Source organism: Sarcophilus harrisii, chromosome 5, assembly GCF_902635505.1.
Source record: "Sarcophilus harrisii chromosome 5, mSarHar1.11, whole genome shotgun sequence".
Classification (NCBI taxonomy): Eukaryota; Metazoa; Chordata; class Mammalia; order Dasyuromorphia; family Dasyuridae; genus Sarcophilus; species Sarcophilus harrisii.
The window spans coordinates 84057537-84201715 of NC_045430.1; the positions used below are offsets into that span (position 1 = coordinate 84057537).

Sequence of the window (144179 nt, forward strand, 5' to 3'; positions counted from 1 at the left end):
ACCCTATCCTATCTTCTACCATACCATTCTAACAAACAGGAAGAAACCACATCATCAACAAAAGTTGTTCCCGTGTTCCTTTTGTGGTAAAAAAGGAGCTAACTTTTATATAACCAAATGTGGTGTTTTAGTGACTTTTTGATAATGTACAGTTTTTTTTTTTGTGAATTTAAATTTATTTCTTTCTATATTTTTAGGACCAATCTCATTTTTAATAAGGTTGAAAAGGAAAAAAAAAAAGTCTAGAAAACTCCTGTTGTTGCCATGTGATGTTCCACAAGTGCAGCTGTAGAAAAAGTGCTTGTCAGTTGAATAAAAACTACATTTGATAGAGACTCTGTGGTGGTGTCTGTTCTGGGGGAGGGGAGATTGATTAATGAACCTCAAGTCTCCTGGTGACTGGATAGAAATAACTCTTGCAAGATGCTTGGGAGTGATTTCTCACTTTCCCTTTGTGACTTCATACTAAGGAAAATGTAAGTGCTGCCTTCGAAACCCATCTATTTCCAAATATTGGCTTCCCCCGGCCATGCTTTTTGAAGATGTCCACCAACCTGCTTCCTCTGACCAAGACACTGAGGCTGGTTTTTATCATTTTATTTAAAAACAGAATTTGAAATGAGACAATTGGAGCTCCACAAGATTGCAGGGAGGGGGGGGGTACATTGGAAATTTGAGGAGATAACAGGGATAAGAAGCTGGAGTGCTTTCAGCATAGAAGCAGGCAGAATACAAAACTAGAAACTCTGAATAAACAAAATCAAAAGGAAAAAAAGACTTTAAAAAACCTGTACAAAATGTTTCTAAGTATAAATTAAACTTACTCCAGGTCTACGATGGGTAATGAGATGGGGATTGGTGTTGGGTGGATGAAATTAGAATAAAGGTGGTCCCCTGTTGGCGTCTCCATCAGAACCTCGGATTCAGCTCAACTCAGTTGGATACCAACTTCTCTTCCCCTCAGTTCAGCTCGAAGATAGGAGAGGTAAGTGCCCCAGGGTGAATAAGAGTTCTCTGGAATAAGGCTGTTGTTAAAGACCAACAGGGATAAGGAAAATGAGATGACGAAGCCCCTGTGCCTTGTTGGTTGTCAAACCGGGGGAGGGAATAGCTACTGCTGCGACCCTTCATCTTTCTCCCTTTGTGAAGCCACTGGCCAGAAGGAAGTTGTCTCCAGGTCTTTTAAGACCCATCAGCTCCGCTTGGATGTCCGTGTTAATTAATGGGTAGGTACCAACACTAGACTCGGCCCCATCAGTTTGCAGAAAGTAGCAGCTAAATTGTGGTTTTTCATTACGAACTCTTCCTATTCATATCACCTATTCCCCTTACTCCTGATAGGTGAAGAGGCCTAAGTAGGTGATTGGGCCCTCGTTCTGAACAATGAACTGAGATCTGTGAGGTAGATGTGTAACAAGGATAAAGAACATTGCTGGATGTGCAGTGGAAAGTGAGGAGCTGATTCAGAAGAGGCAGAGAGGTTGGGAGAGCAAGGGCCTGCCACGGAGGAGGCAGCTGCCCATCGACTACCGCCCAAGGAGGGCTCCCTTGGCGGGGAGGGGGAGAATGGTGCTAACATGGCCCTCCCAAGGGCTGGTGAGGAAAGCCCCCGCTAGGGCTTCAGCAAGAGATGGGAGTCGAGTGCAGTTCAGGGAAACGGATGAGGAGCTACAACTTGGAAAGGGAGCTGGAGGGGAAGAAGGGGGGGGGGGGAAGGGGAGAAGCTGGATAAGAGGGAAGAATGACTGGATCAAGGGATGTCAAGGCACAAAGAGAATCTAGGCCCTCCCCCTACTGCTTATTGGCTGCTTCCCCACCCCATTCCCAGTGATACCAAGGGGAAGAGGATGAGAGCCATTCCCCTGTTTTTATTGCTCAAAGCTGTGGGGGGTCGGGGAGAGGGTGCTTCTGCCCTCTGTAGGTGCAGCCCCAGGATCCAGGCGCAATGCCACGCCTCCCCCCAGCAGGTGGGGCCCATGGCAGATGGCAGGCAAGGTCCCCTTCCCAGAATAGCCGCAGCTGGCCCGATTCCTCCCAGGTGAGCAGGATAACGGCTGCCCTTCTCACATCCCTCTCGCTCAGTGCCCTTCCTTCTCTAGGCTGCAGAGAGGCAGGCAATCTAGGGGACGGGAAAGTGGAGACTGGAAGCACCAGCTTTTAGCACCAAAGGGAAGTAGCCTGTTTGTTAGCAATAGGGAGAAGGGAGGGGGTTGCCTGCATAGTTTCTGAGTCTCATCTCCTCAATTACCCTACGATCCATGTGCCTCCATCCCTATTATACAGGTTCTCCTCGAGAATCCGGGAACAGCAAGCTAGAGTAGGACCTGCTTCACTTTCTTTGGTTAAACAAAACAAAATCTTAAAAAAGAAATCTTTCGCTTCTCTTCCCCACTTCCCTCCCCAAGACACAGTATTTTTTAAACATGTCACCCCTTCCCTCAGACCATGTCTAAACAGCCATTTGGCCCGGGCACTGCCCCCAGGTTTGGGGCTGCTGTGATCCAAACCCTAAGGGAACCAATGATGTCAATGCTGAATCAAGTCTGGATCTCTAAGACCCAAGAGAGGATGTCCAGTTTGGTGATGTTCCTATTTGGCTTTCTTAAAAAAAAAATTTTTTTTTAAAGTATGCATATACACATATGCACAAAAAGACACATAGAAAAACATTTTAAATACTAAAGAGCATCTCTGTAATCATAGAAACTGAGCATACTCTTTGCAGGGAGAGGATGTAAGGTGATGCAGAGACCCTCTAAAATATATCCCATATCCCTCAGTCATGGCCCCTGACAAAAAGATAATAAGGACCTTAAGGAGCAAGGACCAGCCAGGCCCCTGAGTTCAGACCTACAGCATTCTTTAAATATGTCAGTTTGTGGCTTAGGGGTGAGGAGAAGGGTTTCCCTCCCCTTACCCTACTTCTCTGTTCCAGTTACATTTTGTCACAACTGATCACATGAAAAACAAAAAAACATAAAAAAAAATCTTGCCTCCCTCCACCCCACCCCAATATTTCAAGAGTTAACAACTCAAAAAGCACCAAATAAAATCACTGCCACTGCCACCGCTGCCGCTGCCACCATTACCAAAAAAAAAAATTAAAGTCAATGGGCAGTCTAAATCATCTAGATTCCCAAACCCTTCTTCCAGAAAACACCATTAAAAGGAACCAGTAAGAACAAGCAGATTTCACAAAGGGCGAGCTCAAAAGGAAACAATGATTTTTCAAAAGAATCTAAACACAACTATCTGGACATTAAAAAAAAAAAAAAAAAAAAAAAAAGCACAGGTGGTGAGTGTCAGATTAGGGAGATGACTTGAATCAGGAAGAGGAGCAGTGTCTTGTGCTACATATGGCACATGGGAGCCCCCCCCCCCCCCCACATCTCTTTCATAGACGGAGAAATGTCCCAGGCTGTCATTTAAGATGTGCTCCAAATCAAACTATTGGAGTTTTTCCCCTTAAGAGTTTGGAGTCAAGGTAGGAACTGTCATTCTTGGCCAACTTTTTAGAATAAAAGCTCCCCCGGGCCTTAGCCTCTGCCCTCTGGCACCCAGACTGTCCAGACAGGATAACTGAATGCATTCCTCACTGACAGTGACAAATGAAATGGGGTGATAAAGGACAAGAGGAAAGGCAAGGGGGCACCCTCTGAGCAAATACATCCTGGGATTGAGGGTGCCTCAAGTTTAAAAAGCACCCAAAAGAAACTGAAAATTGGCAAACCTCTCCCAAAGCTAAAAAAATTGGAATTTGGGGGATAAGGAAGCATGAAGGATAGATCGGAGGGTCCTGGGCTAGAGCCTATCAATCATCAAATCTCAGTCATTGGTGCTGCAGCATTTCCCCTCCCTCTCCCTCCAGCCTATTTAACACCTGATTTTCCATCATGCATCCATCTTTATCTTGTTTATCAGTCCTTGATTGTCTAGTGCAGAGGAGCCTGCCCCATAGGTGGAGGGACCCAGTCCTTAGGGCTGAAACCACCTCTCTTTCATAGTCTTACAATGTTATTATGAAACTGGATTCTGGGTGGGAAGGTGAAAAGGGAAGTCTGTTTCTTGAGGGGGCCAGGGGCATGATGCTCCCATTGCTTCTTTCTCTGGGTATAGAGATAAATCTTGCAGTGGGAGAACAGTGGGGGTAGGTAGAAAAGCAAATCATGGGCCTTTTCTCCTGGAGTCCTACACTCACAGGAAGCATGAAATGCGGGATGGGGGGGATGGTTATTGCACATTTCCAGCCCAGATACCTGCTGGACTTCCAGAAGAAGGAAGATGCCTGCAGATGCCCAGAACCTCAGGAGAAGGGCAAACTCACCAGGATAGTGCAGGCTGAACTATACAATCAGAGACTGGTGTTTCCTTTTTTACCCCTACCCAAATACAGACACATACACACCCACACACCCACACACCCACACACCCACACACACACACTCTAACATGCAAACCAAAGCTTGTTGGTAAGTCAGTACATGCAGAGAGGTTGGGTAATGATCTTCCCTGGCAGCATCCCCAAAGGTGGATGTCAGAAGGCACTGTGGATCCCAGGGTCAGGGCAAAGTATTACCAAGTCCTGTGGGGCAGTATCATCTACACCAAGATGAAGCAGCCGGTCAGGCGATCCATGCTTGGTAGAAAAGGTGGGGGAGGCAGGGACAAAGAGGAAGAGGAAGGCAGTACATGTTCTAGCTGTCGGGGCTCTGAGCACAGCCAAAAGGAGTGGGGAGAAAAAGAGAAAGGTGACAGGCCCACAGCTCCTTTCCTGTAGATGGCACAAAAAGCCAGCCAGAGCAGCAGAGTTAGGATTCCTGAAGAGGTGAAGCCAAAAATGATTTCCTGGGATGGGATGTCCCCATAGCAGCAAGAAGAAGAGCAGAAGTTGAATTTGTTGTCTTGTTCTGGAGGAAACCTTGTCTCCGTCCAAATGGGAGTGTATGAGGAGGTGGGGGGGAGGTTGTCTCTGGAGTGTCCAAGGACCTCTCTCTCTTCCCTGTAGCCAAAGTCTGCTGTTTTTTTTTTTCCAGGAAGGAAGCAGGTGAGTCAGGGAAGAGGAGCAGAAAGGAGGAAGGATGAAGAACCCCCTCCACTGCCCAAGTAGTGCTCTGCTTTCTTAATTCACAAAATAAAATTCCATTTCAAAAAATTAAAATCCCCAAGTTAAAAAGCCGAAGTAGGCAGGTTCTGCAGCATGGGGTGGGAAGAAAGCAGTGGTTGGGTTAGGATGGATCTTGGGAAAGAAGCAGAAAGAGAGGGGCAGGCACGGATTCTGGGAGCTTTACAAAACAAAATTCAAAAAACTGCATATTTTCTTTTAAAAAAACCCTACAAAATAATAAAAACAGAAAAGTCTGTAACCAAACCCATCAAGAAGAACCCATGGCCAATGCCCCAGTAACAAAGCTTTCCACTTTCTTTTAAAAGAAATTTTAAAAATAGCCCAAATGATAAATCCCAACACAACACAATTTTTCTCATACGGAGACATGAATGTCCAGTCACTGGTTGGTCTCCTTGGGGTGTGTAGAGTCTGTTTTAAAAAATGTTTTCTTTGCAAAAGAAAGAAAAAAAAAAAAAACTGATCTCCTTGAATGCAGCACAGAGGAAAGGTGGCTTTGTAACCCCAGGCTCCACCAGTGATGTGGGAGCAGCGGCAGGCGTGAGAGCAGTGGTCCTCTCAGGCCCAGGCCCATCTGTAAAAGATATCGGTCTTTCATCATTGGGATGAGCAGCCCTTCTTGGAGGTCCACACTTCGCTCCCTCATTCTCTGCCCCCGACCACTTCCAGCCCCTCAGTGTTAGAGACCCTGGGGACCCCCACAGCCAGCAGAGATGGGGAGGAGGCACACCCAACTAACTGCCTGGGTCTCGGTGTCTTCTCTCTGGCCTCTGGCCCTCCTGCCCTTACCCCGGGCTCTTACCCACTGTTACTTGCTGTACTGGAAAGAATAGGCCGTGTGATCGGAAGGAGGGTCCACTGCTACTTGACTCTGCTGGCCACTGCTTTCCTGTGCCACAGCCAAGGGAGAGAAAGTCATCCTCCTCTGCCCCTACTCTTCCACAGACTAACATGCCCACAAACCAGTGTTTTACCCCTCAAACATAGAGCAGCTTGCTCTCCCTATCCCCACCCCGACAACATCTAGGCCATAATTACTGGCAAAAAAAGAAGGGTCTAGCGGACCAGAGGACAGAGATTGAGTCTTCCATTTTTGCATGCTGTCCCCATACCCCCAGAGAAATCATAAAGTTCTCACCTCAACAGGAACACTGGAAGAAGGCACAGGTGTGTACTGGGGGATATAAGCTCCTTGCATAGCTGCAGCTGTGGGCATATACTAGGAGGAGGAACATGGACAGACTGGATGAGACTCCTTGGGGCCTCTTTCCCCATCCCTTACTCTGGCCATTCACTACCCAAGATGTCTTCCCCATCTATCAACCTTGCCTCATTCATCTTATTTTCTCATCCTAAGCTTTGTTGTGCAAACTGGCACCTTTCCAGAATGAGGTGGCACAAAAATGCAAGAATTTTTTTTTTTGGTGAGGATTTCTAGACAATTTGCAGAAACTTGGAAAGTATCATATTTCTGCCTGTCTGTACAATGTGATGAGGTAGGACTTAGTTGAAGGAAATAATGGGAAGAATAATGATATAGGAGACAGATGGATATTTTACATCTAATAGGCTGCCTCTGACCCAATCACATGATCATGGGTTCTTGAGCATGTTTATATATACATTTAATAAAATAATTATGTAGATTGTAAGGATCCTAAGACATCCCAGGAAATTTTCATTTGGAAGTGATTGTCCCTCCCCCCCTCCTTCCCCCATGGGCAACCATGGCTTTACCGTGCCCGTGCTGCTGAGGGAAAGGTGGCCCAGCTGCTGGGTGAGAGGTCCCATCATTGAAGCAGGCTGGATGGAAATGGTGTGGTCCATCCCTGGGGTCAGGACTGTGCCCTGGGGGAAGAAGCAGGAAGAGGGGAAAGAAAAGGGATAAGGATAGCTTCAAAGGCTTCAGGCTTAAGATTAATAAACAGCCTGAAATGAAGGCTAATAATAGCCCCTGGAGAATACAAAAAGATCCTGTCAGGTGGCAGGAAGTGAAAAAGGTGAGCATATTAATTCATGTGCTATAGGAAGAAGCTCCCTGATTCTGCTGCCTGGCGGAATGAAGGGAGGAAAAGTTACCTGGCTAGGAACATTTTAGCTTTTGCCCAACTTCCTCAGGGTAATGATCTCCCCTTTCCCCTGCCCTGCCCCACAGGACCCTTGCAGGAAAGACTAGAGACACTCACTGCAGGTGGCATGAGGTATGACTGGTGGTGCATCCAAGACGGGCTGTGAACCTACAGAGAATGGAGATGTCTGAGCCACCCCCTAGTGGGGGAAATGAAAATAGTAATTATAATATTAATCGCCTACAGAACCCTACCTACCCAGCCCCCCAAACTAAATGTTGGCAAAGTCAGGGTCAAAAGTCCAATATAAGCTGGACTTAGCTAACAATAGCCTTAAGAATAAGCACACTTTGCACCTAAACCACCATATCAACCCAAAGAGGATGCGTATTTCCATCCTTATGATGATGCTTTTACCTGATATGAAGATACAGGAGATGGGAGATAGGGAGAGAGTGTGGTCTGGGCAATCATCCTGTTGGGGGTGATGCTGTAGGGCGGTGCTGTATAAAACCTGTAGGAAAAAGTCACATTAAATAAAAAGGTTATAGAGAACCCTGGGATGAAGGGTACCATAGCTAAGTATGGTGAGTTCCTCTTATCTCAGTCTACTCAAGTGTGCCTGTTTCCTTATAGTCCTGCCATTTGGAGGGAAATGCCTTTTGTTTTTTACCTCATAATCATTCTGGACCCCCTACCCCACAAATCAAGCTTCATTATAACAAAAAGATTACTAAAGTAACAAAATACAGTGACTACATCTAACAATACAAACTTTCTGTTCTACGAGTCTTCCATCTCTCTGCTATGAAGGAAGGAGGTATGTTTCATCATCTGTCCTCAAGATTCAGAAACCTCTCATGTCCCCTTCCAGTTTGATATTTTTTCAGTTTTTCCACAATTTACAAGTACCCACTTTCTAAAAACAATTTAGGTATTTTTCTTGCATAATTCCAAACCGATAACCAGGGCTACTAATCTAATCCATAGCACCCACCTAAGAGCCATAGTCTTTCAGGGACCATTCCATGTTCTGTCAATTTGTAGGGAGGGGAATAATTGTTTTAATGTGAAATATTTTTATTATTAATGATCCAGGTCACATTTCCAAAGGATCATTTATAGTTTGCAAATTTTTGGGAAAACTACATGTTCACATTTGTTTTTAACATTTTTCTGCTGAGGAACACTACTACCAATTTTAGTTTTTTAACAATTTTTTTTGCCAACTTGCCATATATAAAACCTTAAAGTTGTTTTTAAAATGTATACCTGTGCATATTCAAATGTTTGAATAAATTTTCAAGTTATGAACAATTTGTGTTTCTTCTGAAAACTGTTCATTTAACCATTTCTCCTTTAGAGAATGTATACTGTTATCCTTCTAGCTTTGAATAAATTCTTTGTAGATATCGGCTATCTCTACCACAAATCAATTTTTTCTATTTATATAGAAAATCTCTCTACAATACAATAAAATATTTCTATCTGCCTCCTTGGAGAACATAATGACATCTAGAAACTCAACTAAATCACATCTTCCTTTAAAAAATCTCTAACTTCCCCCTTCCTATTTGAACAGCATCATTACTTTCCCAGTTGCTCTTACTCATCTTTGACTCTTCCTTCTTCCTCAATCCCAGATATCCCATCAGTTGCCAAGTTCTTTTGTTTCCAATTGCGGTCACATTCTCTTCTTCATATCCCTCTTAACAAATGCTTTTACCGATTATTAACTGCACTACTGGAATAACCCCCTAAAACAAGTCTTTCTCTATCTCAATTACCTCTCCCATCTACTTTCCAAACCTAAGGAAGCTTTACAATGGACTAGGCATGATCATGTCATTCATTCATCTACTCAAAAATCTTCAGCTTTCTACTACTAACACAAAAAAAGTTTAAACTTCTGGCTGGTACTCAAGGGTTTCCCTTGCCTACCTCAATATTTCTTACTGCACAACCAACACATATAACTTTTCCAAGTTCCAGCCAAGCAGAACTTTTCTCCATTTCTCTCTCTTTTTTTAATAGCCTTTTATTTATAGGTTATATGCATGGGTAACTTTACAGCATTAACAATTGCCAAACCTCTTGTTCCAATTTTTCACCTCTTATCCCTTCCCCCCTCCCCCAGATGGCAGGATGACCAGTAGATGTTGAATATATCAAAATATAAATTAGATACACAATAAGTATACATGACCAAACCGTTATTTTGCTGTACAAAAAGAGTCAGATTCTGAAATATTGTACAATTAGCTTGTGAAGGAAATAAAAAATGCTTTTCTCCATTTCTCATGCTTGTCCTAGTTTCTCCATGGCTTTTTTCTCCATCCACTTCTGGTCCTCAATACTTGGCATAGATTCTATCCTCTACACCATCTGTTCATGTGCTTCTCTTCCTTAATGACCCAGTTCAGATGCCACTTCTTTCACAGATACTTTTTTGAAACAGCTCCACCCTTTCCTTCAAAAAAAATTTTTTTCATTATCCAATTCTCCTTTGCCTCTACTATAGTCTTCCCTGTATTAAACTATATTTCTCTCAACTGTAGAAGATGTGTTATTTAAAAAATCACTTCATAGGATTGGCACATATTCCTTGACTTTGGTAAGCAAAACATTATAAAAAATAAACAAAAGATTTTTATATGATAAAATCCACCAACTTTGTCTCCAATAATTTCTTCCATTTGCTCAAGAGAAAATTTTCCTTCTTTACAACTGAGATAAACAGTTTCTTTCAGTATTATTTCAACTGAAGGATGAAAGGTCTAGAACAAAAGCCATGAGAACTAATTTTTCCATAACTGTTAACTAAATTTCCTAAAACTGAACAAATCTTTCTCAACTTATACAACTATGGACTCAAGAGCTTGTAAGGTCACCTCAGAGGCCACCTCATCCAACCCTTTCATTTTACAGATGAAGAAAATAAACCCAGAGAAGTTAAATAAGGGACTTGCCCAAGGTCATGCTTGTAAGGCTTTATCAAACATTAATGATAATTGATAGATTAGTTTCTTTTTCTAGATTTTCTTCTATTCCATTGATTTATTTTTCTATTTTATAATGACTATTTAACACTGTATCTTGAAAACTGGTAGGACAAATTCTATGTAAATATTTTTCTAGAGTACTTCTTAATATTTGTTTTTCTGTACTGTACTGGGTTTTTCTAATTTTATAAAATAGCTTTTTGGTATTTCAACTGATGTTGGAATAAAATTTATAAACTAATAAGGGAAGTACTTTTGGTTAGACCTAATTATATACATATACATATATATATATATATATATATATATATATATATATATATACACACACACACACACACACACACATATATAATTTTTGTTGAGGCATTTGGGGTTAAGTGACTTGCTCAGGGGCACACAACCAGGAAGCATTAAATGTCTGAGACCAGATTTGAACTCAGGTCCTCTTGATTTCAGGGCTGGTGCTCTATCCACCACACCACCTAGCTGCCCCAACTTAACTATATATAATAACCACATATATGGTGAAGATGATTATCCTTACGTTAACTTCCTTCTAATTTCTGCTCAACAAAAATCTTTTAAATTTGTCCCTGAATAGGTCTCTTACGTGTCTTAGTCAATTTGAAAAATATTTGACACAAGGATATGAACAATTTTCGGATGAAGAAACTGAAATTATTTCTAGCCATATGAAAAGGTGCTCCAAATCATTGTTGATCAGAGAAATGCAAATTAAGACAACTCTGAAATACCACTACATACCTGTCAGATTGGCTAAGATGACAGAAAAAGATAATGAGGAATGCTGGAGAAGATGTAGGAAAACTGGGATACTGATACATTGTTGGTGGAATTGTGAACAGATGCAACCATTCCGAAGAGCAGTTTGGAACTAGACTCAAAAAGTTATCAAACTGTGCATACCTTTGATCCAGCAGTGCTACTACTGGGCTTATATCCCAAAGAGATATTAAAGAGGGGGAAGGGACCTGCATGTGCAAAAATGTTTGTGACAGCCCTTTTCGTAGTGGCTAGAAACTGGAAATTGAAGGGATGCCCATTAACTGGAGAAGGCTGAATAAATTGTGGTATATGAATGTTATGGGATATTACTGTTCTTAAGAAATGACCAGCAGGATGAATATAGAGAGGCTTGAAGAGACCTACCTAAATGAACTGATGCTAAGTGAAATGAGCAGAACCAGAAGATTATATGCTTCAAAAACAATACTACATGATAATCAATTTTGATGGACATGGCTCTCTTCAACAATGAGAGGATCCAAATCAGTTCCAATTGATCTGTAATTTCCTAGAGAAAGAACACTGGGAAATGAGCATGGATCATAACATAACATTTCCACTCTTTCTGTTATTGTTTGTTTACATTTTTGTTTTTTTCTTCTCAGGCTATTTTTTTCTTCTTTCTAAATCTGATCTGTCTTGTGCAACAAGATAACTGTATAAATATGTATACATATATTGTGTTTAACATATATTTTAACATATTTAATATGTACGGGACAACCTGCCATCTAGGGGAGAGGGAAGGGAGGAGGGGAAAAGTTGGAACAGAAATTTTTGCAAGGGTCAATGTTGAAAAATTACCCATGCATATGTTTAGTATATAAAAAGCTATAATAAAAAATGTTATGTAAAAAATATTTGACACTTTGTCAACAACCGTAAATGGAATTTATTAGGTTTTTAAAAATTATATGATATATATCAATGCAAATGACTCTGGATTTACCTTGGTAGAAATAATAATCGCCTCATTCACCCCCCCCCCCTTTTTTTAGATCTTATATCCTTTAAATATCTCATTGAGTCATCTGCAAATAAGAGATATTTTAACCATTACACTGGCAATCCTTTTCCCTTAGTTTCTTCTTCAAGCCTTATTGGACTGCTAATGTTTCTCAGAGGCAGGCATGATATCCTAATGACAACTAGAAGAGACAGAAGTCAGCGACCCCACTCTATAGGGAGACTCTCTAGAGATGACTCTGAAAGTCATTTAAGCTTTCCAAGTTTCATTTGCTTCCTCTATAAAGTGAGATACTTACATCTTGCCACTACCTGACTATGCTGCTAGGCGTAAAATAGATTTTAAGTATTACATTAAATGTCAGTTACTATATTCATTAAGATTACATTAGATGAAAATTGATAGACCACAGCACTGGTTTACATCTCTTTTTAATGGAGAGTCCATTCTGTATATGAACACTTAGTTCCAAATACTGCCCTGAATATCACAGCCTATTGAGGAATCCTGAAGAGCACTTACCCATTCTGGAGAGCTGTGGCAGGGTCATAGGTCAGTGCCATGCCACCCTGTGAAAGAAAAACACACAGATCAGCGTGGGAGTGTTTGGGTTAAGGGCAAGAAAATCCTAGACTTTAGAGGCGCTAAAAACCTTTATTTTCTGGATGATTACTACAGTCAGAGTATGAGGGCTGGGCAAGCCCATGGCAGACATTCTGTTTTTCATTCTTTATATTTAAGAGAGGACTAAAATGACTTCACTACATGAGAGTCGAAGGACAGTATATCTGACTGTGACTGATCATCCAATGTGAGCTCAGAAGGTGTCTTCCACAGGTTAGGCCCACACAGTCTCCATGAACACTCCGAGTGAAGCTGTCTCTAGATCTGTGCATTTCTCATTTCTTTTGAGCTGCTACAATTCTACTTGGCCCAAAGAACACAGTGTCTTCCTTGAGATGGGCCTGCCATGCTGGATGGTCCTACATCAGTGTTTGCTGTATTCCAATAGATACTGAAGTTCTCCAGAGAGACCTTGAATGGGTCCTCTTACCTCTTCTGACCTCCAAGTGAGGGCCTGCTTTGTGTGAGTTCTACATAAAATAGTTTTGTTGGAAAGCGTATTCTTGACATTTGAGCAAAGTGGCCAACCCATTGGAGCTTCATATTGTACAGTAGATTTTGAATGCTTAGCAATTCAGCTTGAGAGAGAACCTCTACGTCTAGTACCTTTTCTTGCCAGGTGATTTTCAAGACTCTTCCTTGGACAATTCAAATGGAAGTGATCCAGTTTCCTGGCATGGCGCTGGTACACTGTCCAAATTTCCCAGGCACACAATAATGAGGTCAACCCAACAGCTCTCTAGCTCTTCAGTCTGGTAAGCAGCCTAATACCTCTTCTCTCTCATGCTTTCTTATGGAGGCTCCCCAACACCGTGCTAGCTCTGGCCCTGAGGGCATCAATTACATCTTCTATGGGGACATCCCTGGAAAGTATACTGCCAAGGTAAGCGAACTTCTTCACAGCACTCAAACTTTCTCCATTTGTCCTGGCTCCACAAATAGATGGTACGCTGTGATGCGGGCTGGTAGAGAACCTGTTTTCTTGGTGTGGATTGTCAGGCCAAAATTAACACAAGCAGCAAAGAAGTGATCCATGCTCTGCTGCATTTCAACCTCTGAGGCTGCATAGAACAGAGGCTTTGTTACTGCTCTAGTAGCAGAAGATCTTCTACAATGGCCCTGGAGTTAAGCAGCTACTCTCCCTCAAGGGGATGATTGTCACCTGTTAGGGCTTTGGGTTGATAGCAGGTTTCTCAGAAAGCAAGTTAACAGACCTTCCATCCCACTTTACTGTCTTCATGTTACTCCAAGATCCTTACAAGCCTCCTCTTCTTCACTTACCACATCACCATCTCGTGGCCAAGATCGACCATTCTGTACATATTTCCCCTGATTCTGGCGTTTCTTTTGCCCACCATCAGCAAATTTGCAGAGCAAAGGATCAGACGGGGCTGCCAAGAGAAAAGTAGACAGGAAGTTGAGTCTGGCCCATCTTGACTCAGGAACAACTTTGCTTCTGTCTCACTGTGTAAGTGAGAGCCCCATGGATCTCTCTTCCCTGATCCCTCCTCCTTACCTGGTACTCCAGGGGGTGTCTTAATGTATTTTCCATTAAAGTGGGTAATGATGGCTTCACACTTCTCTGTGGACTCCATCCTATAAGGGCAGGAAGGAGGAATCAGGCTTTTCTACCTTCAATATGTAGCCCAAGTTCTCTACGGGCATGAACTGCTAAGCTCCCAAAATTGTCTCAAATACATCCAGTCATAATTTCATGAGCTCAATATCCTTTTCTCTACATATTCTAGGAAGTGGATGAAACAAATGATATAAAAACAGAAATCCCCAGATCCTGGTCTTAAGTTCATCTCTTAGTAGTTATTGGGATTACTTAAATCTCTTGAGTCCCAGTCTCTTCATTTATAAAATATGGATAATGGACAAATATACAACCCCCTCTATCCTACAGGGTTTTGAGGATTAAAGTAATTAATGTGAACATGCTTTTAAAACTATAAAATCCTACATAAAATACAAGATTCTCTTACAAAGTTAAAGCAAAGCGAACACCTTTTCTACCTGAAGATGTAACTCAAAATCCAGGAACCCTCCTGGTAAGCTAAGAGAGAGAAGAACCCAGAATAGGACATTTTGGGGGAGCTGATAATTCAGGATAAGGGAGCTCAGTAACTGGACCCTGGTGCAATTTAATTAGGGGTTGAACATCATGTGATGTGAACAAGATTCAACAATACAGGGAAGCTTTTTATTCACCTTCAATATGGGGCGGAGGGATTTAGCCTGAACAACAGGTAGCTATACAGAAGTCACCAAAAGGGTTTCTAGGCCTAGGACAAAGGGGCACATGTCAAAGAAATAAGCAGTAGCTGGGGAAATATTAGAAGCCAAAGCATTTCTGTGATATATCTGACATGCCTATTTCATAAGACACTCATGAAGAAAATGATTTATAAACTTTAAGGAGCAGCAAGTGGCAACACAGCAGAGAAGGCAGAGAAAAGAGAGGTTGGCAGGCTCCTATCCTGCTTCTGACATAAACCAGAGGCATGATTCTGGCCAAGTCACTTCACCTCTACCCCAAGCAGCTATCTCCAAGTGAAAAAAAGGCTTTTTCAGAGCTGCCTCTCTACACTGGTAGAAGAAGTTCAATTATCAGGAGTTCTTTATGCCTATCAATTCACAGGTCTGGACCAAAAAGGGTGATGCAGAGCTGTTATAAAATAAATATGCATGAATTAAAAATTAAAATTGCTATCAAGTATTTCTGAATCAGGGCTTAGGTCCCAGTATGTTCCTGAATTTCCAGTGCCTTCAGGGAAAGTCAGATTGTAGTTGACTTTGAACACTATAGCTCTTAGGCCTCTTACCTTGCAAAACCAACCCCTCGACTGGTCCCACTTGTGTCTCGAAGAATTCGAGTAGAAATAACTTGCCCAAAAGGCTTCAACATCCCTTCCAACTCCTGCTCATCCATAGTCACTGGGAGGTTTGAGATGTATAAATTCGTAGGATCCTGCTCCTGTTGCTAAGAAAGCACAAAGGTGAGAAAGGGTAGGGAACCCCACTCCCCAACACAGACAGCAAATTTCTAAGAAAAAACATGATATAAAGAAAAGGAGATGTTTATAACTATCTTTCCTTCCACAGCCCCACAACTAAATAGCTGGGATCTGGAATAATGAAGAAAGTAGGAGACTACTCATTATTTCATCTTGGACAGCTCCCAGAGTTTTTTATATCTGCTATCCAGATAGCAGAAGTTGGAGAGCCTTTCTGAGGTCTTTTCTCCCAGGGGTAGGGTATGGGCATGGATCCCTCTACATAAAGGTCTAATCTCAAAAACCCTGGCAGTCAGCCAACCTGCCCAGGGCCCCAGGATACCCTCAGTTTCAGGCTTTTTCCTATCTTTGCCTTCAGAGCTTCCTTTTCCTTTAAGTCACAGAGCAGAAGTTAGGCTCCTACCTAACAATAAACATTAGAAAGAGAAAATTCTCTATCAATGGGGGGGGGGGGGAGAAGTCCCCAGTGCCCACAGCCTAGTAGAAAAGGGCAGATTCTGGTCAGGGTATGGAAGAAAACGGAGAAAAAAATTTCTTGCCTCCCTCTATCTCCTGTAATGGTTACCCCAAGCTCAGGAGCAACAATGTTGAGAGAGCAGAATGAGGGTAAAGAATATCAGTTCTGCATTGCACAGCTGGCTTCAAAAGAACTGCAAAAGCACCATAAAATACTGGAGGCAGGGAAGGGAAAGGGCCTCAAAGTCCTCAGTTCCCCGGCCTAATAGAAAGCGTGAGCAAGAGGGCTGTGGCTTCATGAATTGAGGATTTGGTCCCTCGGTGGAACAGAATTTATGTTCCTCAGCTTATTCTTGTCTAAATCATTCATATAGTCTGTCTCCTTCCTACCAGGCAAGCAGGTGAGGCCTCCTTCAGAAGGCTGAGGAAGGTGTGAGTAGTACTCAATCAGGGTTTCTTTAGTTAACAGAAAGCTTTGAGCTTGAAACCATCCCCCCAGGCTATCTACACCCCTAGCTAGGTTGGAAGCATTGATAAGAAGGATATTTCCTTACCTTTGCCATCTGTGCCTGCACCCCGCTGGCCTTAAGCGCAGTCACAGCTTTCTGTGCAGCTGAAGGACTGTCAAAATCTACAAAGCCATAGCCTAGAAAAAGGGGACCATGTTAAATGTAAAGGGGACATCAGACAGACAGGAGAGTTTTTTCAGGGGGCTGAAGAGGAGTGAGTCATGTAGTATAGGTAACAGAAGGGAAGAGAAACTGAAGAGTTCAAATGCCCCTTCATACATTTTATAAGCCTTTTGAGATTCCTAACAGTGTATGAGAAAAGATTAAGCTGCATGTATCCTTCTCCCCAACCCTTAATTCTTATCCTACTGGAACTAACAATTTCAGTTCTACCCAGTAATATCCTACAGCTGAAAGGATTGTTACATTACAGCATAAATTACATTAGAATTTGTTGGGAATATAGCTTCTCTATGGCAAGAGCAAGCAACAGACCTACGAGGGCAGCCCTTCCAATCAATATTTTCCTTTCACTTTCCCAAACCCAGCCCAATCTATCTAACACAAATAAGTTATTGCCATAGACAGTCTTTGCTTCCAGATACACACATTGACTTTACAGTCACAGAAGGAATTTAAGTTGCTAAGCTATGTCTTAATTCACATGCCCCTGCCCACTTCTACCACCAAATCCAGGAAAACGTGGGCAAGGAATAAACCCAAACAAAGAAGCTTCTGTATAGTGTATATTCAAAGTCTACTATGCCCGAGTATGATGGCATTCACAACTAAAATAATATGACCATCAGGAATTCTAGGGAATATCAATTAGTTCTAAAAGGTTGGCAGACTAAACTAATTCGCTGGCCCAGTACTTGCTAATCTAGGAACAAAGAAAGTGTACAAGGAGACAACCACTTTTAAAAAACTACCTACCCCCAAGGATGATCTGTCTTCTCACCTTTGCATTTGTTTGTTGTCTTGTCCAATATGGCCTTAGTAGAAACAATTTTGCCATATCTAGATGAGGAAAGAAAAGCAAAGTAATTATTTGGGGACAAGCATGGGAGTAAACTCTAACCACTGAGCTAGATTAATGTGTCTACCTCCAGCTCCTATTCCAAGCACAATAACTATGAGGACTACTTTTCTCCCTATAAGGTTCCAGGTTGTTATCTCCTGCACAGAGAATTCAACTACCAATACTGCCATGCATCTTCATACCCTTAAGAAAGATCTTGTAAATTGGGTTAGATACCATTTACAGTGGAGGATTGTGAAACAGAGGACGGGGAAGGAAAGCTACATCTTTTAGAAGACTTGATTCTAAAAAAGAATGATCAATAATTAAGCATCCACCATGTAGACACTCTGCCAGGTGCTTGATACAAAGATCTTGAAACTAGTCATCTCCTATGGGCCACATATTCACATTCCACACTCCTTGAACTGATATTTAAAGCTCTTCACAACCTGACTACAGCCTGCCTTTTGAGTCTTCCTATATATTTGGTTAAGCCAAATTGGCCTTCTGACAATTCTTCATGGATGACACCCTGTTTCATGTCTTCATACCTTTGAATTGGTTGTACTTAAAATGCAGTCCTTCCTTACATGGAAAGGGATCTTTAATTCTAGACTCAGCTCAAGTATCACCAGTTATATGAAGCTTTTCTTCATTTTCCAAGTTACTTGGTTGCCTCTCCCACCAAATTACCTAGTATTTATTTAGATTATACCCATATGTACCAGCTATTTTCCCTGCCCCACACACAACTCCCAAAGAAAATAAGTTCCCAGAGGACCCAGACTGCTTCCCCTTTGTCTTTGCATTTCCACTACAAGTCACAGCACCAGGCATTGGGTAGTTACTTAAATGTTTGTTGATTGGTTTTCCTAGCCTCAGAGCCTTCAGTCTTTTCACAAACTAAGAATTCCAAAGGGTTGGCTCTCAGCTGATCTTGCCTCCAGCCAGTCTGGCTTGTTACTCCATCTCTTTGCCAGGATCTCAACTTCCATCTTTTCCCTTGATTTTCCAGGAGCTTAGATTACTAATTACCACAGCCCAGAGAGGAAAGTGTAGGATTCAAGACCAAAGTGCATTAGTTGCTTTACAGAAGTTCCCCTACCTTAAAAAAATTCCAACATATTTCAGAAGATGGTGGAAGGAGTCTTAAAAAGGCAGAGCAAGGTTTACAAATCCAGAAGAGAAAGAGTTTAGGAAATGTGACTTGGATTAAGCACATTCCCACCCTTCCCCCAGACCCTGGAGAAAGGACAGAAGATTCAATTATTCTTTGGCTTCTCAGGCTTCAGTAGATTCCTTCAATAGGGCTTCTGTTGGGGGGCAGAGAGGAGAGGAAAGCAGGCAGGGGGAGGGAAGAGATGAAGAGGAGGGAGACAAGCAGAGCCTTGAAGGCTGAGGCTGGAAAGTAGATTGAGAATGCGAATGTTTGGGGTAATCCCAGCCCCACAACCACACATGAGTGCCCTCCTGAGTTCAAGCAGCTGGAAGGGACACAAGAAAAGTCAGGCTGCATCCAGAAGGCCAAAGATGCTGTAGCCCCACACACAACCTTGGGTGGGGCCTGAGCTTTTGAGCCAAGAATTTCCCAGGCAGTTGGTTAGATCTGGGCCAATGTTGCTTCCTCAAAGGATTCCTGCTATGTGAGCCAAGATCTATAATTCCAATCCCTATATTACTTCCTTCCCAACCTGAGGTTAAGTTCTAATTTATCTACAAGAGAAGGATATTGTTCTTGCAACAGCAAGGACAAGAACAGAAAATTTTTATAAGTCAACATTTACTAATAAAAATGTCAACTGGGTATAAGGCACTTGGGTTTGGGACTTGGGTTATAAAGGAGATGGATAAAATCCGGATCAAGCTGTAGTAAGAAATGACTTTCAGCAGAGGCAGCTAGGCTAGCTAGACTAGGGATGGCTACATGGAAGAGAAAGGCACCTAAACTTGTAGCTGTGAAAAGAAAATCATTTCAACCAAGATGCAGAGGGCTATGTTCCTGAGGACATGTAAAATGGCCTACATAAAAGTGGAATGGTGGGAAAAGAATTACAAGGTTGGAAATAAATTGATTAATTGGTTGGAATAAAAAGTATATTGAAAATGAGTAGATGAAATAAGGCTAGAAAGATAGGCTAGAGCCATTTTGTCAAGTGTCTTGAAAAAAAAGAGGTTAAGGATCGTGGGAGCCACTGAGAATTTTTAAGCAGTAGGGTGACATACATAGTAAAATCTATGTATTAGGAGTTTAATTTGACAACTGTTTGGAAGACGGACTGAGTGAAAGAGAAGAGGTGGGAAGACCAATTAGGAGGCTATTAAAACAGAACAGATGAAAGTATTAGGAGACAATGAGAAGAGTTAATCATGTGAATGAAGCTCTCATCTTCCTTAATCTCTTACTGAGATGCTAAGAAGATGGAATAGGAAAAGGAAAAAGTGGAGAATACTTCAAAGTCTCAAGCCTGGCTAACAGCAGAATGAACAAAATAGAGAATTTAGGAGAAGGAGCAATTTGGGTTAAGATAATAGGGAAAAGACATTATACATTGTTGGTGGAATTGTGAATACATCCAGCCATTCTGGAGAGCAATTTGGAACTATGTTCAAAAAGTTATCAAACTGTGCATACTATTTGATCCAGCGGTGTTTCTATTGGCCTTATATCCCAAAGAGATACTAAAGAAGGAAAAGGGACCTGTATGTGCCAAAATGTTTGTGGCAGCCCTGTTTGTTGTAGTGGCCAGAAACTGGAAATTGAGTAGATGCCCATCAATTGGAGAATGGCTGAATAAATTGTGGTATATGAATATTATGGAAATATTAAGAAATATTAAGAAATGACCAGCAGGATGATTTCAGAAAGGTCTGGAGAGTCTTACATGAACTGACGCTGAGTGAAATGAAGAGGGCCAGGAGATCATTATACACTTCAACAACGATATTGTATGACGATGTATTCTGATGGAAATGGATTTCTTCGACAAAGAGATCTAACTCAGTTTCAATTGATCAAGGATGGACAGAAGCAGCTACACCCAAAGAAAGAACACTGGGAAATGAATGTAAACTGTATGCATTTTTGTTTTTCTTCCCAGGTTATTTTTTACCTTCTGAATCCAATTCTTCCTGTGCAACAAGAGAACTGTTCGGTTCTGCACACATATTTTGTATCTAGGCTATACGGTGACATATTTAACATGTATAGGACTGCTTGCCACTTGGGGGAGGGGGTGAAGGGAGGGAGAGGAAAAGTTGGAACAGAAGTGAGTGCAAGGGATAATGTTGTAAAAAATTACCCAGGCATGGGTTCTGTCAATAAAAAGTTATAATAAATAATAAAAAAAAAAAAAGATAATAGGGAGAAGATGAACTGAATTTCAGACATGTAGAATTTGAGGTGAGGATGGAGATATACAGCCAAACAGTTGGAAATGTGAGATTGAATCTTAGAGGAATGATTGGAGCTATATATGGACTTAGAAATCAATCAGGTAAGAATTGAAGTCAAATTTGATAAGAGCTGAGCTTCAGGATTTATTCATACTGAAAGGGTGGCAAAAAGATGAACCAGTGAAGAAAGACAAAAAGGTAAAAAGAAAGGTCAGACAGAATTAAAAGATCAGTCATGAAAGCAGAGTGAAGAGAGGAAAAGAGAGAAGTGGTCAACAGTGTCAAATTTTAAAGAAAGATCAAGAAGGTGAATGGCTAAAATGTCTATTCGATTGAAAGATAAGGCTAGAGAAAGTCAATCCCTTCTTCATTTCCCCAGGTTCCAATCTACTTACTATTCTGTCTTTCCCTCCTTTCCTTATCATGTGTCAAGAGCCCAATTTCTTCAGATTAATAATGTCTTTAAAAGTCCACAGCTAATGTTATTATGTAGTAAGAAAAAATGAACAAGATGGTCAGAAAACAAAGGAAATTCAACTGAATTTCTGAAAAACCAAAAAAGGTCCCAGAAAACAGAATAAACATGTTTCTTTCCTCAAATCAAAGAGATAGGAACTAGGAGGACAGAATATTACATATGTTGTTAGATGTGGTCAGTATCAGATATTTTTACTTGGCTGTTTTGCTTCATTGTTAGGAAAGATTCAAAATGGGGTGGAAGGGGCACTGAAGTGACTATGATATAACAACAAATGGGATCAATAAAATATATTAAGAAACAAAAGAACCAAAACCTCTTTTCATTTCTTACTTCCATACCATATACAGCTTTTTTCCAAGAGAATACCATATATACAAAAGTATAGTGGCTCTTTTTGTAGTGACAAGTGGATGCCCTCAATTGGGAAATGGCTATATAAGTTATGGTACATGATTATAATGGAATATTATTGTTCTATAAGAAATGGTAAGCAGGCTGATTTCAGAAAAGCCTGGAAAAAACTACATGAACTGATGCTGAGGGAAGTGGACAAAATCAGGAAGACACTGTACACAGTAACAAGAAGATTATGTGATGATCAACGATGACAGATTTAGCTGTTCTCAGGAATGTAGTGATCCAAGGCAATTCCAATAGACTTGGGATGGAAAACATCATCAGCATCCAGAGAAATAATTGGAACAAAGTATCCTTTTCTTTCTTGCTTTTTCTTTCTAATGTTTTTTTTTCCCTTTTTGCTCTGATTTTTCTTGTATGGTGTGACAAATATAGAAATATTTTTAAAGATATTGTACATGTATAACCTATCAGATTGCTTGCTGTCTTGGGGAGGAAGGAGGTAAGGAAGAGAGGGAGAAAAATTTGGTACACAAAGTTTTACAAAAATGAATGCTGAAAGCTATCTTTAAATGTATTTAGAAAAATAAAATACCATTAAGAAAAAGAAAGATTGAAAAAAAAAAAGAATATGAGGTGTATGTGCGAAATGTTAGGGACATTAAGTCATGGTGAAATGGAGATTTGTTTTCTTCCTGCCCTATGGGAGGGCCAAAGATAAGCTCAGGATTTTACAGTATAATATGTTATGTGACTTAGAATGTAGAAGTGCATAATGGAAGGTGGTGTTTAAACTTTATGTACAACTAAATGTTGATATGAATATAAAGTAGCTTTTTTCTAAAAGGCCTATTCCCCAACCCCTTTTTGTGCTTAAGTCCATCTCTGGATCTTTACTCCCTCCCCTCTCTGCCCTTTTTTTTTTTTTTTTTTTTTTTTTTTGCACCTTTCTCCCAGTCTCTGAGGCAAGTATGCTGGACTTATAAACTGCTAACATTAGTGATAGATAAGGAGTCACAGTTTAAGTTTTTAAACTGACACAGGATGTTCTGACCTGTATTCCCCTTCTAGTCATCTTGACATCAGGGAATCCATCTCTTTTATTCTGATGTGTGTTCAAGTATTTGAAAGGTGGCCACATGGAGGAAGGATTAGAATGGTATTTGATTTTAGAGGCCAGAATCAGAAGCAATGGATGGAATTTACAAAAGAACAAATTCAGGGTTGATATCAGGTAAAGCTTCCTATCAGAGCTGAACACAAGTAGAGAAACAGCAACTCAGAGAGGCAATAGGCTCCCCCCCTCTTCAATTACAGGCTGTACAACCATATGTTGGGCAGCTTATATTATGGGGTTCCTTCATGTACAGATGGCTCCTGAGATCTCTTCTACTTCTCAAACTCTTGTGATGGATTCAGTGAGTCTGTTACCCGAGATTCTTCTGCTGCCTTCTCTCTGCATGCTCTTACTACTCACCCCTGTCCACCTTTTCCATCCCACTCTTCCCACACCCCAACTCCTTTCAAATTCCTGATTTGAAACATATGTTTTTCTGCCAAATGAAACAAAACAGGGCCTTTCTGAGCCCTCATTATTCTTCAAGCATTCCTGCCAGGGGTGAGCTGAGGCTACCACCCACTTCATGACTCAGAGTTACTTTGCAGAACCTTGGAGGGACCTCAGGGGGCAGTCATAGAATGACAGAATATAGAACCTCCATTTCTGCTTTTGTCACTCTTCCCCTCCTTTTTCTACTCCTACATTTCCCATTTCAAATCATTGCTTCTCTAACAAGAGAAGTTCTCCATGAGGAGGCTCCAAGCCTACAACTAAGAGTATCTAAATTTGTCCAACCTCTCTTCAAATGTCCTCCAGCCAGTAGAAAAACAAAATTAAGATACAGAGGCTAGTTTTCCAGTTCAAGACTAGAGGGTGAGAATCTTTCCACTGAGGCACCTAGACTGGGGAAGTTATTGGAAAAACCATTCATAAACTGGGCTTCAAAAGTCTGGTCCTACCCCTCCCCTCACTACCCTGTTTCCTTTAGACTTAGAAGAGCATAATGGAGGTCTGTGATTTCTGTGGGAGGAGCAAAATTGAGATTCAAGGAGGAATAGGAAAGAGGCAAATCACCGCAGCACTTCAGAATAAGGCTATCTGGCAGGAAGCAGAGACTTTCCCGTCTCAGGGCCCAGGGGGCCACCCACATGACTTACGGCTGACAGAGCTTGACTAGGTCCTGGTCCGTGGTGCCTGGCTGCAGCCCTCGGATGTAGAGGTTGGTTTTGCTGAGCTGGTCACCTCCGCCCCCCCCACTGCTGCCACTGATGTTGTTGCTGCTTGGACTAGGTGGTGCCATCTGCTGAGCCACGGACACATAAGGCTGTGGGAGACACAAGGCAGAGGGTCAGAGGCTGGGCATCCCTCAGGGCAGCATAGGTCCCGGGAAAGGTGATCGTGGATTCCGGAAGAAACTGAAACCCCAGAAATCAACAGGAAAGAGAAACCTAGAGATGTTCTCTATGGGGGGGGGGGGGGGAGGATAACTTCCCTCTGCGTCTTACTGTTGCTAGGAGGATAAAATGAGGCAAGCTAAAGATTTTTCTTCATCTGTAAAAAAAAAAAAAAAAAAAAAAAATTCCTTGTAAAGCCTGCCTCATAGCGTTGTTGTGAGGAAAGAGATTTGTAAACCTTAACAGGTTATATAAATGTGAATTGTTCTTGTTATTAAAAATTAGAAAAGATACCTTACATGAACAAAGATACTGGGGAGAGGAGAGGCCTAATGCCTACTTTACAGATCAAAGGCATTTATCATGAAAACTAACTTTTTCAGCCCAGAAAACAAGGAGAAAGAAAGGAAAAAGCTGTAAAATCATAAAAAAGAATGAATACATTGAATATAGCTTTGTTAACCAAATTTAGAATATTAGAACCAGAGGTACTACTGTGCTTATAGCTTAAAAAATAGAGGGAAGTAACAATTTATAGCGCAAATAGGAGATATATTCAATTTTTTTTTTTACCCTCAAGGAGTGGTAAAAGATTCAAAAATGATAAATTCATAGATAATTAAAAGATATGAGAGAGATGACATTAAAGGAAACAAAAACTTGAAAGCTACCTTTCCAACTTTTAAAGATTGACCTCAGGAAGTTCAGCCAAAAACCTGGTGCTACAATTGGAGACAAAATTTACAGAAGTCTTCTATCTTCCTTATCAAGATTTTTTGATATTGATTTCATTTCATTTAATTATTTAATTTTAATTTACATTTCAGGGAATGTCAATATGACTATATAACACCTCTTCTTGTTGAGAATACTTAAATATGTTAATTCCACTTTAGTGTTATTCCTGATAGTAGGCAGTTTTTATATTCATTTTATGAAGGATATTCCTTCATCAATTCATATGGTTTAGAGTTGAAAAGAAGCTTAGATTACCAACTAGACCAACTCCTTAATTTTATGGCAGAGGAAACAGTGGCAGGGCAGGAAAGTTAAGGAGAAAGATATCAATTTACCAGGGTTACACAGGCTAGAAAGCAGCAAAACTGGGATTAAGGCTCAGGTATTTGACTATAAACTCAAGTCTTTTTATCCACTACAACTAGCATTTCAGCACAAATCAGGAATGCCCTTATCACTGTGATTTATCAAGAATTAGTTCTTTGGTAGCTTTGATTCAACCAATATTATTTATTAAGTACACTGTTTGTATGGCATTGTCCTAGGCACTGGGGATAGATACAAAAATAAGAAAGGATACTGTGTTTATTAAGGATCTTATAGTTTAATAAATATGTAATAAGCACAATGACAATTACAAAAGAAATCCAGATAATGTAAGCAAATTTGAGAATGAGATTTCTTTAGAGAGGAGAGTGACAGGAGCAAGATCAAGAGAAGAAAAAAGATGGCGCATCTGTTAGATCTTGAAATAAAAAAGACTCAACAGGCACTGATGGAAATGCATTCCAGACATGGGGGATGACCTATTTGAACAGACTAAGGTAGGAGTTAGCAGAACAAGACTGAAAAACAAGTAGGTCCAGTTTGGCTGGAACACATGGTGAGCAAAGTGGAATAGTGTGAAATAAAGCTGGAAAAGCACTATGAGGCCAAATTAAGAAGAAACTTCAATACCAGTTGAACAAATTTGCACTTTATAGGAAGCCACTGAAGGTTTTTAAGCAGAGAAATGACATAAGCAGACTTGTATATTAAATGTATATACGATAACCAAGTATTCCCTAACCCACACATTACTGTTTTTCTCATATTTTAGCCCCTCCCCACCCAAAGGAAGATCCAGTACCACATTTCAGGATAATCCAAAGGCTTATGTGAGGCTCCAGCAAGATCCCTGAGAGATTTATCTCTTAATCTCTGTTTCCCCCTTCTCTCCTCCCCTCCCTCCCAGGCTTCTTTCTCTTTCTCCCTCTCTTCCTCTTTTATTCTTCTCTCCCTCTCTCTCACCCTCCTGGCACTCACATTGGGATTTCCCAAATAGAGGGCCCTATTTGCCAGAGAGATATTTATTACTTCTCAGTGACGACAGTGAAAGTCACATGATGCAGACAAGGGCAAAGGCAAAGTGAATGGTTGTCACTTTCTGACAACAGGACAACAGCCATGTACAAATAACTCTCAGGCAAGGTCCTAGAAATGGATATTGATATTATTATGCTAGCTACTCTAAATACAAACTGAATTAACTAAACTATTAACTTTAGTACTATCCTTTTAATCACAACTATTCAAAATCTAGTAGAGCTGGTCTCTATTTTCACTCACATCAGTATTTTATCATTCAATTTAAAACAGGAATAGGCCAGGGAAAGACTCCAAAGATTTATTGCTATTGCTATTGTTCTGTTGTATCCAACTCTTTGTTTCCCTATTTGGTGTTTTTTTTTGGCAGGGATACTGGAGGAATTCGCCATTTCTATCTCTAGCTCATTTTACAGATGAGGGAACTGAGGCAAATAGGGTTAAGTACTTGACAAAGATCACACAACTAATAAATATCTGATCAGATTTGATCTCACAAAGATGAGTCTTCTAGAATCTAAGCCCAGTGTTTTATGCATTCAACCACCTAGCTATCCCAAAGATTTATAACCTATATTCTAATCAAAACACTGGAGTTCACAAGATTAGTTCAGATTATTCAATGAAGCTATATCACAGCTAGGTGATACAGGGCCTGGAGTCAGAAAGACTCTTCTTCCCGAGTTCAAATCTAGCTTCATATATGTAATAGATTTGTGATTCTGGACAAGACATTTAATCCCTGTGTGCCTCAGTTTCCTCATCTGTAAAATGAGCTGGAGAAGAAAATGGCAAACCCCTCCAGTATCTTTATCAAGAAAATTCCAAAAGGACTTATGAAGCATCATACATAACTGAAAAATGACCCAATAACAACTCAATACCTTCTATTCCATTACAGGGAAGTCACGACTATAGATCAATTGGGAAGTTGAGAAAAAATATATTTATTTAAATATACTTATCATCTTTCCCAGCAGGGACTATTTCTCAAATGGCAGAATTTTCAGAACACATACAAGAGGGCCAAGGAATAAGAAGGCAAATTGGGGTAATACTACTACTAACAAAATCATTTATAATAATAGCTAACATGTATGTAAGACTTAACTATGACAAGTACTGTGCTAAGTGCTTTTATAATTATTATCTCTCGTAACTCTGGGAGATAGATGCTATTACTTTTCTCATTTTACAGATAAGGAAATTAAGGCACATAAAGGAGTTAAGTGACTTGCCCAGGGTTACACAACTAAATTATTTATGACAGATGTGAACTTTGGTCTTCCTGATTCCAGGTCTAGCACTCTATCTATTGAGTCACTTAATTACCTCAAGAAACTGATCTGTTATCCTAGACTTAAACTTGAGTTTTGACAATGGAAGTTTTAGCTATATTCTAAAAATCAGATTTTATCAGATTTTAAGTGTAGGGCCAGAAAGGAGTCTGGGGAAGAATAGACATTGCCCAGAAATGAAGACATCATTCTACTGCTATTCCTTAGAGTAACAGTAAAGAGCAACTCACTATAGGAAGCAACTATTTCCTCTAACCTGAGAGAGTACCTATGTAAAAGATCTGTTTTCCCAAGGGTCCCAAGGGTAGGAGAAAGACACTCTAAATTGTTAATTTGTATATGCAAGGATGTGGCCACATGATGAAGTACAAAGATCTGAGCCAGGATCTTGTTTCTGGTACTTCCTGGCTCTGACAATACAGACAAGTGTCACTGATTTTTCGATTCATCTGTAAAGTTGTAATGATTATCTCTGTAATACACGTCTAAAGAGTTGTGATAGGGATCACATGAAATGATGAAAATAAAATCTTTTGCAAACCTTTAAATACCATAGGAATATTAGTCATTACTACTCTATAAGAGAGAAAAAGAAGACTGGTGTTTTTTTCTTCCTAAAGAAATGAGAAAATATTATTCCTCTCACGTCCTGCATTTTTCTCCTACATATACCTTTCTCAGACTTCCTAGCTTTCCAAATTCTAATGTTAATCATAGTTGTTTGTTTTTTAAAGACTCAACAAAACTTTCGTCTACCCAAATTAACTAAGGAGAGAAGATCAAAGCATCACAGTATGAACCATTTACAAAATCAAACAGTAATGGGCCAGAAGATGTAATGGGCTGAGGTTTGAGTTGATGAACTGAGGTCCCAAGTACCTGAGGCTAAATAGTAATTGGACTACACTCTATTAATATACATGATTGGATAAAGAATGGTCCCTGCCCACTCTCTGTGCAAGTCCTGATGTGTTGTATAGGAAATGATGATTTTGGTGGGTGGAGACAGAGAGAGAGGAAGAGAAGCTGAGAGAGAGTGACCTTGGGTCCAGACTCCTAGCTGCTGGTCATGTAGCTGCTGGTCTAGCTAGCTTCTTGACTCAGCTACACACATTGCTATTGCCCATTCTCTTCCACCTCTGATCTTTCTTCACTGAGAATGAAGACTGACGATTTTCCCCTAACCTGAATTCCTGACTCTGGCCGATTTTAAAATATGCGGTCTTCACAAGAAGAGCTATATGGCACTCTTCAAGGTTACTTCCAACTCTGAGATTTTATTAGTTTAAATTGTTACATTTCCTCTTAAGGTATCCATCTGAGAATTTCTCATTCTTACCATTGTTATTATGCTCTGCTGATTAGTTGACAAGGTTGCTAAGGGACCACCAATTCCAATACTACTTTCTCTTCACACACATTATTGTTGGCTTCAATTATAGACCACATTGGCCAAGCCATCCTGCAGTGATATTTAAACAACACTATATACTTGGTCGTCAGATCAACACCAATTTAATGGCAAAAAAAGTGGTTAGTAGCTGTTCTCAGCTAAGGACCTTGTTTGTGGATCAGCAGAGCATAAAAACAATGGTCGAACAGTGGTAATTACACATAACTCTATACCTCAAATTTGTATCATATCTTTGATTTAAAGAGCTCAAATCCTATGATCCTTTGATCAGAAGTTCTCAACCTACAGTAATGTGGGAAACTTTAAAAAGTTTCTTGATAACTATATTTCAATATCACTGCCTTCTTTTGTAACATCATATTCTTCATATCATGCATTTAAAAACATTTCTTTTGATGTAGGCCTCACCAGACTGCCAAAGGGATTCACAGCACAAAGAAAGTTCAAGAAGTCCTGCTTTATTTAAACTAGCTCTTCTCTCTACCTTTTATTTCTCAGTTCTATAATTTAAGGGTCCCTTGGTAACACAGTGTCAAAATCCATTTGTACCACCTGGAATAGAAATAGGGGGCTGTTCTATTGTTCATGGAAGACATATCTGTATGCAAACTGATAGATTCCCAGGATAGTGCCTCTCCCTCTGCCTCTCTCCTGCAATTTTCAAATCAATGTTGCTGGGCCCTGGCTGCTTACTAGTGAAGTTTTGCCTCCACAGGCCTGTGCTTGCTAGGTTCCTCAAGTAGTTTTCCAAGAAAATAACAATATACTAGTTTTCAGAGTCCCTGCTTCCTCTCCATCCCTCCACCCCATCCCACCTCACCCCATTCCATGTCTGCTTTTAATGTACTTGCATTAAAACCTCTAGTTTAAAAAAAAATCTCAAATACATATTCCATTAGCAGTCTTCCAAGTCGCCAGCACTGAAGGCTATTTTTGCTAACTTCTCACCTTCAGGAATTATAACTGAAATCTCACCATTTCTCACACTTAGTCAAATAATCAATAAGCATTTATTAAATACTATGTGCCAGGTAAGAAAGGCCAGAGACAGTCCCTGCTCTCAAGGAGCTCTAATGGAGAGTACTCAAGATAATCAGCAGAAGGGAGGTAATAGAATAAAGGAGAGTCAGTTAAGGTTTCTTGAAGAGAAGATGGGATTTGAGCTAGAACCTGAAGGAACTTCTAGAAGCCAGGAAAAGGAGATGACCTATTAATAACTTGTGTATAATCATTTGTATATAAAGAATTTTACTAACTCTTGTTCAATAACTCAAATGTGGGAAATATTCATATCACTCCTTGCCTCTTCTCTTATCATCTCTTCCCTAGTTCAGAGCAGACCACTAACTATCAGATCCTTAGAGACCTAACTAAGGAGCTGGCCACCACTGTGTCAATTCTGTCTCATGCCTTTGCTCTAAGGACCTGAAACTGTGCAAGTTCTAGTGACATCTCTATGGTGCTATTTGATATACTTCCTCCAAGAAGTTCCTTTTCATTCTCTGCTAATCCTACAAATTTGGCCTTTCAAAACTGCAGGGCTTCTTGAGTTCCAAGTTACCTTGGGCCATTTTGTGACCTTTGACTCTATACCTCTGAAGCCCACAGAGGCCAGACCTGAACTTCCCTGAAAGAAGTGAGATGTAGGGGCAACTAGGTGGCGCAGTGATTAGAGTACCAGCCTTGAAGTGTCAGGAGGGCCTGAGTTCAAATCTGCCCTCAGACACTTAACACTTCCTGGCTGTATGACCCTGGGCAAGTCACTTAATCCCAATTGCCTCAGTAAAAAGAAAAAAAGAAATGAGATATATTGATGAGGATGACAGAAGAAACTGAGTCCATCCCGTTATGAGCTGGTGGGGAAAAAAGGAATCATTCCTGAAATGGCTGATTCAGCTTTTCTAGTGATACTGTTTTGGGTATATCAGTTGAAAATAGCAAATTGCCCTCAAGATTGTCTGCTGCAGCTTTTATGAAATTTCTCTCACACACATACACACACCCAAAAATATAGGAGGCATCCTGCTGAGTTTTTGGCTCAGCAATGGAATAGAAGACCTTTGCCTCTTAGGGAACTGTAACAGACACTAAACTGAATGGGGTCAGCAGGAGCTATATACTTCATTTTCCATTTCCTGCTACACATTAATTCTAGGACAGTTTCACCGAATGAGACATAAAGGGAAGAGAGATTTGACTCCCTTCTGACCCTGGGAGGTGGGGTGGAAAATCAAACTCCCTTTTTCCGGTAGCAGGAACTTCATGTCCTGATGACTCACAGGAAGCCAGAAGACAGGAAAGGATCAACCTTCTCTTCCCACTCTTTAGAAGAGACCATCACAGTGGTGATGATAGAACTACTGTCTCTCATCTAATCACAGATTCACAGTTTTTCCTTAGTTTGCTTCTGACTTGATTTGGTAGCTTCATTCAGCTACAAATGACATAAGAGACCCAATTTCCAAAAAATGAGTCTCAAATACTCAAATTTTATACCCTTAATTTCAAGCACATAGGGCCTTCCACAGTTGGCCAGTAACCATCAGATAAAACACTAAGTTGCTAAATATACATAATTTTAATAAAACAGAAGAATATTTATTTCTATATTGTGAATCCCTTTCTTATTCACAATCGATCCCACAAATGGCGACAGAATGACATGTTGCTAAGGCTCTCAATATCTTTTGGTGCCTGCCTTTCTGGGTCAGAGACAAATTTTCAGAATTATATGACTTTGGGCAAGTCAACTTACAACTGTCTCAATTTTCCATTTGTAAAATAAAAATATTAAATTAAATGATTAGTCCTTTCAGGTAACTAGGTGGCACAGTGGATAGAGTGATGGATTTGGAGTCAGAAAGACTTATCTTCCTGAGTTCAAATCACACTAAATGTGTGACTCTGGACAAGTCACTTAACCCTGTTAGCCACAGTTTAATCCTCTGTAAAACAGCTGGAGAAGGAAATGGCAAAACACACCAGTATATTAGTCAAGAAAACTCTAAATGGAGTAATGAAATAGACCACTGAAAAAGAAGGTCCTTTCCAGCTCAATCTATTAATCTCAAATACTCAAATGGATTAATTAATTAATCTGTTCAATTTGAAGGTCTCTTCTCAATTTTCAATGAATGTACTATTTTTTTTTTATTTAATAGCCTCTTATTTACAGGTTATATGCATGGATAACTTTACAGCGTTAACAATTGCCAAACCTCTTGTTCCAATTTTTCACCTCTTACCCCCCACCCCCTCCCCTAGATGGCAGGATGACCAGTAGATGTTAAATACATTAAAATAAATTAGATACACAATAAGTATACATGACCAAAACGTTATTTTGCTGTACAAAAAGAATCAGACTCTGAAATATTGTACAATTAGCTTGTGAAGGAAATCAAAAATGCAGGTGGGCATAAATATAGGGATTGGGAATTCAATGTAATGGTTTTTAGTCATCACCCAGGGTTCTTTCTCTGGGTGTAGCGGGTTCAGTTCATTACTGCTCCATTGGAAATGATTTGGTTGATCTCGTTGCTGAGGATGGCCAGGTCCATCAGAACTGGTCATCATATAGTATTGTTGTTGAAGTATATAATGATCTCCTGGTCCTGCTCATTTCACTCAGCATCAGTTCGTGTAAGTCTCTCCAGGCCTTTCTGAAATCATCCTGTTGGTCATTTCTTACAGAACAGTAATATCAATGAATGTACTATTAAGCCTTCCTAAAGTTATCCCAACAAAGTGAGGAAAAGATATGTGCATTTATTAACTCTTGTTCCTGATTTGTCTATTATCTACTGGGTTCAGAATGTTTTAAGTCAGAGCCACCTCCCGAGTTCTCTTTCTTAAAGTTACAGGGATACTTACACTCACTTTTGTACAGAGATGCTGTTACTCTGTCCTGGCACAGGCTTAAAAGGAAGCACATATTCCATCTATGAGTCTGGGGTTTGGTATCCAAATATAGCTTTCTTTAGAAAGTAAGTTTCCAAGGAAAGTCATATTTTAGGTTTCTAAGGAAACTATAAAATTAGTATTATTTTCCTGGATCCCAACTATGAATATAAACCCAAAATATATTCAGGACAAAAAGAATTTCCTTCTACCCTAAAACTCAGTTCAAATACTTTCATTCACTACTACTTCCTCTTTAGCATTTATTTGCTGCCAGATTCTCTCTTGGACTCAAACAAATCTGACATCAGGTCCCTAACTCTTCCAGCCTTTAAAAACAAACAAGGTTCTATAATTCCTTCTCCTTTTCCTTGAATACCAAGGTTATCCACATATCTTCTGGGGATAAGTATCAGGTGAAATTCAAGCTGGTCCTGAAGCATTTGCTAGGGCTCTAATATTCTAAACCAAAAAAATGACAATCTTTAGACAAGTATTAACCACCACAATATTATCTAGCTAGAAACCTATTCATGGCAGCCTCTTGGCTCCTGAATCTCATGGGTCACATACAATTCTATGAACAGACCACTGTGGCACCATGTGCAACACATGCCCATTCCTATAGGTTCTAACCTAAAGTGTCTACTCATAACTATATAAAACTTGCTTGTGGGCACTACTTCACACATGCCCAAGAAAAAAATGTGTTTAGTCATGTATGTATGTATGCATGCACCCAAACAGCTATAGCCATCATAGAAGTCAATATTTGCTTAGGTCTGAAAATCATCTTTAAAATTAAGCAGCTGAGGCCTGTGCACATCAGCCAAATGAATAGAAAGTAGAGGCAGAGAGGAGATGGCTAGATCATGGCTGACCCAAGTGGATATAGTTAAGCTTTATAAACCTGTTCCACAATTCAGCATGATTGTTCAGTTATCTGTGTTTGGAAGGGAAGAAATATTCTGCTTCTTGCACTGTGTTCTATCCTTTTTTGCATCTCATTTAAAAAACTGACATTTATGTAATCATGTTAAGATTTGTAAAGCACATTGTATATATTATGTCATTTTAGCCTCACGGCCTTATAGGATACAAAGTAGTTATCATCAATCCCACTTTATAGATGAGGAAAATTAAGGCTCAAGGAGGTTCCATGATTAGCTTTGGTCACAGAGCTAGTTTAGGGTAAGGAGTGGAATTCAAACTCAGAGCTTTCCTCCTGCTTCCAAGCCCAGCACTCTTTTCTACTACACCACACTGCTTCTCAACTGACCACCTTCCACACCCTGGGAGAAGCACACCCAAATTCTCCTCCAAGAGGGAAGCCAGAATTGTGGCTGGGAGGCGCCAGACTCTCCTCCTACGCTGACAGGAGTATCACAGTTCCAGCTTTTCCACTTCACTCGCCTTGGGCATGTCACTTAGCCTCATTTTTTCCTTCCTCAGTAATTACTGTCGTTCAATCATTTAGTTATGTCCAGCTGTCCGTGAGTCCATCAGGAGATTTCTTGGTAAAGACGCTGAAGTGGCTTGCCATTTCTTTCTCCGATGAATTAAGGCAAATCAGTTAATTAATTCCAGTGAATTAAGACAAACAGAAATTGAGAGACTTGCCCAGAGTTACGCTGCCGGTGAGCGTCTAAAGATACATTTGAACCTAGGTCTTCCTGCCTTCTGGCCTGGCACTCTATCCACTGAACACCATTTACTACTTCTTTCTTCTGATAAACAACAACAATAACACAGAGATTAAAAATACTAGCAATACCTATCTTCCAGAATTGTGGAGGATAAATAACAATTAACAGTTACATAGCACTTCATAGTCTTATAAAATGCTAGGAAATAAATGCTACAGATATTAACCCCATTTTATAGCTACAAAAAAAAAAAAGTGAGAATCAGAGATTAAGTGATAAGAGATAAGCCTTAGCAACATGGCTAGTAAAGTATCAGAAGAGAGAATTTTGGACCCTCAAATGAAGTTGTATATGAAAATGCTTTACAAAACTTAAAGCAACTTTTTGTGGTGGCAAGGAAATTGAGTGGATGCCCATCAGCTGGGGAATGGCTGAATAAGTTATGGTATGTAAAGGTAATAGAATATTATTATTCCATAAAAATGATGAACAGGATGATTTCAGAAAAGCCTGGAAAGATTTACATGAACTGATACTGAATAAAGTGAGCAGAACCAAGAGAACATTGTACATAGTTACAACAAGATTATGTAATGAAAAACTATAATAAACATGGCTTTTAGCAATTCAGTGATCCAAGACACTTTTAATAAAGTTGGAATGGAAAATACCATCGAAATCCAGAGAGAACCATGGAAACCAAATGTGGATCAAAATATGCTATTTTCTGTTTGTGGCCCTTTTTGTAATGTCAAGAAACTGGAAACTGAGTGGATGCCCATCAGTTGGAGAATGCTGAATAAGTTATGGTATATGAATGTTATGGAATATTATTATTTTGTAAGACATGACCAGCAGAATGATTTCAGAGAGGCCTGGAGAGACTTACATGAACTGATGCTAAGTGAAATGAGCAGAACCAGAAGATCATTGTATATGGCAGTTTATATGATCGATTCTGATGGACGTAGCTTTTTTCAGCAAATGCAACAGGCCAGTTCCAATGATGTTGTGATGAAGAGAACCATTTATATCCAGGAGAGAGGACTGTGAGAACTGAGCGTGGACCACAACATAGCATTTTCACTCTTTTTGTTGTTTGCTTGCATTTAATTTTCTTTGTAATTTGATTTTTCTTGTGCAGCAAGTTAACTGTGTAAATGTATATGCATATATTGGATTTAATATATATGTTTTTACCATGTTTAACATATATTGAATTACTTGCCATGTAGAGGAAGGAGTAGGTAGGGAAATTGGTTTTGTAAGGGTCAATGCTGAAAAATTATCCATGCATGTTTTGAAAATTAAAAAGCTTTAATAAAAATATAAAAATATGCCATTTTCACCTTTTTTTATTTGCTTTTTCTTCCTCATGGTTTTCCCTTTTATCCTGATTTTTCTTTCACAACATAACTAATATGGACATGTGTTTAAAATGATTGTACACGTATAAACTAGTCAGATTGATTGCTGTCTTGGGGAGGGAAAGGCAAAGTAGGGAGAGGGGAAAAAATTACAAAATGAATGTTGGAAACTATCTTTACATGTAACTGGAAAAACAAAATACTATTGAATTAAAAAAAAAACAAAACAAAAATTGAGTCAATATTAAAAAACAAAATGTAAATATAGATTGTAATCGCTATTATATAAATTGTTCTTGTATAATAATAGCAATCAAAATGGCATATCTGAAGATATCCTGACAATCTAAGTGATATGGCCAAACTCCCTTTTCAGGATTGAATAAAACCCATATTATTTGTCATTATTTTCCTTTCATAATATCAAGACAATGGTTAAGGGGAAATAATGTTTACTTCCAATATGCCTCAAAGTATTTTGAGTACATTATGCAAGAAGGCCTGACCTATACCTTTCACCACAAAGCAGTTCAGAAAAATGAAGCATTTGAGACCTCAAAGCAGTTCAGAAAAATGAAGCATCTGAGACCTCAAATGCTTCATTTTTCTGAACTGCTTTGTGTCCCCAGTTCCTGGATCCAAGTTCTAATTCCGAGAAACCTGGGAATAATAAAGTGATGGTAGCATAGAGAACTGGCCTTTAGAAAACCATTACAAAGTTTATAAGAATGCCCCAAGCTATATTTGGAAAATGGAAAGGGGGGGGGGTGGTAGATGTATATATGAAGGAAGGGAACCTTGACTGTCCAAGGAAATTGAATTTCCTGCTCCTCCAGAATTTGTACAGATTCCTATGTGGGCACTTCCCTATGGGGTCCTGTCAGATAAAGGTGTAATGGATTTAATATTTATAGAGAAACTACGATGTGCTAGAGGGCTGTAAAATTTTTAAAAGATACAATCCTTATTCTCTTGAGATATAGTTTAAGATGTTAAGACAGACATCTTTTTTTCTATCTTTTAATAAGGACTTTTTAGGGAACCAGGTCAATTCATCATGTATCTAATAGAACCACAGATTTAGAACTGGAAGGGAACTTTGCGCCCTTCAGTCCAAATCTCTCATTTCACAGATGAGGAAACAAAGACACAGAAAGGTTAATTATCTGGTTAGTCTTCTCAATTCTAAATTCAGGGCATTATTCACTATGTCACACTGCCTCTTTAAACTCAAGAGGTTTTGAAACAGAAGGAACTTTAGAGATCATTTCTTTCAACCTCCTCATTTATAAAATGAGGCAAGAAAATAAGCTCTACCAAAGTTAAGCAATTTGCCTAATATTCTATGGGTTAAAAAGATGTCTGGAATATGAACACAGAGTCCTCTGGCTCTCCATATCTCACTGCTCCCTTAAATGACACGCAGATATATTAAACAAGTGCAGACAATCTGTGAGATAAAAGGGTGAGTGTGGCATTGTTAGCAGCATTCTATCATGGTACACTAAGTATGGAGCATTGGGTAAGTAGCTTCATCTTCAGACACCTGAGGTTCCTCATCTGTAAGGACTTTTTTAGTTTTAGAAATTTCAAGAACCAGGATCACTTTCACACTACCACTGGAAGAAGACTTTTTTGGAGGCCAAAAAAACCACTTGGACATATTAACACTATAAACAGAATAAAGTACTCCCAGGCAATCCCAAAACAATTTGGAGAAGTTGACAAACAGCCAGCCATAATTTTATAAAACAAAACACAGTAAAAACTATAAGCTAGGAAAAATCAAATGGCCTATAATATTATCTTTCTTCTAGCATACTAGAGCATCAATGGACAGTTAGTGACTAAAACTAGAGTCAACAGATATTGAACATATAAGAACATATAACTTTATTTCTAAAATTTCCCTGAGGCAGCAGCCTAAAAAAGAAATTTTTAAATATGTAAATAATATGTCTATTATGTATGGAAATAAAACCAAACCAGGAGAATCGATTTTTTGCAATATAGTAAATAATTACATCATAGTAATATCACAGGATAATCTGAGGTCATTTAAGGTAATCCTTTCATTTTATATTCGAGGAACATGAGAATAGTTGAGAGGTTAAGTGAATTTTCCCAAGGTCACACAGGTACTCAGTGACAGAATTTAAATCCAAATCCTCACTTTATATCGATCATGTTTCACCATATATCCTTTCAGTTTAAACAATTTTTTAATAGAATTGGTCTATTTTCAAATGAGAGCTAATACCATTCTTATTACTTGAAATAGCAAGGTAAGGGTTAGTACTCACAGGGATATTCTTTTTTAAAAATTATTATATCTTTTTATTTACAAAACATATGCATGGTTAATTTTTTCAACATTGATCCTTCCAAAACCTTTTGTTCCAAATTTTCCCTTCCTTCCCCCCACCACCTCTTCTAGATGGCAGGTAGTCCAATACATGTTAAATATGTTAAATCCAATATATGCATACATATTTATACAGTTATCTTGCTGCACAAGAAAAACCGGATCTAGAAAGAAAAAAAATATGAGAAGGAAAACAAAAATACAAGCAAACAATAATAGAAAATGCTATGTTGTGGTCCACACTCAATTCCCATAGTCCTCTCTCTGGGTGTAGATGGCTCTTCATTTCTGGACAATTGGAACTGGTTTGAATCAATTCACTGTGAAGAGAGCCATGCCTATCAGAACTGATCATCATATAATCTTGTTGTTGCCATGTACAATGATCTCCTGGTTCTCCTTATTTCACTTAGCATCAGTTCATGTAAGTCTCTTCAGGCCTCTGTGAAACCATCCTGTTGGTCGTTTCTTACAGAACAACAATATTCCATAACATTCATATACCATAATTTATTCAGCCATTCTCCATTCGATGGGCATCCATTCAGCTTCCAGTTTCTGCCACTACAAAAAGGGGTGCCACAAACATTTCTGCACATAGGGATTTTCTTAATAAGTTAATATACTCAAGGCTCACAAAATAAATCATTTCTTTTCCCACTCTTCTATCATTATTTGTTCACTGGGACAACTTGGGCAAAAGTAAAGACACACTGTTTACTTCAACATCTGTCTAGCCTATAGATACAAATCCTGATATATCTGGACATTACAAGATTGCTTATAAGAAATTTTAAAGAATCACAGAATTGTAATGTAATGGCTTTGAAGTTATAAAACTTGGACTTAAATCTTATCCCTGACAAATCCTATCTATTTCTGACTTTGAACAAGTCACAATTTCCCTGTGTATCTGCTGCTTCTGTGAAGTTCCTCTTAGTTCTGGATATAGTTCACCCCATCTTTCTACAATATCCCTAAGAAGCAGTCATACATCATCTGTCACAAATCTCCAGTAATGGGGAAATTAGAAAATTAATACTTCCTCAAGCAATTTCTATGTATTCCTTTTTTAAACAGTTCTAACAGTTAGGGATCCTGAATAGCTTCTTTGGCACTTGAACCCATTGCTTTTAAATTTTGCCTAACCCAAGCAGAAAAAGACTAACCTTTCTTCCATAGTCCTTAAATAAGAATGTACTCTTGTAAATGTTTAACAGCTGGCTCTCTGGGGAAAAAATCGTGTGCATAACATACTTTTGAGGTTAATATAGATTAACATTTTCTCCATTACATTTTAAAGTATAAACAATCAATCAGGCCCTGATTTGTAGCATTTGGCAATTTCCAAGCTGTAAATTTTCATTCTAGAAATTTAACAATCAGCTTTTAAAGCCAGTAAAAGCTGCTTCATCATACCCCTTCCCTAAAAATACTTGAATATACTTGTCATGTTCCCAACCTGCCCCCCCTTCCTCTCCCAGTCTTCTCCAAATCACATACCCAGATCTTTGAAACTTTCCTTCACATACCATTGTCTACAATCTTCTCATATTCATGGCAGCTCTACTTACTAGACACACTCCAGCTTGTCTTTCCCAAAATGTGAGTCTCAGAAACAATCACAGATCTTCAGATGTTGCATAACCAGGGCAAAATATGGAGAAATGATTGCTACCTTGATTCTAGATACGATGCATCTATCCATGCAATCTAATGTCATGGTAGGTCTTTTGGCTACTATGTTACTCTGTTGATTCGAACTGAGTTTGTGATTCATTAAATTCCTTACATTTTTATCACAAGAACCACTGAGCTACTCTTTACATCTTGTCCCTTTCTTATTTCTTTGGGCTTCTTATACTTTCCTCTCCCATGTATACTATGATCCAGCCCTACTGGCCTTGTTCATGCTGAAAGACCCCATTTTTTGCTTTTGTTCTCGATTCTATGACTAGAATGCTCTTCCTCCTCTCACCTCTATCTCTCAGACTACCTCACTTCTTTTAAAATTTAGCTCAAATGATCTTTTCTACAAGTGGACTTCCTAGATCTCCCTTAAGTAGTAGAGTCTTGCCCAGATCACTTCCATCCTCTCTGTATGTATCTTGATTATATTTGATTATTTACAGGTGCTCCCCCCTACTAGAATGTGAGCTTCTTGAGGACAGGGGAAAATTTTGTCTTTTTTTGGCTCTCCATCTTAGCACAATACCCAGCACAAAATACTTAATAAATGCTTATTGATTGACTGAATGATGCCTCCCTCAGTCTGAACAGCTGATTCTTTTTTTTTTTTTTTTTTTTTTTGGAAATACAGGACTTTGCTTTTATTTGCATTAAATTTTGCTTTTATTTGCATTAAATTTAATCTTATGAGATTCAGGCCATAGTCTCAACCTGTCAAGATTTTTTACTGCCATCTAAGCATGTTTTCTTAAAGAATAATTGTAAATGCACTTTATATTCAAAGGAACCCTCAGAATATTTTATAAAAGGAATAATCCTTCAGTAATAATAACCTTCAAATTTATCAATCATTTTTGCTTTTCTTTGTATTTCCTATTCTTATCACTGTTCCTGGAAAATAGCAAGCACTAAATAAATACTTCTTAACTTATCATATTCCTCCACTTCAATGACTTCAAAGAATTAAAAATGAGTATCATAACAGCAATGAAAACATGGTAACTATGAACCAACTGCAATATCAGGAACTATAAAGATGAAGAGGAGTAAAAGTCATAGTATCAAAGGACTGTATGATAGGAAGGATGACGGGTATACTCCACTGGAACCCAATAATATCTAGAAAAAGAGAAGACCTCTAATGTGTTGGCTGAATTCACTGTGTTGGACTTGAGAGAACTTGGGAAAGTGTTGCAGAGACTGGGAAGGCATACACAGATTATAATTTGCATTGTTGGAGGGGCCTTTTAAATCAGTGAGGTCACAGATGCATTTGAAAACTTACTGAACAGGACTGAGTTTGAGTTCTTCAACTCTGAGTAAAAATTCTTCCAAAATCTTAGTAAACTATAAAGGACCAGCCATGATCTTAGACAAATTAGTCAAAGAACATGTGGAGAAAGTTCTCAAAAGAAGGAAGTACATGCCAACAAGAGCCATATGAAAAACAGGTTGCAAATCATTAATAATTTTAGAAATTCAAATTAAAACAACTCTGTGGCTCCACCTCACACCTATCATATGGGCAAAAATAACAAAGGAAAATGACAATGTTTTGAAGGGACTATGGGAAAGTTGGCACATTAAATACAAAGTGGAACTGTGAATTAATTGGTCTAGGCATTTTGGAAAGTAATTTGGATCTAAATCCCAAAGTTGCTAAACTGTGAACACCTTTTTCACCCAGTGATATTGCTAGTAGGCTTATATCCCAAAGATATTAGAGAAAGAAAAAAAGGATCCGGATGTGCAAAAATATATCATCTCTTTCTGTAGTAGCAAAGAACTAGAGTTAAAGAAAATACCTACCAGTTAGGGAATGGCTGGACAAATTATGGTACACAAATGTAATCAAATATTATTGTACTATAAGAAATGACAAATAGGATTATTTTAGATAAACCTAGGAAGGCTTATGTGAACTGCTACAGACTGAAGTGAACAGAACCAAGAAAGCAGTTTATATGGTAACAGAAACAATTTAGGAAAAACAACTTTGAAACACATAAAAATTCTAATCAGTATAATGAAAAACCACAATTCCAAAGGACTTATAATGAAACACAATGTCTACCTCCTGACAGAAATGAACTCAAGATGTAGAATGAGACATATTTTCAGATATAGCTAACAAGTATGTGCTTAACAATTTACCTCATAAAAGGATTTTTTAAATTTATTTTTTAATGTGGAAAGTAGTTGGAGGGATAGAAGTAGTAATGGAGGTCAACAACATTAAAAAAAGAAGAAGAAAAATTAAAGTGAGAAAAGAGTGTCACTTAAGCACTTTAAAAATGTACAGGAATACAACTGAATGATGATCAGTAGGAAATATAGACAAGCTGGACAGCTTTGAAATAAGTTAAATTTATCATATTTTTAAAAAGCTGTTCATAACAATAAATCTGCTGCTTTTTTTTTTCACTCTCCCAGAAACACACACAAACACACACACATACACACACCACATACAAACTCACAAATGAAAAAGTGTTGGAAATAGAATTAGACTCTAGGTTCAAATTAGGCTCTGACACCTAAGCTGTGTGATCTGGAGAAATTCCTTAATTGCATATTCTATAGGGTTTCCTCATCAGTAAAATGAAGGGGTAACCTACTTGATGATTAAGGATCCTTCTAGTTCTAAAACTATGATGTCTAAAACACAAAAAGGTTGTATTTTACTTTAATAGAAGTAATAACAACTCATTTATATAGCACTAAGTCTACAAATTCTTTCCCCTACAGCTCTATGAGGAAGGGATATCAATGAAATCCTCCTACATTAAAGCCTCCCGATCAAGACTACATTGGGAATAAAACCCACTATTATCCTTCAAATGAGTGTCACACCTTTATATATGTAAAGTCTCACTTCCCTTATCAAACCTCTTTTGCTTGGTTTTTTAAGGCCTCTACCACTATTGATCACATGTATATAGGTAAGATTGATGTTGTTTGCCTTTTGTCCTTCAACTTCAGAAGAGTTCAGTGACATCATAGGTGACATCTTGATTTGTGCATGAACTGAATTTTAAGTGAGGCAGTCAGCCTCAACTCTCTCTTATCCAGTGGCAAGGCAAAAATCAAGACAACTGTCAATGGCTAGTGATACAGTGGATGACTTTGCCTTCTTCAAGGCCTGTTCAAGCTCTAAGAACTCCACAATGCTTGCTTCAGCTACCATCGTGGCTTTTGGAACAAATTGCTCTCATCTCCTGCTTGGGGTAGACAACCCTCTAACTCAGCAACAAGTTTAAAAACTCTCATTTGCCCTAGTTAGCCCTTCTGAGATGGTTTATCTGGGTATGGCTACTGCACAAGCTAAAGCTTCTTGGAGTTACAGGGGAGAATTGGATCAATCACATGGACACCAAAGTAGCCCTGAAAAGATCTTGGAAGGCCCTCCCACCAGAGATGCTAGTCCTCCTGAACATTTCATACACCCCACCTAGGTGGTAAGGTGGCACAATGGATAGAGCATTGAGCTTTGAATCTGGAAGACTCAGCTTCCTGAGTTCAAATTTAGTCTTAAACCCCTGCTTAAGTTATATAACTGGGGGTAAGTTTACTTAACCCTGTTTGCCTCATTTCCTTATCAATAAAATAAGCAGGAGAACATAATGGCAATTCACTTTAGAAAATCTTAAAATGAGGTCATGAAGAGTAAAAAAACAAGGTAAGTAGTGAGTAGTACAAGTATAACCCCCCCCCATTTTTTTTTTTTAATATAACTGAAGCTCAGAAAAAATAAAGGACTTATCCACAGCCACAAAACTAGTAAATAACGGAGTTAACACTCTGACCCAGGTCAGGTCTGCTGATTTCAAGTCCAGAATGCTTGCTGCCACACTATGCATGTTACTTGACTTCAATCTAACAATTCAATCTTAATCCAGAAGCATCATTCCATTCCAACAGATCCATTTACCCCAGCTTATACCATTTCCTCCAAACATGCCATATAAGCTCATCCCCTTATTTAAATGCTTTCCTTCTACCCAAATGCTTAACTATATCCTATTTACTCTTCCAAGCCAAGGTTGTTCTAACATGTATATGAAACTTTTTCTACTCCAGTCTTTACCACATTCTCTTTTTAATTTTTTAAAAACACTGCATGCAATATGTTGGAATCAACAGAAGCTGGCCTTGTAGTCCTATCTTGGGCAACACAACCTAAAGGACTTAAGAGTCAGGAAGATCTGGTTCTGAAACTGCCCGACAATTCACTGGGTCACAGAGTGACCCTTGGAAAATCACTTCCTCTGTGACTTGAGGTCCTTCTCTTAAGAGGAGGTTGTATGAAAGGCCTTGAAGATCCTTTCTAGTTCTACAGCTGAGATCCTATGATCCCAAGTGACCATGGGCAAGTCACCTAAACTTTTCACTGCTCCAAGCAACTCTGAAGGCCATAAATTGCCAAAGAGTTGCTTGCATGAAGTCATAAATTCAGATTCCAAAAACATCCAGGACAAAAATCAAACAAAACCCTTGTGGTTATAATCAGAATCATATAGTTTATGCTTAGCCCTGAATTGTTTTCAAATTGTTCCAAACAGAATAGTTCTGTCCCTCTAGGTCAACTACAAGCTTCTTGAGCAGAGTAGCCACACCTGATCAGTTAATCAATAAGTATTTCCTGAGGACTTATCTGTGCTAGGTACTGTGCAACATGATAAGAATATAAAGAATAGAACAATGTCTACCTGTTCTAAATAGATGCAGAATAAAGAAAATATTAATAACTATAAGGTAATTTAATATAAGGTACTGATTGAGTTAGAGCATTAGAAGTTAGAGGCTGAGGAAAGTTTCATGTTAAAGATGGTAGTTAAGCTGAATTTTGAAGGAAGAGAGGGGGTCATATGCAGAACCATGTATGAGAACTAGCCCAGGACTGGGCCCATAACCAAGTTGAATAAAAATTCTCATTAATCACTAACTCAATATTAGATTGCAATTTTAAGAATAGGTATCATGTCCACATTTATCTTTAACATAAAGCTATAGCACCCTAATAACAATGAAATGACTTTTTTCACACAAAAATTTGTAATTCTGACCCATTCTTAATGCATAGGCTCTAGTCAGCATTCTTATTATACCAATAACAAAATTAAAAAGATCCAATCATATTCTTGTCTTACCATCTGTGTGAATAACAATGTATGTTTCCAAAACAGTTTTTTTTTTTTTCAGAATTAAGAATAGAATTTTGTAGCGATGGAGCTATATCTGGACTTTTATGGGGTCCAACATCCTTACCTTATTTATTGATTCAACCATTTATTGAATATTTACTGTGTACAAGAAATTGTACTGGATCCTTTTGAGGAAATAAAGATAAGTAAGGCAGAGACCTTGTTCTTCAGAAGCTTATAATCTAGGAGAAACAAGGCATACATAAAAAGAATTATGATTTAAGAGAGAATGTGATATGAGTTAAAAGATAAAGACAAGAGAAATCAAGGAAGTCTTCACAGAAGAGAAAGGTATCATATGAATTGGGCCTTGAAGGATATTTTAAAAATCTTAAGAAAAAGGTCCATTCCAAAGAGAACACACGCATAGGCCTGAAAGTACTGAGTTAGCACAGGATATACACAGGGATGTATATTGGTGCAAAATCATGAGGGCCTGGGCCTTGAATGCCAAGCTAATGCATTTGGATTTTATTCTGTAGATACTGGGGAGTTACTGAAGGCTTTTTAGAATTTCTAACAGAAAAATGACATGATCAAAGTAACATATCAGGAATAGAAATCTGACAAAATAAAACAAAGTGAAAGCAAGGAGATAAGTATGGAAGCTATTATAACAAAGAGGTAGAAGGCCTAATAGCAGTGGGAATTTAGAATAAAAATAACTGACATTTCTGGATCACTTGTAATATATAAATTTGTATGTTAAAAAGTACTTTAAATACATGATGTCATTTTAACCTTATAATAGTCTTATGACCTAAGTACTACAAATATTTTCATCATGATTATACAGATGAGTAAACACGCTTGGAGAGAGGTTAAAATAGATTACCCATAGCCATATAGCAAATAAATGCCAAAGGCAAAATTCAAACCCAGGTTTGTTCTGATTTTAAAAAGAACATTTTTCTACCACATATTGCCTTATTAAGGTTAACTCAATCAGACTTAAATCCAACTCTGGGTAGTCCCTAAGTACACAGGCAAGAGATGATATAAAGGGTCCAAGAGTTCTAAGTTTCTCAGTACAGTTAGTTTAGTGTGATCATGGCAACTAAAGAAAATGTGGAAAAAACAATACAAGAAAAAACCTCTGCCTGTTTTGAAAGAAAAAAATTATTACAATTATGCTTTTTTCCCCTTCAACAACATCCCCAAGCTGACCTCTTTTGAAAGATTTCTCTAACACAGCAAGTATCTGGGGAATATCCACGAGTCAGCTCCAACTTTCCTTCCCCATTAGATATTCTTACACATTAATATCAAGAAGGAAACCAAAAATTAAGCAAGATATCAGATGAAAGGCAAACCTTCTCCAGTTAAACTGAGTCAGTTTTCTTTTCTCCTAAGGAAATGGTTGTTGATGCCACAATGAGTTAAATTACAATAACACATGCCAGGGAAATGATGTCAGTTGAGGGCGTGGCTAGACCCTTTACAAGTTTGAAATTCCTTTAGTCCTGAATATTTCCTCTTTCAGTCTCACCTATTCTTAAAACACCAAAGAGGCAGCTTCTTTAAACACTTGTGAAGAAATGCTTTTACATCCTGGAACCCTGGTCTCTTACCTCAGCCATTCTTTTTGAAGAAGCCATGGATAATTTGAAGGCCATTAAAACGGACCTGGGAAAATGCACCATATTAAATTATTTTGCTAAATCCCACTGGAAAAACCTATACATTTTTTTTCTTTGAAATGTAGGTCAGGGGTTAATTTAATTCCAAAGAAAGAAAGGCTCAATACTAACTACATGTAAAAAAGAATTTTTCCCCTTTCCACCCTCCCACAAAAATAAACTGTCAGAAAAATGAAAGGACTATTTATTCATTTCATTCTAGCATTTAGTATGTTTTAAACATTAGAGAAATATTAAATACCTTCCAAAAAAGAGACCAGAACAACATAGTAGTTAGGTGCTTGTAAGTGTACACATTTTCTATATTAACTTTATGATATTTGATATGCAAATATTCCTCTTTCTTTGTATTCCCAGGATTTAGCCTAGTGCCTGACATACAGAAAGTATTTAAATATTTGTTGACTTGACTTTCAATTTTAAATAACACAGAAATAGCTTTCCAAATACAAGTTTTCCCACTCCCCTAAGGTATAAAATAACAGCTTTTCAAGCAAACGACAGTTGCATTTTTAAAAAAAATGTTTTTCCCCACAAATTAGAAATGCCTCAGCCAGTAAATTATTTTATAAAATTCTATTTAAGGAAAACATAAGATAATCATTCTGTAAAGCATTGGAATTTGAAGTTTGCTTTTTTTGTTTTAATATTTTAAATATCTTGGAAGGGATACAGGACCTTTATAACATGTGGTACTTGAGAGTCAATGACTTTTTTTTCCTGGAACAACATGTGGGTTACTGACACCATTAAAACTTTGAGCATAAAAATGCACAGATAAAATGAAATAAATGTATCCTTAACCATTCATGTGCTTCCCAACACAGATCTGAGTACACTAAATCCCTCAGATGTCTATTAATCCCTATGAATACAGAAACAAAGTCATATACACATCATTTAAGTATAAATGTACTTAAATACTGACAATTACAGACCTATACATACAAATAAATGTTCATACGTACTAAAAAAGTGATTACTGTGTACACAGTAGGTGCACATAGTTTTAGATGTTATCATGATGATGGCACATAAGCATTTCCAACCACTATAAAAAGTTATTTTCTATAGTTACTACATTTCCATTCTAAATTTTTATGATTTATATACTTATCCTTGAATTTTTTTTACTTAGGCTCTTCAAATTATAAGAGATGCATTTCAGGGTTTAAATCTGGTTTTCCAGGCCAACTCCAATGCCAATTTGGAGCAGCACTAGGAAAGGAATATAACTGCATATTTCTGAGAAAAGTTAGACAAGAGCAAGGAAATAATTTAAGTGGAGTCAAACATAAGACTCCCCAAATATGAACATTGGCAAATTTTAAAAATCAATTATAATACTGCTTTTGATATAACCTGAAACTTGGATAAGTTACAAATGAGCTTATGTGAATTGAAAAAGAAAGGATGGATATAATCCTTGCCCTCTTGTCAAAACTATTTTCAATCAATCAACAAATATTTCCTAATATAACTGCAAAATAATTTTCCTCTCAAGAAGGTAAATTTGGAATGCTATATTAATTAACCCTACTGTCTATTCAGCAATTCATTCTAGTTTAGAAACCAAGTATCCAGGCACAAATATTTACTCATCCACTATGGCCCAATCTTGAATATCAAACCTATAAAAAGAACTCAACTTTCAAAACTCACTTAAATCCTATTTCACCAACCTCTAATTCTCTTAGGAAAGCTTCTTTATAGGCCTGGGAGGGATTCAAGGCACAAACAATCCTCCTCTCTACTAAAGGAGCAAAAGGCATCCTAGCACATCCCTCTCTTTGGAAGTCAGTTTCAAAGCCCAGAGTATATATCATGTTCCTAGTGCAGTATAAAGTCCCTTCAAGACAAATTGTGTGCCCTATAGTACCAAGAAAATGCATATAAGGACATCCGCTTGGCATATGGGCATGCGCATCCACCCCTCTTCTGACTGCCCATGTGCCCAGGCACAGTACCACTGACAGCACAGAGTTAACCACAAGGTTGTCAGGGATCCCTGCCAAGCCTGGCTAGCTGCTGAGCTCACTGTCCAGGCTTCTGGGACCCAGAGAAGCTAGGAGGGCTCCTAGCTTTTAACAGATGTGTTATTCCAACACTTCCTTATAGGATAAAGTAGCTATTTAAGTCTGAAAGACCATGTTGGCTCACACTAGAACTGTCCGAATTTTACTGAATATTTTCAGTCATTCAATAAATTGGTGACCAGGATAAGAAAGCTTGGGGAGTGGGGGTGGGGGTGAGAGAGGTAGGGAAGAAATGGTTAAAGCAAAAGGAGAGAATAACCTTCCCAGTCAGTGGGGAACAGGGCCTGGGATGACAGATCATCTCAATAGGGTGCTGGCACATCAGGAAGTCAAAGTTACTTCATTCCACAAAGACAAACTTGCAAGCTTGATTTCTGATTTTAATTTCTCCACCTCCCTCTGACCTTACTTACATATAGGGTCGGAAGAGCCCTGGAAATCTTAAACCATATGACAAGAGGTGATAGTACGCAAGGAAGGGATAAACAGAGCAAAACGCTAAAACCAAGGACATTGCCAGATCCCAAAAAAGGAAGTAGCTTGCTTCTGGGGGGGGAAAGGGCTTTTCCCTACCTTCTTGTTGCTCTTGTTATAGCCAAAAGTCGTAATCCCAGGCCTGGAAGGCACAGATAGCAGCATTTTGTCTTTAATGTTAGAAAGCAGGGAGGGAAAGAAAAAGGGAGGGAGGGAGAAAGAGGAAGAGAGAGAGGGAGGGAGAGAGAGGAAGAGAGAGAGAGGAAGAGAGGGAGAGAGAGAAGAGGGGAGGGAGGAGGGGAGGAGAGAGAGAGGGATGAGGGAGAGAGGAGGAGGAAAGGAAGGGGAGGAGAAAGGAGGGAGGAAAGAGAAGAGAGGAGAGGAGGAAGAGAGAAAAAGAGAGAGAGAGAGAGAGAGAGAAAGAGAGAGAGAGAGAGAGAGAGAGAGAGAGAGAGAGAGAGAGAGAAGGAGGGGGGAGGGGAAAAAAAAAAGGGGGGGGGGGGAAATGGTAGAGCTAGGGCAGCTGGTTTACGTCATCAAGGGAAGTAAACCCAGAGCCTGGTTGGGATACTTCCACTGGGTCCTAATGCCCAGAAAATTTTTTTTTTTTAAAGGAAAAACAGAGGAAGAAAAGGTAATTCTAGAAAGAAGGGGATTATACTAATCTCTTCTATACCTAGACCCCACTATTTCAAGATACTTTTCTTCTTTAGGGACCAAGTTCTTATTCTGAAAAGGAAAAAAGCAGAATGAGTACTTTATATCTGAAGCACTCAGCTATAAAGAAGGGTTTCATTAAAGTTGCTTCTTGACTTTATAGATGACAATTGGGACACAACCCTGGGGAACAGGCTGCTAAGAGCTTTTCCTGAGAAAAAAGCAAGGTGCCTGAGGGCTTCTCCTATGTCTTATATTCAAAGTAACCCCAACAACTCACCAACTCTTCTAGTAAGAAAACAGGAACTGAGAGCAGGTAAAGAAGCAAACACATTGAGGGGCCAGCATTCAAAACATGAAAAAAACCTCCCATTTAATAATTTAAAATCCTCAGACAGATACATTTTTCCAATATATTAAAAAGCTGAACATTTAATGTCTATCACTGCTACTTCATTCCCAGCTTTGATTCTATCAGTTTTTTATGATAAAACTAGTCTGATATGGAGATTTCTGAGAGAACCAGGAATCTCCATATCAGGCTACCCTTTATCACAAAAAACTTGGTGTCTCTATCTGGCACTAAGAAAATGACACTTTTTTCTCTGACACTTCTCCTAGCTGAAAAGTTTTAAAATTGTAGTAGAAATAGGGATATTCACTTACCAAAGTTGGAGCCAAAATTGATTTTCATAAGTTTGAGGTATTTCCTCCTGGAGGTCAGCAGAACTGTAATAAAAAAAAAAAAATCACTATTTTAAAATTCCATAGTACAGAATAAGAAAACACCTGTTAAAGTCAGCAAAATTGAAGTTTTTGAGTCAAAGATCCAAGAAGGTTAAGACAGCACTCACCTCTTATGGTTCCCAAACCTCACAGGAACGTCCTTGTATAGAAGTAATTGACAAAAGAAAATTGTAGTTTCACTTGCAAACTAGATAGGGGAAGGGTGAAAATTATAAATTAATGTCCAGTACCCTTCTACTGGGTCCATTTGGAGATACTTTCATAAGGTCATCTTGCAACCCTCTTAACTGTTCTCTTGGGGCATACCCTAATCCCTATCTTTTTTCCCTCCAGGGAGATGACCAAGCCCAAACTGCACAGGTGGTTTGCCTGCATTTTGACTTGGCCCATGGTCTACTTTTCTTCTTACCTCTTTGTCATGATTGTGGGATAGACAGCACTAGTGAACGGAAGAAAATATCCACATATACCCCACCCCCTATCTCCAACTTTCAGCTTGAAATAGACAGGAAGTGCCTGCTCAGTTCAGGGGACACAGGAAGGGTGGGATCAGGCTAACTGTGGGAATATCAACCAGGACTGGAAGCATAGAAGTAATAAAGGAGGGACAGAAACATCTCTTAGACTTAGTGCTTTAAGAAAATAAGCTCCTTTTTTCCTCCTTTACGCAAACAAAAAGCTTTTAGTAAGAGTTAGGAGCTAGAGAAGACTTTCATTCTTCATGCCTAGAGGCAGCCATAGTCACAAGGGACTAATCAGAAGAGTTCATTTTCTCCTCTCAACAAGGGTTTTTTTATATCTTTTTGGGAGATGCACCTTTTCTAACATACATTTCCTACCAAATCTCATTAAAGTGATTCATCAATTTGATAAGAGATTCTTCTGATCAACAGTCATATTTATGCACCAGTCCAATTCATCTTTTGGAGCCTTTACTCAGTCATGAAATATTATAGCTGTTTTCTCAGTACCATCAGCATTCACCCCAACTTTTTTTAGGTTCCAAAGTTTTTCTCAACTCTAAAAACCCTGGTGTTTTTACTGCTATGAGGCTATAGCATACCAAAGTGATGTACAAGCTCCACTACTGAAACATGTTACCACAGGGTAGCAATATCTCTAATTTAATTTTAACTTAATATACTAGAAGTTATTCTGTTCAACTCTAAGTTTAAGTCCTAATGACTTCTTAATATTTAAATGTGAGTATGTATTATTATATCATTTTCTGTATAGACCTGCAATCCCTAAATACAGTTTTCAACTAAATATGTTTTGCTTGGGACTAGGGATGAGGGGGCAGAGAAAGATGGGGGAGAAGAGAAATAGGAAGGGAGAGGAAGCAGGGAGTGTTAGAATGGGCAAAATAAGAAATCCATGCTAAAAGGAAAAATCTCTAGGTTAGGATTATAACTTTGAAAAACATTAAAGAGTTTTATTCCAAGTCACCACCACCACTACTCTGTAGAAAATGTCTTTTAAAAAAATCAGAGCATACTCAAAAACACACATATTTTAGTTGAAAAAGCAAACACACTTTTTATTATGCGGCCTAACTCTGTTCCTGGGGGAATTAGTAGGATTAAGCTAACAAGATCTATGTTATAATTTAGATTTGGTGCTTTTGGAGGTTAAAGTTTCCAAAGTCACATTACAACCTAAGTACAACCAAAAGTTCAAGATTCTATTCAGGTAATAAATTGTATAGGAAACTTTTCCTGATTCCCTAAACAGTTGCTTCTCAATTGCTTGTCTTTGTGACCCCATTTGGGATTTTCTTGACAAAGATACTGGAGTGATTTGCCATTTTCTTCTCCAGATCATTTTACAGATGAAGAAACTAAGGCAAAGAAGTTAAATAAATGATGTGCACAGGATCACAAAGCTAATAAGTGACTGAAACTAGTGACATGAAGATGCCTTCCTGATTCCAACCTCAGCTTGCTATCCCATTTTGCCACTTAGCTACCCATCCTAAATTATTAGTAATTGCTTACTCTCTCCCTTCTCAATTATCTTGCATTTAATTTGCTAGGTAGAGATTAAGTCTTCTCTTCCCCAGCCCCTTTCTAACAAAACACAAACTCCGTGAAAGCCAAGAGCTATTTTTTTTATGGTTATCTGTGGACCTAACTTAGCAACTTACACTTTTTCATCCCACTTCCTCAGATCTGGAAGGGACTTTTTGGTTGTGGGGATATCTCCTATTGTTAAACTCTTTCTACAACTAAAGAAGAATGTAGACTGGCTACTCCTCCATAACTCAAATTTTTAATCTAGTTACTCTACTTCTGCCTCATAACCAACAATGTTGATTATTTTGGAATTCTTTGCATAACTTTCAGTTTTCTGGGAGTAGGAGGAAAATCTTTTATCACTTAGTAGAGAAACAGGCTTGATATAGAATCTCAAACATAATTCCCATGGTTCTTTAGAGGACTATAAAACCAGAAAAAAAAAAAAAAAACTCTCTTGTATCCTAGGATTTACCTCTGAGCTTTATGTGAAAAGGAGTTTTTGGCTCCTTTCTAACTTACAACTGCCCCAACAATGTCAGACTGAAAGAAAATGAAGGCACATGCATAAAAGTACAGTAGCTTTGTAGTCTATACCCCATATCAAATAGGTCTGGAGTTTCAAAGTACAAGGGAGCTGGATATTTGGATTGCCTAGCCAAAGATGAATCATTTTAAAGTCAGAAAGTCATGTCCTTGGATTCATTAAAAAAACGTGGAATTATGTGGTTGGATTAAAAAATCCAAGCTGGGGAACAAATCCCATTTCCTTACACACACACACACACACACACACACACACCTTACTACCCCCTTCTGCCTTGACAACAATATGCCCTTATATTCTAAAACTTGCCCAATTTCTCTCACTCACTGTTCACAGGTGGTTACCAAAGAGATTTTTTTTTTTTTTAAAGGGATCTGAGGCATATCTCCTGGGAGGAAGAATCTGCATCAGATATTATGATGAGGTATATGATTTCCCAAGGAAAGGAATATTCTTAGAGGGAGACTCTAGATGGAACAGATAGGTTTCAGTCCATTCAGATGAGTGTATTGGGGGCTAGGTAAAAACTTTTCTTCAGTGAAATTATTTCTGCCACCCCACCATTGGCCCCTAGGTTTTCCATATGGGCTGAGAAGTCAGCCTGAATTACCTGCAGATGTGCTGGACTCTAGCCAACCATTCAACACAGGCCAGACTGATGTAGAACATGCGTCTGGGAGCAGTCAGATGCAGCCGGTTTGTATTGGCTCACTGACAGTGTTAGTGAGGCAATTTGGATATATGGCTCATGGACTTGAGAAAAGGTGCTGACTATAATGGGAAGTCAAATACATATAGGAAATATAAGAATGGATTTTCATGACATTCCATATAGATTATCTTTCTTATCCTTGATTGGCTTGTAGACCAAAAAAACTGGGGGAAGTCTAAAACATAGGATTCAAATAAAATTATTTTGGCTTTGGGGAACAACACAGTGAGATTTACATATCAATCTCATGCAATTAAAATTTTAGAATGCTGTATCTTACAATAAAATAAAGCTCTGTCCTGCCCTCTTCTGGTCACCAAAGTAATGGCTAAAATAATCTAAAAATAATGTTCAGAAGCTAGAAGAGTCAGAGGACTTGATCACATTTATAAAACACCTGTATTAGCCAATATTGTGCTAGAACCTAAAAATATAAACATGAAGCATAAAATCATCCTTACTTTTAAAGAGCTTACATTCTAGGGGGAAAGACACTGACCTTTATATAGTTTTATCTTTCATGGGCTTGAGACTATAATAATCAATACTGTATACCCACACTATTAATATGCTTTCCAATTCCTCAGAACAGAGATTTCTGACACAAATGACCAAATGGACTTTTAAACAAAACTCTAGGCCTAGATTTCTCTGTACCAGGCAAGGGCAGAGAATGGTTACTCAAGCATATCTATCATGGATGCAGGAAGTTTCTCCAAAGATGATTTCAGAATTTGGTATTAAGAAGGCCCAGACCCTATGCATAACTGTAATTCAGTTTATTAGAGTGTAATTCACTCTAGTAATTGCAATATTATTCTTGGTCATACCCTAAATCCATAGTCCTTTGAGCCTGTAATCCTGTTTGGTCATAGCTATTAAAATTATCTAGATAGTTCCCATGAGATACCCAAACTGAGTTTAGTTAGGGCATCAAGGAGTTAAGGCATTGAGGATGAGCAAGATATGTATTTGCTTCTTTTTCTTCAAAGAATTACATCATGATTCCCTTTAATTGCCAGTTTATCCTATACTCATTTCCTCTAGACTTCTATCAAGACAAAATGAAAAGGATAAGAAGCAAGAGTAAAATTGTTTTGTAATTCTAAGGAGGTAAGTTCACCTATATATTGCAAAGCTATTTCTTCCAACAGGATCCACTATTTTGTTTAGTTTCAAATTCTACATTAGATTTGTGGTTTGGCCTTTTACCTACAGAACAAAGGGCAGGATCATGCCCAGAAGTTGTAGCTGAAAAGAGTATCAACAGATATCCTAGAGGGAATGTTTAAATTTTCCCAATTTTGTTACTGACTCGATCAGGATCACATAGCTCATAACTGAACCTCTATGAACCTCAGTTTCCTCAATCAAAAATGGGAATAATAGTAATAAGAGCTAACATTTATAAAGCTAACATTTGTAAAAAATTTTTTACATATTTTATTAGTATCTTATTTCTTACAACATTTCCATGAAGTTGATGTTATCTTTTATAGATAAGGACCATTAAGTGACTTGCCTGTTTAAACCAGCTAGTGTATGTCTGAGATACTATATGAACCCAGTTCTTCCTGATTCCAAGTCCAGTGCTCTATTTACTCTGCCATGCTGGTTCCCTAAATAATAATATTTCTGTACCGATCAAATAAGAAAACCTAAATAAAACATTTTCTTATCATAATGGATTATATAAAGGCAAACAATTACAAAGCTAGGAACTGGACTTGTGATTTTACTTTTATACAAGGAATTCCCAGGTGAGGAAACCACTTCTACCAATGCAGGTTAACACCTTCTCTGCAATTTATAGTCACAGAGAGTTGCCTAAAACATAGATTAGGGGGAGAGGAGAGGAAGAAAGGGAGGAGAGGCAACATAGAGATGTTAAATTATGATTGCCTAAGTCAATATGGTCTAGTTCAATCTAAGAAGAATTTAAGTAGAAATAGTGTATCAAATTTTGCTGAGCCCTGTTCCTGGCACAGAGTAAAATACTTAAGCCTTTCTTTCCTTTTTCCCTCTCTCCATTCTCTCCCTTCCTTCCTCTCTCTCTCTCTTCCTCCCTCTTTCTCCCTTTTCCTTTCATTCCTATTTCCTTCTCTCCCTCCCTTCTGCAGAGCTGTAAAGAGGTAAAAGTCAACAAAACAGGTTCCCTTGTTCAAAAATTCTGTTCCATAACTGACAGTGATTCATTAAGGGTGAACAAGTCTCACCCTTTCAATTTCAGGGCCTCATATGTGGTAGGTTGAATTTACAACTGAGTTTAAAATTCATAGCTATCAAGCTTCAAGATCACGAGGACAAAGTTCTCATTTTCATTTCAAACCTCAAATTTTTCATTTCATTTTCACTAAGGACCCTGCCCTAAATTGTATAGGTTCCAGATTCTCTGAATATTGGTGCTCTTTCAAATTATCCACATTGTATTACAAACTAATTTAATCAGACTGACAGATAGCTAAGATCAACCAGGAGAAGGGAAATTTCAGAGCCCCAAGACGCCAGATTAGGGCATTAAAGTAACAGGTTCTAAATAACTACAGGGAACTACATTTCTAAGTCTGAAGAAAAAAGGGTTAGCAGGAGATTAAAAAGGAAAGAGCCCATGCTTTATGCTGAAAAGAGGATTTGACTCTCATAATTTTAATATATCTCCAGAAGTCAATTCTCAGGCAAATTTTGGAGAAATATTGCCACCTCCTGGGCATAAACAGATCTTATCCCTCCAGAATACTTTTCCCAAAATGATTTTGATCCCATAACACTTTGGAGTTTGAAATATATTGATGGAATCTTATAAAATGCTACAATATCTACAAATGCCGGTCCTGGGGACAGGGAGGCAAAATTAAGATGTAGTTAGCAGCAGTTTCAGAGAAGGTTCTGGGAATGAGGTGTGGTAATGATGGATGGTAGTAAATTTGAGAAGAAATAAAAGTATTTTTCCATTAAAAAAAAATGATGCCATGTAAATCCAAAATTAAAATGGATTGCCTCAGGAGAAAGGTTATACATCACAGGAGGTATTTAGAGACTACACAATGACTTGTCTGGGATATGTAATGTATATGAATACACAACGTGTGTGTGTATCTTTATATAAATGGATGACATAATTTTGGAAGTCCCTTTAAACTCTAAAATTCTATAGTTCTATAAGTAGTTTAGCATACATGGAGTATATTTAATATTTTAAGAAGGAAGACAATATTACAAATATCTAAATTCTCAAGGAATCCTCAGAATTTTTGATCTACATACAATAGATTTTTTTGAAATTTAATTGTTTGTTTATTCCCTTCTCTTCTTAGTTCTTTCCAGGAATATTACTGAAATTACTTGCTTCAACTCTTTTTTTTTTATAATAGCTTTTTATTTTTCAAAATACAAGCAAGGTAGTTTTCAACACTCACCCTTGAAAACTCTATGTTGTATATTTTTCTCCCTACTTCCTTCTTCCCCCTCCCCTAGTCAGCAAGTAATCCAATGCAGATAAAATATGTGCAATTCTTCTAAACATATTTCCACATTTATCATGCTGCACAAGAAAAATCAGATCAAAAAGGAATACAAATGAGAGAGAGAGAAAAAAAAAAAACCAAGCAAGCAAATAAGGACAACAAAAAAGGTAAAAACTATGTTGTGATCCACATTCAGTTCCCATTCTCTCTGAATACAGATGACTCTCTCCATCACAAGACTATTAGGACTGACCTGAATCACCTCATTGTTGAAAAAAGCCAAATCCATCACAATTGATCATCTCATAATCTTGTTACTATGGTACTATGTACCATTCTACTCACTTCACTCAGCATCAGTTGATGTAAGTTTCTCCAGACCTTTCTGAAATCAGCCTGCTGATCATTTCTTATAAAACAATAATATTTCATAATATTTATATACCATAACTTATGCAGTCATTCCCGAACTGATGAGCATCCACTCAATTTCCAGTTCCTTGCCACTACAAAAAGAGCAGCTACAAACATTTTTGCATATGTGGGTCCTTTTTCCTTTTTTATGATCTCTTTGGGATACAGACTTAGTAGAGACACTGCTAGATCAAAGGATATGCAGTTTGATAGTCCTTTGTGCATAGGTCCAAATTACTCTCCAGAATGATTGGATCAGTTCACAATTCCACCAACAATGTATGTGTCCCAGTTTTCCCACATCTTCTCCAGCATTTATTATTACTGTTATTTTAGTCAATCTGAGAGGTGTGAAGTGTTACCTCAGAGTTGCCTTAATTTGCATTTCTCTAATCAATAGTGATAAAGAACATTTTTGCATATGGCTAAAAAGGTCTTTACTTTCTTCATCTGAAAATTGTCAGCTCATATCTTTGATGATTTATCAGTTGGAGAATGGCTTATATTTTTATAAATGTATCAACTCCTTTTCTTAATATTAAAGTCCTTCCCTGTTCTCTGGTCTCAAGACTAGGTGTCCTTTTGTTTGAGTAATCCTTCTAACTTTAACATTGAACCCACCCTTTCGTATCACCTTTAAACTTTTATTAGTCTCTCCCTTTTTTTTTTCCTTATCCTAGACAAATACTCCGGTCTCCCCAACTTTCCTTCCCTGAAAAACACAACAAATAAACAAAAAACCTTTTCCTTTACCTTACCACTCCCTTCCTTCATACTTGGTTCTATTCTCATTCCATCTTGGAAAGGCAGTTATTTCCAAGATTAATGACCTCTATATTACTAGATTAAAAGTATTCTTTGTTTTCTTACCTTCTTTGAACTCTCTTTGGTGTCTGACCTTGTAGATTACCCCATACTTTGAAATGCCCTCCCCTCTATTAGCTTTTGTAACAATATACTCTCATGATAATTCTTGAATCTTTTCCCTTCTGTTTTACTGATTCAGTTTAATCCAATAAATATCATTTTTATATCCCTTAAAAGTATCTCAAGGTTCTATTCTTGGATCGCTTTTATCATTCTCCTTTTGTGATTTCATCCTCTCACATTGTTATAATTTTCACCTCTATGAAGGTGACTCCCATATCTATATACCCAACTACCACCTTTTTTACTTGCAGTTCATCCTAGATTTCTGATATGATGGAAATTTCCAAATTGAGTGAGGCACTTAAACTCAACAAATGGAAAGAACAAGGAATTTGGAGGAAGAAGGCCTAATTTCAAATATCAGCTCTGCTACTTACCATGTGAAATGACTGGACAAATCACTTAACCCTCTCTGGATTTCAGTCCCCTCATAAATAAAATGAGAGAAATAGGACTGAACTGAGTAACCTCTAAGGTCTCTGGCTAAAGTGAACCCATCTTACTGCCTTTGTCCCTATATTTTCTACTATTGTATTAATTTATAATATTTAATATCACAGTAAAAAAAAAACCCCAAAACACCTGAACATTTTTGTATAAAAGCAATGAGAGAAAAAAAAGACTTAGTTTTGTGTCTGAAAATGTGTCTCATTTAGAATTATCACCACTCTACTGAGAGATGGAAAATAAGCTTCATTGTTGTTGGGGGTCATAACTGGTCATGGGATTGATCAATTAGTAGTCTTTCAAAGTTGAAATAAAAATATTAGTTCATATAAGAGGAAAGGAATAAGCATTTATATGGAACCTACTATGTGCTAAATACCATGTGCTCAACACTTCACAAATGTTATCTCATTTAATCCTCACAGCAATCCTGAAAAGTAAGTGCTGTTATTATCTCTATTTTACAGTTGAGGAAACTGAGGCAAACTGTTAAAGTAATTTGCTCAAACTCACAAAATGAATAAATGTCTAAGGTTGGATTTGGACTCAGGTATTCCTGATTTCAGACCCAGCACTTAGCAATCATGTCTTCCCATTTTTATAAATCCTTTCCTTTTTTTTTTTTTTCCATTTCTTAAAGAACAATAATATTCCACATTATCTATTACTGTTGTTTGTCTCACTAACCTTATAGTCACTTTGATTTGTAACATGGGAATTCCTTCTCCTTCCTCATCCCATGTGCACCACATTTTCCTGGGACTCCCCATCCAACATGCTGAACACAAAAATTGGGTGCTAAGAGCTTATGGACTAATATGGGCATCTACTGCATTGCTATGTAGCCTGTGGTGATTGGAAGTATCACCCCAGAAAGGTTATACCCATCCTTGGAGAAGAGTTTAAACCGTAATTTTTTTTTCATTAAAGCTTTTTATTCACAAAGCATATGTATGGGTAATTTTTCCAACATTGACCCAGGACATAACCCCCTGCTGCAATTTTTCCCTTTCTTCCCCATCCCTTCCCCAACCCGGCAGGCAGTCCAATAATATGCCTAATATGCCGAAATACATGCCAGATCCAATATGTGTAGACATATTCACACAGCCATCCAGATGTGCAAGAAAAATCAGATCAAGAAAGAAGAAAAAGAAAAACTGAGAAAAAAGAAACAAAATGCAAGCAAATAACAACAGAGAAAGTGAGAATACTATGCTGTGTTCCACCCTCTGTTCCTATGATTCTTTCTCTGGGTGTAAATGATTCTCTTCATCACTGCACAAGTGGAACTGGTCCAAATCATCTCAATGTTGAAGAGAGCCACGTCCATCAGAATTGATTATCATATAATCTTCTTGTTACTGTGTATAATGATCTCCTGGTTCTGCTCATTTCACTCAGCATCAGATCATGTAAGTCTCTCCAGGTCTCTCTGTATTCATCTTGTTGAGCATTTCTTACAGAACAATAGTATTCCATAACATTCATACACCATAATTTATTCAGCCATTCTCCATCTAACAGGCATCCATCCACTCAGTTTCTAGTGTCTAGCCACTACAAAAAGGGCTGCCACAAACATTTTTGCACATACAGGTCCCTTTCCCTCTTTTAAGATCTCTTTAGGATATAAGCCCAGTAGTAACACTGCTGGATCAAAGGGTATGCACAGTTTGATAACTTTTTGAGCTTAGTTTCTTTTTCTTTTTAATTATAACATTTTATTGACAAAATATATGCATGCGTAATTTTTTACAACATTATCCCTTGCACTCACTTATGTTCCGACTTTTCCCTTCCTTCCTTTCACGCCCTCCCCTAGATGGCAGGCAATCTTAAACATGTTAAACATGTTAAAGTATATCCTAGATACAATATATGTGTGCAGATCCGTACAATTCTCTTGCTGCACAAGAAGAATTGGATTCAGAAGGTAAAAATAACCTGGGAAGAAAAACAAAAATGCAAGTAGTCCACATTCATTTCCCAGTGTTCCTTCTCTGGGTGTAGCTGATTCTGTCCATCATTGATCAATTGGAGCTTGTTGGAATCTTTACAAACTGTTAAGTCATTAGAGTTGATAGAGACAATAATTATCTAATTTAGCATGGTTCAGTATGATTGATTTGATCTTACAAGAAGATGTTATGGGCCAGAACTTAAAACAAAGTACTAAGTACAACTGATAGAAACAATGCTTGTGTTCACACCTTTAGAGAGCTCATATAAGCAAGAAGTATTTAAGTACTCCTTGGAGTTCACACGCTTTGGAGATTTCAGGGTTTAGTGTGAGATATCCAAATTCACACCTCCCTTAATCCCTGCCTCCAGAAGGAGGAATTAAGCTTTGGGAGATCATATATAAGGAACTGAATTAGATCTTCTCTTTGTCGAAGATATCCACTTCCATCAGAATACATCCTCATATAGTATTGTTGTTAAAGTGTATAATCATCTCCTGGTTCTGCTCATTTCACTTAGCATCAGTTCATGTAGGTCTCTCCAAGCCTTTCTGTATTCATCCTGCTGGTCATTTCTTATAGAACAATAATATTCCATAACATTCATATACCACAATTTACCCAACCACTCTCCAACTGATGGGCATTCATTCATTTTCCAATTTCTTGCTACTACAAAAAGGGCTGCCACAAACATTTTTGCACATACAGGTCCCTTTCCCTCCTTTAAGATCTCCTTGGGGTATAAGCCCAGTAGAAACACTGCTGGATCAAAGGGTATGCAGAGTTTGATAACTTTTTGGGCATAATTCCAAATTGCTCTCCAGAATGGTTGGATTCGTTCACAACTCCACCAACAATGCATCATCCCAATTTTCCCACATCCCCTCCAACATTCATCATTATCTTTTCCTGTCATCTTAGCCAATCTGATAGGTGTGTAATGATATCTCAGAGTTGTCTTAATTTGCATTTCTCTTATCAATAGTGATTTGGAACACTTTCATATGAGTGAAAATAGTTTCAATTTCATCATCTGAAAATTGTCTGTTCATATCCTTTGACCATTTATCAATTGGAGAATGGTTTTGATTTCTTATAAATTAGAGTCAGTTCTCTATATATTTTGGAAATGAGGCCTTTACCAGAATCTTTAACTATAAAAATGTTTTCCTAGTTATTGCTTGCCTTCTAATCTTGTTTGCATTAGTTTTGTTTGTACAAAGGCTTTTTAATTTGATATAATCAACATTTTCTATTTTGTGATCAATAATGACCTCTAGTTCTTCTTTGGTCACAAATTCCTTCCTCCTCCACAAGTCTGAGAGGTAAACTATCCTATGTTCTTCTAATTTATTTATAATCTTGTTCTTTATGCCTAAATCATGGACCCATTTTGATCTTATCTTGGTGTACGGTGTTAAGTGTGAGTCCATGCTTTGAGCATAGTTTCAAATTGCTCTCTACAATGTTTGGATTCATTCACAATTCCATCAACAATGTATCAGTGTCCCAGTTGTACCACATCCCCCTCAACATTCATCATTATCTTTTCCTGTCATCTTAGCCAATCTGACAGGTATGTGGTGGTATCTCAGAGCTGTCTTAATTTGCATTTCTCTGATCAATAGTGATGTGGAGCACTTTTTCATGTGGCTACAAAGAGTTTCAATTTCTTCATCTGAAAATTGTCTGTTCATATCCTTGACCATTTATCAATTGGAGAATGGCTTTTAATCAATCTCTATATATTTTAGAAATTAGGCCTTTATCAGATTCTTTGGCTGTAATAATATTTTCCCAGTTTATTGCTTCCCTTCTAATCTTGTCTGCATTAGTTTTGTTTGTACAAAGACTTTTTAACTTAATATAATCAAAATTATCTATTTTATGAATGATCTCTAATTCTTCCTCCTCCACAAATCCGAGAGGTAAACTATTCTATGTTCTTCTAATTTGTTTATAGTATTGTTCTTTATATCTAGATCATGAACCCATTTCAACCTTATCTTGGTATACGGTGTTAGTTGTGGGTCTATGCCTACTTTCTGCCACACTAGTTTCCAATTTTTTGTCAAATAATGAGTTCTTATCCCAAAAGGTGGGGCTTTTTGGTTTATCAAATATTAGACTGTTATAGTCACTGGCTATTTTGTTCTGTGAGCCTAACTTATTCCACTGATCAACTAGTCTATTCCTTAGACAGTATCAAATGGTTATAAAGAATGCTGTGCTGCTTTATAATATAGTTTTAGATCTGGTACAGCTAGGCTACCTTCATTTGCTTTTCTCTTCATTAATGCCTTTGAAATTCTTGCCCTTTTGTCCTTCCAGATGAATTTTAGGGAGATTAGTCTATAGTTTTCTTTCTGTTTTCATCCTACCTGGTTTAAGTAACAGTACCATGTCTGTGTCATAAAAGGAATTTGGTAGGAATCCTTCATTCCCTGTTTTTTCAGATAATTTATATAATACTGGAGTTAATTGTTCTTTAAATGTTTGGTCAAATTCACACGTAAACCCATCTGGTCCTGGGGATTTTTGTTATTTTTTTCTAGTTCAGTAAAATAGTTTCTTAGGAGTTTGATTGGTATAATACTAAATAAATAGATTATGGAGTATTGTCATCTTTATTATATTTGCTTGACTTATCCAAGAGCACTTGATATTTTTCCAATTGGTTAGATCTGATTTTATTTGTGTGGAAAGTGTCTTGTAGTTTTGCTTATATAGTTCCTGACTTTCCCTTGGCAGATGATAAATTCCCAAATATTTATATTATTAACAGTTTTTAAAATGGAATTTCTCCTTGTATCTCTTGCTGTTGGATTTTGTTAGGGATGTATAAGAATGCTGATGATTTATATGGATTTATTTTGTATCCTGCAACTTTGCTAAAGTTGTGGATTATTTCTAATAGCTTTTCAGCTGATTCTCTGAGGTTCTCTAAATATACCATCATATCATCTGCAAAGAGTGATAATTTGGTTTCCTCATTACCTATTCTAATTTCTTTAATCTCTTTTTCTTCTCTTATTGCCAAGGCTAGCATTTCTAATACAATATTGAATAGTAATGGTGATAGTGGGCAACCTTATTTCACTCCTGATCTTATTGGGAATGGTTCCAGCTTAATCCCATTACATATTATGCTTACTGATAGTTTTAAATAGATGCCACTGACTATTTTAAGGAAAAGTCCATTTATTCCTATACTCTCTAGTGTTTTTAATAGGAATGGATATTGGATTTTATCAAATGCATCTATTGAGATGATTATATGGTTTTTCTTAATTTGGTTATTGATATAATCAATTATGCTAATAGTTTTCCTAATACTGAACCAGCCCTGATTCTTGGTATAAATCCTACTTGGTCACAGTGTATCATCCTGGGAATGATTTTCTGAAATCTCTTTGTTAATATTTTATTTATGATTTTTGCATCAATATTCATTAGGGAGATTAGTCTATAGTTTTCTTTCTATGTTTTCATCCTACCTGGTTTAAGTAACAGTACCATGTCTGTGTCATAAAAGGAATTTGGTAGGAATCCTTCATTCCCTGTTTTTTCAGATAGTTTATATAATACTGGAGTTAACTGTTCTTTAAATGTTTGGTCAAATTCACACATAAACCCATCTGGTCCTGGGGATTTTTTATCAGGGAGTTAATAGCTTGTTCTAGTTGTTTTTCTAAAATGGGACTATTTAAGTCATTTATTTCCTCCTTTGTTAATCTGGGCAATCTATATTTTTTAGGTATTCCTCCATTTCACTTAGGTTGTCAAATTTGTTGGCATAAAGTTGGGCAAAGTCACTCCTAATTATTACTCTAATTTCCTCTTCATTGGTGGAAAGTTCTCCCTGTACATTTTTGAGATTAACAACTGATTTTTCTCTTTCCCTTTTCTAATCAAATTAATTAAAGCTTTATCTATTTTGTTGTTTTTTTTCATAAAACCAACTCTTAGTTTTATTTATTAATTCAATAGTTTTTTTAGTTTAAATTTTATTGCTCTCCTTTTATTTTTAGAATTTCAAGTTTGGTATTTGATTGGGGGATTTTAAATTTGTTCTTTTTCTAGCTTTTTTAGTTGCAAGCCCAATTCACTGATCTTCTCTTTCTATATTTTATGCAAGTAAGCATCTAGAGATATAAAATTTCCCCTTATTACCGTTTTGGCTGCATCCCACAAATTTTGGTATGTTGTCTCATTATTGTCATTGTCTTGGATGAAGTTATTGATTGTGTCTATGATTTGCTGTTTCATCCATTCATTCTTTAGGATGAGATTATTTAGTTTCCAATTTTGGTCTATTTTCCCCTGGTCTTTTATTGAATGTAATTTTTATTGCATCTTGATCTAAAAAAAATGCATTTACTATTTCTGCCTTTCTGCATTTGATTTTGAGGTCTTTTATGTCCTAATATATGGTCAATTTTTATATAGGTTCCATGAACTGCAGAGAAGAAGTATATTCCTTTCTGTCTCCAATTTTCTTCAAAGAGCTATCATATCTAGCTTTTCTAGTATTCTATATATCTAGCTTTTCTAGTATTCTATTTACCTCTTTAACTTCTTTCTTGTTTATTTTGTGGTTTGATTTATCTAGTTCAGAGAGAGCAAGGTTGAGATCTCCCACTATTATAGTTTTGCTGTCTTATTTCTTCTTGCAACTCTCAACTTCTTTTAGGCATTTAGATGCTGCACTGCTTGGTGCATACATATTTAATATTGATATTGCTTCATTGTCTATGCTACCCTTTGGCAAGATATAGTTTCCTATGGAAGGAAGATATGGATCTCTTTTAATGAGATCAATTTTTGCTTTTGCTTGATCTGAGATCAGGATGGCTACCCCTGCTTTTTTTACTTCACCTGAAGCATAATAGATTCTGCTCCAGTCTTTTACTTTTACTCTGTATGTATTGCTCTGCAGAAGTACTAGTCAAGATACTCCCTCCCTAAGTACTCAAGAGTCTGATCCTCCCATAAAGTCTGAAATGAGGAAGTAGAGTGAAAGACTGTGCAAACAAACAACAACAAAAAAAAGAATTCCATCACAAAAAGCAATTATGGTAACAGAGACACTCAAAGACACAAAACCAGAAGAAAAGAATGATTCTATAGCTTCTTGGACAAAAAATCTATTAGAATTTCTTGATGAAATGAAACAACAATTTTTTTTAAAGTTTTAAATGTTTTATAAATACAATTAAGAGTACTAGTGGGGGGAAAAATGAAAAAAAAAAAAAAAAAAGAGGGCTAAGGAAGAAAGAAATGCAAAGGGATACAAGGGTTATAAAACTTGGACCAAGCAACAAACTCCTCAAAAATTAGAATGGACCAAATAGAACCAATGATTCCATGAGATCAAGAAATATTAAAACAAAATCAAAAGACAGGGGAAAAAAAGAACAAAATTTAAGATATTCCATAGCAAAAATAACTGACCTAAAAAACACCATAACCAAAAAAGGGCCCAAATATCAAGAAATTTCAAGAAATCATATAAGGAAACCATTCAGACCTTTTAATACCAGCAGGCAAAAGCAAATAGAGGAAATCTACTGGTTACTTTTTGAAAGAAACCTCCAAATGAAATTTCCAGGATCATTACAGCCAAAATTCAAAGTCAAAGAAAAAACAATGCAATCAACCAGAAAGAAAGAAAGAATTCAAATCCCAAAGAAACACAAAAGATTTAACAGTCATCATTACAAAGGACCAGAGCACTTGAAATATATTGTAGGGAGCAAAGGACAAAGACTAACTTACCCTGTAAAACCTAAGTATATAATCTTATGAATAAAAATGGGTGTTTAATGAAATAAAGGAATTTTAAGCACTTCTGATGAAAAGATCAGAGCTGTACTATGTTGGAATCTTTACAAACTGATAATCTAATTTGACATGGTTCAATATGATTGATTTGATCTTAGAAGGCGATATTTTGGGCCAGAACTTGAAATAAGGTACTAAGTACAACTGATAGAAAGATGCTTGTGTTCACACCTTTAGAGAGCTCATAAGTATCTAAGTACTCAATGGAGTTCACACGTTTGGGAGATTTCAGGGCTTAGTATGGCTTAGTATGAGATATCTGAATTCACACCTCCCTTAGGGCCAGAGAGCACTCTGGGAGATAACCCAGAATCCCTCTCTCTCCAGAAGGAGGAGTTAACCTTTGGGAGATCATATATATACAGGAAGCTCTTAGAGCTTGGGAGAGTTTTTCTTGGGAACATTGACTGGGGTCAGAGAGGAGCACTCTGGGAGGAAGCCCACAAGCCCTATCTTTGAGACAAGAGATTCATTGCATCTTCTACCTTGGTGCTGGCTGGAGTCGGAAGGACAAACCTTTGGATTTGGAGACATTCGGAGGGAGCTCTTGGAACCAAGCAGAGAGATAGGCCTCTGAGCTAACCGGGCTATATTGAAGGACACAATAAAAGTTCAGATCTTTTATCAGCTGGCTGCAATTTTGGAGTAATTATTTATTTCAACTGAGACTAAGGCTGCCTCCAGAAAACCTCTCCGAGAAACCTGCTTTCTCTCAGAGAGAATTCTTATATTTTAAAGAAAAAGAATACCACAGTACTATAGGGAAAAAAATAATAAGCATTTGTATAGTGTCTAATATGTGCCAAGCATTGCACTGAATGCTTTACAAATTTTATATCCTTTGATGCTTATAACATCTCTGTGAGAGAGGTATTGTTGTTATCCCCAGTTTATACTTAAGGAAACTGAGGCAAACAGAAATTAAATGACTTGCCCAGAGTGGCTAAGGATAGATGTAAATTCAAATTTTCTGTTTTGGTTAATTTTTTTTTTAATTTTACATTTAAATACAAAATGAGAAAAGAAAAAAAATTGCTATGTTACACATAGCAATTTTTTCTATTATGCACTTTTTACTTTATTTTCCCCAATCCTAAAGAAGGCTGTAATTCATGGTGGATATACATACATATATATACACACATACACACATATATGCATATTTATAAACATATACATGTATACTCATACACATAAATGTAAGATCATTCTATGCTTATTTCTTTCTATCTGTTTTTCTGAAGATGGATAGCATCTTCCTTCATAATTCAAATCTTTCCATGTTTTTCTAAATCAATCAGCTCATCATTTCCTATACCACTGCAATATTCTTTTCTTGATTAACACAGAATTTTTGTTCACAGGATCTTTGAGATTAATTTGAATATTTATAATAGAATGACTTGGTTGTTCAAAGTTGTCCTTAAAATTGCTGTTAATGCATACAATGTTCTCTTGTTTCTGCTTAATTCACTTTTATTTTGTGGAGACCTCTCCATGCTTTTCTAAAATCTGAGATCATCATTTCTTGTCAGAGTATTATTCCATCATGACTATATACTACAATTTGTTTAGTCATTCCCCAACATCCCCAACACATCAAGGGGATGAGCAATCCCCATGATTTCCAGTTCTTTGCTATAAATATATTAATAAGTATGAGTTCTTATCTATTTTCCCAAATCATCTTGGGAAACAGACCCAATAGTGGTATTGCTTAATCAAAGGATATAAGCAGATTAATAATTCTTTGGGAAAAATTACAAATCTCTCTCCAAAATGGTTGGATCAGTTCACATATCTACCAACAATGAATTAATATTCCATTTTTCACATCCCTCCAACATTTCACTTTCCCCTTCTATCATTTTAGTCAAGCATCATGATAAGTCCAAAATCATATCAAGGTTGCTTTAATTTGCATTTCTCTAATCAATGATTTACAGCATTTTTTTATATGCCTAGAAATTGTTTTGATTTTTTTTTTTTTTATTGTAAAACTGCCTGTTCATATCCTTTGGCCATTTATCAATTGGGGAACGAGTCACATTCTTTGGCCATTTATCAATTGGGGAACGATTCACATTCTTATAGATCTGACAAAGTGCTTTAAATGTATTTGAGATATGAGATCTTTATTTGAGCAAGTGTCTATAAAATCCCCCTACCCCACTCAGTTTTCTGCTTTCCTTCTTTCTGATCTTGGCTACATTTGTTTTATTTGTACAAAACTTTTTTAATTTAATGTAATCAAAACTGTCCATTTTACCTTTCACAAAACTCTCTTGGTTGTTTATAAATTATTCACCCGTCCATAATCTGATAGGTCATACTTTCCAAATTCTTCAAATTTTCTTGTAATATCTCCTTTTATATGTAGGTCATATATCCACTCTGATCTTACCTTGCTAAAAATGGTGCAAGATATTGGTCTACGCCCAATTTCTACCAGATTGTTTTCCAACTTTCCTGACAATTTTTACCAAATAATTAATTCTTATCCAAAAAATTTGTCTGTCAAACATTAACTATATTTATTTCCTGCTGTAGATTATAGTCTATTCTATTCCACCGATTTACCTTTCTGTTTTTTAGCCAAGACCAGATAGTTCTGAATTACTGCTTTATAATATAGTTTAAGATCTGGTACTGCTAAAGCTTATTCCCTTAAATTTTTCCCCCTACTAGTTTACATTGATATTCTTGACCTAGTTCATGCCTGATTGATTGGTCTGCTCTTCCTCTTCTTTTTTTTTTTTTGTTGACATAAGCACTGAGATATAAATTTTCCTCTGATTACTGCTTTTTCTGTATCCTACAAATTTTGATATATTGTCATTGTCATTTTCTTTAATGAAATTACTGATTGTTTTTATTATTTGTTCTTTAACCCATTTGTTCTTTAAGATTAAATTGTCTCTTAGTTTAGTTAGGTTATCCACTTACTTAGGTTGTATAATTAGTTTTTTTCTGTGTTTCCATGATCCCTTATTAAATATAATTTTTATTGCATTGTGGTCTGTAACAGATTCAGCTATAAAAATTTTAAGTCCTGATATATGATCAATCTTTGTAAAGGCATCATATACCATGGAGAAAAGGTATATTCCTTTCTATCTCCATTCAGTCTTCTCCAGAAATCTATCATATCTAACTTAACTAAAATTTTATTGATTTTCTTAACTTCTTATTTATTTTTTGGTTAGACTTATCTAGTTCTGAGAGGGGAAGTCCCCACTCTTATGGTACTACTAAATATTTCCACCTATAGTTCATTTAACTTTTCTTTTAAAAATTTAAATGTTATGATATTTCCCTGCTTATCTATTTTAATTAAAGCTATTTTAATGTAGAATTTGTTTGATACCACGATTGCTACCTGTTAGTATCATAAGTAGTGTCCAGACTAACTCTTTGGAGGATCTCGGGACCAGCCTTGGTCTTAGTGGAGGAGTGAAGTAGTCAGGAGAGCCACCAGGATGGTCAAAGATGGAGAGTCTCATTTCCAGTCCTCTCAGCCCTTAAATACCTCAGCATGATTACATCATTATAGCACACTAAATATGTGCAAACTAGAGAAGCATTATTTTATCAATCACACTGAGTATGTGCTAACTATAAGCACCCTACTATGTAAACTATCTCTTCTGTAAGCATCTCTTGCTTCAAATAGAACACAGGTGGTCACGCCCTCCTTGACTTTTCAGGAAGAGTGGTGGGTACCAAAGGGAAATGAGGAGCCAAACCAGATATTGTCAGAGGGTTTCCTCCAGGCTGAAGTCTTGGTATAGGGCCGCAGATAGTGGGGGAAGTCTGGGTAAGGTATAAGACCCTTCAGCCTGGAGGGTGAATTCATCCCACTCACATTCAAAGTTTACTATTTGTTATTTCCCTCCATCCTATTTTTCTTTAGTGTTGTCCTCAACTTCTCTTTTGATCCTATCCCCCTTCATTTACTTACTCCCTACTCTATGCCCTTTTAAATAATCTCTCCCCTTTTATCCTTTCCCTCCTTTTCCTTGTCCTACCCACTCCTCTAAAGATTCTTCCCTTTTGATAAGAATTCATTATTTGACAAAAACTGCTGGGATAACTGGAAATTACTATGGCAGAAATTAGGCATGGACCCACACTTAACACCATATACCAAGATAAGATCAAAATGGGTCCATGATTTAGACATAAAGAACGAGATTATAAACAAATTGGAGGGACATAGGATAGTTTATCTCTCAGACTTGTGGAAGAGGAAGAAATTTGTGACTAAAGACGAACTAGAGACCATTACTGATCACAAAATAGAAAATTTTGATTGCATCAAATTAAAAAGCTTCTGTACAAACAAAACTAATGTAAACAAGATTAGAAGGGAAGCAACAAACTGGGAAAACATCTTCACAGTTAAAGGTTCTGATAAAGGCCTCATTTCCAAAATATATAGAGAACTGACTCTAATTTATAGGAAACCAAGCCATTCTCCAATTGATAAATGGTCAAAGGATATGAACAGACAATTTTCAGATGATGAAATTGAAATCATTACCACTCATATGAAAGAGTGTTCCAAATCATTATTAATCAGAGAAATGCAAATTAAGACAACTCTGAGATACCACTACACACCTGTCAGATTGGCTAAGATGACAGGAAAAAATAATGATGATTGTTGGAGGGGATGTGGGAAAACTGGGACACTGATACATTGTTGGTGGAGCTGTGAACGAATCCAACCATTCTGGAGAGCAATCTGGAATTATGCCCAAAAAGTTATCAAACTGTGCATACCCTTTGATCCAGCAGTGTTTCTACTGGGCTTATACTCCAAGGAGATACTAAAGAAGGGAAAGGGACCAGTATGTGCCAAAATGTTTGTGGCAGCCCTGTTTGTAGTGGCTAGAAGCTGGAAACTGAGTAGATGCCCATCAACTGGAGAATGGTTGGGTAAATTGTGGTATATGAATGTTATGGAATATTATTGTTCTGTAAGAAACGACCAGCAAGATGAATACAGAGAAGCTTGGAGAGAATTACATGAACTGATTCTAAGTGAAATGAGCAGAACCAAGAGATCATTATATACATCAACAACGATACTGTATGAAGATGTAATCTGATGGAAGTGGATTTCTTTGTCAAAGAGAAGATCTAACTCAGTTTCAACTGATCAATGATGGACAGAAGCAGCTACACCCAAAGAAAAAACACTGGGAAATGAATGTAAACTGTTTGCATTTTTGTTTTTCTTCCCGGGTTATTTCTACCTTCTGAATCCAATTCTCCCTATGCAACAAGAAAACTGTTTGGATCTGCACACATACATTGTATCTAGGATATACTAGGACATATTCAACGTATATAGGACTGCTTGCCATCTAGGGGAGGGGGTGGAGGGTGGGAGGGAAAAATCGGAACAGAAGTGAGTGCATGGGATAATGTTGTAAAAAAATTACCCTGGCATGGATTCTGTCAATAAAAAGTTACTACAAAAAAAAAAAAAAAAGATTCTTCCCTTTTCTTTTTCCCCCCACTATCCTAAATTTTTGTCTGCTCACCCTTCTTTACCCCTCCCCTCCTCATCCTCTTCCTTCACCCACTTATTTTTTTAATTAATAGTATTTTATTTTTTCCAATTACATGTAAATATAGTTTTCATTCATTCATAAATACATTCATTTTTGTAAGTCTTTGAGTTCTATATTTTTCTTCCCTCCCTCCTTTCCTTTCCCTTTCCTCTCCCCAAGACAGCAAGCAATCTGATTAGGTTATACAACCCTCTTTATTTCTTTAAAAATTTAGAAGATGTTTATATACTATATGTATGTTGTTCCCTTTTTAACCCAGGTTTGGTGAAAGTATGTTTTAAAAATAAAAAGCTTTAATTTTTTTTTAAAAGAACCATATCATCATCAGAAGTCACAAAGAGAATTAATCAGATGGAAGGCCTGAAAGTGTTTGTTATGTTTTGATGATTTTTTTTATTAAAGCTTTTTATTTTCAAAATAATTTTTCAACATTGAACCCTTGCAAAACCTTGTGTTCCAAATTTCCCCCCTTTTTCTCCCCCCCTCCCCTAGATGACAGGTAATCCAATATATGTTAAACATGTGCAATTCTTCTATACATATTTCTACAATTATCATGCTACACAAGAAAAATCAGAACAAAAAAAAGAGAAAGAAAACAAAATGCAAGCAAACTACAACAAAAAGAGTGAAAATGCTACATCGTGATCCACAGTCAGTTCTCACAGTCCTCTTTCTAGGTGTAGATGGCTCTCTTCCTCATAAGATCATTAGAACTGGTGTTTTGATGATCTTAAAAGAACAACAGAAAGGGAAGGGGAAAGGAAAAAAATACACTCAATATGGGGAAAAGGAAAGAAAAGATGGGAAAAATTATCTCACATAATTGGAGTGTACTCATAGAAGTTTATACAAATAAGAAGGAAGTGGGGCCCTGGATGATACTCGAACCTCATGCTCATCTAAACTGGTCAAAAGGAGGGAACAAAATACATACAAATGGTTGAATGCAGAAATATATTTCACTCAATAAGAAAATAGGAAGAAAAGGAGGGAGTAGGGCTATTCTATAGCCAGCTTTTAGCAGTTCACTTGAGCTGACTTAAATTTTCAGTATATTATTTACACCTAAGAAATCAGCAAAAGTTACAAAACAGGGCTTGATTTACTGTTTTGTTAATTATCTAGACTTAAAGGGAAATGTAAATGATAACCTTAAAAGTATATGAGGTGCACCTTTTCTTTTCACAGTGAGCCAGTTGTTAAACATTTACTTACTAGCATACTAATGATTGGGAAGAGGAATGAGAGAGTAATGTTTGGGAAAACAGGCTCTAAGAATGAATAAAAATATAGCAATTCTTTTCAGTAGCTAAGAAGAGAAATATGAGGAAATATCCATCAATCAGGGAATGGCTAAATAAAATCAGGGAATCACTATAAAAATGTGATAAAATGTTATTGTTCATCCTTTGTTTCAAAAAAAATGACATCACAAAAGGACACAATGACATTTATATAAATGTAATAAAATGTTGTTATTGTTTGTCCTTCGTTTCAAAAAGGACCAATGACATCACAGAATGATGTCTTGACTTGTGTGTGCATTGGATTTAAGTAAGCCAGAGCTGCACAAAGTCATCAGCTTCTTCTAATCACTAAAGTCTAACAGCAAAACAAATCAGGACTAGTGATGATCCAGGATACAGTGGAGGACCTTTTTTGGCTGACCAAGCAATAAGCATTCCAGCGGTCCTGTTTCACCTAGAAAGTCTTTACATGCTCATGTAAAACATCCCCCTAACTCATCAATGGAATTCATATATTAGTAAATATCTATAATCAGGTGTAAATGCTGGATTCTAAAAGGAAAAATGAACCGGTTTCATTTTTTGAAAGCTGATATCCAGAGAAACTTATCTGAAATTTGTGAAACCTAAAACCCCAAATTAGATCATTTCTAATAGGAGGATAATAATGAGCTCAAGAATATATACATGGATTCTTTGGACCCTTCCTTCCTTCCTTTGTCACTTCTTTTCTTCTCTCTTATTTACTAAGTAAGTGCCCTATGAGTTTCTTAAGTTTTCCAATGGCTCTTCTGTGCTAATCACAAAGTGATCCATGACCATCAAATACTTTTCTCTTCCATTCTCCCTCTCTTCTCTGCCACATACTTATTTCCACAGTCAGACTGCACTCACATTGATATTATGAGATATGTGTGTGTGTGTATGAATATAAAACATATTAATGTCTTACACAGAAATACATATACACATAAAATACAAATCTCATATATCACATACATATGCACATACATTGTGTATGTGTGTATATCATTATATATAAAATATATATCAGCTTTTCTAAACATGTTATAAGCAAAATTCAATTGAAGCTATAGAATATATAAATATGAGAATATACAGACAGTTAACAGTTTATAGAAATAAATTATTGGAAAAATATTTCTTTATATTAGTTCTCTTATGAAAAAAAATGATACTTCTACATCAGTTTAGTTACTTATTCAGTGTCATTCCAAATCACCAAAGGATTACTTTATAGAAAACATAATAAAGAATTGATCTGGAAGAATAAAATCAAGAATCTTAATTTTTTTTACTTTTTTATTATTATAGCTTTTTATTTACAAAACATATGCATGGGTAATTTTTCAGCATTGATCCTTGCAAAACCTTCTGTTCCAACTTTTCCCCTCCTTCCCCCCACTCCCTCCCCTAGATGGTAGGTAGACCAATACATGTTAAATATGTTAAAGTATATGTTAAATATTATACACACACACACATATATATACATATTTATACAGTTATCTTGCTATACCAAAAAAATCGGATTTAGAAATAAGGTAAAAATAACCTGAGAAGGAAAACAAAAATGCAAGCAGATAAAAACAGAAGGAGTGGAAATGTTATGTTGTGGTGCATATTCATTTCCCATAGTTGTTTAAAATCAAGAATTTTAAAAGAAACAATGAGGTAGGAGAGTAGGGAAGTGGAAAGGAAACAGGCCTAGCTACAATAGATCTCAAACTACAAACCAGAAATCATCAAAACTATTTGATACTGGTTAAACCTACTAAAAAGTGTTCAACAAACTCAGTCCCAATCACTAGAATAAGGCCTCACAATTCAACAAAAACTGCTGAGAAAAGTGGAAAGCAGAAATTAGATTTAAATCAATTTCACATCACACACCAAAATTCAATTCCAAATGGAAATGTGACTTTATAGAAGGCCCATCATTTAACAAATTAGAAGACCAGAGAAAGGAAATATCTTTTACACCTACAGATAGAATTCATGACCAACCAGGGGATATAGAAGATGACAAAATAAAATACCCTGATTTTGATTACATAAAATTGAAAAGTTTTTTTTACATATAAAATCAATTAAAATTAGAAACCATGTATTGGAAAAAATTTCTTTGCAAACTTCTCTGCTAAAGGACTGTTATCAAAGATATATAATAAGGAACTGATTCAAAGATTTAAGAATAAGAGTCATTCCAAAGAAAATAAATGGTCAAAAAATATAAACAGGTAGTCCTTAAAGAAATAAATTCAAGATATCAACAGTGAAATGAAAAAATACTCCATATTACTAATAATTAGAGAAATGCAAATTAAGTTGGTCATGAAGTTTCAACTCATGACAAAATCAGACTGGCCAAGGTGCCAAAAAGGAAAATGACAATTGCTACAGAAGCTATGAGAAGATAAGCAAACTAATATCTTATTTGTAGGGATATAAATTAATTGATCCAGCCTTTCTGGAAAGCAATTTGGAACTAAATGCGAAATCACTAAAACATGAATATATTTTGACCCAATAAAAGAAAAGATGGAAAAATCCATATGTACAAAAATATTTGTAGCAAATTCTACTTAATGTAGCAAAGCAAAAACTAAAAGGTACCCCTCAATTGGAGAACAGCCAAATAAAATTATGGCATATAAATGTAAAAGATTATTATTTACACAATAAATTATTAATGGGATGGATTCAGGGAAACCTGAGATGACTTGTATGAGATGATGCAATGAGGAGTGAGAATTTAGTTTTGCAATAATGTCATAAAGAATAACAACTTTGAAATATTTAGAAGTTTGATCAATGAAATGACCAACTAGGACTTTAAGAGATGAATGATAAAGAATGGTACCCACTTCCTGATTGGAAAGGTGGTGTCGAAGTATAGAACAAGATATATAGAAAGCCTGTGTGTGAATTTTTTTTGCTTGACAATGAATATTTGTTACAAAGGCTTAGTTACATTTTTATTCTTGAGAGGATAGGGGAAGTTATAATATTATACCCCCAAAAGAAGAGATTCTTTGAAGCATTTTTAAAAATACACAGAAACAAATAGAAGTAAGTTGAGAAGTAAACACATGTACAAGAGCAGGTTAGAAATAACAGTGAATTTATTATATATACTTAGAAAATGGAGATTTAGAATTGGCAAATAAGAGCTGAGTCCTCAGGAAAAAGTGCTATGTGCTCAACTGATGCAATCCCCAAATGGACTTCTGAGCATACTGTTTACTGGTTTGCTAGCTAACACATGAAATAGAAGAGCTTCTCACTGGCCACTGAGCCAGAACTAAGGATGTTTACAAAAAGCACTCACCAGATAAATATGTCCTGTTAACTTCCTGGTGTGATTCAAGTGAAGAGGTAAAGAAGCTGTAAACTTCCAGATAGGGAGAGGGGCCCTCAAGCCTTTTTCTCTCTATCCAGACCATTGCCATGTAGCCTGAGAAGAGAGAGTTCTACTGTACTTCTATTGCTGTGGTTTCTTTGCTTTCCTTCTTAAGGAATTTCAAACTAAGCTGCACCATGTAAGTTTTGCAAGATCAGGAAAGCACACCATCCCAGGTCCAGGGGATCCTGGATCCATGATGGATTTTGCAAACTGCCAAGCCTAATTGGAAGTAAAATCCCATGAGATCGACAGACACACAAGTGGATCAAAGGCAGTCAAGGATCAACAGCAACTCCTCCACTATTTATATCTATTCAGAAATGAACTTGGGAGAGTGACTGCTTTGTGTTTTTTTTTCTTTAATTATTTTTATTTTCCCCAGTTACAAGTAAAACAAATTTTATGGTTACACATGTACATTCATTTTTTACATATTTTCATATGAGTCATTTTGGGAAAGGAAAATGAGAACAAAAGGGGAAAAAAAACCATGAGAAAAAAAGCAAGAAAGAAAATATGTATTGCTCTACATCTAGTGCCAATAGTTCTTTCTTTAGATGGAGACAACATTTTTCCATCCAGTTTATTGGGACTGTCTTGGATCACTGAATTGCTGAGAAGAACCAAGTCTTTCATAGTTGATCATTATATATTCCTGCTGTTGCAGTGAACAATGTGTTCCTTATTCTGCTTGCTTCACTCAGCATCAGTTCATGTAAGTCTTTCCAGGCCTTTCTAAAATCAGCTTGTATCATTTTTTATAGAACAATAATATTCCATTATTTTCATATGCCATAACTTATTCGGCCATTCCCCAATTGATGAGTATTTACTCATTTTCCATTTCCTTGACAGAACAAAAAGATCTGCTACAAACATTTTTGCACATATGACACCTTTTAAGCCCTCTTTAATGATTTGTTTGGGATATAGACCCAATAGAGGCACTGCTGGATCAAAGGGTATACACAGTTTTAAAGCCTTTTAGGTACAGTTCCAAATTGTTCTCCAGAATGGTACGTTAGTTCACAACTCTACCAACAACGCATTAGTATCCCAGTTTTCCCACATCCCCTCCAACATTTATCATTTTCTTTTCCTGTCATCTTGAAGAGGGGACCCCGAAACTCTAAAACTCCTTGAAGGAGAAAATTCTCCTTGTACTCTGCCTCAGTGAGGGACACCCCTTGCCAAGGGAAACAAGATAAACAGTTTCATTCTGTTATCTAGGTGGGGTTGATTCAGTCCTGAGCAAAAGAATTCCAACTTTATTGAATTAAAGAAATTCATTCAATTCTACTAGAATTCCAGCTCAAGCTGAAACCCAGTTTGTAAATAGAGCCAACTTAGAACTCCACCCACTAGCCCCCTTCAGCTTGTAGCCAAAGCTCCTATTATAAAAGAGCCAAATTAAAATTCTCTCTTTTGCAGAGGTTCTAAATATGCCATGCTATGCCAAGGCAGCCTGTGCCCACTGGAATAATATTCTTTCCCAATGCTACCCTCTCTTTATTCTCACCTATTTCCCTAATGAGACTTTATGCCTCTCTATCAAGATTTCTAACCTTACATCCCTATAATAAACTTCTTTTATCAATCTAGGTTTTCAGGTTTGTAAATTCCTTTACAGGGAATCCCAGCGCCACCAGAAAGGGGTTCCCCAAACTCCCTATCCTTGCACTGAATCCCAAGGGCTTGTAAGGGAGTCAAACCTCTCCATTTGGTTCCCTGAACCCCGAACCTGCCACTAGACCTTATCATATAACTCCCTGATCACCAGAAACCCTAATCTCATTTTGGTTCCCTAAATCTACACCTTATCATTTGGTTCCCTACTAAAGGAAACCCCAAAACCTAATTATTTTGGTTCCCTAACCGGGAATCCCAAAAACTAGACTTCACCTCATCAATCTCAGCCAATTTAATAGGTGTAAAGTGATATCTCAGAGTTATTTACATTTTCACATTTCTCTAATCCGTAATGACTTGGAGCATTTTTTTTTTTATAACAATAGATGACTTTAATTTTTTCATCTTGAAGCAGAAGGGAAACTGTTCCCTTTCTTGAAGCTGGGTTCCTTTTAAGATTATCACTCTGAAACTGTGTTCCCTTTACTGAAACTGTTCCCTTTAAAATTAAAATTGTGTCCTCTTTTTGATCTGAGAGATCAGGATCTCCCAGGCTCCAAGGAGCCTATAGAGAGGGCCTATCCTCCCAAGCTGAGAAAAGCAACATTATTCAAGGGCAAATCAACTCCCATTGATCTTTTAGAAATTCTAAATTCTCATTCAATTGAGAAATCCCGGTCTGATCAGCTCAGGCTGTCCCAGCCCCCCCACCAAGATACCCATATAACAGGTTTCCTTAAACTCACTCCTTGCAAAGGCCCAAACAATTTGCTAGGACTCTGCCCACTGAGAAGGCATTCTCTTCTCAGTGCTAGACTCCATTTCCGCAATAGGACTTGGCCACTATAAAAGTCAATCTCTTAGCAAACTGGTTTCTATCCAACAATAAACTTTCATTTTGCCAATACTATTTTGGGATAAGTGAATTCTTTCACTTTGAACTTGCAGGCCTACCAAAAGGGGATTTTAACATCTCTCTTATTGCCACTAACCTCATTATCACCAGGAATCGAGGGGATACAAACCTCATCAATCTGAAAATTGTGAGTTCCTATTCTTTGACCATTTATCAGTTGTGGAATGACTTATATTCTCATAAATTTGACTCAGTTCTCCATATATTTTAGAAATGAGGCCCTTATCAGAAAGACTGGCTGTAATTTTTTTTTTGGCCAGCTTTCTATTTCCTTTTTAATCTAAGCTCCATTAGTTTTGTTTGTGCAAAAATTTTTTAATTTAATGTAATCAAAGTTGTCCATTTTGTATTTCATAATGTTCTCTAATTCTTCTTTGGTCATAAATTCCTCTACTCCACAGATCTAAGGGGGAGACTATTCCTTGTAGACTATTCCTTGCTTTTCTAATTTACTTATAGTAAGGGTGATTACTTTATAGCAATTATTTTGAATCAGCTTTTATCAGAAGACAATGTGCCCAAATGTTGGGGGAAGTATTTCTAATTTCCATTCTTGTTCTACCATCTCATTAAATATCCCTTTGTAAAAACTAATTGATATTAATTGGTTAAATCAAACTGGAGCATTGATCAGTGGTGATTAATATTGGGGAAAACACATTATAATGGGGATTGAACTATAGCATTAAAAACCTTAAATCCTATAGGGCCCTCTAGGGTGTAGAGATTTAAAAACTAAATTTAGAGATTTAGTTTTTACATCTCTAGGGCCCTGAAGGGATGCAGTAGTCTAGTTTGAAGATTTGACTCATCTGTGAATGGGAGTTGGGATAAGAATTCTTAAAAAGACAACAATTAAAAGGAAGGGAAAGCTATATGCAACGAAGATTCATAGTTTCTTGCGCACTCATTGTCTCTTTTACTTTGTAGCAGAGAAATATCTTTTAAAATGCTCAATTTACTTGCTGTCTGTTAAATTCAGAATAAAAAATTTACATCTCTTTTAAAAGAAATTCAAAAAAGTAAAGATTATCAATAAAACACATTAAAGTTTATAGAAGAAAATAAAAAAGGATGCACTGCTAGTGGACTGGTCCAACCAATCTAGAACTATGAATTGTTCCAACCAGTCTGGAAAACATTTTGGAACTATATTCAAAAGTCACTAAGTTGCATTATATCTCTTAACCTGATAATACGGCTAACTAGATTTAGATTATAGTTATATCTGAAAGAAACAAATAAAAGAGAGAAATGACCTATATGTATAAAAATAATCATAGCAGCATTTTTTTGTTCTGAATTGGGAATAGCTAAACAAATTATATCATATGTATGATGTGGAATATTACTGCTGTATAAGAAGCAAAAAGGACAGAGTCAGAGAAACCTGGGAGAACTAAAGAGAACCAAGTATAATTCATACAATGATAAAAATGCTTTAAAGGCAAAAAAAAATTATGATAACCTTACAAACTGGTAAATGCAATGATCTTACATTTAAAATTTAAAATGAAGAGATTTTGAATTATGCTGCTTCCCATCTCTTGGCAGAGAGCTGATAGAATTTATGTAAAGACACAAATTCCCGGATACATCCACTGTGTAGATCTATTTTGCCTGACTTGTTATAAGAATGAACTTTTTTTTTTCAAGGTAAATTTACAATAGTGAAATCAGAAGGAAAAATAAAGAGTATTAATGAAATATTTTAAAAATACATAATGGAGCCCAGAAGTAAATTAAGACAGGGACACATACAGGCAGGGAAGTGTTGGAGGGTTGTTAAATATAGTCTTAAGTTTTACAATCATATACTATCCTTTTTCTGTTCTTTGTATGAGGAAATGTCCATGTTTGCCTTTCTAAAATGGTATTCAGGATATTGGCCACTGAGCCTAGTTCTTATGAGCCTGTGAAGAAAAAGGAATAAGCATTTATACAGCACTTTCTATATGCTAAGCATTTTTTTACAAATATTCCATTTAGGTCTTTTGATGACAAGAGCCAACTGCAACCAGAGAGTGGACTATGGGAACTGAGTATGGATCACAACCTAGTATTTTCATTCTTTTTGTTGTTGTTTGCTTGCATTTTGTTTTCTTCCTCATTTTTTTCCTTTTTGATCAGATTTTTCTTGTGCAGCATGTTAATTGTGGAAATAGATATAGAATTGCACAAATTACTGGATTAGTTGATGTCTAGGAAAGGAGATGAGGAAAAAGAAGGAAAAAATTTGGAACACAAAGTTTTGCAAGGGTGAATGTTGAAAATGATCTATGCATGTGTTTTAAAAATAAAAAGCTTTAATAAAAAATAAAGAAAAAAGAAAAAAAACACATCCCATTTAATCTTCACAAACAACCCTATGAAGCAGATCCCACTATTATCTCCATTGTAAATTGAGAAAAATGAGACAGAGGATAAATGTCCAGGATCACATAGCCAGTAAATGTTTGAGTACACATTTGAACTCAGAGTCTTCCTAACTCCCAAACCCAGTGCTCTATATACCTATCTGTCACTAGATGGTCCAGAAAGTGCCACTGGTGCAATTTCCCTACATGAAAGAAGCTAGGGAACCTACTTTGGGAAGAACTGTATTTATGTGTAATGGGAAAGCCTGGGTTAGCTATTGAACATATTTAGAAAATCTATATCTGCTAACCATAAGGTGATTAGGAGCATCCTTGACTGCAGTTACATAGCTAGAAACAAGGTACATTCAAAAGGCACTAGCCAAATAGGGCTTTAGCCTTCTCTTCATTATTACTTCTTGGTTATCAACATTCTAGTAAGAGAAGAGAAACCATGTTGTAATGAGACAGACCTCAGGCCCTGCCTACCTGAGGCCAATATCAGGTATTACTTCTTTACCTAGAGGTTTGTTCTTTTAATTTAAATGATGAAGATTAAACAGAAATGGAGCCAGGAAGAGGAGAAGCTAAGATGATGGAGATACAAAGAGTGCCTTTCCTTCAAAACTCTTCTGAACAGATCCAGAAAATGCACCAGAACATACTAGAATATAAGAAATCCAAAGCAAAGTCACAGTAAATCATTTTCCAAGTCCACATCTCTTTATTTCAGTATTTGAACTATATGCATTTTGGAGGTGATACCTCTCTTTCACCTGTAGCAAAATCCTAAATTCAAGAGGAAAGATCAATTAAGTGAAAATTGCAGTGAATAGCAGATACCCCAACAAGGGACCCTAACAATGACTGATTAGGAAATCAATCTTTACAGCATTTGTGAGTAGGAGGGTTAGTCACTGTGCTAGAGAATTATTTTTTTCTTTATATGACCTGGATTACAAATGTTAAGTGCACTGATTATACTGAGGAAGGAAAAGCATGTACACGTGTATCCAAATTATCCAATTTTCTATGAATACTCAATCCTCAGAGTCTGTTCAGGCCACATTTGGAAATGCCTCCTGAGGATAGGCTAGACACCCTCCTAACTGACAGAAACCTAATTCAAACAGACCTGGAATAGTCTTCTAATTCTGTCTGACTTTCAGGCTATCAGTGCTGCCTGAGAAGCTGTTTTGATGTTAGATGGATTTGCCTGCTAAGCTTCCATGAGAAACTTGAGAAGGGGTATACAGGATGGTAGGGTCTTGGCTCTCCTACTTATTCTGAGCCTAGTTTGATGATTCATGCAAGTTCACGCATTCCATATTATGGAGTCTGCGAGCATATAGAGCAAACTTCTGTGATCCCCAGTGTCCAGTGAGTCATTTTTCCATCCCAGGTAGACAGAGGAAGAAAGGAAAGGTCTAAGGTTACTGGGAAGGAGTCTGACTGGAAGCACAGGATATGTAAAATTCTCCAGAGCCCAGAGAAAGACTATGAAAGAGTATTGGGAGTACCAAATACAGGGTGTGGGGAAAAGTATTAACTGGTAGCTCTGACATTTACTACTTAGCTCCAGATCTTAGTTACAGATCTAAAAAGGGGTACTGGCTTCAAGGATAGTAGTCAAATAGTAGGTAGTGGATGCTGATCCTGAGAAATACACCTAGTGTGTGGAGTAGAGATAAAGTGAAGAACTTCCAAGAATGTTTAAATTCCTTTTCTGCATTTTAGTTTCTCTAGGTCTCTGTGACCTGCATAAGTATGTTGAGTATTAGCCAATATGTACTTAGATTTTAGATATATGTATTTAACCTAAAATGATGACATTTATCGCTGTTCAAGTTATCAATGTTTAGACAACTATATGCCTGATGTATGGTTCCTCCTGGAACCAGGGAATCTGCTGTTTTTGCACAAATAACATCCAATTAAAGGGGGGGCGCACCTATCTCTTAATATTCCTCCAACCCATGATGTAATCCTTTGTAACTAAAACCTATAAAAACTGTATATCTTCTCCTAATTCTTTAGCCCTTCTACTGTGAGCTCTCTGTCTTTCCCTCCTCACAGTGGAACTGCTCATTCTCATGAGAATTAATTAAATAAAGAACTTTTCTGCTTTTTACTTCGAGAGGTCTCTGAGTAGTCATTTTTGGATAGGATTTTCTGTCCCTCACAGTTTTGGGGGCTCGGTCTGGGATGAGTCTTTGGGGAGACGGCTGCGCATCCTGAACGGGGATAGGTGCACTCATGGCTAGTTTTTTCGTGGTCTCTGGCTCTGAATGTGTAGCCTCCCTCCCCCTCTGATAAAGGACCTGAGGCAGAGATACTCAGTGAAAAGCAGAACTGAAGACAAAAAGGAGAAATAGGGCCCTGACGGGCTGGCAGCAGTCTGAAAAGAAAGCATGTGTTCTTGAGGTGAGCTTAGGAAGTCCAAGGGTCTATTGGCTGGGTGGAGGGAGACATGAGGGATTAGCCCTCCTAAAAATTGCTTTGGTGGACTGCTATTGACCCCAATGATAAAGGACTTTCTAAGGAGGCTCTCTTGGGTGATTGCGGGGTGTGAGGGTAACGAAGGACCTCTGCTAACAATTTGGTTGGAAACCAAGTTGTAAAAATTGGGCAGAAGCAGTCCAAAGATTTATATCAGGATGTTAGCTAGGAAATTAAAAAAAAAAAAAAAATAGAGCTCTGTGTCTGTCTGTGTATGTTTGTCTGCTTTGCATTCTGTTCTGTGTTAAAAGTTAGCAAGCTTATAAGAGATAAGAATTCAGCCTCTGTGTTGCAGGCTTCATTTAGAATAGTAATTCTTTCAGAGTGGGTTAGGTAAGAAAAAGAAGTTTGAAAAATCTTTTTCTCTCTCTCCATCTACCTCTAGCTAACAGCTTCAGCTTTGTGGGAGAAGGGGGAGGAGGGAGAAAAGGGGGAAAATACAAAAACATAGATTGTCTGGAAAGTTTTGAGAAAATAGAAGAACAGTGGCTATCACTCCTGTAAACAAGGAGCCTGTTATCAGGACTCAGGCCAGAGGAAAAAAATGTTCAAGGTAAAGCAAGGATTTGGTGCTTAACTCTTTCCTGGCTTACTAAAGAAGTTTGAATGGAATATCTAGATAGATTTCAGGAAATCTCATGAACGAAAATATGGGTTAATTTTAAAATAACTTTAAATTGGTATGGGTATTAAGATTAGAAACAAGAAACTGCAGATATTGGAAGGGAGGAATAAAAATAGAGTAAGAGAGGTAAATAGTTGAACACAGGGGCTCTCTGACTTGTTGGACCTGTGGGAAAACTAAGTGTGTTTCTAAAAACTGTGCCAAGAGAAGAAAGAAAAATCATTATTAGCAAGTTTGCTTTCATGGAATTAGAGAACAGAAAGTTTAAGAAGACTAAACTGGGTAACTGTTTGTTTGCAACATTTGATTAAGAGTTTTGGGAACTTACTATATTTTAAAGAGGTACTGTAATTTTGAAATTGAAATAAAATTGAAATTGGGGGAAATAATTTTACTGTTGCCTTGCACATGTTAGATTTATTCTGGGTAAAAATCTTAAGAATTGTTTGAATATTGTGGCCTTTACAACTGAAGAGAAAAAACTTCTTTTTTTTATTATTTGGTCGGACTTCAAATTAAAATTCAAAATTATTGTTATGTTTGTATCTCCCTACTTAAATGGTATATTGCTTTTTTAAAGTATTGGGTAATTTGTAAACTATATTATAAGTTTCATGAAATTTAGTTCAAAATTAATTGTGAATCTTGAAGTTTAAAGATTAAAAAGGGGTGATTTAAAGGGAAAAGAGAGATTGATTTACAAAAGCAACTAATAGTTTAAATGGAGCATCTAGTCAGAAGGATTACAAAGAAATGGGACAGGAGAATGAAACTGATGTAAGGATTGATTAGTGGGAGCAAATGATTTCAAGAAGAAATCAGTGGGGAAAAGAAGGAACTGATTGGAAAGGGTACTCACAGAGAGACTGCTGAGAGATGGGATATGTTTTTGCAGGGGGAAAGCAGCAGTGGAAAGCTGCAGCTTTGGCTGAAGAAAGCAAACTGATTTAACTGGGACAAGCTGCTCTTACAAGATGTTAATTGATTGAACATATGTTTCATTAGATACATAATGTTTTTTGTGTTTAAAGAATATGATCAGAAATGTAATATATAGTTTGAAAGGGTTATTTCAAAAAAAGTTTATTTGATGTTTTAAAGAACTTTTCAGATTCTTTTATGTAAAAAAGGAAGTTTTAATTGACTGTATTGATGCCAATTATTTAAAGGGAGTCCAAGGATAATATTTTTTGCCTCTGTCCTTTTGAAAATGTTTTTGTTATGGACAATATGTAGTTTGAGATTTTTCTATGTATTGGGTATTTTTAAAAAAGCAAAATGATTGATATAATATTCAATTTATGGAACATCTACTTGGGTATATAAGAATTGTGTGAGCATTCTGGGATAAATTTCTTATTGTTAAAAGTCTTACAATATGTGGATGATCTCCTTGTGGCAGGGAGGAAAAAGAGTGACCTTGTCCAAGTCACTATCAATCTGTTAAATTATTTAGGAACACAGGGACTGAGAATTTCTTAAGACAAATTGCAATTTGTGAAATGTGAAGTAAAATATTTAAGTCATTGTGTTAAGTAAAGGGAAAAAGAAATTAGATCCTGTAAATTACTTGAGGGAAAGAATGGAAACAGTAAGGGTAAGGGATTGGCACACAGGGCATTGGTTGCTGAAATTTTGACTAATTTTATGTTACCTAAGAACATTGCAATGATTCATGTGCAAGGACATCAGAGAAGAGATTTATTTGAGGCTAGGGGAAACCACCTTGCGGATGAGGAGGTGAAACGGGCTGGAGAAGAGGAATCTGTAAGTACAGAGGAAATGATGATGCTAATTCCAACATTTTCACCTCAATTGCTTCCACCTTCCCTTACTCCAGAAGAGAAGAAAAAGATTCAGAGCCTTGGTGCTCAGGAGCATAAAGAAGAGCATTGGTTCCTACCCGATGGCAGAGAGGTACTGACCACAGCAGGTATGAGACATGTACTCCAACACCTACATCAGGGCAGTCATTGGGGTGTCCAAAACCTGTGTGATGCGGTGCTAAGTTTGCAGCACTTGGCCTGTAACACAATAGCACGGCAGCTTGTTAGTAGTTGGCTTGTCTGTCAAAGGACAAATAGGGCAGCCCAATGACAAGTTTGAAAAGGAGTAAGGCCCCCTGGTATCAGGCCTTTTCAATGTATCAGGTGGACTTCACCAAACTGCCATCTGTGGGGCATCTCGAATACCTGTTGGTTGTAGTGGACCATCTGACCTCATGGGTGGAGGCCTTTCCCCTTGCCCAGGCAACAGCCTCAGTGGTTGTAAAAATACTTCTTGAACACATCATTCCAAGGTATGACTTGGTGGAGCAAATAGATTCGGACCAAAGCACTCATTTCATGGCTAGAGTCCTCCGATCTATAGCCCAAGCTCTAGAAATATCCTGGGACTTGCATACCCCACGGCATCCACCCTCATCAGGCAATGTGGAAAGGATGAATCAAGAAATTAAACAGCAGCTAACTAAATTGGCCTTAGAGACACAATTGCCCTGGACTAAAGTGCCTTCCCCTTGCCTTGCTAAGGATTAGAACAAAACCTCAAAGGGATGTGGGATTATTACCCTATGAGTTACTATATGGTCACCCTTATCTTAGGGAAATGCAAAACTCCTCCTTAGACCCAATATTTGAAACTAAGGATTTGTTTCTGAGAAAATATGTTATGTCTTTATTACAACATTTAAAGACTTTACAATTGAAAGGGATTACTGCTCAGACTCCTCCCTTAGGTTTTGCAGTACATAAATTCCAGTCTGGAGACTGGGTCCTGGTTCAGATGTAGAAGGACAACAAGCTGACCCCAACCTGGGAAGGACTGTTCCAGATTCTCCTGACATCAGGCACAGCAGTGCTACACAGGAAAGAGGGTAGACTCAGCATACCAGAATTAAAGGACTGGTGGACACTCAGAGAATGTGGACTTCCAAACTAAATCCAGAGAACAACCTGAGACAAACGTTAAAAAGCACCTGATGAATTGTGCATGTAAAATCTTACTAGCAGTATTGATCTGGGGTACTATACTGGGGCTTTTTCTAACAGTGTTAGATATTATTTTCTGTTGAACAGTGTTACTTCGACTCAGAAATTTGACTTGCTATTCAGTAGAATGGGGGCCAAACAAAACACACAGAGAAGGGGATTGTGCTTTCTATCCTTATGCATAACACTACCCCTTGCTGGAACAATCCCTAATCCTTTGCTGAAGGAAGGCAATAGTTTCCAGAACTTGATTCAGGTTATTGCTGATACATTTTATCTCAAAAACTGCTGGATATGTGGGGGACCCAAACAACTCACACAATGGTCCTGAGTACCTGTCCCTTTATTTCCAGCCTGGATATTGAGTAATAGATCAATTGTACACGATGGGACAGGATTTTGGTCATTTCAGGAGGACCGTCAGTGGAAACTAACTAATGCTGTCCCAGAAGGGCATTGTTTAAATCAAACAGGCACAGGGCCTTGGATGGGAGAAAGCAAATACGAATGGACTTTTACCCACCGGCCAGAGAAGGTAGATATTATAGATTGTAGTAAATATAAAAATAGATGGAATAAAACAAATGTTGTTTGTGATGATGGGTCAGTGATTAAATGTACTCATCAACATGCAGTAGAGGGTAGTGAAGAATGCTTGAAGGAATTTAAAAAGAAACCAACTTGTCAAATACCCCAAGATTTATGGAGATGTTTAAGGTTAAATAGTACAAAGCCAGGTACTGCTAGTACTATAATGGGATGGAAGCTAGGGGTATAGGAGAAATTACAAAAGGCATTCGCAGAATAGTTCATGTGCCTGTACAGGTGTGGAAATCCCCTTTTTCTAATAGTTGGTGGTCCTGGGTTGATGGTAGCTGGTGGAAACAACTTTTATGGTATGGACTAATTGCAATCAGTGGTATTATATTGTTACCATTATGTTTACCCTGTATAATTACATTAATAACCAGAATAGTCCAACGATCCCTATCGAAATTGCATCCAAAGGAGGCTATTAAAATGAGGATTCTCCAGAAAACAGGCTGGAGGGTGCTGGAAAGAGATAATTCTGACAGTGAACTTGATAAACAATGTGTAAGAGCCTGTTAACTGACTCTGAGCAATGTGTAAGTTCTTCATAGAAAATATGATAAAAATCATTTATATATTAGAAGGGGGGAGTTGAGTGGAGTAGAGATAAAGTGAAGAACTTCCAAGAATGTTTAAATTCCTTTTCTGCATTTTAGTTTCTCTAGGTCTCTGTGACCTGCATAAGTATGTTGAGTATTAGCCAATATGTACTTAGATTTTAGATATATGTATTTAACCTAAAATGATGACATTTATCGCTGTTCAAGTTATCAATGTTTAGACAACTATATGCCTGATGTATGGTTCCTCCTGGAACCAGGGAATCTGCTGTTTTTGGCGCGAATAACATCCAATTAAAGGGGGGGGGGCACCTATCTCTTAATGTTCCCCCAACCCATGATGTAATCCTTTGTAACTAAAACCTATAAAAACTGTATATCTTCTCCTAGTTCTTTAGCTCTTCTACTGTGAGCTCTCTGTCTTTCCCTCCTCACAGTGGAACTGCTCATTCTCATGAGAATTAATTAAATAAAGAATTTTTCTGCTTTTTACTTCGAGAGGTCTCTGAGCAGTCATTTTTGGATAGGATTTTCTATCCCTTACACTAGCAAGGAGCAATTTCAAAAGTACCTGCTATAGGGCTCAGACCCCAGAAACACTGTCAGTTCCAACTTCTTTTTATTTTTATTTTTTTCTTTATGAAAGCTTTTTACTTTCAAAACATATGCATAAATAATTTTCAACATTCACCCTTGCAAAATCTTGTGTTCCAAAATTTTTTCTCCTTCTTTGCTCTCCACTCCCTCCCCTAGACAGAAAGTAATGTAATATATGTTAAACATGTGCAATTCTTCTATAAATATTTCCACAATTATCATGCTGCCCAAGAAAAATCAGATCAAAAAGGAAAAAAATGAGAAAGAAAACAAAATGCAAGCAAACTATAACCAAAAAATGAAAATACTATGTTGTGATCCAGAGTCAGTATCCACAATCCTCTCTCTAGGTGCAGATGGCACTCTTCATCACAAGACCATCAGATCAATTCCAACTTCTGACCCAGTTTGAAGACTTCAGAGAAATAATCAGGGCAGAAATGCTAAATTAAAAATGATCTACACTTCCATTAATTTGAATCAGCAGATTCAAATTCGGATTAATGGAAGTGTAGATCCTCTTTAGTTAGTTTTAGTTTTAGAATCTCAGCAGAGATTTCCAGCTGATTGTGTGAATGAGTAGCACTGTATCTACTGCTCCTCAGGTTCAGATCTAAATCAGAAATTGAAGAGCTCAAGACCAACAACAGGACTTTGCCCGGAAAGATCATTTTAGGAGCCCTGAAAGCTTGCAGGTCTCCAGCCTGAATTGCCCCTGAGAGCCTAGAATAACACAACATTCAATACCCATTATCAGGCCCAGCCCAGATATTTCCTTCAGAAGTACTGAAAGTGTAGCCTAAGGACAGTTAGATGGTGCAGTGAATAGAGTACTGACTGTAGAATCAGGAGGACCTGAATTCAAATCCAACTTCAGACACTTATTAGTTGTGTGACCCTGTGTAAGTCACTTAACCCCAATTGTCTCACAAAAACCCCAAAACAAAGTATAGAACAAACAGAAAGTCTAAAATTGGAACATAAACTGGAAGAATATGCAAGCAAAAAAAGAATATCATACAAAAGGATATTACAGTGATAATGCCACTCAAGACACAAAATCAGAAGAGAAGAATGACTCCACAACACCTACAAACAAAGAGGCCAAGAAAAATATAGCTTGGGCAAAAATCAACTAGAAGTCCTGGAGGCCACAAAGCATCTTTTTTTTTTTTCCCTAAATACTTTTCATACACGAAATGAGAATGCGAGAAGAAAAAAAATCAGAAAAAAGGAAGAGCAAAAAACAATAATATATAGTGCCTACTATATGTCATTGATAGGTACTATTATCACCCCCATTTTAGTTGAAAAAACTGAGGCTAACAGAGCCTAAGTGACTTGTCTAAGATTAAAGATCTAGAAAGCATCTGAGACTGGATTTGAACTCTGGTGCTCTCCGCCCATTGTGCCATGAACTGAAAAGAAATGAGAACTACGGAAGAAAGAACTGGAAAGGATATCAACAGCTGGGAACAAATTACAAAATCTTGCCCAAGCAACAAACTCTTTACATAAATAATTGAACGAACCAAAGAAAAGCTAATGACTTCATGAAAAAACGAAGTATTAAAAAAAACCCAAAAGACTGAATAGAAGAAAATATAAAAGATTCCATAGCAAAAACAACAGACTTGAAAAGCAGATACAGAATAGCTAATTTAAGAATCATTAGATAACCAGAACCATGACTAAAAAAAGAACCTAAACATTATATTTCAAGAAATCATAAAAGAAAATTGCCTAGACTTAGAACCAGTAGGCAAAATAGAAATAGAAAGAATACACTGTTTTATCTCCTGAAAGAAACCTGCAAATAAAAACTCCCAGCTTTCATAGTCAAAACCCATAGATTCCAGGTCAAAAAAAAAAAAAATATACTGTAAGCAGTCATAAAAGGAAAAAAAATTTTAATATGCAAGTACTAAAGAGCTGATCATCAGGTTCACATAAGATTTAGCAGTCACTACTATAAAGAAGCAGAAAGCTTGAAATAACATATTCCAAAAAGCAAAGGATATGGGTTTACAAACAAGAATAACTTACCCTGAAAAACTGAAAATAATCCAACAGGTTTGGGAAAATGAGCCTTTAAAGAAAACTTCCAACTTCCAAACATTTCCAACAAAAAAACCCCCAACAACTAGAACTGCATAAAATCTCAAATTCAGATAAAGAAGTCATAAGAAATAAAGTTTAAAATTAGCAAATAAAAATAAAGGACTAAACAAAAATAAACTATTTACATTCTAATATGGGTTTATATATCTCTTCAGAACCCATAATTATGGATCATAAGCAAAACAAAGTTTAAATTAGGCATGCATAAAATATATGTAGCTCTTTTTGAAGTGGCAAAGAAAGAATCAGAGGGTTACTCAAATTGGGAAATGGGTAAACAAAGCTATAGTATATAAATATGATGGAACACTATTGTTGAGAAAAGAAATAATGAAGGGGATGGTTTCAGAGAAATGTGGGAAATTTTATATGAACTGAGAGAGGCAAGTGAAAGGAACTAAGAGAACAATTTATAGACCAACAACAATATGGTAAAGACAACAAATTTTAAAAGAATTAGGAACTCTGATCAGTGTAATGACCAATCACGAATCTAGAGCTTTAATTATGAAATCTACTACATATAATCTGATAAAGAAGTGGACTTAAAGGTACATAATAAGATATATATTTTTTTGGACATGATCAATGTGGATTCTTGCTGTTTAGACTATACCTGTCTGTAACATGGTTTTTATCTTTATTTAATTCTCAATTTGGGGGTAGAGGCAATATGAGGTGACAGGAGGAGAAAGAAGAGTTTTAATAACTTAAAAAAATACATTTTAAAAAATGGTGATAAAGAGATTCTGAGTTTTGAGAGTTCCAGAAAGTTTTGCATGGCAAGATTTTGCAGCCAGTCCAGTGATATCCCTGAGGACAGAGAAGCAACCTTCAGATCCCAGACTAACGGCAACTGAGGCACTCTTCTAGAAGAGATGTAACTTGGTAGAACCAAGGTCATTAAAGAAAGCGAATTAAGTCTGAGGCCTCTTTCCCCAGAAACCAAGATAGTATAATGGAAGAATGTAAACTCTTCTCCATTTGTTGGCATGAAATATTTATACTACTTCTTGCTATTTCTTTGAAATGAATATTCCTTTGTAAAAGCTAATTGATGTTAATTGATTAAATAGAACTGGTATGCTATTCACTATCAATAGAAATACACAGAAATTGGGCTTTAAATAGCAGCACTAGATAAGACATAATCCAATCTCAAGGTAGCCCTAGAACTCTTAGTGGGAATGGGAGATGTAGTTGGTCTTTTTTGGGACAGTGAGCCCAGAAAGTACTTAACTATAATTAACTAGGGTTCCTTACAGCCCAAAAGAGGGGGAGAGTAGAATTGGAATTGTGACACTGGAAGGGTAAAGTTAATGTGACTACATATGTAGAAAAGTAGCTTTTGTCTAATCTTGCCTAAAATCTTTCCACAGAAGCAATGATGATACTGTTGATTTGATTATCATTCCATGGGCAAAAAGAAGAAAGGGGGCAATTTGAAGATTGAAGATTGAACGGACCCTGAGTCTGGGGTCTGGTTGTTTATAGTAAAGTGAGGAGAGATTAATTAATCTTCTAATCATCATCCAGAGGCAATTTATACTTTATATTCTATCTACTAGTACAAACTGATTAGCATACTTTGAATACTATCCCTCTTCACAACCTAGAATCTCTAATTCCCTTCAACACTAGCTCAACTATAACTTTTTTTTAAAAAGATGACTTTTCTGACCTCCCCAGTTATTAGTGTTCCCTTCACAAATTACATTGTATTTACTTATCTGTGTACATGGTTGCATCCTCTCAACCCCAGCCCCCACCCAAAAGAATGTAAGTATCTTGGAGAATAAGGTTTGTTTTTTGTCTTTGTATCTTGAATGAGCCTTGCAAATGATAAGCTCTTAGATGCTTATTGAACTGACTGGAAAAAAGAAAACTTCTAGTGAATTATTTCTGTAGTATATATTCATAGACTATCTATGGAAAATTTATAAGAATCTCAAAGAGTGAGAAGATGTCTTGGAGTACCCACAGCAACCCACCAAAATACTAGATAGCCTTCAACTGACTTTTTTGGTGGGTCAATATACCATGATAAATCCCTTTTGCTAAGTCAAATCTAAGGATGTCCTTGAACTCATCTATTAGTTCTTTTCTGACTGATTTTTAAGTTGACACAAAGTCAGAATTCCAGGTTTTATATATAATTTTGCCCATCAATAAGAATATACATGATGATAGAGGAAGTAGAGAATTACTTAAAATATGAAACAACTTTCATAAAAGTCCTAATTGAATATTTAATTATGAGACATAGAAATGAGCAGGACCAGGAGATCATTATATACTTCAACAACAATATCATATGATGACCAGTTCTGATGGACCTGGCCATCCTCAGCAATGAGATCAACCAAATCATTTCCAATGGAGCAGTAATGAACTGAACCAGCTACGCCCAGAGAAAGAACTCTGGGAAATGACTAAAAACCATTACATTGAATTCCCAATCCCTATATTTATGCCCACCTGCATTTTTGATTTCCTTCACAAGCTAATTGTACAATATTTCAAAGTCTGATTCTTTTTGTACAGCAAAATAACGTTTTGGTCATGTATACTTATTGTGTATCTAATTTATATCTTAACGTATTTAACATCTATTAGTCATCCTGCCATCTAGGGGCGGGGGTGGGGGGGTAAGAGGTGAAAAATTGGAACAAGAGGTTTAGCAATTGTTAATGCTGTAAGTTACCCATGCATATAACCTGTAAATAAAAGGCTATTAAGTAAAAAATTTAAAAAATATAATTATGAGACATAGGTGATTGTAAAATCTAAAAGATTATGTCATTGGAGCAAAAACCCTAGCTGGTCCTACCAAGCTGGAAAGGTTTAAAGTGCAGACTTAGAGAAAAGCATTCTGAAAGGCTAACCCCAAGAATGACCATAGAGAAATGACTTTTTCAGCCACAGCAATTCTCCAAGACTTTCTGGTTCAGAGAAGTGTCAAGAGCTATACTGAGAGATTAAGTAAGCACATCAGTGATGAGGTTTTTTTAGATGGGATCAAAACTTGGCTATGTGAATGAAGAAAAAGATCTTTGGAGAAGAGAGGAATTTGTAACTAAAAAATAATTAGAGAACATTATGAAATGAAAAATTGACAACTTTAATTACATTAAATTAAAAAGTTTCTGCACAAATAAAACAACACAAACAAGATTAAAAGTACAAAGCTGAGAAAAAGATTTTACAGCCAGTGTTGTTGACAAAGGCCTTATTTCTAAAATGTATAAAGAACTGTGTCAATTTATAAGAATAGAAGTCTAACATATGTTTTAACATATTTAAAGTATTGGACTACCTGCCATCTAGGGGAGGGGATGGGGGAAAAAGGAGGAAAATTTGGAACAGAAGGTTTTGCAAGGGTCAATGTTGAAAAATTACCCATGCATATGTTTTGTAAATAAAAATCTTTAATTAATTAAAAAAAAAATAAGAATACAAGTCATTCCCCAATTGATAAATGGTCAAAGGATATGGAAAGACAATCTTCAGATGATGAAATTAAAGACATCTATATAATCATATCACTTTTGATGAGAGAAATGCAAATTAAAACAACTTTGAGGTACCACATACTTTTCAGATTGGCTAAGATGACAGGAAAAGAGAATGATAAATGTTGGAGGAGAGATGGGGAAAATGGGATACTAATGCATTGCTGGTGGAGTTATGAAATGATCCAACCATTCTGGAGAGCAATTTGGAACTATGGCAAAAGGCTACAAAACTGCACATACCCTTTGATCCAGCAGTGCTACTACTATAAACCAAGGAAATCATAGAGGAGGGAAAAGAATCCACATGTGCAAAAATGTTTGCAGCTCTTTTTGTGGTGGGGCAAAGAATTGGAAAGTGAGCAAATGCCCCATCCAACTGTGGATTGGCTGACTATGTTATAGTATATCAAAGTAAAGGAATATTTATTATTCTATAAAAAATAATGAACAAACTGATTTTAGAAAAACCTGGAAAGATTTATATGAACTGATGCTGAAGGAAACCAGTAGAACCAGTAATACAATGTACACAGTAACAGCAAGATTGTGCAATAACCAACTAGGAAAGACTTGATTCTTTTCAGTAGTTCAGGGATCCAAGGCATTCCAATAAACTTTGGATAGAAAATGCCACCTGCATCCAAAGAGAGAACTATGGAAAATGAATGTAAATCAACACAAGACATGTTCACTTTTTTTCTTTTTCTCTTGTTTTCTTTTTCTCGTGGTTTTTCCTTTTTGTTTTGATTTTTCTGTTCCAACACATTCATAAAGAAATTTGCATTTTTTAAATTTAATGTGTATGTGTGTGTATATATATGTATGTATATATATATATATATATATATAAAGCCAGAAAAAAGAAAACAAAAAAATTTTTAAATTTATTTTCTTTAATTATATATAAAAATATCAATTTAAAAAATTCATTTAAAAGATTTTTGAGTTTGAAATTCTCTTCTTCCCTTCCTTCCCTCACCACCTCTCTGACGGTATAAATGCTATCTGATATAGGTTATACATCACATCAACTATATTTAAGGTCATTGGAACATACAGCTAAATCTTTTACTTGGTTTGGAGAACATCCCAGAATCTAAACTAACAACAAGAGTTCCTATGAATCTTAATAAATCCATTCTCAAAGAGATAAATCAATGAAGGAGTAAAAAAGTTATCTATTAAGGGTTTACTATGTTCTAAATACATAAAATCAAATCTCCAAGCTCATACTCCAAAAGAATGAATCATTGTTGTACTCTGTTGAAGTAAAGATTGAGACATTTTTTGGATATGGGCAATATGGGAATGAATTTTACTTCGACTACATATTTGTAACAAGAGTTTTGTTTGCTTTTTTATTTTGGGAAAGAAAAAGTGGATCTTCATTTGAAAAGAAGATAAAGTTTAAATTTTTAAAAAGAATGTTATAATCTGGTTTAGGTTTCAAGAAAAGAAAAAATTTTATCACTTATAACCACCATATCCTTCATAAACTATAGGACCATGAACATAATAAATGACTGATCCACTAAGCTACTTTGTAAGATACAAGGAAAGGTTTTTTAATTTACTAAAGTTGTATTTATTTAACTTATTTATTAAAGCAGAATGTCTAGTTTAGTGGCCCATTTCAAGTTAAAACCAAGAAAAGAATGTCATACCTGCTAGCTTGAAACTACCTGGAAATAAAGAGATTAAATCATATTTAAATACTACTCTTATAACCTGCACTGTGCTAGGTAAAAGAGGTTGTGGAACACTGGATCATTATCCTAACTCATGTAAAAGCAAAGGGATAAAAAGAGATAAATTTTCCTTATTACAGTGATCTATTACAGAAATATTGGAGTGGGCATGAGTTAACGATAACTTTTTAAAGTTTTACACAAGTTTGAAAATATGTGGACAAGCAACCAAAAAGGAGCCTCATTTTTTTTATAAGGTTTACCTGATCCTTACTAGTAATTGAACAAGGAAATGTCATGAACATAGTATATCTTGATTTTAGCAAAGCATTTGAAAAAGTCCCCATACAATACACTTATATACAATATGGAAAGATGTGGATTAACTGACAGTAAGTTAGGTTGAGTCTGGAACCAGATGAATATTGGAAACCAAAAGTACTGATTATGGATTAATGCTAACACGAAGGTAAGGCTTTAATACAGTGCCAGAGATATTCCTTTGGTCCTGTTATGTTCAACATATTAAAATCATATCAAAAGAACATAGCTCCTTGATGGTAGGAAGGTTCATTTTTGTCTTTATATCTCCAGAATAAAAAATAATGCATTGCATGTAATATATACTTTAAAAGACAGTGACAATGGATTCAACAAAGGCAAAGATAAGCAGATCAGTGTGCTCTAGTGGAAAGAGCACAGATTTAGAATGAGAAGATCTGATCTGAAAGTTCCCATTCTGTTTCTTGGTATCTGTGGGATGACTGAGATTCTGGGATTCAATATGAAATGAAGAAACCTTGGGGGTACTCCAATTCTAAATCTATAATCCTCTAGGAATGTTCAAATGATATAAAGCTAGAGGGATGATTCAGAGAGTAGATGATAGAACTGAGATCCAAAAAGATGATTTGATCAAAGAGTTAGAGTTAGCAGGGATCATAGAGATCACTTAGTTCAATCCCATCATTTTATAGATGAAGAGTCTGAGATCCAGAGACATTTTAAGTGACTTGTTATGCACATAAAAGTAATAAGTGGCACAGCCAACATTTATACTCAGGCCCAAGTTTAACACTAAAATCTCAATAGTCTTAGAAGGGTAGCCTGAAGGAAAGACAAAATAAAAAAAATGCAAAGTCTTGCACTTGAATTAAATAAATTATAACAAGTACAGGATAAAAGAGGTACAATAAAAAATAATATAGTAGTTTCTATGAAAAAGATCCAGGGTTTCTAATATATTGAAAGCTTAGTAAGAGACAATAATATGACACATGGCAGGCAAAAAGATTAATGAGACCTTAATCTGCATATGGACAAACAGAGTGTCCACAGTAATGGAGGTGGCCTTCTAGTTGTATTCATCTTAGTCAGGTTACATATATCCAAAAAAGGGACTCAAAACCATGCCACAGACTGTACTGGTTAAAGGAACTAGGGATTTTTAAGTCTGGGAAATAGTAACTGTCTTCAAGTATACAAAGAGTTTTCATGTGTGACGTGGATTGTTAACTTATTTTTAATTGGTCTCTGAGGGAAAAATTATGAACAATGGGTAGAAATTACAGGGAGTCAAAATTATAACTATATTGAAAATTTTTATGCTGTCTAGGGAAGAGGATGGGGGAATGGAGGGAGAAAAAAAATTGGAACACACAAAGGTCTTTTGTTTTTTTTTTTTTGCAAGGGTAAATGCTGAAAATTATCTATGGATATGTTTTGAAAATAAAAAACTTTTTAAAAAATTCAAAAAAGAAAAAAAAGAAAATTTGGCTAACGATATGAACCGTCCAAAAATGGACAGGGTACTTCCTGTTATTGGAAATAAAAAAAAAAAAGGATGATTTTTAACCAACTTCTAAGTGAGTTTTTAATTTATTGGAAAAGACCTGTGACTCTATCAGTCTACGGAATTTCCAGTAAATAAATCTCCTCTACCAGTATAGAATGTATCTGCTACCTGCTCTGCAATTTAAGAGAAGTTGAGACTTGCCCAGGATCACACAATATGTATCAGGTGAAAGATTTGAAACCCAATCTTTCTGACCCCAAGATTAGTATTCCTTATTTACTGTCACACTGCTCCTCAGATGAGGTTTCATATTATAAATTTACACAGCATCTTCTCTTCAGAAGATGAAAGCATTTCATAGATATATGCACAATCACAGTATTGGAAAGAAGTCATCTAGGCCAGGGCTTCTTAAACTTTTTCTACTCGTGAACCCTTTTCATTCAAGAAATTTTTATGTAACCCTGGATATACAGGTATACAAAACAGGTACACAAACATTTATAGATAATAAATCATAATCTCATGATCCCCCATATTCAATAATTCCACCATACATAGATTAATGACCCACAGTTTAATAAGTTTTGATAAATTCTAGGCCAGATTGGACCCAAACCTAGGTCATCGGACCCCAAGTCTGGGGTGTTGGGAGAGGAGGAGAAAGAGAGGTGCTTCTCTGCCTTCAGTCAGATTCTTTCGGTTTTCAGTACCTCCCTTCTCCCAAGAGCCCTGCTCAGATTTAGATTCAGAGAGCAACCCTAACACAAATTCCTCTCTTTACAACATTTGTCAAATAGGGAAAGTTAAAGTTACATGGAGAACTGAACAAGGATATGATAATCTGCACCAAAAACAGGCCTTACCACTTAAAAGAGTTCTCTTCCAACTCTTTCACAAATCCTTCCCTAGATAGGACAGATGGGGAAGGGGAGAAGGAACCTACCAGCCTTACTCAAAAGACCTGGGGCTTGCTTAACTGCACACCATAATCAATCCATTAAAAAAAAAGCACCATAAACAAGACAAAAAGAAAGGTTTGTCCCCCATTCTCCCCCAAATTCCTTCCACGTAAGCTTTAGGCTGCCGTTTTGAGACTTCTTTTCCCCTTAAAGGTTGCCCTTTGGCGTTCTTTTTCCTCCAAGTTAAGGGGTAAAGATTTATTACGCTTTTAACAGCTGGCTAAATTCCGAAAGGCAACTGCCTGCCTTGGTATTTTTAATTCGCTTTCCCTTATATAACGATGTCCAGAAGGAACAGATTTAAACATACACTGATTTGTCTTGCCTCTAAAGTTCCCCTTTTTTCCATCCCCACTCACGCAAACCACCCTAGATCAGTGCTCCATTCACCCTGATAGGACCACCCGTACGCAGTCCATCTTCAGGGCTGGGGGAGGAGGAGGGTCTTTCATACAGAACGAGGACAGTTTGTAGCTTTATGATCAGAGAGTAAATCGACTTCGTTAAAGGAAAGAAGCCCCCCCCCCATTCTTCCCTGGGCGTAGATAGGGCCGTCAGCTGACCCGCAGACCCCCTCTCACCAGCACCTCCCGGGACCCCGACAAGAAGCCAGGTGAGGCGGGTGGGGCCCGAGGAGGAAGGTTATCCGCTTCAGAGGGGCCCTGACCGCGTCCTTCGCCCACCTCCCGCTACGCCAGGGCGGCAGCGGGGCCCGGACTAAAACCTAGCTCTTTGGACCCCAGCCTGGGCCCCACTCCTAGGAGGAGGGGAAAAAGAGGGAATGCTTCTCTGCTTTCAGTCAGTTCCCTTCTCCCGGGAGCCTTGCCCAGAGAAGGCGGTCAGGATGTCCGGGGAAATAAGGGACCTCCTAACGACTCAGTGGAGAGCTCACCCGCATTTTCCGCTACAGGGCCTCGCCGCTCCCCTTTTCTGGTGACCTCCATCTTCCCCGTCCTCCTCGTGGATCCTCGAACGCCTCGGTATGCCAACGCTCGGGCAACGCGAGGTGCGAGCCGCGCAAACTGGCGCGCAGGCGCAGAATCGCGTGGGTGGGGCGGGGCGGGGCGGGGCGGGGCGGAGTGAGAGAAGCGGTCTTCTGCAGCACCCCCCTCCTCCCAGCCTCGGCCCCACCTTTTCCCCACGCCCACCCTAATTCCCTCCCTCTACTCGCTTATTGGATTCGACCCTTGCCCATCCCGCCCCCCGCTCTTCCCCCCCCCACTTCCTCCGCCTTCGAACGTACTTAGGGTCACATCGGGGGGCTGACAGTCACTGCTGTCGGAGGGGTCTCTAAAGAGACATCACCTTTACCACCGCCTCCCCCTCTACCTGGGCCTTCTCTACCACGGTCTTTTCCCAGCCCCACCCAACCGGCTGCTTCTGAGACGCTCCTGCGCTCGCTCGCTTGCGAAACCGACTGCTGGAGGCGCGGGGATGCGCTCCCTGCGGGCTCTCCGGGGAGCTCTGCACGGGCCAGGGGGCCGGCCCCCCGGGCGAGGAGGATGGGGTCCCCTGGCTCGGGGCCCCCTCCTCACTAGGAGCGTTCGTCACCATCTGAATGAAGCCGCCGCGACCCAAGGCAGGGAGATGCTGAACAGCCACCAGCCGCAGCATCAGAAGGAACAGTAAGGCGGAAGGAGTGGGGGACGCGGGGGAGGGGGGTGCATCGTCGCGACAGCGCCCCAGGCTCCAGCGCCTTTTCTCCCTCCTCCTCTGGGAAGCGCTCTCCTCGCTTTCCAGTTCTCCAACAGCCCCACCTCCTCCCTTCTGACTCTTCTCCCTCGCCGAGCTACATCGTGATGCCCTTACCTTGGGATTTAGGGGTTTGGGTCCGCCCCACTCGGGCACTGCTGCGGAGCCCTTCAGGACGGGGGTTAAGTCTTATTGAGCCCCCAGAATGTACGTTAGCAAGGTGCGTAGATGGGCAGCGCATTGCCCCAGAGTCTGTTTTCCACATCTCTCTAATTCTACCTTTCTCCCCTTCCCACCTTTTCTTCCCAATTCCCACCTAGGGTAACCAGGGCTGTTTAGTACGCATATTGTCTCCTCTGTAATGTTTGGTATGGGGCGGGGGAGGATTGAATGGCATTTACATGTAGGGTACATCTCTGGTTAAGTATCTGCATGTAGAGGATGGGGGGAAGGGGCAATGTTTGGGTCATTTTTTTGTCTGATATGCGTGTGTATATGAGATATGCGTATATACGTATACGTAAATGCCTAAGGATGTGTATCTATGCCTTCACTGTGTTACCTGGTCTGGGTGCAGGAGTAACGGGGTTTGTTATTGCTGCATTAGCTCAAGCTTAGGAGAATGTGGGGTGTGTGTGTGTGTGTGTGTGTGTGTGTTTTCATACAGGCTACACTTGTATAGGCCGTAAATTAAGGTCCCAAAGCTTACAGAATAGGGTAGATTTATTCAAAAGGAAAGCTTCTTTGTACTTACCTCACAGTCTTATGAGAATGGAATACAATAATATTTGAGAAGCACAGTGCCTGGCCCATAGTAGTCACTTAATAAATGCAGGTTCTCTTCCTGCCCTTCCCCCCCCCCCTCCCTGCAGTGGAATTAATTCATTGAGAATTAGATTTCCCCAGTTTAGAGTCAGCCAGAAAGTCAGACTAGGACCTTGTTTGCTTAGGTGTGAGTACTTATGTGCTGGCCTTTCTCCATGACCCCAGATGTCCCCATTCTTTGGGGAGTCTGTGTGAGTCTGCACCTTTTTTCCCTGCCTAGGAAATTTTGCTAGTGCTAAACCTTCCCATCCAATTTAATCTCTTCCTCCTTCTTTGTTTAGACTAGGGATGCCAGAGAGGTAGGATGGGATAAGTCAAGATTCTCAAAGATTTATACATATGCACATACATATGTATGTGTATGTATACATATGCAGATATAAACACACAGGTCTACATAAAATCAGTCCTCTCTTTTGGCTCTGGGTGCTAAACAGATAGATATGCCAGAAATAGGCATATAGAAGCAGATATAAATGCCACCCAAAACCTACATTGTAGAGAAGGATCATGAAAAAAAGGATTCCCCACTCCTGATATTTATTTCATTAAAAAAAAAAAAAAAGGGTAAAGATACTCTTTCCAAAATGTTTACTTAAGAGTTAAATATTGGGGGGGGTATTTAAACTTACACAAGTGTCACGTATTAAAACTTAAGAAATCAACCCTAATCCTTCCCAGTACAGCCAGCAAGTGTCCCTAGTGTATTATAGTCTAAGCCTGATAGGGTTTGTTGTTGAGTCGTGTCCAACTCTTTGGGATCTCATATGGAATTTTCTTGGCAAAGACACTGGAATGGTTTGCCATTTCCTCTGCCAGTGGATTAAGATAAAGAGGTTAAATGACTTGCCCAGGATCACACAGTGAGTATAAGACAGAATTTGAACTCAGATTTACTTGCCTGGAAGCCCATTGAACCACCTAGCTGTCCTTCCTGAATGGGTAAGAAAAGATGAAGATAACATTGTTTTATTTTCCCTCTTCTCCAAGGAGATCAAAATACTTAAATTTTAAAAAATGAATCCCCTCACTATTCTCTTGTGTCCCCCCCCTTTCCCTCTTAATAGAAAAAAGCAATAAAATAAGAAAACTAGTCATCAAAGTGTTAGCTTTCCAACATCATGAAATAAAAGCTAATTCAGCTTCCTTTTACACACACACAAAATAAAAGTACTATGGGAATGGGGAAGAAAAGTTGCTCCTTTTTGTCTCCTGGCGATACAAGATTTAATTGTCTTTCAGTATTGTCTTAGGACTTGTGTTCTCTCTCTGAGTGATGAATGTTGTGGAGTAACATTAAAATTGGAGGTTCCCAGATGGAGAATGAGAGAGGAGAAAAGCACTCTCTTTTGGACCTCAAAATTGTACCTTTCTGTTCCTTAAGCAGAAATACCTTTTTGTCAAAACTCTATGCTCTTGTCCCCTTCAGAACTGAGGTCAACTTGCTTTTCTATTCCCTCCCCATATTTTCCCTACCCTCATAGAGAGTTAGCCACTCCCTTCTTACCTGGACTCTTCCCAGAGCCAGGCTTGGCCAGTAAAGATAACTTTACTCTTTCCTTTCTTTTTTGCCAATGTTTGTCCCATATCTGAAGGATATTGATTCCAAGTGACTGTTAGAGGTGAAAAGCATGTGATAGATTTATCCCCCAGGAGTTACCTCAAGGTATTCCCTCTCTCAGGAGTATTAGAGATATAGATTCTTAATAAGAGATATTTGAAGAATGAAAAATCTTCAAGATCCAAAAAACAAATCTACAAACTTCTAATAGTGGAATTTTAGGTACTGTGACAAAAGTAGGAAACACACTTTGGGGGGTGGGATGGGAGTGTGGGAAAGGGGATGTTCCTGCATATCTGACATGTAGCCATTTGTATTTCAATTCATAAAATAGTTCTTAACCTCTGCTCGTAGAAGGATTGAGAGAACTCTAGAGAATGTGTCAAAGACCTCAGATCTCTCCATTTATTCACACTTCCAAACAGTGATTCATCAGAAAGTGGGATGCTGTCCCGCCTGGGTGACCTGCTCTTCTACACCATTGCTGAAGGACAAGAAAGGATCGCCATCCATAAGTTCACTGCTGTGAGCTATTCTCCAGCTTCCCCTACCCAGCTCCCCAAATTTCTGAAGGAGTAGGAGAAAAAAAAGGGCAGCATGCATGCAAAACTGCTGTTGGGAACCTATAATACATGAGGTTAAGTAACTAGTGGTATCAGAACTACTCACTTAATTGTCTCAGCCATGCCTGTTGACCTTCTTGGTCAATCTAGGATAAATTCCAAGAGAACCACCCTCTGATCTTGGGCCTTTGAACTAGGAACCAGTGAACAGAACCAAGTACAGAAATTTTACTTTTCTTTATGATCAAAACCAATAGTGGAGCTACTCCAATACTCTCATAGATTACAGAATCTTAAAGTTTAAAGGAACCTGTCTCAGAGTGCTTTGTCCAAAGCATGAATCAGTCACCTCTATAGCATCCAGAAAGCCATATTGATTCTGTCCAGACTCTTATTTGAAGACCTACAATTTTAGGAAATTCACTGAGTATCCACTCCATTTTTCCTTAGCTTGAGATGAAATCTACCTCATTCCAATTCATACCCCTTGGTCTTAGCTCTATTAGTAAAAGGCTTAGAGCAGGAAAAGAATCTCACCATGTTCCAGGATATGTAGTTAAATGTGGGCTGGTAAAGGTATTAGGTTAGGAAAGGATAGAGAGAGAGCTTATCCTGGAGCTTATGGAGCACTCTCTTTCCCCTGAAGGCACTGAGAGCCACTGGGCTGCAGACATCAGATCCCCGGCTTCGGGACTGTATGAGTCAGATGCGTCGAATGGTTCGAGAATCCAGCAGTGGAGGTCTCTTAGACCGTGATCTCTTTAGGAAGTAAGAGCCTGGGTACAAGAGCACTTTTCTCACTTCTATTCAAACCCCACAAATTTATAAGATATGATAACCAGAAAATATTTTAGAGATCACTTCATCCAATCTGTTTTTATAGATGAGGAAATTGTGGCACAGAGAGACTGGGATAGACCCAAAGTTTTCACAGGAAGTTAGGCTCAAATTCTAGCACAGCTCTTATTTTACTGTTCCTTCCCCCAACCTGAAAGCGACCTGTACAATGGGTGGTGTCATATTTTAAGTTCGTCTCCCTGATTTATTTATGATTGTGTGATCCAGATGTGTGAGCAGCAACATTGTGCTCCTGACCCAGGCATTCCGAAAGAAGTTTGTTATTCCTGATTTTGAGGAGTTCACAGACCATGTGGATCGCATTTTTGAGGAGACCAAAGAACGCACAGGAGGCAAGGTGAGGAACAGGCAGTGGAGAGGAAGGAAATAGGATCTTGTATGCTCTAAGATCTTCTGTGACTAAAGGAAGAGGATTGTGAATGATCTCAGCCAATTGTGAATGATTAAAAGCCAAATGGCAGTCCCCTCTTCTTCGCCCCTACCCCCTGCCAGATCCCAGTTCAGTAAAGTTTCTGAGGTTCCCAGGAGGGAAGGCAATGATTAACTACCGTAAAGATTTGGCAATTTAATAAAAGTGGATATCTAAAGGAAACTGTTGGAAGATAATGGACATACTTCTAAAGGAAGCTAGCTCCAAGGATTTCCATTTTTGTTCCTTCCTATAGGTAGAGTTAATGTCCAAGGTGTTCCTTATCATGCTTAGAGAATCATAAAAGTGGGGGATCTTCCAAAATACATAATAAATTACTTGAATGGAGACATGAAAAAAGCCATAGTTTGTCAAATGGTATTTGAAAAACTGAAAGATTTGAAGGCTAGAAGCCTTCAAGTAGAAGCTGAATGATTACTTATTGGAAATATGGTCAAGGGGACTCCTATTGACCTCTGAGAGATACCATTGAACTCCATGTTTACATGAAATTTTAACTTAGGTTATCAACTGTCCTGGCACCCTTTACCTTAAATTTATTCTTTCCCTTTCACCCTCTCTCCCTTCCCCCCATCTTTCTCCTCTTACTCTCTGTCCCCCAAATTTCCTCTCGCCCAGGTGGCAGCCTACATTCCCCAACTAGCCAAGTCAGATCCTGATCTATGGGGTGTCTCATTATGCACAGTGGATGGACAAAGGTGAGGATGCTGGGGAAGGGGAAAGAGTAGCAGGGAGGGAAGAGTTGCAGGACTAAGGCCACCCTTTTCATAGCTTTTCTCTATCTATAGGCACTCAGTAGGACAGACTAAGATCCCCTTCTGTCTACAGTCCTGTGTGAAGCCCCTCACTTATGCCATATCTGTCAGCAACCTGGGCACTGAGTATGTGCATAAATATGTGGGCAAAGAGCCCAGTGGTCTACGTTACAACAAGCTTTCCCTCAATGAGGAAGGTGAGAGCTATCACAAGTCAGACCAAAGCATATGCTGCTACTTTTCTGCCCTTCCTTCTTGCTTTCCATCAGTCTTAACCCCCTCTCCATGTGCTTCTCTGACCATTCTTTTAGGTAAGTATTTTCCAGCTTCTCAGGAAAATGGTCTGTGAGTTTCAAACTAACCAACAAAATGAGAGGACTGAGAGCAGTAGAGGGTGGGAAGCAGTCATGTCTAGACCCCCCACTGATAGAGCTTTGGGTGGATTGTGTCTCCCCAGGAATCCCTCATAATCCAATGGTAAATGCTGGTGCCATTGTTGTGAGTTCTCTGATAAAGGTAAGGGTTCTGACCTCAGTTCAAAAATACTGCCAGAACTATTCATCCTTCAAGTGTCTCTGGCTCTGAAGTCCCCATTTTCCAATGAGGCAAAGTGTAACACCCCTTTGTCTTAGCCAACTCTTAAAATAAGTTTACACCTAGCTCTGATTCCCCAAAGGGGGCATGGAAATAGTGTAAGGATCCTGATCTTACCATTTCTTTGGAAAAGTCCCAGTACAATGGATACATTCCCTGCCCTCGTGTAAGACCTTGGTCGGTAGAGAAGAGAAAAGGCTTTAGCTACCTCCCTGATCACAAAGGCTAAGTGCCAAGACCAGGGGGAGGACAACACCTTTCTGTGCTGATTGGCCACATCAGGGTGAGGGAGTAGACAGGAGAGAGGGTGAATGGCCTGAACAAAACCAGCTATTACAGTCACCTGGAACTGCTGAGTTGGCCTTGGGCAGGGGGTATCAGACTGGCCCACCAGCTGTAGGCCTCCCAAGCCTTGAGCAATAACACTGAGGGCAGCGACACCCTGGGAGCCAATCGCAGCCCCTGTTGAAGAAGGTGGTACCAGGTTGCCCTTCCCCCACTACTGAGGTGTAGGAGCCTGTGTTTTTGACCCTCTAGGCAGCACATTGGTGTAGGGAAGTGGTCCCCTCATTATTGCTCAATGCTGGCCACTCTAGGTCGTATGTGTTCTGATCTTATTCCCTACCTTGATTCCTACCATGTCTCCATCAAGATCAATCCTCTTCCCCTGCCAGATTCCTCTGTGTCTACCCTGAGTTTATCACCCCATCCTACGCTGATAATATGTCTCTTTTTACAGATGGACTGCAATAAAGCAGAGAAGTTTGATTTTGTAAGTTCCCTTGCTGCCATACAAAATATTCCCAAAAGCCAATATACCAACTCAGATTATGACTCTTATTTTCTGAGGTGTGGGAAGCTGCTTGCTCTTGCCTTGATTTGGAAAACTCTTTAAAGCTCCTAAGCTCTATAGCTAAATTGGGATCAATATGGAGTGATTCAGAAGACCTTGTCAATTTGGTCTTTGTAGAGTAGAGATTTTCATTACTTAAGTGGAATATTTTTCCTGCTTCCTCTTATTTTCTTCTAGGTGTTGCAGTATCTGAACAAAATGGCAGGAAATGAATATATGGGTTTCAGCAATGCTACGTAAGACTCCATGAAAGATTATTTTGGGGAGGAGAAATCTAAGGATATTTGGGGGGTTTTCTGCTATATCCCTTGTACTGTAACTTAACATTAGCCTTTCCTTTCATTAAAGTATAGCAATTTTTTTTATAGATAATGGATTGAGGTTGATAATGGTTAAGATACTGCCTAGGTTCCATCCATGTCCTAGATGTTTTCTAGTCTAGTCCTACTAGAATAGCTTATTGGAATGTTTTCTATGGCCTACACTGTAAAGCAATGCTCCTTCCCTGCTCAGCGTCAGAAGTTTAGTAGGATATCTATGATATGTTTCCCCCAATCCAGAGAAAATATTTCCTCTTTTTATGACTTACTTTAAACTTTAGTATTACTAACTATAGTTTTTTGCTACAGGTTCCAGTCAGAAAAAGAAACTGGGGATCGGAATTATGCAATTGGCTATTATCTCAAGGAAAAGAAGGTAATAGATGATGTTGGGGAAGGGGGGAGAAGGGAGAGTTAGTAAAAATTCTTTTGAAACCAAAGGGGCAGAAGCTCTGTTGGTGTATAGGAATTGGACTGAAAAGCTATGAATTCCATTAGCAAACATTATATGTTATGAAGATAAGCTAAAAACCTTCCCAGTAAGATCAGGAGTGAAATAAGGATGCCCATTATCACCTTTGTTATTCAATATAATACTAGAAAGTTAGCTTTAGCAATAAGAGTAGAAAAATAAATTGAGTCAAAATAGGCAACAAAAAAATAAAACTATATCATTCTTTGCAGATGATATGGTGGTATATTTAGAGAACCAACTTGAAATATAACAACTTTAGCAAAATCACAGGATATTAAACCCACATAAGTTTTCAGTATTTCTATATATTACCAACAAAGTCCAGCAACATGAGATAAGAAGAGAAATTATATTTAAAATATAAAAATAAAATAAAATATTTTAGCATCTACCTGCCAAGACAAAGTCAAATAAACACAATTACAAAATACTTCCCACAAATAAAGTCATATCTAACTAACTGGAAAATTTTCAATTGCTCATGGGTAGACTGAGATGATAAAAAAAAAAAAGACAATTCTACCTAACTCAATTTATTTATTCAGTGCCATACCAATCAAACTGCCAAAAATTATTTTATAGAACTAGAAGAAATAACAATTCATCTGGAAGAATAAAAGGTCAAGGAAATTAATGAAAAAAAAAATGCAAAGAAGGTGGCCTAGCCATACCAGACTTAAAAGTAGGAGTCATCAAAACCATTTGGTACTGGCTAAGCAATAGAATGGTGGATCATTGGAATAGTTAGGTACATATGACACAATAGTCAATGACCATAGTAACTTACTATTTGATAAAACTCAAAGCCTCCAGCTTCTGGAATAAGAACTTACTGTTTGATAAAACTTGCTGAGAAAAATGAAAAATAGTGTCAGAAATTAGGCATAGACCAACATCTCACACCCTATATCAAGATAAGATTAAAATAGGTTCGTGATTTAGCCATAAAGGGTAAACTATAAGAAATTTAGAAGAGGAGGGAATAGTTAACTTCTTAGAACTTTGGAGAAGGGAGGAGTTTATGACAAAACAAGAAATAGAGAATATTGTGAAATGCAAAAGGGATTAAATTTTGATTAAATTAAAAACTACATTAAACCAACAAAACTAACATAACTAAGATCAGAAGAGAAGCAAAAGGCTGGGAAACAATTTTTACAACTAATCTTTTTGATAAAGGCTTCATTTCTAAAATATATGGGAGAATTGAGTCAAATTTAAAAGAATATATCATTCCCCAAATGATAAATGGTCAAAGGATAGCTTTCAGATGAAGAAATTAAAGCCATTCATAGTCATATAAAAAATAATCTAAATCACTGTTGATTAGAGGAATGCAATTAAAACAATTCTGAGGTATCAGCTTACACCTACCAGATTGGCTAAAATAAAGGAAACAATGATAAATCTGGGAAAAATGGGATACTAATACACTGTTGTTGGAGTTATGAACTGATCCAACCATCCTGGAGAGCAATTTGGAACGATACCCAAAAGGCTATAAAACTGTGAATACTCTTTGATCCAGCAGTGCAACTACTAGATCTATATTCCAAAGAGATCATAAAAGAGTGAAAAAGATCCACATGTGCAAAAATATTTGAAGCAGCTCTTTTTGTGGTGGCAAGGAATTAGAAATTAATAATGGATTCCCATCAATTAGGGAATAGCTGCATAAGATATATGGTATACGAATGTAAAGCAGTATTACTGTTTTATAAAAATTGATGAGCAGGTTGATTTCAGAAAAGCCTGGAAAGACTTACATTTACTGATGCTGAGTAAAGTGAGCAAAACCAGGAGAACATTGTAAACAATAATAGAAAGATTGTATAATGGTCAGCCTTGATAGATTTATTCTTCTCAGCAATACAGTGATCCAAGATAATTACAATAGACTTGTGATGGAAAATGCCATCTGCATCCAGAAAAAGAATTATGGCAACTAAATGTAGTTCAAAAGATGCCATTTTCATTTGTTTTTTCTCTTATGGTTTTTCCCTTTTGTGCTGATTTTTCTTTCACAACATGACTAATATGGAAATATATTTTTCTTAAAAAGCTATGATTTCTATTGACTAAATAGTGCCAAGCTAAAGCATTTTTTTTGTTCTTACCTTGCAGTGTTTTCCTAAGGGAGTTGATATGATGGCTGCATTGGACCTCTACTTTCAGGTAAATAAAACATTTGTTTCAGTTCTGAGCTGTGGGAACTAGAAACAAAAGATTCTTTGCTGAAAGGGATGTCTTGTAGAGAAAGCGTCTCTCATCAGGGTCCTCTATCCCTGCTCCCCATCCAAAATGAAGGTAATGGATGGTTACATAATCCTCCCCCATACCCTTTGTTTCCCTAGCTGTGTTCAGTGGAGGTGACATGTGAATCAGGCAGTGTCATGGCGGCTACACTCGCCAATGGTGGAATCTGCCCCATCACGGGCGAGAGTGTGCTGAGTGCTGAGGCTGTTCGCAACACCCTCAGCCTCATGCATTCCTGTGGCATGTATGACTTCTCTGGACAGTTTGCCTTTCATGTAAGTCTACCTGAACTACCCATATTTTCTGTCAAGAGATATTCAGGCTGATTTTTCTTCTTTATTTCCAGTCAGGAGGCAGAAGTTATTAGGCAAGAGCCTTTGGGGGGAAGAGGGTGGGAGGAATGACCTAAATATGAAAGGAAGCTGTTGATCAAGTTAGCAGTATTACAGGAGAGATGTATCTGTAAGGAAAATCGTAAGTTGTGAGAATGTTCCAAAAAGAAAATATTCACAGGACCCTGAACAGCATCCTTGACTAATCACTCAAGGGGGAGTCTAAGAAATGGGCATAGCAATTATGTGACCAAGTTCTTTTTTTTTTTTATTTAATAGCCTTTTATTTACAGGTTATATGCATGGGTAACTTTACAGCATTAACAATTGCCAAACCTCTTGTTCCAATTTTTCACCTCTTACCCCCCACCCCCTCCCCCAGATGGCAAGATGACCAGTAGATGTTTAATATATTAAAATATAAATTAGATACACAATAAGTATACATCACCAACACGTTATTTTGCTGTACAAAAAGAATTAGATTCTGAAATATTGTACAATTAGCTTGTGAAGGAAATCAAAAATGCAGGTGGGCATAAATATAGGGATTGGGAGTTCAATGTAATGGTTTTTAGTCATCACCCAAAGTTCTTTCTCTGGGCGTAGCTGGTTCAATTCATTACTGCTCCATTGGAGATGATTTGGTTGATCTCCTTGCTGAGGATGGCCAGGTCCATCAGAACTGATGACCAAGTTCTATACAATCTTTGGCACATGTTCAGTCCCACCTTTGCTCCCCCAGGTGGGCCTTCCAGCCAAATCCGCGGTGTCAGGAGCCATCCTGCTTGTGGTACCTAATGTCATGGGGTTGATGTGCCTATCACCTCCATTGGACAAGGTGGGAAACAGTCATAGGGGCATCAGCTTCTGTCAGGTAAGTTGCACCTTAGGAATACTAAAATTCCTTTCTCAATTCAAATCAAATATTTTTCAAGTATCTACTATATGTTTCATTTCATGTATCCCTTTGGCTGTGACCATAGAAGCTGGTATCTCTCTTCAACTTCCATAACTATGACAATTTGCGGCATTGTGCTAAGAAGCTAGATCCTCGCCGTGAAGGAGGAGAAGTGCGGGTAAGAAATACCATGGTTAGTTGTAGAAATATTCCTAAAATAGAATATTCCCAACACCTTGAGCAGGAAGCATCTATGCTGTTTATCTAAGCGAGCCTAAATACATTAGGGCTGTGCACGTGGCACCACTGTCCTCAGATAACTAATTTTTTTCCCCCCAGAATAAGACTGTGGTGAACCTGCTTTTTGCTGCCTACAGTGGAGATGTTTCAGCTCTTCGAAGGTACTGTCACCCTGGTGGCTAAAAAAACCCAGGCCCATAACTGAAGAGCTAGAGGGGCTTCACTAACCATCCAGTCCAACTCCTTTTGATACAGTCGAAAACATCAACACCCAGGGAGGTTGTAATCTAAATGAGGTGTCACAGGGAGTGTGGCCGTTGGGATTGTTAAAGAGGGGTATTCAGGACTCTCTTAGTCAGGGCCCGCTGCCACCTACATTAGTGTGCTGTTGCACAGAAGTGGGAGGCCGAGAGCTGGGCCCTGGGAATGTGGACACACCTTGCAAGGCTGAGAATTGCTATTTCTGGGCATCATCCTCCCCCCACTTTTATTGGGGAATATCCAGCACAGGACCACCAAGGCCCCTGGAAGAGCTGGAGCATTTCAGGCATGGCAGAAGCCCTCCTCATTTTTCTTTACACTTCCTCTGAATACCAGTCCTGTTTCAGAAGGAACACAGCTGGTGATACCTGAAGGACACCAGTAGCTCTTTTGCTATTGCTCCTAGGTTTGCCTTGTCAGCGATGGACATGGAACAGAAGGACTATGATTCCCGCACAGCACTACACGTGGCTGCAGCAGAAGGTAAGTGAAAGATTAACAAGGGTTCCAGATCATAAATGCCCACTTATTGGTGTATGCCAGCTACTCTTAACTCAGCAAAGGTGCTCATTAGAAATCTCATCACAATTGCCCTTCTCTATCAGTCATCATATTATATTCCTTTGTCTCTCAGGGTCACCAGACACAAAGAACAAGCCAAACTCTATTAGAGCACATGTATGCATTCATTCAAATTGAGTGCTATTATCCTGATAGTTATTGGGATACAAAACCAAATTAGAGGTGCCTGATTACAATGTATAAGCCCAGAATTATTCTCTGTTGTTAAAGGGGATAGGAAAACTTTTTTTTTCCTCCTTGCACATATCCCTCCATTAAGGGTCAAGAGGCCAAATAGATTGCCATAGGCTTCCATGCCTAACTTGCTTTCTCTCTGTATCGCAGGACACCTGGAGGTTGTCAAGTTCCTGGTGGAAGCCTGCAAAGTAAATCCTTTTGTGAAGGATAGGTGAGTAGGAGAAAACAGTAGCAGAACTTTGTTCCTTTTTATCTCTACCCAATTCCCTATTTATCTGATTACTGTGCTCTCCTTCACAGGTGGGGCAATATTCCCTTGGATGATGCTGTGCAGTTTAACCATCTGGAGGTGGTCAAACTACTGCAGGATTACCAGGACTCCTATACTTTGTCTGAGACGCAGGCTGAGGCAGCAGCTGATGCCCTGTCTAAGGAAAACCTGGAGAGCATGGTGTAAAGGGGACTACCCTCTCCTTCAATAGGAATGAAGTCTACCTGGCTTCAGTGAGGGAAGAGGGGAAGTCAGCTTGATGTCTTAAGACCTGAGCCTCTTAGAGGAGTTATCACATCGCCCCCAACCCCTCCATACCCTCATCATGAGCCAGATTTTATTCTCTTCCCTCCCCTTCCCCCCTCCCCCCATTACCTTTTCAGACAAAGCCCAAAGAGGAGGCCTAGTGGCCACTATCAGTTTTTGAATTGGGTTTTGGCCAGAAGGCTTGGGTTTCTGTGTGGTGCAAGTAAGTATTTTGACTCTTTTAGCATTCCCAGAGGGTTTACCTAGGTTTCCTCTTAGTCAGTTCTCCTTTAAGTAAGTGAATCCTTATACAGGCTGCCTCTTCCCTCCCACACCCCCAGCCAGAGTGGCTTCAGTGCCTATAGTGGAGGACCCTTGACACACAGCCCCTGCCCCTGCTTGCTGGAAGCCTGAATTACAGGCTGACAGAAGTTGAATTTGCATAATTTGAGAACTGTCTGTATGGTTTCTTCTCCCCGACTCCTCGGTGGAAGAAATATATTAAAGACAGGAAGTGTGCACTGATGAAGAGCCCTGGGTTCCTACACCTCTTAATAAGAAAACAGAGGAGAAATGGGGAAAGCTGAGGAAACTGGTTTCAAGGAGGCTGAAGGTACTATACCCCCTTCAGCTAGGATATAATGCTGCTAATAATTCTTTTATAGACAGAGAAAGTATTTTGTGATCAAATAAAATTTTAATTACACAAATCAATATTTTTGTTAAACCCAGCCCTCTCCCTTTCTCCTTTGATGAAGGGTGTTTAGCCACCATTATTACAGTAGGAGAGGCTAGACAATGTACAGAATGTATATTTATACGGTATTAGCCAAAATGTATATTTCAAATCTTACTTTATAGGGAAAAGGCAAAAATCACATTCTTATAATTAGGGTGAAGGGGATAATGAGTCCATGACCCAAAGAATACTATTTGTTTTAGCATTTGAGTTTAAAGCTGAAAATTTCCAAGTCTCTGCCAAACATGTTGTGACTTCCTGCCCATTAACCCCTTTTCAAAATTCCTAAAGGAGGGAAATGTTTGTAAATATAGTACCCCCAAGAATGCCAGTTCCCATGACTAATAATCTAGCTAACCCCCAAGTTTTCTTCATTGCCACAATTTTAACTGATTGATTAGATGTAGGAATATGAAGAGGCAGAAAGACTCACAGATGGGAACAGTTTGCAGCTATGTGGAGCTAACAGGTTATATGGTTATGAAGTTGTTGGGGTCAGGGCCATGTTCTCAGGCTTCAGCATACTGAGTCAATAAAGCACTTGTGTGAATGAGTTAAAAGTCCAGACTCCATGTACTCCACAGACAAAGGGGTAATGATATATTGACAACTTTGCCATTCCTCTAGCCACACATAAAGGGCTCATTCTGCAGAAATTTGGTAAAGCCATAAAACACAGAACTAGTAGCATCCAAATATGAACAAAATGGGAAAGAGTCATCTTGGTTTACGTCTCAAGTAGAATTATAGTAATGAAGTTAAAGCAGAGCTGCAAGGGCAAACTTTCAGAACAGGTAAAATCTAAGACTGGCAAGTGGCTCAATGGGAGACCCAGATGTTATTCTCCCTAACCAAACTGGTCTCCACCAAAATCAGGCTACTATATATGTGTCCACAGAACTGAGAGCTGTCTTCCTTATAAGGAATAGAATAGCAGACGGATTGAAAGTATTGCACAAGTGCCCGACGTTGTTGGCTGACTAGGTGTGAGAACTGGAATGAACTGGGCTGGACATGAGAAAAGGGCTTCAGGGAAAGGCTCTAGATTCCACGCTAGATTCCTTCAGGCACATCAAGCCCCGAGTGGGTCAGCAGCTCTCCATCCCAAAGGGCAAAGGCAGGCACCACTGGGCCTCGGAACTCTGTCCGTAAGGAGTACGCCACCGTAGTCCTGTTTGTATCCACCAGGCTCAGCCTCTGTGCTTCATAGTCCAGCAGCAGCCCCACTTTCTCAGGCTGGCCAATGGTCGTTATGGGGGCACTCTCGCTGACCAACATGGCGTGCCACTTTCGGTGAGCATAGGTGAACACCCAGGAATGCCCGTCGAGGCCGATGCAGGAATCCCGAGGCATATCCACGTCCGCCACGCCTATTCGGAAATGCTGCGATTTCTTGACTGTTACTTCCCAATAGTGCCGACCCTGGGTGACCGCTGTGTCACCCAGCACCACGGCCCACTCCCGAAAGCGTTCCACGTTGAGGGCCACTTTGGTGGGCTCCAGCCCCACCATGCCATACTTAACACCGGTCTCCCCCCTGAAGAGGGCTAGGCTGGTATGAGCCGTCTTTTCTTCTAGCTTGAAACTGATGGCTGCAGAGTGATCAGAAAAGGAACAGGCGGGGATAAGAATCCTAAGCTCAAAATGGGGAGGTGGGGAAGGTTGGAAAGGGAGGTGCAATTAGGGGAGCTGCATCTTGTCTGGGAGCGGAAGGAGTGGAGGAGTCTCTGGGTCCTAATCAGGAGCAGAAGAAGAGGGTAAGGCGGGGAGGGAAGAGGAGAGGTCCTAGGTCCTAACTGGGAATGGAAGGAGAACCGGGGAGGTCTGAGTCGTGGATAAGATCAGAAGAATGGCGGAACTACATAGGGGGGTGGGTCCCGGCTGCAAGCAGAAAAGGGGTGGCTTCGAGGGCCGAGGCAAATTGATTCATTCATCTTACTGGACCTCCCAATAGCGATGGGAACAAGAAAATTAGCCCCGCCATAGACAGGGGCCCGGGATCGGAGAGACTGTGTCACGTGCGTGGGGGAGGGGTGTACGGAAGCGTCCCCCAGACCGAGGCTGGAGGGCAGGGAAAGGGACGGACTGGGGAGTATGTGGTCGCGAAAAAAGTCTCCGGAAGTCAGCAGGAAAGCCCTACCTCTCCGTGTGGCGGCGGCCGTGGCCCCCCACCATTCAGGTCCCCAACGACGCAGCACACGCGCTACGGGCAGCGCCATCTTGCGCCCCAGTTGTCTGGGAACGCCCCTCACGCCGGGGGGCCGCCATCTCCGCGGCGCCGCTTCTTGGGCACGTGACCCAGGGGAGCGCTTCCGCCGCCCTCCCATCCCGCGCGGTGCGATGACGTCAGCCCGTCTGGGGGCCACGTGAGAGGCTGACTCCGCCGAGCTCCGCAGCCTCCCTCCTCCTTTCCCGCTGCCCCGGGTTCCTACTACCGCTGTGAAGTCTCCAGCACTTTACCAGCGACGGCCCCTCGAAGGACGTGGGCCTGGTGGCGTTCCATCAACCCCGACTCCCCGTGACCCCATTTGGGATTTTCTTGGCCTAGATCCTAGAGGAGTTTCCCGTTTTCCTATCTAGTTTATTTGACAGATGAGGAAACTGAGGCAAAGGGGCGTGAGTGACTCGCCCAGGTTCCCCCAGCTAATGAATGTCTGAGGCCCCATTTAATTCAGAAAGAGTGCCCGGTGCCGTATTCATTGCGCCACCTAGCGGCCCTGAGCGGTAATTAACGGTGTGGAGCACCTCGAACCTGATGTCTCATCCCAAATAAGCCAACAACTGGGCATGCGCTGAGGAGAGGCTAGCTCCGAAGAGAGCCAGCTGGCTGAGAGCTAAATGAAGTTAAATTTATGGAGATTCTCAAATACATGCTTAGAAGGATTAAAATTAAAAAAAAAAAAAAAAAAAAAGAGGAGCATATGTGGAGATGGATCTGTGGGGGCCAGACGTGCCCCAATTTCTTGGGATTGGTGAGGTCAAGCACCGAAGGACTTGTTTTCTGATGAAATAGCAAATCCTGGATAGTCTCTTACCCATCCCCCACTTACAAAGCATAGGAGACCCAACAACCTGAAACAGGTGTTTCTAGCCTTGAAAGCAACCTCGTGAATCGCAGAAGCCAGGTGTTTCTGGATCCTTCCAAACTGGTGGTATTGTAGGAGATGCCCCTGAAACGACTAAAGAACTTCTTGGAAGAGAAGACGGTGAGCAACAAACTGGAAAAGTCGCCCTCCTGGCCCCGCTTGCCAGAGATACGGCCATTAGGAAAGCAAAATACAACTAAGTGTATATATAAAATGTCTAGGTAGCAGTATTAGAAAATGGCTCATATTTTGAGAGTGTTTAACATTAGTTTTGTTGTTAACCATTTCTTTTGTCTAAAGAAAGTAAAATTTGCCCTATCAATATGATGTTTTGTACCTTTCTAATCCTTTTTGGGAAATCTGAAACATGAAGCGTATTTAAGTATTCTTCCCACTGTACTGGAATGGGAGATATTAAGAGCTAGAATTCAAGAAAAAGGGCTCACTTCAACTCATTCTTATTCCCCTCAACAGCCCAGTGAGCTCCAAGAGTAGCTTACTTCCAGGATCAAACAAAGAAGCCCCTCTGTTTGGCATTTAGACCCTTTATAAACTGGCCCCTTCCTAATTTTCTAGTCTTCATGGACTTGACTTCTTTTCATATGCACTGTGGTCCAGCTATACTGGCTGTCTGCCAATTCATCTTATCTCCATGCTTTTACAAATTGTTTCCTATTTCTAGGATGCTTTTCTCCCTAATCTCCATCTCATGATTTCCTTTTAGCCTTTTTCAAGATTTAGCTCAGACTTTCTTGGGCCCTAGAGCTAATACTTTCTCTTTTCTTTTTTACCTTCCACTTATTCCGCATATATCTTTAAAATAGTAATTTATTTTTATCTCACTAGTTAGAATATACAATCAGTGAGGGCAAGACTTAGTTTGGTTTATATTATTTCATTTGCTTTGCCTTTCTTTGTACTTTAATCACTTAACACAGAAAGTGCTTAATACATGCTAATGGAATGACTGACCCTTCTTTAGGAACCAGGTTTCCTTAAGACTGAAACTAAATCCACATACATGGGTCCAGAGCTGAGAAAGGGCCTCTTATGAGAAGAAAAGGACAAATTCCTCAGGCTGCTAAGGAGTTTGGATTCTAATAAGCAATGGGGAGTCATTGGAATTTTTGAGCAGGGGAGTATTTTTTTTTCCAAGAGAAAATGTTTGTATTTTTTTAAATTGTATTTTAAAAGAATTTTTAACATTCATTTTTAAAAATTTTAAGTCCCAAATTCTCTTTCCTCCTTCCCTTCTTTCTTTTCTTCCCCTTCTTGAGAAGGCAAGCAATTTGATATAGATTATACACGTCATGCAAAACATTTCCATTTTAGGCATGTTGCAAAAGAAAAACAGTTTTAAAAAGGATGCTTTGATCTGCATTCAGTCTCCATCACTTCTTTCTCTGGAGATGGATGGCACTTTCAGTATGAGTTCTTCAGAATTGTCTTGAGTCTTTGAATTGCTGATAATAGCTAAGTGTTATACAATATTGCTGTTACTGTGGACAATCTAATCCTGGTTCTGCTCACTTCATTTTGTATCAGTTTATATAAGTCTTCCCAGGTTTTTCTGAAACTATCTTGCTTATTATCATTTCTTATAGTCCAATGGTATTCCATCCCAGTACCATAATTTATTAATGCATATTCCTTCTGACAGGCATCCCTTCAGTTTCCAATTCTTTGCCAACACAAAAAAAAGCTGCTATAAATACTTTTGTGTATATAAGTTCTTGTCAATGGCTATGCAGAGTTTTATAGCCCTTTGGGAATAGATTCAAATTGCTTTCTAGAAAAATTCCTTCAGTTCATAGCAATGCATTAGCGTCCCAGTTTTTCAATATGGGGGAGTAATTCTTTATATATATAATAGGTTTTATTTTTCCAAATATATGTAAAGATAGTTTTCAACATTCATCTTTACAAAACCTTGTATTCCAATTTCCCCCCCTTTCTTCCCCTTTTCTCCTAGACAGCATTCAATCCATAATAGGTTAAACATGTGCAATTCTTGTAAACATATTTCTATATTTATGCTGCACACACACACACACAAAATCAGATCAAAGGGGAAAAAAAGGAAAAAAAACCAATAAGCAAAAACCACCGAGAAAGGGTAAAAATAATATGCTCTGATCCACATTCAGTCTCCATGGTTCTTTTTCTGGATGCCAATAATTCATTCTACCACAAGCCTATTGAAATTGCCTTGAATCACCACATTGTTCCATCACAGTTGATCACCACATAATCTTGTTATTGCCACATCCAATATTCTCTTGGTTCTACTCACTTCGCTTAGTATCAGTTTATGTAATTTTTCCAGTCTTTTTTGAAATCAGCCTGTCATTTATTATAGAATAATAATATTCCATTGTATTTATATACCATAACTTATTTAACCATTCCTCAACTGATGGACAGCCACTCTATTTCCAGTTCCTTAGAGTAGCTAGATGACACAGTGGATAGAAGACTGGTCCTAGAGTTCAAATCTGAATTCAAATCTAGCCTCTGACACTTAGAATTCTAACTGCATGACCCTGGGCAAGTCACTTAATCCCAGTTGCCTAAATAAAAAACCAAAAATGATCTTTTCAGGGCACAGATCCAGTAGAGACACTGTTTGATATACAGTTTTATAGCCTTTGGGGCATAGTTCCAAAATGCTCTAGGGAAATAATTCTTTTTTGTTGTTGTTGAAGCATTTTCTTTTCAAAACACATGCAAGGATAATTTTTCACCATTGACCCTTGCAAAACCTTGTGTTCCAATTTTCCACGCTTCCCCTCATCCCCTCCCCCAGACAGCAAGCAATTCAATATATGTCAAACATGGTAAAAAATATATGTAAATACAATATAGGCATACATATTTACACAATTATCTTCCTGCACAAGAAAAATCTGACCAAAAAGGGGAAAAAATGAGAAAGAAAATAAAATTCAAGCAAACAACAAAAGTGAAGATGCCATATTATGATTCATACTCAGTTCCCACAGTCCTCTTTCTGGATGTAGATGGCTCCCTTCATCACAAGATCATTGGAACTGGCCTGAATAATCTCATTGTTGAAAAGAGCCACATCCATCAGAATTGATCATTATATAATCTTGTTGCCATGTACAGTGATTTCCTGGTTCTGCTCATTTCACTTAGCATCACATCGCTTAGTCTCTCCAGACCTCTCTGAAATTATCCTGCTGATCGTTTCTTACAGAACAATAATAGTCTATAACATTCATATACCACACCTTATTCAGCTGTTCTCCAACTGATGGGGTATCATCTTTTAAGATCTCTTTGGGATATAAGCCAGTAGAAACACTGCTGAATCAAAGGATATACACAGTTTGATAACTTTTTGAGCATAGTTCCAAATTACTCTCCAGAATAGTTGGATCCTTTCACAGTTCCACCAACAATGCATCAATGTCCCAGTTTTACCACATCCTCTCCAATATTCGTCATTATCTTTTCCTGTCATCTTAGCCAATCTGAGAGGTGTGTAATGGTATCTCAGAGTTGTCTTAATTTGCCTTTTTCTGATCAATAGTGATTTTAGAGCACCTTTTCATATGCCTAGAAATAGTTCCAATTTCTTCATCTGAGAATTGTCTGTTCATATCCTTTGACCATTTATCAATTGGAGAATGGCTTGATTTCTTATAAATTAGAGTCAATTCTCTATATATTTTAGAAATGAGGCCTTTATCAGAACCCTTCAATGTAAAAACGTTTTCCCAATGTATTGCTTCTCTTCCAATCTTGTCTGCATTAGTCTTGTTTGTATAAAAACTTTTTTAACTTAATCTAATCAAAATTATCTGTTTGGTGTAAAATAATGAGCTCCAGTTCTTCTTTTGTCACAAATTCCTAACTTCTTCACAGATTTGAGAAGCAAACTATCCTTTGTTCTTCTAATTTTCTTATATCACTCTTTATGTCTAACTCATGAACCCATTTGTACCTTATCTTGGTGTACGGTGTTAAGTGTGGGTCAGTGCCTAGTTGCTGCCATCCTAGTTTGCAATTTTCCCAGCAATGTTTGTCAAATAGTGAGTTTTAACCCAAAAGCTGGGATCTTTGGATTTTATCAAACACTAGATTACTATAGTCATAGACTATTTTGTCCTGTGAACCTAACCTATTCCACTGATCAGCTTCTCTATTTCTTAGCCAATACCAAATGTTTTTTTTTTTATTATTATAATAACTTTTTATTGACAGAACCCATGCCAGGGTAATTTCTTTACAACATTATCCCTTGCACTCACTTCTGTTCCAATTTTTCCCTCCCACCCTCCACCCCCACCCCTAGATGGCAAGCAGTCCTATATATGTTGAATATGTCGTAGTATATCCTAGATACAATGTATGTGTGCAGAACCAAACAGTTTTCTTGTTGCACAGGGAGAATTAGATTCAGAAGGTAAAAATAGCCCGGGAAGAAAAACAAAAATGCAAACAGTTTACATTCATTTCCCAGTGTTCTTTCTTTGGTTGTAGCTGCTTCTGTCCTCCTTGATCACTTGAAACCGAATTAGGTCTCTTTGTCAAAGAAGTCCACTTCCATTAGATTACATCTTCATACAGTATCGTTGTTGACGTATATAATGATCTCTTGGTTCTGCTCATTTCACTTAGCATCAGTTCATGTAAGTCTCTCCAAGCCTCTCTGTATTCATCCTGCTGGTCATTTCTTACAGAACAATCATATTCCATAACATTCATATACCACAATTTACCCAACCATTCTCCAATTGATGGGCATCCATTCATTCTACAAGTACCAAATGGTTTTGATGACTGCTGCTTTATAATATAGTTCTAGGTCTGGGGCAGCTAGGCCACCTTCATTGGCATTTTTTTCATTAATTTAGGGATTCTTAAAGAGGGCTGTATGTAATCAACATAGTGTCAGTGTGTCGCATGGATTAGAGAAAACTAGAGCCAAAAATTTAAGATATATTTTACAGTCATTCATTTCTGCTAAGTTCTAGTTCCATATCCTTAGCTGCTGGCTGGACATTACTACCTATGAGGTTCCACACTAGACATCTCAAACTTAACACGTCTAAAACAGAGCTCATCATTTTTTCCCCTCCCCTGCAAAAAAAATTCCCTCCCTTTGCTTAATTTCACTATTTCTGTAGAAGGTACCAACAGTCAACCAGGTTTGCCACCTAGGCTTCACTTTTGACTTTCATTCCAATAGTTACCAAGTTTTGTGAGTCTTCCCCCTCAATATTTCTGATAGTATATTTCCTTCTCTTCTTTCACATCAAAACCACCTAGACTATTGCATCTAGATTCCCACTTCATCTTTATGCCCTCAAATCCCTTTGCAAATTTATATTCTTAAAGCCATAGGTCTTACCATGTCACTTGCTTGCTCAGGAAGCTTCAGTGTTTATTGCCTTCATATCAAATACAAATCCCTTGTCAGGCCCTTTCCTTCACAAGATGGATTTACCTTTATTTTCAAGTTAATTTGCTGGTTACATATCCCTCTCACACACTATGTTCCAGCTAAACTGGCCTACTTGTTTCCCTGCATAGTCCTAATGGCTACTCCAATGTCTGTAAAGTTTTCCCTTCTATTTTATGCTTATTGGAACCCTTAACTCCATTCAAAACTCTGCTAAAGTCCAAAATTCAAGAGCTCTTTCCTTATTAAATATAAGTATTTGTTGATTGATTCAAATGAGAGATGATAGAGAACTTAGATTAGGTGGTTGTTGGTAGGAATTTATGGAAAAGTGTAAAGTATATGAAGTATGAAAAAGTGAAAGAAACATGAAGGAAAAATCAAAAGAGTTAAGCATACAATATTTATTTAATTATACAATAGTAATTAACATTTTTGTAGTGCTTTAACCTTTTTAGGCATCTTGAGGGAGAGACAAGAGGCTGAATATGTCAAGAGAGTTAAACCCTGGCTTCTTAAACTTTTTCTGCTCTTTTTGACCAAGAAATTTTTATGCTACCCCAGGTATATAGGTATAGACAATAGGTATACAAATCAAACATTTACTGACAAATATTTGCTGACAAAGAAAATACAATACAATCCCAATACAATCCTTTATCTACCTTTTAATGTTTTTTTCTTTGATATCATCACATCAAAGTTGATATCCACATCTTCAGTACATGTTTGCCCCCTCTATGCCTATATAACTACAACAAATACAGTTCTTAAGATTTACAGGCATCATTTTCCCATCTAGGAATGTAAACAGGTTAACCTTTATATAATATATAATAATATTATGTAGAATATAGAAAAATATATATAATATATAATATAATATATACATATATATTTCCCCTGTTAACCTTTCTATGCTTCTTTTGAGTCTCATGTTTGAAGATCAAATTTTCTGTTTTGTTTTGCTTTTTTTCAATAGAAATGATTGAAAGTTTATTACTAAATTGAAAATCAATCTCCTCCCCTGAAAGATGATGCTCAATTGCAATGTTCTCTTCTCTAAAATATAATGTTCTCCGGAGCAAGTTTCTTGGGGAGTTTCTGGAGGCATCCTTCGTTTCAGTTTAAAGTAAAAATCACCTCAAACGCAGCCAGGAACTAAAAGTTCAGATCCTTTATTGTCTCCTTCAAAATAGCTTGGTTAGTTTTCTTAGAGGCCTATCTCTCTCCTTGGTTCCAAGAGCTCTTGCCGCTAGTCTTTTGCCTCTTCCAGCTTCAGCCTCTTGCTCAACTCTGAATCCTGGCTTCTCAATCTCCCAGAGTGTTCCCACTGGGCTTGTCCTTTTATGTGCTCTTTTAGAGGTGTGAACTCAAAAGTTGACCCCTCCTCCGAGAGTGGGATTGTGGGCTTCTGACTTGTGAATCTTCTCCACTCCTCTCTGACTTGGGAATCTTGTAGAACTCCAACAAGTACTAAACACATTAGTGAACCAGAGAACTGCTAAGCACGATGCTAAAATTAGGCAACCGACTTGGCACCTTGTAAGAATCCTAGCACTCAATCTCACTGAGTAGTTGATTCTTAGTTGTAACTGGAGATCCTTTGCCTTCTGGAATATAGTATTGTAAGCCCTCCGATTTTTTTTTATTATAGAAGCTGCTAGATCCTGGGTAATCCTGACTGTTGCTCTCCAATACTTGAATTTTTTTTTTCTGACAGTATACAGTATTTTTTCCTTGAGATTATAGTTCTAGAGTTTCTCAACAATGTTCATTGAGGTTTTCCTTGTGAGATCTCTTTCCAGAAGTGATCAATGGATTCTTTCAATGACTATTTTGATCTCTGGTTCTGGCATATCAGTGCATTTTTCCTTAATAATCTCTTAAAGAATGTTATGCAGGGGTTTTTTGGTCATGGTCTTTTTGGTCATGGTCTTCAAAGTGGTATAAACATTTTGGAAAGCAATTTGTATTATGCAAATAAAATAACTAAAATGCTTTGAACCAGAGACTCTATTAAAAATCTTATATCCCATAGAAGCCACTGATTAGAAAAAAGTCCCCATATGCTCCAAAATATTTATCGCAGCTTTTTTGGTGATAGCTAAAAAATTTGAAATAAAATAGATCCCATCATTTGGAGAATGGCCAAATAAACTGAAGCATATGTTTTATAGCTGCTGTTCCTAGTTAATGCCTTTGTTTTGAGCTAATTAAGTTTGGTTGGCTGCTTAGTAAAACTAAGTAGATTCTACAGAGTACCTTTGAACCAATGACCCATCCAAGAGACTCAATCTTTGTGTATGAGTTGAGGGAATGATTCCCAAAGTGGGTGTCACATATAAATATAGAATAGGGATGCTGGCCAGCTGACTTCTATGGCTTATGAGTTAAGAATGATTTTTACATTTTTAATACAATAAAATTTTACTTCAAAATAAAAAAAAATTGCTCTCAGGATCTACAAAAGTAAGTGGGAGACCATTTGGTTCAGAGGCCATAATTTGCTGATCAAAACCTGATAAAAGAGGCATGTAGATTTGTGATTTTAGGTAATACAATGGACTTGGTATGGGATACTTGAAGTAAGAAAGACCTAAGTTCAAATCTGGCTTTAGATACTTAGCTGTGCTGCCTCAAGTTTCCTCATTTGTAAAATGAGGGTAATTATAGCATCTACCTCATAGGATTGTTGTGAAAAACAAATGAGTTAATAGAGTAATAAAGCCCTTTATATGCCTTAAAAATGCTACATAAATGTTAGCTATGTCTATATGTTTGAAAGGGATTTTAAAAAACATTTACTCCAATCTCTTCCTTTTGGAAATGAAGAGGTAAAATTAGTTGCCCAAGGTCACATAACAGTACTCAAAACAATACTCAAAGCTAGTTCCTTTTACTTGTAGTACAGCATCATTTCCCTGTACCAAGTTGCTACTAAAGAGTATGCTGCCTGGGTGATTTCAGAAAGGCCTGGAGAGACTTACACAAACTGATGCCGAGTGAAACGAGGAGGGCCAGGAGATCATTATATACTTCAACAACAATACCGTATGATGATCGATTCTGATGAACGTGGCCATCTCCAGCAATGAGATGAACCAAATCAGTTCCAATAGATCAGTAATGAATTGAACCAGCTACACCCATCGAAAGAACTCTGGGAGAAGACTATGAACCATTACATAGAATTTCCAATCCCTCTATTTTTGTCTGTCTGCATTTTTTATTTCCTTCACAGGTTAATAGTACACTATTTCAAAGTTCAATTCTTTTTGTATAGCAAAATAACTGTTAGGACATGTATACACATATCGTATTTAATTTATACTTTAACATATTTAACATGTATTGGTCAACCTGCCATGGCAGGAGGGGATGGGGGAAGGAGGAGAAAAATTGAAACAAAAGGTATGGCAATTGTCAATGCTATAAAATTACCCATGCATATAACTTGTAAATAAAAAGCTATAATAAATAAATAAAAAAGAATGCTGCCTGAGGCAGTTTCTAAACTCTTGTGGCCAACCCTGTTGGTTTAGGGGATTACTTTGAAGGAATCTTGTCAATGGGAAATTGTAGTAGTTTAAGGCAATTCCTGTTACTTTGTGAAAAATTATGCTAAGAAATTTCTCAGCTAGGGAGTGGGGCCCTAGAGCTACAGGTTTTCCTATTTTTGATAATTCTGAGCAATAAGAAATTAGTCTAGAGTTTACATCCCAGTCAGCGAAATTTTGAAGATTTTTGGTCCAGACTTTGGTGGGTAGGGAAAAAAAACATAATTTTGAGAGGACTTCTTACACATGTCAAAGAAATGAACATCAAGGATGGTGAATGGGAAGTATAGTGCTACCTGGCAAGAAACTTTTTTACTATACTCTCTCTTAATTAACCGATTAATAAAGTGATACCCAAGCTTTCTATAAGCTTACAGTAGGAAATATGTGAACTGGGGTAGGCTGCTTGTGCTCCTACAATGTCCCATTTGTGACATTGATGACCTCACCAATTATATTCATGGTGTTCATCCATGTCACACATCATTATTATAATGTTCTTATTTTCACAACCAAGGCTATTCCTAGGATGAAAAAATTTCTTCCTGTTTCTTTGTATCACCAGTTCTCACAGCCATCATCTGAGGAAACAATTCTTGTGGCATCCTCACCAATTACCAATCAACTGCCACTTTCATGGCAGGCAAGTCAGCCTGGTTGAAGCATCAAGGCTTCCTGAGGGAGAGACAGGAGGCTGAATATGTCAAGAGAGTTAAACCCTGGATTCTTAAACTTTTTCTGCTCTTTTTGCCCAAGAAATTTTTATGCTATCCCAGGTATATAGGCATAGACAATAAGCATATAAGTCAAGCATTTACTGATAAATGTAAAGAAAATTATTCTTTTTTGTTTTTTACTGAGTCAATTGGGGTTAAGTGACTTGCCCAGGGTCACACAGCTCCATGTGTTAAGTGTCTGAGGTCAAATTTGAACTCAGGTCCTCCTGATTTCAGGGCTGGTGCTCTGTCCACTGTGCCACTTAGTTGCTCCCAATAATTTATTTTTAATAAAGAAATTTATTTAAAAAAATTTTGCTCTATGTGTAATTTTATCATTTACTAAAGATAAAAGCAAATATGCATGATAATGAGATCGATGTACTTATTTTGACATAAAGAATTAAATCGTGGCAGTAAAAGGTAATTTGATATCTTTTACTATTGCCAAACTTTTCACAACCCCCACATTCAGTTACCCACAATTTAAGAAATTTTGAATTAAACTATCACTATCACTTTGACCACAATCTCCCCTTGTTCACTAATGGAGGTATCAGGAACAGAAGAGACTTGGGAATAGTAGTGACCTCCATTACCATCTGCTTTGCTACCTAAGGACCATGGGACCTTTTCATCTGACTTCCCTCTAAAACCTTCCATATATGCTGTCTCCCCCATTAAAATGTGAACTCCTTGAAGGCAGGAAATGTCTTACTTTTCTATTTGTATTTCCACCTCTTAGATTAATACTTTGCACATACTATGTGCTTAATTAATGCTTCATTCATTTATTTCTAGGGTTCTTAAAACCATTTCATTCAAGTTTTAATTATAAATGTTTTCAGTAAATAACTCAAAAACAATCAAACATACTCTATGTAACAAATAAAGATAATGAAACAGATATGTGCATATAATCAGCACTATGTAGTTCCATAGCAAAGTAACATTCTCATATAAATGAAAATGTCAATAACTGCACAATGCACACCAATAAGGAACATACAAAAAAAATTAAGTAATATTCGGGAATTCTATCCGACATGCAAATCAGCAACACATCACCAATGATATGCAGCTTGCTGGATTATTAACCAAAAACATTCACAAGCATCCTATAAAGTATAGGGAACCTAACAGAGGAAATGCCAAAGAGGAAAATTTTTCTAAAAATATATGAAAAATCTGAAGAGAGAACAAAGTTTCCAGAAAAATTACAGAAATTAAAAGTAACATTCAGTTTAATTGGTCATGTCATTCACAACCTACTCAAAACTAAAATCAAAATATATCTGGCAAGATGGAAGTTATAAAGGAATATAATATTTGTTTTGTCCACCAGATGGAGATATATTCATCACAAGGGCAAGTTAACATACAACTTATTACCAACCAAATGATTTCATCAGCTGTGCCTTAATAGATATAAGAAAATCTTCCTCTCTACATGCTAGCCTGCCACCCTGCCAAGGGTCAAGGTTTAGGTAGCAAGTTAAAAACCACAGTGACTAAATTTTGAATCTAAACTAAGGGCTGATCAATCAATACACATTTATTAAGTGATATCATGTACAAAGAGGAAATGCTAGCCACTGGGGAAAATAATAATTCAAATAAATAAGAGGCAATGCATAGGCATACATTAAAAAAATCATTTTGATAAATAAAACAAGAAAAAATTCATATAAGAAACCTACAGGTTTTAGTGGGATAAACTTGCAATATGTATTAATAATGCTATATAGTTTTAGTATAGCCTGTCACTAGAGATCTGTATCTACTAAAGACCAATCCATTTATTCCTATGCTTTTTAATGTTTTTAAACATAAAAGGATACTGTATTTTGTCAAATGCCTTTTTTTGTATGTTGACACAATCATTTAATTTGTATCGCTTTGTTATTAATATGGTCTATTATGCCCATAATTGTCCTAATAATATTGAACTAGCCTTGGTACAAATCTAAACAAAATAATCTTTTTAATATGTTGTGGGAACCTCTTTGCTAATATTTTATTCAATGTTTTTGCATTAATATTAATACACATGTGCTGCTGAATAATGGTAGAGAGAATATATGCATCAGTTCGGATTAGGTCCACCTCAAATTCATGTTTCATAACCTCAATTGCTGCCAAGCAATCCTACTTATCAACTTACTATTCCACTCCCTTTAGTGACTCTTCCAAACCTTTTCATCCCATCTCAAACTTCAAATGGCTCTTCCCCTATTCTCTCAGTTGAGAATTTTGCTTCATATTTTACAGAAAAAAAAATTGAGGCCATTTGCTGTGAACGCTCCTTTCTCCCCTCTTCCCAATCTCCTATCATTCAGGTGCCTTCTGCCATTTTCTCTGTCACCTGTCTCACATGATGAAGTAGCCTATCTTCTTATCAAGGCTAATCCCATTCCATCTGATAGCCTCCAACAGTATCTTCCAACAGATAGCCTCCTCATTCATCCCTACTCTTTCATTTATATTCAATCTCTCCCTCTTTACTCACTCATTTCCTGCTGCTTTCAAGCATGCCCATGTCTTTTGTGGTGGTGGTTGTTCTTTTTAAAAACTTTTCAATAGTATTTTATTTTTCCAAATACACCTAAAAGATAGTTTTCAACATTTGTTTTTGTAGGACTTTGTGTTCCAAATTTTTCTTCCTCCTTCCCTTATCTCCTCCCATCCCAAGACAGAAAGCAATCTGATAGATGTAAATATGTGCAATTCTTTTCAATAGTGCAAGAAAAATTAGACCCAAAGGTGAAAAAACCCCAAGTCTATTGTAATTTCACTTTTGAGAAGAGCCCAGTTGATCATCACATAATCTTACTGTTACTATGAATAATTTTCTCTTGGTTCTGCTCACTTCATCCAATATCAATTTATGTAAGTCTCCAGGCTTTTCTGAAATCAGTCTGCCCAGGGGCAGCTAGGTGGCACAGTGGATAGAGTACCAGCCCTGAATTCAGAAGGACCTGAGTTCAAATCTGGTGTCAGACGCTAAATACTTTCTAGCTGTGTGGCCCTGGGCAAGTCACATAACCCCAATTGTCTCAGAAAAAAAAAAAAGAAAGAAAAGAAAAAGCAATTCAGTCTGTTCCTCATTTCTTGTAGAATAATATTTCATAATATTTATATGCCATAACTTATTCAGCCATTCCCCAACTGGTGGGCATCCACTTAATTTCCAGTGCCTTGCCACCCCCAAAAAGGCTGACACAAACATTTTTGCACATGTGGGTCCCTTTCCCTCTTTTATGATATCTTTGGCATACAAGCCCAGTAGTGAGACTACTGTATTAAAATATATGCAAAGTTTTATAAAGTTCTTTAGGCAAAGTTCCAAATTAAACATGCCCAAGTCTTTTTTTTTTAACTTTTTTTTTAATTTATTTTTTTTTATTTAATAGCCTTTTATTTACAGGTTATATGTATGGGTAACTTTACAGCATTAACAATTGCCAAACCTCTTGTTCCAATTTTTCACCTCTTACCCCCTACCCCCTTCCCCAGATGGCAGGATGACCAGTAGATGTTAAATATATTAAAATATAAATTAGATACACAATAAGTATACATGACCAAACCGTTATTTTGCTGTACAAAAAGAATCAGATTCTGAAATATTGTACAATTAGCTTGTGAAGGAAATCAAAAATGCAGGTGGGCATAAATATAGGGATTGGGAATTCAATATAATGGTTTTTAGTCATCACCCAGAGTTCTTTCTCTGGGTGTAGCTGGTTCAGTTCATTACTGCTCCATTGGAAATGATTTGGTTGATCTCCTTGCTGAGGATGGCCCGGTCCATCAGAGTTGGTCATATATAGTATTGTTGATGAAGTATATAATGATCTCCTGGTCCTGCTCATTTCACTCAGCATCAGTTCGTGTAAGTCTCTCCAGGCCTTTCTGAAATCATTCTGTTGGTTATTTCTTACAGAACAGTAATATTCCATAATATTCATATACCACAATTTATTCAGCCATTCTCCAACTGATGGGCATCCACTCAGTTTCCAGTTTCTAGCCACTACAAAGAGGGCTACAAACATTCGTGCACATACAGGTCCCTTTCCCTTCTTTATGATCTCTTTGGGATATAAACCCACTAGTAACACTGCTGGATCAAAGGGTATGCACAGTTTGATAACTTTTTGAGCATAGTTCCAAACTACTCTCCAGAATGGTTGGATTCATTCACAACTCCACCAACAATAACATGCCCAAGTCTTGAAAAAAAACCCTCACTTGATCCTTACATCCACTCTATTAGTCCTATACCTCTTCTGCTCTTTGTAGCAAACTCCTCAGAGACCATCTATAATAGTTACTTCTACTTACTCTTCTTTCACTCTCTCCTTAACCCTTTTCAATCTGACTTCTGATCTTATCATTCCACTGAAATCACTTTCAACAAAGTTATCAATGATCTTTTAGTTTCCAAATCTAATGTATTATTAATTATGAATAAAGCACCTTTCCAATTAATAAAGTTCTTAAGGATCTTAGAAGACCTGCTTTGACTGCTCAGAAGCTTCTCCACCCACCCTTTTCTGGCTTACTACTAGGTTCTCAGTGTTTCAGATTGTTGAGTTTGTCACATAAGCAATAAACTTGTACTATATTCACATGAACAAAACAATGTTAACTGGCCAGGATGTGGAAATATCCCCATTTTTATTATATTGTTGTTCAATCATATCCAACTTTTAGTGATCCCATAGACCATACTGTTTATGGAATTTTATTGTCAAAGATAGTAGAGGGGTTTGCCATTTAGTAAGTATCTGAGGCTGCTATAACCCAGGTCTTCCTGACTCCTGACCCAGCATTCTATCCATCAAACTATCTAGCTGCTCTCCCTTCTCATTATTTAGAAATATGCATTAAGATGGAGTCAGAATCAATAAACATTTATTATACACCATTATGTGCTGGAGACACAAAAAAAGGCAAAAAACTGTATCCACCCTCAAGGAGCTACCAGTCTAATGGTATCCATTAAACTGAGGTTCTATGTGCTCCTAATTCCTGGAGTTTTCAGTGGCTGGCCCATGTGTCTAGAATACTCTCTCCCCTCATCTCTGCCTTCCTTCAAAAATTAACTAAAATTCCACCTTCTACAAGAAGCTTTTCCTAGTCCTCCTTAATATTCATCCTTTCCTTCTGAAATTACCCTGCCATTTATCCTTTTGTATAGCTTGTTTGTACAAAGTTGTTTGCATATTGTCTACTTCCACTAGACTGAAGTCCTTGTTGCCTTTCTTTGTATCCTAACATTTAACACAGTACCTGGCATGTAATAGGTACTTAATAAATGCTAGTTGACTGACTGATTGACTGTAAAGTTTATTAGGTAATGTCAGATTGCTACCAATATCACTACTTCTCTCTCCTTTTTTTTTAAGAGATTCTTTTTTTCTTTTCTTTTTTTATTTAATAGTATTTTATTTTTCCAGTTACATGTAAAGATTATTTTCAATATTCAGCTTTGTAAGATTTTGAGTTCCAATTTTTTTTCTCTCTTGCCCTTCCTTCTTTCCTGCCCAAGACAATAAGCAATTTGGTATGTTATACATATACATCCATGTTAAACATATTTTCACATTGGTCATGTTGTAAAAGAAGAATCAGAACAAAAGGGGAAAACCACAAGAAAGGACAAAAACTAAAAACAAAGCAAAAAAAGTGAAAATAGTATGCTTTGATCTGAATTCAGACTTTATAGTTCTTTATTTGTGGATAGAATTTTCCATCACTAGTCCCTTGGAATTGGATCAGTGCATTGTTGAGAAGAATTAAACCTATCATAACTGATCATCATATAATACAATGTTTTCCTGATTCTTCTTACTTTATTCAGCATCAGTTCATGTAAGTCTTTCCAGGATTTTCTGAAATCCACCTTCCAACAGGGATTCTTAACTTAGAGATCCACAAACTTTTAAAAAAAAATAATTTTGTTAATTATAATTCAGTATCATTGGTTTCCTTTGGATTCTAATGTGTTTTATTTTGTACATTTAAAAACATTTTTTGGAGAAAAGGTCTGTAGGCTTCAACAGACTTCCAGAGAAGTTTAGGATGTGCAAAAAGCTCAAGAATTCTTGATTCACTGTTTTTCATGATGCTTTCTCTTCCTTGGGAGACTTAGTAGAGACGGGTTCCTGAACTACTGCAAATGAAATTGGGAAGCTCAGTCCAAGGCAGAGGATGAGATTGGGGATTGAGTTTAACTGCTGCAATAGATGAAGCCATTCCAGGGGACTGTGGCAGGGTTTGATTGTGGAGCTGGAGCTGAAGTGGCTCTGCTTTAGGTTGTCATTTTTAATCCATCCCATCCTCCTCCCCAAGTTCTTCTCATCAACAGGTTAAGGCTCATCGGTTAAGGATTTTGCCCATCTAAATACATTTTTTTTGGCTCATCACCAGAAAGATATACTTCCTTTTTTCAATTCAGTTTTCTCTTTCAGTGCCTTAACCATGTGCCTTAACCATGTCCTCAAGGGCTCCAAGCTGTCAAGGCTGCTCAGGACTCTGGCAGTCTTTTAGCCCTAAAGATAGGGTAGTAATTTGCAGATAGTAACAGTCTTCCTGAAGATCAGCCTCTTCATGAGGGGCTCAGGCTTTCTCCCCAAGGCACAGAGCTCTTGAAAAGTCTTCAGAAGACTCAGGCAGATATAAGAGAGCATCCTTTCACCAGGACAGAAAGCAGGCCCCCACTGATCCAATGAAATTAGTCCAGTGGTTGCTAAAGAGCAGGGATTCTTGACTGGGAGTTTGTAATTTTTTTTTCCCTGAGGCAATTGGGATTAAGTGACTTGCCCAGGGTCACACAGCCAGGAAGTATTACATGTCTGAGACTAGATTTGAATTCAGATCCTCCTGGCTTAAGGACTGGTGCTCTATCCACTACACCAAGTAGCTGCCCCAACCTTTTTTTTTTTTTAATTTAATGAAGTGATGCAAAGCAATTCCAATACACATGTAATGGAAAGAGCCATCCATATCCAGAGAGAGATCTATGAAGACTGGATGTGGCTCAAAGCAATAGTATTTTCTCTTAAAAAAAAAAAAAAAAAAAACCACCAACAAAAATTAAAAAAAAAAATTTGAAAACTGTATTTTAATATGAGTGTTTTTCTTTGTGTTTTATCTTATGCATTTGAAAACATTATTCTGAAAAGGCATCCATAGGTTTCATTGGATTCTCTGTAGCACAAAAACAGGTTGGAAACCTGAGACATAAAAGTCTTCTTTTTCCAGGATGACATGGAATACTCCTCAGAAAAGGCTTGGGAGTCAAGAGGAAGAATTATTTAAAAGTTCTTTTTTAAATTTGTTTTTATTCTGAAATTAACAAACAGGCATTTTCATAAGTAGAAAAAAAGGTTATACATGAAATAATCTTTATTATATACAGTTAGCTTACACTTATTTTTAAATCTATGATAAGTTCTACTTGTAACTTCCAAAGCTGTCCTAATATATTGTGTTTTCCTTTCTAAGAATATCACAGCAGCAAGTCAATTTCTGCATAGTTTTTGAGTTTGAGTTCAAAACCAGCCTCAGATACTTACTAATTCTGAGACTTTGGGCAAATTGCTTTACCTCTGACAACCTCAGTTTCCTTATCCAAAAAATGAGATAAAATAGCACCTATCAATCTTAGTATAAAACTACAATGAGATATTTGTAAAGTTCTGTGTAAACCATAAAGTTTTGTACAAATGCTAGTTTGTTGTTGTTCTGTCATTTTTTTCAGTCACATCCAACTCTTCATAACTCCATTTAGACTTTGCTTGGTAAAGATACTGGAATGATTTGTCATTTTCTGCTCCAGCTCATTTCAATAAGGAGGAAACTGAGGGAAACAGGTTAAGTGACTTGCCTAGGATTATACAACTAGTGTCAGATTTGAATTCAGGAAAATGAGTCTTCCGGACTCCAGGACCAGCACTCTCTCTACTGCACCACCCAACTGCCTCCAAATCTATAATCTTACTGTTACTGTTATTATTATATCACCCTCCTGTGCTTCCTTGTCATTGTACTTTATTTTGTCTAGCAGGCTGGGGAACATCTACCTGGGTAGATCAATATCAACCTTTGCCCTGGGACAGAAGGTAATAATCTTCTAGCTATCTTACTACAGAAGATACTGACCTGTGATGAAGACAGGTGACTACTTCAGAAGTGTCATCAATTATACTATGGCCTTGGCTAATTTTTGTCTTTCTCAAAACAGACGCCTCCCCCCCAAAAAATGTATTCTTATTTCTAGTTATTCTGAACATTAGATATTCCTGGTGCTGTTATTGCTAATTTTACCAGCTTACCACTGTAAATTGCCTTTTGACAACACTGACACATAAACCAGATTATTAAGATCTGAGGCTCAGATCCCAAAAGGAATCAAATTCTGAGATTTCTGGTCTTTGTTCTCTCTTCTATATTTGATCAGTTCAGTACTAGAATCCATCAAGAGATCATTACATTGCTTATTGTCTTTTTTGCTATCTTTTTGGTTTTATTATTCTTTTACCTATACTAATGTCCTCTGCCAATGCTGCCTATGTCAGGCTTCTCACATTCCCCCACACTGGGATTGATTTGCAATGGCCCTATGGCCATTTATGTGATGGAAAATTCTTGAAAAGAGTTTTAACCTCTCGCCACCAAGTGGTGGGATGTGATAGGAACAACATCTATTCTATATAGGGTGGACTAGTTTTTTTTCACAAAAAAAAAAAAAAAAGATTTTTGACACTTTTAAAGATCTGGGAACTAAGGTTTGAACCCTTATTGCAGCTTCCTGGTTACATATATCTAAAAGCCCAGCACACAAAGAGTTGGAAATGCCTCTGACTTGACAGACTTCCCATTGCCATGCAACTCAACATATTCAACATACCCTTCTGACTGAATATGTCCCTTGTGACAAATGTGGATAGCTATGCCTATTTGTACTAATGCTATGTCCTTGCTGAATATTCTTTTTAATCCTGAGTATAAAACACTGAACCAGCCTGAATAAGATATGGCCCAGAATATTCCACTACTAGGATATGAACTTCAGTTAGAATCTCCCCACAGTACTCAGCATAGTTCTCTGAATACAAGTAAAACATTTAAACATTTGACGCTGTTAGAACAATGAATAGGATCCTAATAGGTCAGGAGTTAAAAGTAGGGGCATAATGTGAAGGAATACTTTATACAGAGAGAAACAACACTCAAACTTCCCCAAACAACTCTGGGGCACAGGGTAAAAATTCAGGGTAGCAAAAGCTGGGGAATATCTATAAATGTTGTTCCCTTCCAACCTGAGTTATTCCCTCACAACATGTAGCCTGGAGATTGTTCTGGACTTTGCCAGCAGTCAGCAAAGCATCATCAGAGAAAGGGAAAAGAGAAAGGAGGTGACCCAGAGTTACTAGGAAGGCCAGGGTTGATCCGGGTTGGACAGATACTAAATTGGGGCCTTTGTCCCACTAAAGCCATTCACACAATGGGATTATGTTGCTATGCTGAGTTGGCATCCCATGGACCCAGAGCTGAGCTGCAGATCATAGGGGAGGGAACCTGGTATGGACAGAGGGTCCCTTTATTCAAAAGCAATATCCCATTGGCTCTTGTCCTTCCCATCTCTAGCTTCTCTGAAGGATGTCGATTGTCTTTCTTAATGTAAATTGGTTCTTAAGGAGGGATCAGCCTCAGATAGACTATCCTGACCTTTGAAACCAATGGGGTCATTTGCATAAAGTGGGATATTGTATACTTTGGGAGATATCCTGACCCACTTTATCAAGCAACCTAAAAGAAATTTTCCTAATCTGCTTGGTGGATATAGTCTGACCAATTTATACATTCACTCTCACTTATACCCCCATATCAACTCCTAAAACATAAATGGACTAGAGATATTTTTAAAAAGGGTTTTAGAAAGCATTTTGCTTAATCCTTTTAGAGATGAAATAATGGCCAGAGAGGCCCAAGGTTGTCCATCTCTGAAGTGATAGAAACAGGTTTTTTGATTTTAAGTCCAGCACTCTTGTCATGACAGTATCAGTTCATGCTTGCTCTGCCTTATTTAAAGTCTACTAGGAAGGATGATTAGATGATCATGGAATCAGTAGATTCGAGGTTTGGATCTTGCCTCTTCTACTTAATACAATTACCTTAATCTTCCTGACCCTCAGTATTCTTAACTATAAAAAAAGGAATGATGTATTTAAATTCATATTGGATTATTTGCTGTCTAAGAGAGGGAGAAAATGTAAAATATGATTTTGCAAGAACGAATGTTAAAAGCTATCTTTGCATGTATTGAAGTTAGGAAGACCTGATTTCAAATCCAGTCTCAAATACTTACTCAATATGTGATCCTGAGCAAATTACTTAACATCAATTGCATACAAAACAACAAAACGGCTTATAACACCTATACAACCTACCTAATTAATTAAGGTAACAAATGTAATGTTCTTGGGAAACTTTGAAGTGCTACGCATATAAATGTTAAGTTCCTATAATCATTCATCTGGGCACTGGGGAGGTTCACACAAACAGACACACTACTCATCTCTCATCTACTCCCTACTTCTGCAATGTTTTTCAGTCCTTTATGGGATGAAAAAGAAATTACTTTGGCAAGCTTTATAGACCATCACATACTTATTACCTCTATTGCTTTTTTTTTAACCTTTTCACTTTTAGATTCAGGTGGCTAGTCAGTTATTAATGTGGCCCTGGGACTTACTCAGATGCACGTTGTTGGTGAGAAGGGATGGCCCTTCAAGGTCTATTTTATCACCAAATAATCAGCTTCAAAAAAGGGATAGAGAAGATTAGGTAGAGCTCTTTTTCCAATTCTCCCTTAGAGATCATTCTTCAAATTCGCCCAGGAGAGTTGGGGGCTGACAGGTTAAAGGAGGGAGGGGTAAGATTTGTGGGGAAAGAAGCAACAGTGTCCTGGGGAAGTAAGAAAAATTGAAGCAAGAGGAGGGGGCTAGGAGATTGTGATGAAGGGGGACAATATGGTTCTTTTCCATTGGCTGAAGGAAAGGGCATAAATTAGTGTCAGAGATGATGTATAGCTCAGACTTGTCTGTCTACCCATCTATCTCTGACTGTAGTATCTGAAGTACTTGGCTTCCAACTTCCCCAATCTACTGATTGCTAGACCAATTACTCATAAAAGAAGATTCTTTGTTTTGGAGAAGAGAGACCAACAGAGAGACCCCAAACGTCAAAGGCAGAATGATAGTCTGAGTGTGTTGGGGGAGTGAGACAAAGGGACATCTAGCCTTTTCCCAGTGATTCTATCCTTCTCATAAAGCAAAGATTCTTAACTTGGGGTCTGTAAACTTGTTTTTGTTTTAATAGTTTTATAATTATATTTTAATAGAATTAATTTTCTTTGAAATTTTGTATATTTTATGTTTAAAAACATTACTTCAGGTGGAGTCCATAGAATTCCCTAGAGTGTCAAACACAAAAGACTTGTTTTAGAGAGCACAAACTTCCCTGGTTTTCTCCATTTTTAAGTTTGGATCCAGCATGGTGATATCACTTTCTCTGGCCACCCACCATAATGCATTAACTGAATAGCTATACATCTCTTTCCTAGCATCTGAGAAGCAGGAAGTTCTGCAAGGCAGTGTTGGCTGAAGGCTTGGGAACCCTAATCTTTGCAGGGGTAGTGCTTGGGGCCTCTTGCCCTAGCAGGGGGTCTGTTCCCCAGATCCCTTACAGGAGGTCTGGTGGCAGGAGAGCTGGTGGTAGTGGCCCTAGTGCAGATTTTGGGGAAGGTCAGTGGAGCTCAAACTAACCCAGCTCTGACCTTGGCACTGCTTTGTGCCTGCCAGCTTGATCTGTTTCGGGGAGCTGCCTTCATACTGGCACAAAGCACAGGTGCCATTCTGGCCTCTTCCATTTTCTACCTGGTATTGCCCCAGACTGCTGTAATTCAGTTGTAACCAGGGTGAATTGCAGTCTCTTCCCTGTTCCATTCCCTATTAACTAGTAACAAGCAGGGCAGAAGGGATGTGCAGGGTTTGAGAGACCTGGATGGGGAAAAAGGGAAGAGAGAAAGGAATAAGAAAAGATCTTTTAAAAAATTATTAAACAGCATATTCATGCATAAATAAGTATTTATCTAAAAAAAATTTCTGTAGTCAACGTCTTTGACAAATTACCTTCAGGTTGTCTATGGAGGGGGGTCCTTGGAGCACAAAATTTGGAATTTAGGATAAAGAAACCATATACCCAAATACACACATACACATATATGTCCTAGTTTCCTAATTCTGAACATTCTTGGTCTCCTTCAAATAAGCAGTGGAAATCATGCAAGTCAAGCACTGGGTATGAAATTTTTCTTCACTTTCCAGCTAATTCTCACTATATTTGCTGTTACTGACAGGAACAACAGAGATAGGTGGGCTGGGCAGTCTGGTGTGGGGTTTTCAGTGGCGATGGACATTAGCTGTGGTAAAAGGATCCCCATTTTCATACTTCTTCCTACTTTTAGGACCTTTAGAGGAGTCTAAGTACAACTTAATGAGAAAGTTGATCTTGTTCTTAATAGAGTTAACCTGTGAAAAAAATAAAAATGCAAACAATATGCAATTATATGCAATAATTTCAAATGAACGCCTGTGTGAGCTTTTGAGTCTGCAGTTCTAATGATGTTTTTAGATCTTATTTTTATTTGATTTATTGTTTTATTATTGTCTTCATTCCTCCCCCAATCTCAATAAGCCATCCCATGTAATAGACATAAAAGAAAGAAGGAAAAAAAAAAAGCATTTCAGTAAAACCAGCCAACACAGCAACTATCTCTGACGGTATATGCAAATATTACACACACCTGGTCCTTCACCTTAACAAAGAGGAGAGGGAAAGGTTTTTTTTTTTTTTTTTCTTTTTATTCTTTTTGCCTTTTTTCCCCCCTAAGGCTGAATTTGGTTATTATCTGATGCCTTTTGAAAAGAAGAATATATAATTGAGCATGGAGGCTGATGGGAGGAGTGGCTTTAGGGTACAGTGATCAAGCTCTAGAGTTCTTGTTAATGCTTGATAGAGAATAAAAAAGGAGAGGTTGACAACACGCAAAGGATAAATCTGCCCATTCTCCTTTGGGGCCAGAAAGACTGGAGTCTCCAGCCACCTCCATATTCTTTGTCAAAGCAGGAGACTTACATCTTTCTGTTACTGGTTTTGTGCAGGGCCATTTTCTGGAGGCAGCATGAATCCCACCAGGTCTCTGGGACCTGCTGTGGTGACTAGGTTCTGAGACCATCACTGGGTGAGAAGACCTAAGAGCATGGGTGCTTGAAGCAGAGCAGTGGGGTACAAAATTAGGGTTTAGGGATCCTGTCTCTTGGAGAGGTTCCAAGGAGTGATGTGACCTTCACAAGGTCACTTGGTCCCTTACAGGACCATAGGATCATAGACTTAGAGATGGTAGGGACCTTAGATGCCATCTCATCCATTTCCCCCAGATGACACCCATTTAAGTCAAAATGCTTATTGTAGTAACAGTGGATTATTAAACAGCATGTTAGGGAGGCCTGAGTTCAAATGTTGCCCAGACATTCACTATGTGTCCTTGCGCAAATCCCTTAACTTCTGCTTGTTTTAGTTTCCTCAACTGTAAAAGGGGGATTATAATAGCACCAACCTCACAAGGTTGTGGTGAGGATCAGATATTTGTAAAGCACTTAGCATAGCGCCTGGCACATAGGGGGTGACATATAAATGTTTCTAGCCTTCTCCTTTGAACGAATAAGCTCACTTTTTTCCATTGCATCATACTGCTCCTCTGGCCCTCAAACTCAATAATCCTTTCCATTTCATAGAAGGATTCTGGTATCTCTAATGAGCTCTTTCTCTGGGAATTCTCTATTCTTTCCCCCTCACCTTTGTCCCAGTGTATTGGCTTACCTTCGAGATCTTGTGTGTCATTCATGACTCTCCCATCCCTTTTCCCATAGTGGATTAGATTAGCTTGGTCCTAACCTCCATACATCAAGTCAAGAAGAATCCTACTAGTGCCAGGCACTGAACTAAATGTGAGGGAAGAAAAGAAAGGGCCAGATCATGCTGGGCTCTCAAGGAATTAACAATTCAATGTGATTGTGTAAATCCCAACCATCTCTTCTCTTCTCCTGACAGGTATGCTGGATAGTACCCATCCTCGGTGCCATTCTTGCAGGCCCCTCCTTTGAATTTCTCTTCTCATCAGGAGCTTCATGGAAAAAGCTTGTCATCTGTGTAACCTGTCATGATGTGAAAATGGTGGAGGCTGCCAATATGTCCCACTCCTCTACCTCTATTGCCACACAGCACCCACCACCATGCCCTAAGTCCCCCCTCTGAATCTCCCCCCACCAGTATCCTCCTATCCCATCTCTCTCCCCTTGACCAACCTGCTCCCCAAACCACCCCCAGAGCCCTTCCTTAGAATGTAGGTAGTATAGCACTGTCTGGATCTGGTGTTCACAATTTGTTTTTCTAGGTGACCTCTAGATCCTTCTACAGTATTGTGACTCAGTTTCCCTCCTTCCACCACCTAGTATTATTGAAGTCTTGAGTTAGGATAGAGGAAAAATATGTTGCTTTTAAGGAAAAATTACCAACATTTCACCTCTGGCAGAACCTGCCCTGACTCTATTTCCTCCCCCTGAAAAGCACCCCCATGGTGCTAGAGGCCAGGCTGAGGTTTGGAATGGAGGGGGCAGAAGCAGATCAGCTCAGAAGCAGCTCAGAGAAAGACCATACACAGCAAAAATCATTCTGCCCCAGGCCTGCAGGGTTCACAGATTCCAGCCTTGGCCAGCCAATAACAGTGGATCCTCTAATCCTCCTGGATGGGGCAATTCACTCCTTTAGACACCCTCCCGCCATCCCCCAATTCTCACCCCCATTTTCTGAAGCTGGCTGACTCAGAGTAACCCTGAGGCCCCCAAGAACACTGCCTTTGACCCCAAGTATTTCCCCTGAGCCTGACTTTCATATCACAAGCAGAATTTAGCAGCGTTCATCCATCTGACATCAGTTTAGGGCCTTGAACCTCCAATTCAAGGCCCAAAACTCCCGTCTTCCCTCCCTTTCCCTGAATCTCCCCAATCCCCAACCCTTCTCTGTTGATTCTCCTCATCTCTCCACTGGGAGGAGGGGGGGAGGGGAAGAGAAGGAAGCAGCTTTATAAAGGGTGGACAGTGGGTCCGTCCCTCCTCAGCAGTGATGGGGTTAAGAGGCTGGGCCAGCAGCCTTTTGTCTGCCCCTCCCCATGGATTAAGAGCTCTTCTATAAAGGAAGCTGTCCAGTGGGGCCAGGCCAGGGGGGTAGCAGGGACCCAGGAATTGTATCTCCCCTGTTCCCCCCATTCCCCCCTTGCAATGTGGGAACTTCGCTCAGCCTCCTTCTGGAGGGCCATTTTTGCCGAATTTTTCGCCACCCTCTTTTATGTCTTCTTTGGGCTGGGAGCCTCCCTACGCTGGACCCCCGGCCCTATACACGTCCTACAGGTGGCTGTGGCCTTTGGACTGGCCCTGGCCACGTTGGTGCAGGCAGTAGGCCATGTCAGCGGAGCCCATGTCAACCCAGCCGTCACCTTCGCTTTCCTCGTGGGCTCCCAGATGTCCCTACTCCGGGCCCTCTGCTACATTGTAGCCCAGTTGCTGGGGGCTGTGGCTGGGGCTGCTGTGCTGTACAGTGTCACCCCCGCAGCTGTCCGTGGGAACCTGGCGCTCAACACGGTAATGGCCACAAGGAGCTGTAAGGGCACCTAGAGATCCACAGTCCTTGCCTTTGGCTGGGGAAGCTGGGGTGCAGAGGGGAGAGGAGCCTCAGTCGGGAAGTTTGGACGGGGTTGTGGAGAGAAAAGGTCATGTTTCTTCACCAGCAGCTAGAGCAGAGTATGGTACAGGAACCCTGGGACCAACATTACTCCTAGCTTGTTTTGTAGCTTTGGATTTCAGTGATAAGCGGGCATAATTATATCCATGCATCCCCTCTGGAGTATTGTTGAAGCTAAAATAAAATCATGAATACTAGTATCTGAGTGGTTCATAGCCTCCATCATCCCCTGGGAGGATGCAAACTATTATTAACATTCTTTCCAAGGGGGGTGGGGTGGGGGGTGGGGCAGTGCTGCTGGGCCCTT

The 144179-nt window shown here is 38.1% G+C and overlaps 4 protein-coding genes across 13 annotated transcripts in view; 2 read left to right on the forward strand and 2 right to left on the reverse strand.

The window, feature by feature from the left end:
- Positions 1–581: 581 nt before the first annotated feature.
- Positions 582–101213, reverse strand: RBMS2 (RNA binding motif single stranded interacting protein 2). 9 transcript variants are annotated; one of them, XM_031941163.1, is made up of 16 exons: positions 51241–51325; positions 50939–51018; positions 50751–50813; positions 24055–24221; positions 17544–17602; positions 16628–16719; positions 15426–15583; positions 14114–14193; positions 13879–13988; positions 12496–12542; positions 7612–7708; positions 7312–7362; positions 6863–6973; positions 6264–6344; positions 5928–6014; positions 582–5699 (listed from the first exon to the last, which is right to left on the reverse strand). In XM_031941163.1, exons 4-15 carry the CDS (start codon positions 24195–24197, stop codon positions 5934–5936), a joined length of 1110 nt encoding a protein of 369 aa, XP_031797023.1. In that variant the 5' UTR covers positions 24198–24221; positions 50751–50813; positions 50939–51018; positions 51241–51325; the 3' UTR covers positions 582–5699; positions 5928–5933. The 9 variants fall into 9 exon arrangements, with proteins under 9 accessions (XP_031797023.1, XP_031797026.1, XP_031797024.1 ...); XM_031941166.1 differs by lacking the exons at positions 50939–51018; positions 51241–51325 and adding an exon at positions 101168–101213; XM_031941164.1 differs by having other exon boundaries at positions 50939–51250.
- A 161-nt stretch (positions 101214–101374) lies between these two features.
- Positions 101375–115759, forward strand: GLS2 (glutaminase 2). 2 transcript variants are annotated; one of them, XM_003770893.4, is made up of 18 exons: positions 101375–101900; positions 104779–104878; positions 105563–105684; positions 105982–106111; positions 106823–106902; positions 106993–107156; positions 107417–107475; positions 108293–108325; positions 108584–108642; positions 109036–109102; positions 111326–111376; positions 111556–111732; positions 112535–112666; positions 112776–112868; positions 113030–113091; positions 113598–113674; positions 114098–114161; positions 114251–115759. In XM_003770893.4, the coding sequence occupies exons 1-18, from the start codon at positions 101710–101712 to the stop codon at positions 114405–114407; spliced, it is 1818 nt and encodes a 605-aa protein (XP_003770941.1). In that variant the 5' UTR covers positions 101375–101709; the 3' UTR covers positions 114408–115759. The 2 variants fall into 2 exon arrangements, with proteins under 2 accessions (XP_003770941.1, XP_012405910.1); XM_012550456.3 differs by lacking the exon at positions 101375–101900 and adding an exon at positions 101932–102187.
- SPRYD4 (SPRY domain containing 4) lies at positions 114655–117515 on the reverse strand. The gene is made up of 2 exons (XM_003770892.4): positions 117347–117515; positions 114655–116798 (listed from the first exon to the last, which is right to left on the reverse strand). The coding sequence occupies exons 1-2, from the start codon at positions 117423–117425 to the stop codon at positions 116260–116262; spliced, it is 618 nt and encodes a 205-aa protein (XP_003770940.1). The 5' UTR covers positions 117426–117515; the 3' UTR covers positions 114655–116259.
- A 25700-nt stretch (positions 117516–143215) lies between these two features.
- The window catches only part of MIP (major intrinsic protein of lens fiber), a 2925-nt gene continuing 1961 nt past the window's right edge, over positions 143216–144179 (forward strand). Inside the window, exon 1 of the mRNA XM_003770891.2 lies at positions 143216–143772. Coding sequence (XP_003770939.1) covers positions 143413–143772 — 360 coding nt within the window. The 5' untranslated portion in view covers positions 143216–143412. The remainder of the gene's footprint in view (positions 143773–144179) is intronic.

Excerpts from the sequence above, each read along its gene's own strand:
- RBMS2 (XM_031941160.1), bottom strand. The coding sequence starts at position 49,592 with ATGCTGCTATCTGTGCCTTCCAGGCCTGGGATTACGACTTTTGGCTAT. Across the intron at positions 16,720-17,543 it reads GACAACAAACAAATGCAAAG|GCTATGGCTTTGTAGATTTT; the intron begins GTGAGAAGACAG and ends CCCTTTTTCTAG. Across the intron at positions 14,194-15,425 it reads CGAGGGGTTGGTTTTGCAAG|GATGGAGTCCACAGAGAAGT; the intron begins GTAAGAGGCCTA and ends CTGCCCTTATAG.
- GLS2 (XM_003770893.4), top strand. The coding sequence starts at position 101,710 with ATGCGCTCCCTGCGGGCTCTCCGGGGAGCTCTGCACGGGCCAGGGGGC. Across the intron at positions 107,476-108,292 it reads TTGTGAGTTCTCTGATAAAG|ATGGACTGCAATAAAGCAGA; the intron begins GTAAGGGTTCTG and ends CTCTTTTTACAG. Across the intron at positions 109,103-111,325 it reads ATTATCTCAAGGAAAAGAAG|TGTTTTCCTAAGGGAGTTGA; the intron begins GTAATAGATGAT and ends CTTACCTTGCAG.
- SPRYD4 (XM_003770892.4), bottom strand. The coding sequence starts at position 117,425 with ATGGCGCTGCCCGTAGCGCGTGTGCTGCGTCGTTGGGGACCTGAATGG. Across the intron at positions 116,799-117,346 it reads GGCCGCCGCCACACGGAGAG|CCATCAGTTTCAAGCTAGAA; the intron begins GTAGGGCTTTCC and ends ATCACTCTGCAG.